General features: G+C 39.5%; 1 protein-coding gene and 1 non-coding gene across 2 annotated transcripts; both read right to left on the reverse strand.

Annotated features, from left to right (window-relative positions):
* Positions 1-1825: 1825 nt before the first annotated feature.
* Positions 1826-108287, reverse strand: LOC125120635 (collagen alpha-1(I) chain-like). The gene is made up of 8 exons (XM_047769136.1): positions 108217-108287; positions 105946-106003; positions 105683-105845; positions 60788-61386; positions 50401-50478; positions 48783-48882; positions 7557-7743; positions 1826-3856 (listed from the first exon to the last, which is right to left on the reverse strand). Exons 1-8 carry the CDS (start codon positions 108285-108287, stop codon positions 3751-3753), a joined length of 1362 nt encoding a protein of 453 aa, XP_047625092.1. The 3' UTR covers positions 1826-3750.
* Positions 81127-81261, reverse strand: LOC125121740 (small nucleolar RNA SNORA70). Its single transcript, XR_007133607.1, has one exon. It is a non-coding gene; the product is annotated as a small nucleolar RNA SNORA70 (small nucleolar RNA).
* Positions 108288-144179: the final 35892 nt, after the last annotated feature.

Here is a 144179-nt window from a genome sequence, read left to right on the forward strand (position 1 = left end):
CCAGGGATGGCTAATACAGTATTAGAAATGTGTGACTTAGTTTCTAGTCTCCCTATAATACTGTAGTCACTCGAGTTGTTCACTAAGGGGATTGGATGAAGCAAACACAGAGGCTGAATACATGTTTTTTTTTTTTTTTTTTACCATAACCTTCACCTTTTGTCTTGGGGCCATCCACAACATCATCAAAACCACAGCTTGCTCCTTCAAGTGTGGAATCCAAAACACTCAGCAACATCCCACAGGAGCCCAGACGTATTCCCAGGGTCTCTTTTCGTTTATGGTTAAGGTGGAATTAAGTCCTAAGACTGGTGTCCAGTTTTTCTTTTTTTTTTTTTAGGTGAGGTGCCCCCCATCCCAAAAAGACCATGTGGGCTCTTGGCTCCTTTCTGTAACTTCCACAAATGTCGGGTAGAGGACTCCCTTTCCTAAACAGCAGAGCAGAGGATGGATGACCCTCCAGGGAGCGAGATGGCTGGGAGCAGAGAGGGGTTCCAAGAGGGGAAGTGCTGGAGACAGGGAATGCTGAGAGCTGCTCAGCATCTCAGAAGATGCTGTGGTAGGAAAGTGAAATACTCCCAGGACTTGGGGTTTCTAGATTTACTCATTTACATATGCAACAAATAATCCTGGGGCAGTTAGTATGTGGCAGACCCTGTTCTGGGTGCTAGGGACTCATCAATGAACAAAATAAATATTCCTGCCCTTTTGTACCTTACATTCTATTGGGATAACATTAACACATTTATAATCCCTAAACAAAATACATCAGTAAATTATATCTAAGTAAATATGTTACATGTAAAAGACAGTTTTTCTCACAATTGGCTTTTTGCAGGAATTGCCTCATCTGCTATTAGGAGAAGCAGACTCCCTTCCCTCTGTTTTCTCAGCCCTTTTAGGGTCTTTCATCTCGGCTGCCTGTTTCTCTCCCTGGGAAGGAAACACTTCCTTTGTAAAAATTCAAATGTAATTTCCAGGAAGTCACTGACAGATTGAGAGGACCCTGAATATAATCTTTAGTTAGTGTCTTTGATCTCTGAAAAGCCTATTTTAAAATTAGATCTTAATAGGTTTCCCCAAATCAGTTAAGAAAATGTGTTTAAAATATAATTGGCTAGCTCAGATGAAAACACCCTGGTCTTCATTCTAAATTCAGTAGAATAAACCTATTAAGATGGGTGTGGCACTGCCTATAGGCAGCCAAGAGTCTTGCTGATTATGATCTAAAATCCATCTCAAATCTATTTTCTCTATGATAATAGGGAATGAGACAATAAAAAGTACTCAGCTGTGAGGAAGGCAGACATTTCAATTCCCCCTTTGCTACATTAAACAATTCAGCCTGCAATCCAGAGTGACAGGAGGAGAAAGCCAAGTGGGAAATGACAAGTGGGTAGGACTCACAGTTAAACTGCTGACCCTATTTTAGGGTCCAGCCCAGAGCAGCTGAGAGGACACCATGCCAGCTGGATTTAACGGAACCGTCTTTCTTCTCTTTTCTTTTTTCCTTTCCTTCCTTCTTCCCTCCCTCCTTCCCTTCCTTCCTTCCTTCTTTTTTTTTCTTCCTTTCTTTCTCTCTCCCTTTCTTTTTCTTTCTTTCTTTTTTTCTTTCTTTCTTTCTCTTTCTTTCTCTCTTCTTTCTTACATAAGGGACTCTTCAAGGTCTTTTGGGTTCATCTTTTTGGAAAAACCCCCCAAAACAGTTGCTTCCTTTTAGAATTACATGATATGCTTTAAAAGAGAATATAAATTAATCATCACACTTTTTCACCCTTACTTCAGCACTATACACACATTCTTCAATTAAAAAGCAAAAATTATCTTAGTAGCTGTGGGCAGTTAAAGCTTTAATGAAACTTGATTAAGCCAACATTCAATTAAAAGACAATGTAGGTCACAATTAGAAATAATTTACAGAATGAATGGAAATATCCCTCATCCCTGTTATGACTAACATTTCTAAGAGAAGGTCACACTCACTGTTTTCACTTTCTCCCTCTACCAGCTCCATCTACATCCCATCTGGTGAGGCTGCGTCTCTGGGGTTACCTTGAGTGACTGCATCCTCCTCCTCTGGCTCATTGTCAACATCCTGTAGCCCTGGCCTCTGCTCTCTTCGAATGGCTCTTCTTCCACTGGTCCTGTGACACTGTTTTCTTATATGGCTTCATCTAGCTCTCTCTCCAGATTCCTTTATTGCCTTCTCTTCTTTTTCTCATTTCTTAGAGGCAGAACCCTAAATCCAATCATTGGTCCTTTTCTCTAACATGGGATCCATACCATAGTTTCCTCCGCTGTTGCACTATAAGCTCTGATCCCTTCCTAAGGTGTCAGCTCTGAATACACAATTATCTGTGAAGCATCTATCACTGAATGTCCCTCTCGGTATCAAGTGAAGAGTTGGAAGGAAAATTCACCTCTGCCCCATTCTTAGTCTTCCTGTGTTTTCAATCAATAACTGGTTTACATTCTCTGTCTCTTAGGCCAGGAAACTTGGTCAAATCATCTTCCGGTCCTTCTCTCTCATTCCTTATATTTGATCACTGGTCCAGTCTAATCTGTTCATAATTTTGAATTTCCATTCCCAATGCCATGGCCATAGTCAGGCTCCTTTGAGATTTTCACAGGATTCTTATTAGAAAGGCCTTTGACTGGAATTCCTTTCCCTCTCTCCTTTTCTTTATTTAAGAAATACTATTTCCTATTATGTGCCAATATTGTGCTAGAAACTTGGGAAATAAAAGAAATTAAGCCAAGCTCCTTCTTGGAGGAGCTTGCAGTGCAGTGTGAAAGACGGGGGTGACTGACCCTCTGTGGAGCTTTACACAGTGAACACAGTCCTATGGGGCCCAGAAGCAGGGGCCAGTTATTTAGTTAGTTTGCAGGAAGTGGGCAGGGGGAGTGGATGAGGGCTTAGCAGAAAAGGTGGCTTTGGGGCTGGGGCCTAGGCATGGCTAGGATTTCACCAGATGGAGAGTCATGGGGAAGGGGGACAAGTGTGTAAACTCATGAAACATGAGGGTGTGTGGTGCCAGTAAACACGGACTGCAGAGTGGGCGGGTAGGGGCAGGAGGCTGGAAGGTGGGCTGGGCCAGACCAGGAGTTGCCTCCAGTGAGTTGCAGAGAGGTTGTTCTGTAGATGCTGTGGGATTGTTGTTAGATGTCTAGCTAAATACCATGTTCTGAGTGCAATCCACAAACTGACGCTTGACTCTAACCTGTTTTCTCCAGTTCATTGGCCCTGGCTCACTTCTGTCTCTACTCTTGGGGGCTGTAGAACAAATTCCAAATTTATAAAAATAAGAACATCTCTGTAGCCAATCCTTACCTGTAACAAACAATCTTTTTCCCTTCCCATGGGAAACAAGATTTGGCAATACATGGCAATATCAGGATCTATGAGCAAACTTCCTAGAAGACAATATCTATGTCTGTCTACAATTTATTGAAATTATATATATATACTAAATCCATAAAATAAAGGAATACATAACTATATCCATTATTACATATATAATAAAATATGAATTTTAAAAATTTTCACTAAAGTTCTGTGAGAAAACTCCGGAAATTTTGCTTGCTTGTTTTTGGCCACTTATGGAATGGAGAAGTCTTTCCACATTGGTCCAGCCTCAGGTAACAGTATGAATAGCCCATCACTTCTGCCCTGAAGGATGGAGTAGGAGACAGAGCACCCATCCCTGGACCTGGGTGTGGCTGGGAAGCAAAGCCCTCTGGTTCTGCCTATCAGGAGGCGATGCCACACCCTTTGGTGGGTCCTGGGCAGTTTGGGCTGAAGTTCCCCACATCTGAAGAAGAATGCAAAAGCAGGCTGCTGGTATCCACTGTTGCCCTGAGTAGAAAATAAATGGAATTGGGGAATAATTCTTCATCTGGTTTCAAAATGTTCCTTGGTGTTTGAAAACTTCTGTCTTACTACTTAGGACACCAAATCAAAGTAGGGCCACTTAGAGAAGGGAACATCCTAATTTTGGGAAGATTTTATTTTATTTATTTTTTACTTGAAATATAGTTGATTTGCAATGTTGTTAAATTCAGGTGTACAGCAAAGTGATTCAGTTTTATATATATATATATACATTATTTTTTCAGATTCTTTTCCACTATAGTTTATTACAAAATATTGAACGTAGCTCCCTGTGCCATACAGTAGGGCCTTAATATTTATTTTCTATATAGTTCTGTATATATATTAATCCCAAACTCCTAATTGATCCCTCCCCCATTCCCCTTTGGTAACCATTAGTTTGTTTCCTATGTCTGTGAGTCTGATTTGTTTTGTAAATAAGTTCATTGTATCATATTTTAGATTCTACATATAAGCGATATCATGTGATATTTGTCTCTGTCTGGCTTACATCACTTAGTGTGAGAACCTCTAGGTCCGAAACAGTTCTCACAATGCCTCCCAGATGATTATGGTGATGGATTCATGGATTATCACCCTGCTTTCTTTCTTCTGTTTATTTTGCATCTGACTCTCTGATTTTGCTATTAAAAAGGTGTATCTTCTGCTTCTATATTGAAACACTCCAGTATACTTCCTGTTGCCTATGAAATAAAGTGAAAGCTTGCTTGGGGTCTACCCCCATCTCCAGCAGCATTGCCCACCTTCATCCAACAACAGCATTTAACATTTCTAGGCATAAACCCCCAACTATGTGGGAGCTGTATAATTTGTATTTTTTTCAAAGATTCTTTTTTTAAATGGCCATACCTATGGCATATGCAAGTTCCCAGGCCAGGGGCTGAATCTGAGCTGTAGCTGCGGAAACACCAAAACCTTTAACCCACTGTACTGGGCTGGAAATCAAACCCACACCTCCACAGAGACGCGAGGCACTGCAGTAGGGTTCTTAATCCACTGTGTCATAGTGGGAACTCCCAGAGATTCTTGACATAGTCCAGAGTTGTTATGCCAGACAATCCGTAAGGGAGTCTGTGGATTTATTTCTGGAGGTCCTCCTGAAATTAATCTAACTTGTTCTGAATAAGACAAACCTTAGAGCACTTTTTGAGGGGATAAGCTCCTGTAAGATTGTCAAGTGGGTCTTGACACCCCAAAAGGTTCAGAACCATAGTAAATCTGTTGAGAGCTTAATTAACAAAATTTGATAGAACAATATACAACATAAGAATGGATGATAGTGGAGTTCCCTGGTGGTCTAGCAGGTTATGGATCCAGCCTTTTTACTGCTGTGGCTCAGGGCCAATCCCTGGCCCAGGAACTTCTGCATGCCAAAAAATAAAAATTAAAAAAAAAAAAAAGATAATAATGTTTTAGTCAGATCATCAAGTCCAGAACCTCAAGATGTAAAGACCGAGGCTCTGGGAATGATAATGATTTGCCTGGGGGTCACTTACACATTAAACAAAACAATTTAGATTTATTATGCCTTCTCTCTCTTCAGTTTACTGTTTCACACATCAATTTTACTTTTTTCAGGCAGAACAGAGTGGAAGTTACTTGAAAGCAAGGACCTTGCTTTGAAATGACAATGATGATGATGATAAAGATAAGTTTGGAAGAAATTGTGATTAAGTAACATAACTAAAGGTAATTGCTAGTGGGTATAGAACCAAGATACAAGAAATACACGGTTACATAGTGCTACTTCTTATGTACTGAGAGCTCAAAATCTACCTCTTAAAAACCCTGGATGATAAGAATTTACTGATTTCAATGAAGTACATTTAATAGATTGGGAAATTTACAAGTAATTGTGAGAGTTTTAAAGTGAAATACTCTTGAAATGATGGACTCATGAATTTGCCAATCTGAGAGCACTTGTTTTTCATGTTATTTAGTTTGTTTATGGATGGATTAAAGAAGAAATTGCTGTTTATCTGAGTTATCTTCTATTAGGCTCCATGAAGCAGAGGAACTAGCTTCATGTTTTTGTTTAACCTTTACCAGATAGTTCAAATCTTCCCTTCGCCTATTTTACTGATTTATAAAATGTTGTAGAAATGGTTTTATTTTGTTAGGGAACTAAAGTGCCCTCTACTGTTTCTTTCCTGTCATTACAGTCAAATATCTGTTAAGATGCTTGTAATAGAAAAATTGTCCTTAAAGAAATAAAAGCAATAAATTAATTTATGATAAAGATAAATCGAAGCTATGGATTATACTTATAAAAAGGAATTTATCCTTAACCAAGCATTTTAAAGCATTTACACAGTTTATAATTTAATTAGTAAATAAAAACCCAATTATTTACCTTAATCATATTTTTGTCACATACTTTGTCTTAAAAATGAAATTCCACCTTATAAATAACATTTACAACTTTGGATATTGTTTTAAATTCATTTTATACAGCCTAAATATTTTTATAGGTTGTCTAATATCATTTTAAAAAGATGAATCCAGTAGATATATTTCCAACTTAAATATTCAGAAGCATAAAATAATTAAGAAGGGCTAACCATGATTATATTAATGTAATCAATTAAGCTTGCTATTGAGAAAAAAATCTCCATCTTAAGATATCATGTGATTGGCATGCTGAATTACTTAAAAGTAGAATTATCTTAGAAGTTGACATTTTTGCTTGTCGTAAACTTAAATTTTGACTAATGATTATGCATATCCCCTCACAAAAAATTTTCAAGTTGAGTCGAATTCATTTTAACCACTATTACTAATAGCATCATTAAAAAATAAATAAATGTCATCTCCAAATCTTAGTATTTCAGTTATCTACATGGTTAGAGGTTTAGGATCTGTACAGAAGACCCTTTTCAAAGTTCATAAAGCTAATAATTTAAGAACATTTCTCTCTTTCTCACTTTCTTTTTCACAGGACTATTCTATCACTGCTAAGGTTTTAAAAATGTTCTAGCTGTTGGTAGCTATTCAGTTCTTGCACAAAGACACAAATCCTGGCTGCTGGCCTTTTGGCATCTGCTAATATTTTCATAGACCTCAATTGAACTTTCTGTCTGTTCATGGAACTTCAGAGGCTGACAAAAGAAACAGCTTCTATTTGTCTTTTTCACCCTTCACTTTTAATCCTTTCCATAAGCCACTTGAAAGGACTGTGTGAGGCAGTTCAAGAATAAAAAGGGAAAAGAAGAAAATCTATGTTTCCTTCACAATGTTTGTCTCCCCTTCCTTTTCATCCAGAGAACAGCAAATTAAGCAACCATGAAAACGGGGGATAGTGCAGTGCATATAACCAAGCTTAGCATTGGATGAGCCTCAAACTTATAACAGCCATTTAAGCCTCCCTTGTGTGCAAGAATTAATCAGCAAAAGCAGCCATAAAAACACACACACAAAAGGAAAAGTGGTTTAGCAGTGGAGCAGAGCAAGAGGGGCCTGCCCAAGAGCGGTGAGCTCACAACTTAACAAAATGACAGCACCCCAAGTTTGCCATGACACGTAGGTCCTTCTGGGCCATCAGTTAGGACCACCCCCCCTTTCTGAAGCCCTGGGAACATGGCTTTCATGTGCCTTCCTCAACTTCACTGTCTCTCTCTTCACCAAGGGACAAGGCCTGGCCTGCCTGGTTGGTGACTGTTCTTACCTGCTTCTCCAAGTCAGCACATCCAGAGCACAGATCACCTCCAGGGAGGTGGAAGGCTGGTCCTGGCACCGTAGTTTGCGTAGAAGGGCATCCTCTGCCTCCTCGGGTCTTCCCCAGATGGGTTGCCCTGCATCCTGGGACATGGAGTCACGGCTGCTGACAAAGCTGCAGTCACCAATCCAATCCACTGGTAAGAAGAGTGTTGGGTGGATATAGGAAAATGATAAAAGGCAAGTTTACAATGATGCAGTTTGCCTCTGATGTACTTTCCCTTATGCTCCGAGGACAGCTGTACTGTCAGCCGGTGAGCCTCCTGGGTATATTCTTAGTCAACAAGTTTGCTGCTAATCCTCTCAGTCAATGAGGTGTTTCTTTCCTCCCTCCTTTTTCTTTTGTCTTTTTAGGGCCGCACTTACGGCATATGGAAGTTCCCAGGCTAGGGGTCGAATCAGAGCTGTAGCTGCTGGCCTACGCCACAGCAACACTGGATCTGAGCTGTGTCTGTCACCTACACCACAGCTCAGGGCAATGCCAGATCCTTAAACTACTGAACAAGACCAGGGATCGAACCTGCATCCTGATAGATACTAGTCAAGATTTGTTTCTGCTGAGCCACGATAGGAACTCCCTCTTTTCTTTCTGCTTAAAAAAAAAAATCCATACTCTACTGAATGCCTTCTTCAATGTCATGTGTTTAATTTGCTGTGGCTGATCTTTCTGACTTCCATGTTCTGGCACAATTTTTAGCCCTTAATGTCAGACAATGTATGGGAGTAGAAATGTGGGATCAGTTGCAAATAAGGGAAGTTTACCACAATTCAAAGATCCAAGTTTTATATGACCTTTCAAGAAATGTTTGCAGGAACACAGAATACAAGTAAGTGACAATTTGAGATTGGTGGAAGTTCTTTAAGGTCCTGAGGACTGTTATAAACCTCATGGTGGTCCCATCACCATGGGGGAAGAAACTGTGGTTTTGTAGGATTTGAACAATAGAGGAGCGCAAGTGTGTGATGCTACAGGTAGCCTGTATCCTTAGGATCCAGCCCTGCAATCAGCCATGTCTCCTAGAAGCCTCCTTTCAGTGGGAACCAATGCCTGGGCGCTAGACTTTCTGCTCTGGTCTTTGCTTCTTGGCACTTTCAGTAAATAGAGCTAGGGAATCCAATCTATTTTTCTAATCTAATCTTAGATTTCCTAGCTCTCTTTACATATATATACCTGCATACCAATATACTCACACACTAGCTATTCTTCTGTTATTTTTATTTTTATATAAAACTTTAAATTTCATCAATGCAAAGGTGGTTTTCACTTTAATATCAATATATCACACTAATTTTGGATTAAGGGAACTGCTTTTGTAAACAAAGGATAGTAATAACCATTTTATTCCCAGTTGCAGGAAATACTTAACCTATTTAATCTCTATATGAATTGAGCATAGGAGAAAATGATTTTAGTGTAATACTTCCTTGAAAAAGCTTATTTTATTGCCCTATTCCTAATATTTCCTCGTTCTTTCTACTCTTCATCTCTTGCCAAGCCCTCATCCCACCAAGGGAGAAGGAAAACCCTGCCACCACTGTGTTCTGGCAGTTTCTGCTTCGTAGAAATGGAATTTGCAGTTGAAAACAGACTTTATTTTTGGGAGAGTTGTGGCATGTGGAAGTTCCCAGGCCAGGGACTGAACCCATGCAACAGCAGAAACAGGCTTTTAACTCATCAGTCTTTGGATTAGAACTCTCAATTGTATATCTATGGCCCTAAAATGAACTCAAAACAATTGTACTCCATTGCTTCTGCTTTAGGCTTGCGTCTATATTGAAGAACCCCTACCCAAGGCCAGAGATTAACCAACTCTGAGTCCATCATGGTAATTCATGCTAATTTTAATTACAATAAGCTAAACTAAAGTCAATTTCACCTGCTTCAAATATGTGATTTAAAAGATCATAACTTCTGATCCAGTGGTCCATGGAGGTCCATTAAATTTTAAAATTCTGGATCCTAAAAAACTAATGTTTATCATCACTTACATTTATTTTTGTTTCTGGCATAAATTAACATTAAAAAACCATACTCTCAATAGGATTTCCTAAAAGACAGCCTTTTAAACTTATTTTTTATTTTTTAAATTAATTAATTTAATGGCTGCTCCTGTGGCATATGGAAGTTCCCTGGCTAGGGGCAGAATTAGAGCTGCAGCTTTGCTCTATGTATGCCACAGCCACAGCAATGTCAGATCCCAGCCACATCTGCGACCTATGCCACAGTTTGCAGCAATGCCTGATCCTTAACCTACTAAGTGAGGCCAGGAATCAAACCAGCATCCTCACAGAGACAGCAAGGTCCTTAACCAGCTGGGCCACAACAGGAACTCCTAGACAGCCATTTTTTCCATTAATTCTGGAAAAAGTTTAGTAATCTCAAGGCCGACCACATATGATAGTTGATCAATAGAGTTTTATATTCTACTGACGTAGTCCAAAGCTTTAGAAAATACATCTCAAAAAATATATCATATCGCTTTACTCAATTTTATGTGGCTATGATAAGCCAACAGACCATCTCATGAAGGCTTAACTTTTCAGTCAGAGGAGATTACCCTTGATGTCAGAGAACTTTCATCTTAGAAACCGTCATGATTATTATCGCTACTGAAACTTTTAAGCATTTTAACCATTTTTATATCTTCTCTTGTGAATTAGCATTTGATATATTTTACCATTTTTCTATTTAAGTCTCTATCTTAACTCTTTGTCTCATGTAGTATGACCATTTCTACTCTGTCATATAAGTTTTGCAGATGTTTCCCCAAATTGCTATTTTTCATATTTTGTTTGGTATGTCTTGATGTGTAAAGTCTTCACTATATTTATATTGGTCCTTTATCTTGTGGATTTTTAAAAGTTGCTTTAATTCTTGGAAGGTTTTCTCTCATCTTCAGAGCATGTAAATGCTCATCTATTTGGCTTTTAAGAAAAATTTAACTCTCTAATCCAGCTACAGTTTGTTATACCTTTTTCTTCTGTTAACCAATTGTTCTAGTACTGTTTATTAGATAGTTTATTCTTTTTCTATTGCTGTATAACGACCTTGTGATGAGGGTTTCACCAACACAGCAGACAGGACCATGGTGAACTCCATGCAGGCTCTCAGTGCTTCTCTGGCACTTCCATTTCATCGACCAAAGCCCGTCCCATGGGCATCCCAAACCTTCGAGGATGTGGAGAAGTGCTACTTCCTTATGCACAGAAGGAAAGATGATCTGGAATATCTGTAAACAATCCAGTGACTACCACATTTTCTTAACTCTTTCAATTTCAGTGTCCTCCCCTGGAAAAACTGGACAAAAATACCCAACTCAGAGAGGGTCTTGTGCATATAGCTTCAGGGTTAGGGGTGATTTCTGGCATCACACTGCCTGGATGGGATCCCAGCTCTAGGCTTCTTAGCATAACCTTGGCCAATTTTCTTCATCTCTCTCATTGGATTTCTCATCTAAAAAATTACCTTAGTGCCTATTTGTTTAATTGTAAAGATTAAATCAGTTAAAATAAGCAAAATATTTAGAACTGTGCCTAGTACATAGCGGGGATACTTGCTTTTGGTCCCTAACATGTCTTCTGGACCAGAGGGTCCTTAGTGATGATGGGTGGTTATCAGGATGATGATGATGATGATCAGTAGATAGGCTATGCTTGTTCTCTAGCACTGAGCTCATGAGTACTTGCGAAGAAAGAGCCAATGAAATCTCATCAGGTTCCACTTGGTGAACTGGAGTGGGTTATGTGGAATTCAAACAGGTTCATGGAAGCACAAGTTTAACAGTAAGTACAGCAGGAGCAGTCCTGAAGGGGGTGACAGCTGTGTGTTTGCCCAGTGGTCCAGTGTCCTGGCTGAGCTGGTGTGTTCTGGAGCTGCGGGGCAGTGGGTAGCATGAGATGGGACAGGAGGGCCACCATCACTGTGATGACTATCGTGGAGCCAACACTGCCTGCTCAGAGCTCAGGGGAAGAAAGGCTCGGCCCCTCTACTGCCCTTACGTGATGGGGCTAGCAGGGACACGAAAGCAAATCATTTCTAAGGGCAAAGGTGGTTTCAAAGACATTATTTCAGGAACGCCTCCGCCAAGGTTTTGAAAGCTTTTTAGATCACATAGGAATTCACAGCTTTCCAGTGAGTGAACTACACCATGGAATTCTGGATGTGGTCTGATTCTCCAGAGACGAGCATTACTGAACTGCAGAAATTACTGTTTTTACCCTATAAAACTTGGAGGTTAAATTTTTTTTCTCTGAGCCAAAAAGGAAGATCTTCAAGGCCACGCCTGGCTTTTGGGTGACAAAGCATTTGATGACACAACATCACAGAATGTTCAGCAGTCACTACAAGACATAGGGTATTCTTCTAGTCAGTCTGGAGGTAATTATTATAATGGTCATCCAGATAATCGTATGTACCTGTTTGAAACCTACAAGCCCCCCAGAGAGGACATTATATAGAGGTGTATTAAACTGAAGAGTCTTCAGTGTATATAGTTCAAATTTTCCTAAAAGTAAACTGTCTGGAAGACTGTGTCAGTTTGTCTTGGGGAAGGACTACTGTAATGTTTGTCAAAATTACTTTGTGTGTGGGACTCTCCCAAGTCCTGTGAGAGTGGTATTCCCCAGCTACTGTGACAACCAAAAATGGAAGCACAGGTTTCCAAAACCCCTCGGTTCAGGGGGGCAGGGAGCAGGGGCTGCAGGTGAGAAGTGTTACAGGGGACTTGTTAGGCCTGTGACCTAATATGTGAAGGAGTCAAGGATTTCTACTTTGGGCTTAATGGAAAGGCTCCTTCAAGATGGTGTTCAAAGTTGAAGCCTTTTATTTAAAAAAAAAAAGATTTGAAAGGCATTTTTTTTTTTTTGGTCTTTTTGCCTTTTTCTAGGGCTGCACCTGTGGCATATGGAGGTTCTCAGGCTAGGGGTCCAACCAGAGCTGTAGCCGCCGGTCTACACCACAGCCACAGCAACGCCAGATCCAAGTCTTATCTGTAACCTACACCACAGCTGGCAGCAACACCAGATCCTTAATGCACTGAGTGAGGCCGGGATGAAACCTGCATCCTCATGTATACTGGTTGGGTTCATTACCACTGAGCCACGATGGGAACTCCTGCATATCCTCTTTTTGTTCAAGTCTTAGCTCATTTTTCTACTGGCTTGTCTGTCTTGTAAATTGGTAGGAATTCTTTATATAGTCTGGGTACATGTTGTTTGTTGTATTTGTTGCAAATATCTTTTACCTTATATGTTGTCTTTTTATTTTCTCGATGTCTTTTGATGAACAGAGGTTCTTGGTATTATTATTTTCCAAATGGTAATTTTTTTCCTTTTCTGGTTAGTGTTGTCTTATAAATTTTTAAGGACATTTTGCCCACTCCAAGGTCATAAAGATGTTCTATGTTTTTGTCCTAAAATATTTATTGTTTTATCTTTCATATTTATATCTACAATCCATCTGGAATTGGCTTTTATGCCTGGTGTGTAGTAGAGGCCCAAAATTCATTACAAATTTTAGAATTAGATTATCAATTTACAAATACACACACATTCTCTCTCTCTCTCCTGCTCAGATTCTGTTTTGGGACGGCATTGCACCTTCTCAATCATCTTGGAGAGAATTGCCCCTTAACAATTCTGAGTCTTGCTCTGCATGGCCATGGTATATCTCTCCATCTTATTTAAGTCTTTAATTTCTCTCAACAATACTTAATTTGCAGTGTAGAGAGCTTATAGAACTTTTGTCAGATTTATCTTTGGGGTATTTTATAGTTTTGTTGCTATTTTAAATGGTGTTTTAATTTTATTTTAGTTTGTTCCTGATGAAAAGAAATATAACTGACTTTTGCATATTATTCACATAGCTTTTCAATGAGAGTTAACCTAAATACACCCAAGAACCACTGTCATGGATTGATTATTTGCTCTCTGCACTTTTAAAATGAAGAGGAAGGACGGACTACATTTAAATCCAGAGAAATCTAACTTGAGTTTTGTAGAAATAGATTACCACTAGGCATAAACATATTTACATTATAAAGACTTACTAATTTAAACAAATAGGGACAAGGAGACCATGGATTCATAAACAAAGTATATATTAGACTTTTATTTCTGTTGAGTTTTTATGACAAATTAGGCTTGCAAAGAACTGTCAGTTAAAGCTTATGTTGTTTCAAATATAAATGGATGTTCACATTTAAAATAGTTTTAAAGTATTTATAGCATTTGCTTATCAAACAACAAACATATACTATACATAGAAATCGAGTGCAAAGATAAATCATTCTTATCAGTATATCGAGAACTATAAATTTGAAAAAGAGTAAGGTTCAAATTAATAAAATTTACTTATACTATATATAATGATAGCTAGAATATATATAATATACTTAATATATAAATATGCATGTAAACACATATAGATTTAGCCTTTTAATTATATAACTAATTAGCAATCTCTTCTCAGAAAATGTATATACTTAACCATGACCTCTCAAGCATGTTTACTAAAATACTTACCTATGTCACAAAATAGGCTAGGAACAATGAGAACAGACTTGGAAGAATAATGCAAAAGCTAAAATAGTATACAGATTTATACCTAGATGTTTTTCATAGACAGTGAAATAAATGTTCTGGAATACTTAAATTCATTTCATTTTGAAAGATCAAAAAAGGTAATAACATCATTGAATAAGATTAGATCTTTTAGATATACAGAATAAACAAGATGTTTATATCCTGACACATTATCCATACTTATTTGTGGTTCATGTGAGTAAGGACTGTTTCTGTTCACTGATTTACCCTCACAGTGTCTGTAACTGGCACACAGTAAGTGCTCAGTAAATATTTCCCGGATGATGGAATGAGTATCTGCACATATTACAATAACCTTCGGAACAGCCACATTCATGACTAAAAGTCAAAATCAACCGACATCTGGAATATTTACGGAGACTAACTAAAAAGCTATTGAAAAGCACATGGGTCATTCTCCCCCTCCTTTGAGCTGTTTTTGCATTTACCCATATAATCTGCACCACCTGGCAGAAAGTAAAATTTCCAACATTCACAATAACTATTTCTTTGAGAAGACTGGAGAGCATTGTCTCCAAGAGGTCTTCCTGAAGCCCGGAGGCAAAGCCTGGGAAGCTTGATGACTTGCCCAGGCTGGAGCTGCTCAGGCAGCGCTTCAGCTGTGCCATCCACTGAGGCAAACAGTTTGTTCAAACACTTCCTTGAAATGACATACTAAAGTGATCGTATTCATATATCTTTTTTTTTGGGGGGGGGGTTACACTTAACATCAAACAATTGTTCCTATTGTCTTAGATCCTGCACTCAGCAAGAAGGTGAAATTAAAATTTCCTCTAATAGCTAAAGCAGTAGAGTATCTTTTAGCTTAAGCAACTGGCATATTTTGATATACCAAGACGATACATGCAAGTAACTGTGTCTAGATTTGTTTACTAGCAAAGCAGGCATTAAGTTAATTATTTCACGCTTTTAAAGGGGCTTGCTATATTTGAGTATACCTTATTATTTAAAGATACCCCTTGAAAAGAAAACTTATCTAAAATTCTTTAGAAAAAAAAGAGAAGAACACAAATTTTGGGTTAAGTCAAATCTAGATGAGCTGTTCAATAAACCATTGTTTTAAACTACTTACAGAGAAGAAGAAATGAAAAAGTTATGAGTGTTGTGGTTAAGGCTGAACCTAGTTCTGTGGATTTTTCTTAAAATTCTTTCTTTGCCTTCCACCTGCCTCTCCCATAATCCAATATTTTCATAAAATGTGTAACTATACTCTCGATTTTAAATAGCAGGGCCTATTCATACTGTTCATCATTACCACTATTTAAATCTGGGGCTCCAAACTGCATCTGATCCTTGACAAAACAGCAAGTCCCAGGACACCAGAACTTTTGCTTCAATCAAAGCTAAATCAGTGTAGAAAATGCTGTTCAGGATGATGGAGAAGTGTTTGGTTTAATGTGCAGGCATTTACTTAATGTTCTGTTGCTTTTACAGACCAGGCTCTGGCAACCCACAAAACATAGCCTCAGCCTCATAAGTTACCAGAACCTTTATCTCTTGGGTGTTTGGTAATCTTTTTTTCCTTTCCCCCAAATGATGTTAGGCAGGTCAGAGAGAAGTGATCTTACAAGTTATTTTATATTTGTTAGCACAACTCAGTCAATTCACTTCTTTCCTTTTAGAGTTGACTTCATAAAGAAATACTGGATAAGATCAATTATAAGACACATGTAAAAATACTCCCAGTCCATTTCTCTTTAGCTGATTTCCAAGGCAGAGAGAGTAAACAGCCTTCTCCCAGCTTTCTTACTTTCCACAGCTGAGAGTGTAGGATGTTTACAGTATCTGTCCCTCAGTGAGCTCTAGGGAGGGGCTGGGGGGGTTGGTGGGCGGCGGCACAAGCCTCAGGAAACCCAGCATCATTTCAAAAAGACCGGAAAGCATACTTGGGACTAAATTATGGCTCTCTTAGGATGGATGTTCTCTTCCTGCTCTGTACATTCTAGGATTCTCCTGGGGTCTACAGCTTTGGCCTTTGTACACTCATGGATTCTGTAAACATGAGATTTTCAATATTCTCTGATTTCCCAAAATGGTCTCGAAATACTCACTAACCCCTTTCATGGAGCACCTTTCCTTTCCGTCTGTAGGATCCAACTTCTCACTCTCTGAGCTGTACAATTTTGCTTCAACTCACTTCCTCATATAACTGAGGATAATGGCTGAACTGGGCTTGCAACAGAAGACCATCTGTCAGTTTAATTACTGAAAGTTAGTTACTTTAATTATGGGTTATGAAGCCATAAATTCAATAAAAAGAAAAAAATAAATATGATAGTACACAAGTTACATGCATAAAATGGTGTATTACAAATTGCTAAAATAATGCTTAAATTTTTGTTTTTGTTTTTTTTTTAATCTGAGGAGTTCCTGTTGTGATGCAACAGAAACGAATCCGACTAGGAACCATGAGGTTGTGGGTTCGATCCCTGGCCTCACTCAGTGGATTAAGGATCTGGTGTTGCTGTGGCTGTGGCGTAGGCCTGTAGCATCAGCTCCGATTAGACCCCTAGCCTGGGAACCTCCATATGCCATGGGTGCGGCCCTAAAAAGACCAAAGACAAAATAAATAAATAAATAAATAAATCTGATATTTGGAAGGATATAAAGCTGTAATTAGAAGCCTATATATGAGTGGAGTTAGTTGATACCTGAAGTTCTTTAGAAAGAATTACTCAAATGGTTCTTAGACTTCATTCATTAGTTTGATCTATGGTGCACAAAACACTTATATTACAAAGAAAGTTATCAATACTACACATCACAAAACAACCCTCCATGAGGGCATACCATACCGTAAATCAAAGTGGCATCAACTGTCAAACTGTTACTGAACACTGTTCATTTACTCATCCAGCAAACATGTGAGTGCCTACATAAACCACCAATGTTTTAAATTCCGAGGGATGAGCAATAAAGGGTATCAACCTCACTCTCAAGAAAGATACAGCCTAATCTTCAAGACAGACACATAAACAATTGTCTTAAGTGTGACAAGGGCTGTGGTGGGTTGAAAAACACTTCCTTGTGATTGGTACCTAGGCTGAGTCTTGGAAATTGAATAAATTTAGCCATAGAAAGTGCCAATGGGGGTTTGGAAGAGGTGGGCAGGGAAGGAGCTAGTGAAGCTGTAAGTGTACCCAAAAGAACAGTCACGTCGCTGGGATCGTCAAGAAGTGAGTTGACCGTCATTCAGCAGAGTTAGAGCCAAATGTGAATGCAGGCGAAGAGAAGCCAGGCAAAAGGGGGGCCGGGATGTGCCAGGCAAGATGTTCACTTCACGCATCACCTCCAAACTCTGGAGGCCAGTAAGAGGTGACAAAACAGGCAAGTAACATGGCTGTGCCTGCACTTTGGGGTTTACCCTGGCTGTGTGGCTGCAGGTAAGGAAAATAGGATACGGGTTATGCAACCATGTAAAGGAGCCCATGGGAGCTTAACTTAGGGAAGCAGAAGTGAGGACACATGGCAACACATCTGAGAATTGAGAAAGATGAAAAGAGCAGAGCACAGCAAGGGCTGGGGTTAGGGTTAGGCTGAGCTCGGGGAGAAGTCGTGGGCGATTCCCCACATGGGGGCCTAGGCCTTTCCAGCAGGAATGGATGAATAGAAGGGAGGTAGTGCAGGAAAGGGCTGGGAAGAATTTCCACAATCACTTTCATGGGTCTGGGCTGGATGTGGAAACCACATTGAAGGAGTCTTTAATTTTGTCATAACTGAAGGGATGGAGGTGTTTTGAAGGACTAACCCAGACAGGCCTGCTCTTTCTTCTGCTGGTTCTGCCCTTGGAATGACCCCCTAACTGGCAGGTGCCCACACCTTCTGCAACCCCAGTCCCGTGTGCCCTCTGAAACCTGGCTGCTCACCACCATCCCTAAGCCTGTGCCTGGCCCAGCCAGGGGAGGGAGGTCCACTCCCGTCTCTGACCGCCAGGGTACCTGCGTGTTCTTCCACCATAGCTCCTACACTCTATTGCAAGTATTTGCTGACTTACCTATCTCTCGATTAAACACCATGTTCCACTTCACTTCATTACAAAAATTTCAAAACCACACAGCCAATGTGGCACAACAGGAGGGTCCCAGCAACTGTTTGGTGAATGAATCAATGCGTGAATATATCATGCCATCTGCCACCTGGCAATTTGTTAACAGTTTGGAGATAGTGATTCAGGTTTTAAATACTTAAATAACAACTATTTACCAGTTCATGAAATTTCATTTTGAAACTCTTCAATACTATCATCCTCCGCATCCATGAGGGATTGGTTCCAGGACCCCCTCCGATACCAGCTTCCACAGATGATCAAATCCCTTATGCAAAATGGCCAAGTATAGTCTACCCTCCATCTACGGGTTCCACATCTGTGGATTCAACCGTCAGCACATCAAAATCCGTGCATGAGGATCCTGAACATACTGAGGGCTGATTTTAATTCTACTTTAGGCTGTTTTACTTTTCTAAGGAACTTATGGCTAAGAACAAACATAACCGCATCACAAGCAGTCTCTCCCTAAATGACAATGAAACCTTTCGGAAAGTTAACTTTTCAAGAAGAACGTTTATTTTATTTTACTTTTTGTGATGGATTCCAAATGAAGGAAAATTGGGGTCCAAAATAAGTGCAGAGGAGAAATGCATGTAAACAGTTTATAAATGGACAAGAAAGAAAGGAAACGGCCCTAATGGTTGGGTCAGACTATTGAATAATCATTTGAGAGTTTAAAATGTTCTAACTGGAAAGAACCACACCCTGACTAAATACAGCAATTAAAATAATTTCAGTTTTATAAAATGATGATTTTAACCATTCAAAGACAAGTCTGAGGCATTCCTGTTGTAACATGGAATTTTTTCAAGTAGGGCTTCTGACATAATGTAGATTTTAGTTACATAAAGCCAGTCTCTGATAAAGTAGTAATTTGGTCAAAGTGACCAAAAACAAAATTTATACATTTACAAATATATAGGAATATATTTATTTCAAGTGTAGATTGCACCTGGCCACATTTGGCACTTTTTGTATTGAAAATCTTTTAATCTATTATCTGTTTAAAAAATAAATTATGTGGTAGTACACATCTTTCAGATACACAATAGCTTCCTCCAAATCTTGTTTTTAAGTTAAAATGTAGCGGGCTTTCTAGTAGCCATGAATGACTGACTGTAGAAGAACCACTCTTGCCACTTTGTAAGCTTCATGTATCTCTTGTGGGAAGGATTTTTCTTGCCCTATCATGGGTGTTCTACCTTTTAGTCAAGCTCCAGCCATTGCCGCATTGTAGAGCTGCTCTAATTTTCCTGCTGAAGATGCCAGATTGTGTCTCAGTCTAGGAGCATGTCTCTGTAAGTTGCTTGTCACCTTCTGCCTTCTCTTGCCTGGATCACATATTTGCCATGTCACCTGCCATTCATTTGCTTTCATTTTGCCCCTAATATGAGATGAGCATTTAAAAGAGAACTGCCACCCCACCCCGGTTGAAAACCAAATCCATATGTTCCACAGTGTGACAAGCGTTCTCCACAAAGAATGAACTATATGGAAATTTCCAGAGAACAATGATGAGAAAATAAGTCCACGATCTTTTTAATGAAACTTCTTCTGTCTATCCTGTGAAAAAAGCTCCCTCCCTGACCACAAAGTGCTATACGTTGCATCTTTGTCTGCAGTGGTTCTGTCTCAAGTTCTCACTGTAGCTCAAATCACCTATTTAAGTCTAAAATCAAGTCTAACTTCTATAGTATGAGGGAATAGCCAGAAGTTCATGTCCTCTTTCTGCAGGATGCCCTGGGTAGATTCAGAGTTAGGTGATCAGTGTGATGAAACATATTTAGCCACACTTTCCTTACATATTCTTGGGCTCTTGATTCCTCTAATTTGTTTTTCATTTACACTTACTATTTCATTTAAGTTATTGTACTCAGAAGGGGGAAAAAGAATATGGATGAATTAATATTTTTACTGCCTATAAATCTAATTATGCAAATTTCAAGGTTTTTTAAAAAAACATTATTAGATTTTTTTAAAAAATCCTTAAATATGAGGATTTTCAATGAAAGTGGTAGAAAAACTGAATTCAAATGAAGACAGTTATTGGAGTCCTCTCTTCATATATTCTGTGAGCAAGGTTAAAAACTATAGATCATTTGGACAGTTTTAGCTACAATAAATGATTGTGAATTTAGTTAAATAACACATAAATAAAAGTTGCTAAATGTGGCTCCACCCATGGTGATGGGAGCGTCATGCTGACAGAAGAGAAGGCATTCTGGCAGTGTTCTGAGAGACATTCCTTAGAAGATTCAGTGGTGGTCTGACCAAAATTCTAGTTTGATCTTGAGTATTTACAACAGATATCTGAAATAATGTCATTGCTATAGGGTATCTACTTGTTATAATACCTAGCGGCACAAATTTGCATTTTGGTGGGGCTAGTCTTTCCAGAGAAGAGATTTTGTTAGTATAAAGCTATTTTGGCCAAATATTATCTTTTATGTACCAAACACACAAGAATGTAATCATCTGTCTCTATATTAAATAAAAAGTGTGCCGTGTGTGTGTGTGTGTATGTGTGTCAGGGCAGGGGTGGTTCTGGAAGGCTACAGGCCAAACTGATAACAGCAGTTATTTCTGGGGAAAGAAGGAGAGAAAGAGGGTTAGGTATTAAAGATTCTCACCTTATTGGCAATAATTTAATTTTTTAAAAAGGGAAGGTACCCATGCAATATATGTAATTTTTAAACTAAAAGTCTCTCTCAAAATTAGAGCTAGGATTGAACTGAAACTGAAAATCTGGCTTCTGCAGAGACTTAGGCCAGTTAACTTTGTGACCTTGAATGCTCTCCAGAATCCCCTCTATAAAATGGAAAAATAATATAGTATGTACTGCATGTATATGCCAGGTGCATTCCCAGTAAATATACATCCTCAGAAGCATTCCCTAACATGTTAGTAGTCTTAATAGTTCCAGTTTGTAGCATTAGCAGTGTCTTTTTTCTTCCTACCGTAATGAGCTTTTTCCCTATGTGAGGGCACAGATCTCTTTTTCAAGACCAAAGTGGAAATGTGAAGCACATTAGCCGCTCTTACCAGTGGGGCTTTTGGCCCGAGTATCCCTGCCAATGAAAGGGATGTGGGCCAGGAAGGGAAAGGCCTCTAAAGGCACATTCTAGCTGATGAAATGATTACTTAAAAAAAGTTCTAGACAAAACAGAACCAATCAGAAAACAGTCTTAAAAAAACCCACAGAGCCACCAGGTGTCACTATAACCTAAAACTCTTCAAGTTGTTTCTCTTCATTTGGAAAGAAATGTCCATTACAAGCAAACCTGTACTGTCCTACAAGGCTTTCCGTGTCCATAACTTCTGTTGTCGTAGTTAATAAACTACAGTTACTGAATCTTAAATAAATGGATCACCACGAGTCTCAGTTTAAAAAAAAATTTTAAATAGTGAACGTTAATGCTAAAATATTTAAAATGCTGTAAGTAGACCTTTGGAGGTCAAGGATCTAATATTTTCAGTTTTGCTTTTTGAGGGGCAAACCTGAAGTCATGACTATGGGAATCGGTCATGTGACTGAGACAGATTTGATCAGGGAGCAGGTGAGTGAGTCCAGGTCACTTCCTGGCATTTTTCTTGCTATTTTAAAAATGTTTTAAATTAAAAAAAATTTTTTTTGGCCATGCCCACAGAATGCAGATGTTCTCAGGCCAGGGACTGAACCCACACCACTGCGGTAACTAAGAGCAGTGAAAACGCTGGATCCTTAACCTGCTGAGTCACAAGAGGACACTTTTGTTCTCTACTTGATATTGGGTACACCTCTCAAAATAGTAAAAATTAACTGTTAGAAATTCTCATAACTAATAAAATTATAATATTTATTTTAGAGATATAATTTATTTTAATAATTACCCAGGGATCTAAACATCATTTTTATATTTTCATCTCTTCTTAAAGACATATGACTACTTAAAAGAAGACATACTTTTTTTTTTGTCTTTTTAGGGCAGCACCTGCAGCATATGGATGTTCCAAGGCTAGGGGTCAAATGGAAACTGCAGCTGCTGGCTACACCACAGCTATCACAACCCGGGATCTGAGCCTCATCTGCAACCTACACTGCAGCTCATGGCAATGCCGGATCCTTCACCCACTGATCAGGGCCAGGGGTCAAACCTGCATCCTCATGCATACTAGTCAGATTTGTTGTCACCGAGCCACAATGGGAACTCCTGTATTTTGGGTTTTAAAATATAGGTATACTTAGTTTCATTTTACTACCCATATTGTGCTTTTGAAGCTGCTTTTTTTTTTTTTCTTTCACCAATAGAAGGTTTGTGCAACCCTGTGTGGAGCAAGTTCATTGCTGCCATTTTCTTAAGAGCATTCACTCACTTGTCGCCCTGTTATCTTTTGGTAATCCTCCCAATATCAAGCTTTTTCATTATTATTATATACGTTGTGGAGATCTGTGATCAGTGATCTTTGATGTTACTATTGTTTAAAGATTACAACTCACTGAAGGCTCAGATGAAGTTTAGCATTCTTTAGCAATAAAGTATTTTTAAATTAAGGTATGTACATTGTTTTCAGGCATAATGCTATTGCACATTTGATAAACTACAGTATAGTGTAAACATAACTTTTATATGCACTGGGAAACCAAAACATTTGTGCCACTTGCTTTATTGTAATATTGATTCACTGCAGTGTGTGGAATCAATGTAATATCTCTGAGGTCTGCCTGTCTATAGATGTAATATATATAATGTAATAATAGCATCAAGAATGGAGGTAAGATAACTGGAATGACAGAGTTGCAAGATATTTACAGCTATACCACTATCTCCTATCTATATCGCCATATATATTTTTGTTCCAAAGTTAATTCATTAATAATTTTAAGCTGATTATGATACATTAAGGTATACTGGAATCCTTATGGTAATCATTAGAAGAATTCAAAGGAATATAGCTATAAAAAGCCAATGGAATTAAAATGATACACTGTAAAATATTTATCACAAGGCAGAAAAGAAACAAGAAATACTAAGACAAACAAAACAAACAGCAAAGAGCAGACCTAAATTCAACTATATCACTAATTACATTAAATGTAAATGGACTAAATGTTTTAATCAAATGGCAGACATTGTTAAGCCAAGCTGTAAAAAAACCTAGACTCAATCATATGCCATCTGCAAGAGATACAGAATTTTTACATTTGTAAAAATATTAATAGGCTGAGAAAGGTTGAAAAAGATATACAATATCCATAAGTAAGCTCCAGTGGCTCTATTAGGGTCAGACAAAATAGAATTTAATATAAGAAGTATTACTTTAATCTGTTCAAATTATTTTCCACTATGATAGATTTTTCTCTTATTAATAGTCTCCTACAATTTATCCATTGTCAATTTATGAAAGATAGAGCACTTGTCTCTATCTTTGACACTGTGTTGCCTAGGTTATAAAGTCGTAATGGGCAAAACCCATGTTTACTACATTCTACTTCCTACTGCACAATCCTCCATGTATACACACATTACATCACTTCACAATCACAATGTGTTTTTATCCCTTAGATTTGCTTTAGGAAACACATCTGGTACAACATGGTTGTAGCTGTAATGCCATCAATTACTGTTTACACTGACTACTATAAATTCCAAAAGAAAATGCATTTGTAAAAATTAATTCCACTAAATTACTTGAATAAGCCACATATTATATTGTTCTGAGTTAACATGACTGATCAGACTTTAATAATGATAGCTAACATTTTTGAGTGCTTTACATGTTCCACTAAATGCTAATTACCATACTGCTGTAAATAAATCCATCTGGATAGGAAACCAAGGCATTAACCTGCTCAAAATCACACACGAGTTCTCATCCACACTCAGATTTACTTCTCTCAGCATCTGTATAGACATGCATATCCCAAACATAGAAAATATGAAAGAATGGAAGTACACTCTGGTTATAAAAGCTTTATATGCATATCTATTCATATTATAAAAGTACCAGAGGTTCAGATGTATCTGGATACTTTATAGTTTCTTACAACCTCATGGTATACTATATAACATTTCAAGTCAATTGTCTGGGGATTGTGCAGTGTCTTTATTATTCCTTGCCTATCAATGTTTCAATATGCAGCACTGAAATTATTGACTCCTGTGGAAGCAGGAACAATGGAATGCTTGCTTACACAGCTATGAGCATGTAACTCCCAAAAGAATAGATGCAAATAATAAAATATAGAGATCACTACTTTATTTAAAATTTTAAGTAAATTAATTTCCTGAGTTAAAATTTTGCAACTACTAAATTACCAATATTTAAGCACATGCACAGAATAGTCATGGCTGAAGCAAATCTGTTATACTCATATGTAGCTAAAAAATCTGCTTTTGACTTGGTTCTATTGCTTAAGGTAATTTATTTTAAAAAAATAAAGCAATAGAACCAAAAATTATATGGGAATATTAGTTGTCAAAATGAAAACAATTTAAACAGTAATTGATACAACGTGATATCAACGTAATGTAGTCATTTAAGTGACTGATTTAAAAATCTAATATAATATTTTTTAAAAAGCCACATGATTTTCATTTACACAAAAATGGGCAGGCACTACAGGGTAATAACTAAAGACAAAAACTAAAATATTTAAGTGTGAATAGTAGGATTATGAATTATGTTCCTTTGGGGAATTTTGATTACTATTTTCTCAGTGCTTCAACAACTTTTATGGAGACAAAGAGGGACAAGGAGAGCATCTTGCCTCCCAATGATGAAAGTTAGATAAATACTGTAGTGCTCTTTTGGAGTTCCCGTCGTGGCACAGTGGTTAACGAATCCGACTAGGAACCATGAGGTTGCGGGTTCGGTCCCTGCCCTTGCTCAGTGGGTTAACGATCCGGCGTTGCCGTGAGCTGTGGTATAGGTTGCAGACGCGGCTCTGATCCCGCGTTGCTGTGGCTCTGGCGTAGGCCGGTGGCTACAGCTCCGATTCAACCCCTAGCCTGGGAACCTCCATATGCCGAAGGAGTGACCCAAAGAAATAGCAAAAACAAAAAAACAAAACAAAACAAAAACTGTAGTGCTCTTTTTAGGTACTTAAAATAAAAAATGTTTGCTCACCACAGAATAATTGACTGTTAAATAGTAGCCAAAATATAAGAACTTTTCAGGTAGCTGATTATAGTCAGTAAATCTGAAAAGAGGACTCCATACATTTTAAGAAAACTTTTGAAAATTATTTCTTTTCAGCAGCACCAAGGGTGGTATCCTCATGCAGTTTTTTGCTGCTCTTGTATATTAACATGACAGACTGTTTTCTTTTGATAGAAAACAGAACCCAGTAGAACTGAGCAAAAAAGAAAATGTGCTGAAAATTTTAAGGCAAATTAGTCTTAAAATATTTGGGGGTTTTGTCATAGTACTTAATCTTTATGGCTTTCTGTGTTTATACACATGGATTAAATTTTTCACAACTCTTTATTTTTTCCATATTATTAAAAATTGAAAGTATGTTTCAGATAAGAAATAAACTTTGGATAAGAAAATCTTATGATAAAAAAGACATTATCTTGTTACCTTTTTGCGAAATCAAAACTTCCAACCTCATCTACTCTACTCCCGCCACCAAGAAACAAAGATGAAAGCCTATCATCTGAAAATTTATCTGAGAACTGTACATTACCTTTCCAACTCAGCTGAAGGCTGAGGAGTTTGAAAGGGAAGCAAGAAAAAGTTCAAATGCCTCAATAAAAATCTGACTTGGCTCCAAATCTACTTGCTTAACCACCAATGCCCAAGTGTCTCTAGGGAAGCAAGGGCCATCTGTGGGAAATGAAAGGAGCATAATTTATAAACTTGAAAGGTGTATTTCCCCACCATCTCTCCTCTTTCCAAAAAGGAGAAACATAAAGCAACACAAGTTTAATCCTGACAAATGAGCAGTCACTTTAGAATTAGGCAAAAAGAAATGAAAAGTAAAATCAAGTTGGCCATTTCTTTTTCCTAAACATTCCATATTAAAAATTCATGGAGAAACGCTGGAGCACTTGACGGATATGCAATCTTCAGATGAAGCGTAGCTGACGTTCTGGCCTTATTCATTCTGAGAAGCAGTTGCGTGTGATAAAGTTTAATGCACGTGCTCTTTCTGTTCATTATGTTTTCTCATTAAAGACATACCGATAAATATTTATCAAATTAATTTATCTCTATTTGGAGGCATTTTATAGTGTCACCTGAATAAACAGAGTCAGCAGATCTGGGTGTGGATCTCAGTTCCACTTACCACTTGTGTGACCTTGGGCAAGCTCCAAACTTCAACAGACTAAGCTTTGAAACAGAGATGATGAGCACAGCAGCTCCCTCATTAAGATAAACCTCAAGGCTCTGAATTGTCAAAACTTAATAGATACTTCATTCAGAAAAAATTGAAGGGTTTACTATATACCAGTCACTTGTTTACCACAGGGATGAAGCAGTGAGTCCCTGACCTCACGGTGTGCATGAAGAGACATAAAAATCAAGTAAGAGGAGTGCCTGTCGTGGCTCAGTGGTTAATGAACCTGACTAGTATCCATAAGGATGTGGGCTTGATCCCTGGCCTCGCTCAGTGGGATAAGGATCCAGTGTTGCTGTGGCTGTGGCGTAGGCCGGCAGCTACAGCTCTGATTCCATCCCTAGCATGGGAACCTCCATAATGTGGGGTGAGGTCCTAAAAGCACACACACACAAAAAAAACATCAAGTAAGAAATTAACACAGGGAGTTCCCGTCGTGGCGCAGTGGTTAACGAATCTGACTAGGAACCATGAGGTCCCTGCCCTTGCTCAGTGGGTTAACGATCCGGCGTTGCCGTGAGCTGTGGTGTAGGTTGCAGCCGCGGCTCGGATCCCGCGTTGCTGTGGCTCTGGCGTAGGCTGGTGGCTACAGCTCCGATTAGACCCCTAGCCTGGGAGCCTCCATATGCCGCGGGAGCGGCCCAAAGAAATAGCAAAAAGACAAAGAGACAAAAAAAAAAAGAAATTAACACAGAATCTGATGGGTATGATAAATGCTCCAAGGGAGTGTATAGCAGGTTAAGTTATTGGTTGGAAGGGATAACTATTTTACACAGAGGTGGGGGTCAAGGTAAGGCCTTTCTCACTAAAAGTGACATCTGACGAGGAAACTAAATGAAGCAAGGGAGTGAGTCACTTGTGTCTCTGGCACCGCATATCTGCCTAATTTCTTTTAGGCAAGTTTCCATGTCTAAATGGGATACACACTTGTACAGGAAGCTATTATATAGAGAAAGAGGGAGTTTGAAAGAAGCCTGGGAAGTTAAGAGACTGGCGGGAAAGTGTATAAGGGAGGATGGAAGACAATAGCGATAGTGAATATTTCTTCCCTTTTCTCTGGAGAGGTCTCACAGGTATCTTCTGGGATTGATCATGAACACCCTTGCCTACAGGATCTTGGGTGGGAGGGAAGCGGGCACCTAGGTGGGCTCCTGAAGGGAGTGGGCTCCAGAGGAGGTATGGATATTGCTTTTTCACAGCCTTTTCTAGTGGGGCTACTAAACTTCAGACTCAGGAATAAACTGCATTGGAAAAGGGGAAAAGGAACCAAGTTAGGGTTAAATGGGGCTCCTGGGCTGATTATCTTCTATTTCTCCATCTACAGTCCTTTTGAGATCTATGCACAGTCTGTGATTAACTTTGAAGTCTGTATAAGAGTCAGGCCAGGTGTAGCACACACCTAAACAAAGAAGGACTTTCAAAAAATGAGGACTATGAGCCCTCGGGATAAACAGTGGGAGATGGATGTTGCATAAGTAATTCTCTGAAAACTCTCCGAGGAACACTGGACTTAGGCAATGTAGGAAAAAAATGATTCATTGTTCTGCTAGGTCTTTTTTCCCCCTGGGGGTAAAAGAATCAAAATTCTTCTCTGGCAGTTCTAAGTTCAAAGACATTTACTTCTGATGACAGAGCAAGTTAACCACTGTGTGTGAAAACTGTTGCTCGTGTGCACTTGAATTACCAGCAGGAAAAGTCTGTGAATCCCAAATATTTTAGTAAACAAGCTCCTCTACATTTCAGCTTCTTAGGCTTTATGTATTACATAGTTCCACTAGTTTCCCAATCTATCTAGATATTTTATAGGACAATGTCAGGAACTTGAAAAGCTTCCACTTCTGCACATGTGGTTGCCTGGCTGTAGTCTGTCGACCACTGACCACAGCTGCTCTGCACTTCCATCCCACCCTCCAGCCTCTCTGAGGGCTGCTGGGTAATAAAGCACATTTCTGGGGAGAGCAGGGATGATGCCTTGTTCACAGCTGTAGCCTAAACTCTCAGCACAGGATTCGGTTCAGAGTAACTGCTTGATAAATATTTATTAAATGGATAAACTGGTGTCTGGAATCCTCTGTCTTAGATCCACAATGATCTTTTATCTTCTCTGAGAAAGGTCTGGGAGAGAAGGCAGGCAGGTATTTATTTACACAATACGGGTGTTGATTTTTATTTCCTCCCTTTTGGATAGGGTTACTGGACAGGCAGACAGAGAAAATGTGTTAAGCAAAGTATATTTGACCAAGTCTCTCAAGATGCAGAGAAATTGAGTCTGGACCCTAATTCATTTAACAAGATTCATGGCTACTAAAAACTGAGCCCCAAAGGAACTAAGGATCAGCCAGGCATTAGCCTAGAGGACAGCATTTTGAGAGCTGGGCCTCATGGCTCATGTCTGCACTTGGACATTCTCTAGGCAGTGATTTTATTTTAATCTTTATCAATATCTTCAACTAAATCCGAAGAATAAAGGCTTTCTCAATGTGACATGAAATTCAAGGAGTTGGCAATTTTGTTGGAAAACTGAATCAGGATTCAAAAGGACGTGGATGATGGCTGTGGGCCAAATCTAACTTAACAAGTAGGTAGTGTTTCTAAGACATTTGCTGTGGAAGGAAACGGGACATTCTGCAGCTGCCGTGAAGTCTCAGGGATACACGTAAATATCTATTCAAATTCAGATAGCAGGCCGAACAAGTACCAACTAGGGCAAAAGAGCAATGCCTGTGAAAAAGGACTGAGTTTTAACTGACCTCAAGCCCAACTTGAATAGCGCTGATGACTGCCAAAAATAGCTAATGTGATTTTAGTCAATATTAAGAGAACTGTGCTATCTTTAGAAACCAACCAAGTATTTATGGAGCTTCTATTTGCATTGTTCATGGTGCTGTGTAGGGCAGAAATGTAATAGGCAGAAAATACCTGCTTTGAAGTCACTTTCTAGTCAGAGGAAGTTTAGCAATCAGAAAACAATGTAAGATACGTGATTTGACAGCCTATCAAGGAAATGACCCTTCCAAATGCCCAAACACCCCAAACCAAAACCGAAAACAAAACAAAAAAAAAATGGAAGTTTGAGTGCTTAGTCCACTGATATTTAGAGCTGTGGTCCAAAGTCATCCAAAACCTACTGTAAATAAGGTATATGACTCTCTATAGGGACCAAGTCACAGGAATACATCTTAGAAAGGGTCTTTTTTGTTTGTTTTGTTTTAAATAGGCTAGAGTTCACGTCTCTGGAAAATTCAATTATGAGGATCCACTCATTCCTCAATGGGATCAAATAAATCAGATACTTCTGCACACAGTTAAGTGCTGAAGTATACAGGTCAATCCATGACGCTTGAGAAAAGAGGAGTCCACAGAAGAGGTCAGGGAAACAAGGTCCCCCACCCCCAACTCTCAATACGCCAGGGCAGAGCTGTGGGCTCTGAGGACGTGGGGTCATGGAATAACCAGAGCCTGACAGGTGGAGAGGGGGAGAAACAGCTGCTTTTACATACGTCATACATATAACTGACCACCATACGCCCCCCCCCCAAGTTGTAGAGCATTATGTCACTCTTGGCACCTACAGCACAACACACACCAAAACAACGGCACGCTTCCTTCCCAGGGAGGTTCCCCTGCCTGGTATTCTTCCTCCGTGGTGCCCAGAAAGGCCAGAAAAAGTCATGCCAGCAAGCAGGGCCATGCCTCTCCAAGTGCATGGCCTCTGAGTTCAGCTGGCCCTTATGGCACACAGAATGTCAGCTGTTTCTGTGCTCCCAGCAGCTTTTCCAAACCTCCGCCTCTTCCCGATTTTCATCCATCTCGGGCATGACCTACCCACCTCACTTCTATTTCATAAAGCACATTTTTGCCCAGTTACCGCAATCCAGCTCAAATCTGTTCCAAGGACTGCCTGTCCTTCTTTTTCTACTGGAAGCCACCTCTCCTGTTCCAGGCCAGTTCCTTCATCTCTCTGTAGCTGTGATGCTGGTGACCCCCTCCTCAAACCCTCTACTACTTTCACCTCCAGATTCGGTTCCCTCCTCTCCAGCACGTTCCTCTGCCCACCTCTAACTGCCACCCTCCCCACCCCACCCCATTCTGCCCGCAGGCCTGCTCTCAGTGTGACCCACCAGGCCCACCCTGCACAGGCTCTGCTCTCCACACCTCCATCCTCTGTCTGCACAAGCTGTTTATCTTCCTGGAGTGTCTGCACCAATGATGCACTTACTCTGGGGGGTCTGCTTGTCCTTCAACATCTTCAAAACTTTTTCAACAATTTCGTGATTCTCCCCCTAAGCTAAATGGACCTTCTCTCTGCTTCCCTCCTCCTAAAACCCTCAACAGGTCTTTTACTCTGGGTTCTCTCAAGCAATCACTGGTTTCCGTGTTTTTTTTTTTTTTTTTTGGCTTTTTAGGACCACACTGGCGACATACGGAGGTCCCCAGGCTAGGGGTTGAATCAGAGCTATAGCTGCTGGCCTACAACGCAGCCACGGCAATGCAGAATCTGAGCTGTGTCTGTGTCCTACACCACAGCTCAGGGCAATGCAGGATCCTTAACCCATTGGACGAGGTCAGGGACGGAACCCTCAACCTCATAGATAATAGTCGGCTTCGTTACCACTGAGCCATGACGGAAACTCCCTTGCCATCTTTTAAAAGGCTTCTTGAAATAAGAGGCTGCATTGCTCCTTGCCATATCTGTGTGGGAAGGGCTCAATAAACATCTATCAAGTGAATGGATAAACTTCATGAGAACAAAATATGATGCCAGCACCAAGGTCCTTGACTCAGGAGCTGTCCAAACAGTTGTGTGGATGCTGAAAGACCAGGCTGCCATGGGTAAAGGGTGTGGACCAAGGGACTTAATGCCCCTGCCAAGAGGAAGAGTCTATGATGTTATGATGATTCTGTACCAAGTAAGTCTTCTTCTCATTACTTTTTTTAAAGACTAGAAATGAACAACGTTTAAAAAGATCATACAGTAAATTCAAAAGTGAACAGGTGGTATTATTTTGCCTTCTCTTTCTTAGCAGACATCAAAACACTTCGGTTACCTATTGTTTTGTGTTATGGTGACAGAGGTCACTGACTGATGAAGATCTAAACCAGCCTTGTGCTCTAGACATGTACACCTGGTCTCTGTTCCTCAGCAGATGAACTCTGATTTTTTTTTTTTTTAACCATGACTACTACACCAAGCAGTTAGAAGAAACAGGATGATGACAAGAACAATTTTTTCTCTCCTTTGTGCAATTTTTAACAGGAAGCTATTCATGTTTAAGGCTTTTAAAAATACTAAGTCTTAAGGTGAGTGTGTGAAAGAAAATCACTTCATAGTTTCTGGCATGGTTGGAGGCATTAAAAGAGCTCTGGATGTTGAATGACATCACAGTTTTAAACCTTCCTGAGAGACTGTTATTTCCTCACTAATTCCCCTTAAGCAAAATATTTAAGATCAGTATGAAGTTAAGAGATTCCAGCTTTTTCTTCTGAGGATTACCTTTCATGGAAATGATAAAATGGAAAAATAATTACTCCCCAAAATCCAATAAAAAAGCCAAATCCTCCTAGAAAATCCAGAGATAGCATTACCCTTCGGTACCCTCCACTTATCAGGGGGGAGAGAAAGAAAACTTCCCTAGATCCATTCAAATATAAAAACATTCTTCGCGACATTGAATTTTATAAAATCCCATTGTTAAATACTTCCTCTCAAACTCCTGCCAAATGGGAGGATTACTGCTGAAACAGACAAGGAATATGTGACCTCCTCCTCCTCCCCTGATGAACATCAGGGTTACACTTTGGCCCATGTACAGATCTATTTTCTACAAAGGATGCAGCTTTTCAGAGATGTGAGGGATCTGGAATAAGAACACTGGCCCTCATCAACCCACTTCCTCTATTGGAAGGGAGTCTCCCAAATAGTCCTCAAAAGGAAACGCTGGGATGAAGTCACCCAGGTTTATAAAGTAACAGTAGCCGGATGATGGGATCGTCTGAAAAGTGATGCAAGGCACAGCGGTCAGACCCAAAGTTCACGGGGACTTTTCATAATGCAATTTTAGATAAATATTTGCACAGATGTACACACATATTTATTTGTTTTGCTTCAACTGGACTCATCCGAGTGCTGTTTTTTAAAATATAAACAGTGGGAAACTGCCATAGTAATGACTAGCCAAAGACAGCAATTATTTGCAAGAGCTAAAAGTGTTCATTTAATAAAAAGTAGGAAGCTGTGTGGGAGAAAAAGGAGTGAAATTCTCTAGTAAGTGAGGCCAGTTGGAATTTAATAATTCACTTTGGCTATCATATTTGTTTAGTCAGCAGGCCAGCATTTTTGCTGGGCTGCACAGTGCCAGGGATGGTCTTCACCTAAAACACCCAGCGTGTTAAGAGAGGGACTGTTTCTAGCCAAGCTGAATAAATACTACCACGGCAGCCCTGGATATATACTGTTCATTACATATCTCTGAGCATATGCGAAAAGTCCCGAAAGGATTCTCGTTAGTTCAACCATTAATCTGGCTGAGATGTCATCAGATTATTTGAAAGTGTGTTAGGAAGCAGTGTTTCAGCAGTGGCCTATGTGTCAGCAGAGAGATATGCTCCCATTATACAATATAAGACAGTCTCCAGACTATATTTTTAACATCTCCTTAGTAATATAAACAGAGATCAGGACATGGAAAGCTCTCTTTTTATGAAGCAATGTTTTTAACTCTTCAAGAATATTTTCCTCAGCACTCTTCATTGAAATTGACTTTCTTCTTTCAAAGGTGAAGAGATGCAAGAAGTGGAGTGATTATAGAGTGTGTATATGCTGCTGTAGTAATGAAAGTGGATCACTTTGTAACTGATGCTCAGAATACTATAATTACGCCAACAGCTCAAATTTATAAAAAAAACTTGCCACCTATGGAAGGTCCATAAGGGAGGCCGGAATGTAAAGAAATGGAAAGTCTAAGAATATGCAGCTGCCCATATGTCTGCATCCATCTACTCACACAAATATCTTTGCTTCCTGTGATTTTTCATGGGTTCTCTCGTGTTTGACTCTTAAACATAATTTAGTTAGCTGAATTAACACTTCACCAGAATGAACTCTGCATTAGTTAGCGGCGGTCACCTAGAGGCCACAGACCTGGTTTTTCATGGAGCAGATGGTCAGATACTGCCTAGCAGATATTTATCCTATGGTAAATATATGACAGACATGTTAGTGAAAGGTAATCTACATATTCTTTCAGTGAGGGAGAATTAGGTGTCTGGACAGAGAAAGTTCATGAAGAAGCAGTCGGTCATAACCCTGTGCAATTAGAGTCTCAGGTACTTAGAGAAGCCAGCAGCCTGCACCTCAGACAGCTGGAGGGCAGCCTGGTGGTCCCAGGATGGGAAGTGCCTTCCTGGTGGCACCTGGGAGCTGGCCTTTTTATGGAGTGTACAAGAGGCAAGGGATCGCCTAGGAGAAACAGCCGAGGAAGACACAAAGCGCAAGTTTGAATTTAGAGCAATAGCAGATTGAGAGATGGAAAAATCCTCAAACTTGTACTAAAAGACCTGATCAAGGAGCCCCAATACTGTGGGTTGGGGGGGAGGAGAAAATCAGCCAGAGTCAGTTCCCTCAGCCACAGGCATCTGTGGACTTGGTCAAGGCCCACCCTCCCCACCCCCACGCTGGAAGACCGAAAGTCAGCATTGGGGCACAATCAATTTGATGGATAGGAATTTTTCTTCAAAAAAAAAATTTAGAAAATGGTGATGTGTTTTCCTCTAGCAGTTCTTCTAGTCCTTGCTGAAGAGGGCAGCTGTGATGTAGAAAAATAACATCCTATGACAGCTACCTTTGTCAAAACAGCCTCTCCTTGTGCACACCTGCAGAGCCAGACTTCAGGGTCTCCTGGGCTGGGGACGGCTCAGGCCATCGTGATCTGAAGCATCCTGGGGCTGGAGAGGACACCAAGACGGCAGGAGACAAGGGCAGCATTAGACAGCCCTCTTTGAACAGAATATATAATTTCATTTAACAGCTGCGGAAGCTCATTAACTACGCTGGCATGAATGAGTCTTCACGACAAAAAGAAAGAAAAACGGCAGCCTATTTACAGATGCAGCAGAGCCGGCTCTTGTTTTCTAGCTTTCAAGGGAAACAAAACATTTCTGCATAATAACTTGATCCTATAATTCGACACTATTTCAGAGCCGAGCTTGCCACACACTTAAAGAGATACTTGTTTTTGCACATTTTCAGAACCTCTGCAGTGTTCCAGCCCAGTTTCCAACTGGCGAGCTGGTGACCAGTGCCCTCCTGACTCAAACTGCCGCCCTACTCCTGCTGGTCCTAAGTTTGAGGAAAGTATAGCCCAGACACCTTCCACAAGTCTCCCAGCTTAAATTGGCCCTTCTTAATTATGCAATAGCCGGCACCTTTTATTTTTACATTAGGTTCCCTGCCGCTTACTGAATGACCTTGAGCAGGTCACTTAGCCTTGCTGTGCCTCAGTTTCTTCCTCTGTAATGGCACTGACCTCACAGTGCTCCTGTGAGCATTACACTGTCAGTACGAAGCAGCTAAAACAATGCCCAGCACAGAGCACACTATAAACAAATATCAGGCTGTATTTCATTATTACGCCAGCTACTTAAGGCGTCATTCAGCACTATTATTTATTTCACATGCATGTTGTCAACTCCACCTGAATTAAAATTGTTGGAGAGCACATACTAGCATCTAGGAGGAGCAGGGGGCATGCTAGAGCCCCTTCTCTCCCTCCTCCGTACCCCTCATCTGCCCAGACATAAGCACAAGGGAGATGCTGTATGGCCCCACCCCGGACACACAGAGGAGGGATGAGGCTGTTGCAGGTCACTGGGCTCAGCCGAAGATGCACTGGAAACGGGGCCATAGTATTTGCCTCATTGGGAAAAACTTTCTTACGGATGTTTCCCCCCCAAGAGTAGGCAGTAAGAGGTGCTCTGGGAGAGGTTCCTATTTTTATTTCTCTTTCATGTTCTCAGATATTCTTTCCTCTCCAGAATCTCTGGTACTAGAATGGCCCCATAGGGGCCTGTAGGCTGAAGAAGGGTGGGGTAAAAGCTCCCTTCCTGCAGCCTGGTCCATAAACATTCTACAATGGGGTTGGAGGGAGTGCCCTACTTAGTCACTTACTCTGTTTGTTTTTCCTTTATTTTATACTGTTGACCCTTGAACAACACGGTGGTTAGGGATGCCAGGCAGTTGAAAATCCATTTGTAAGTTTTGATTCCCCCCAAACGTAATAACTAATAACCTTACTGATAACAATTAATTAACACATATTTTGTATGTTACATGTGTTATATATACTGTATCCTTACAATAAAGTAAGTTTAAAGAAAATACTATTATGAAAAGCATGAGAAAATATATTTACAGTGCTGTATTGTTTTTATTGATACTGTAAATTTGTATCAACTGTTTATAAGATGAATCATCTGTCAGTATCAACATCAATATTATATGACACCAAACACTGTAGATGTTACATGTATTACTAACACTAGACATCAAAAATGAAAAGATAATATGAAAAAGAAATTCGTATTTATTTACAGGTATAAAGATTCACACATTGGTAACAAAGAAGTAGCAATATGATTGCTCTGTGGCAGCCTTGTGTAATTGATGCAACTGCCTCAGGGTAGCCTAGCTTATACACTAATGAATGCATCATCATTAAAATTTTTACAGTTATAGTATTCCAGTCATATTAATAATACAGTATTGGAAACTTAAAAAAAAATACTGATGACAAGCTGACATGCAGTTTCTCCATGCTGTACAGTAATGTAATTCTTTGAAAGCAGAATAACAAAGCAGTAAGAAAATGAACACATTGGAAACTTTATATTAAATATCACTCACCTTAAGCTTGCTAAGGACAGGCTGTCCACTTCAGTACAAGTCTTGCACACGATGGGTGACACAATCAACGATGGTGAGAACACACAGAAGTTGCTGTACCATTCTTGGGTTTTCACACCAAGACACTCATACACTCACACCAGTTAAGTTTATCAACTGTACAGTACGACGACTATTGATGATTGAGTACGTGGAAGTGCGTCATCCTCGTTGTCTGCACATTGAGTAGGCTGAGGAAAGGCAGGGGGTGGCTTGTCTCAGGGATGGCAGAAGATGGAAGGGGAACCAGGGGAGGCAGGCACACTTGGTGTCACTTTATGTAAACACATCATGACATCTGACTTTTTTGCTTTACATTTCTCTAAAAATTTTTCTGACCAGTACTGATCCTTCTTCCACTGTTCTCTTGGGTTTCAGTGCCCATATCATGGAAGGCCCTACTTTGGAAAAGTAGTCAAAAGCAGTCCTGAATCATCAGAACCCTCCACCGGACTGTTAGTTTGTTTCTAGCACTGGTTAGGATGCTCTCATCTCCATCAGGTTATGCTCTGTTGATTCTTCTGGTGTTTGTCTATTAGTTCTTGAATTTCTCCAAGATCCATATTTTGAAACCCTTCGCCTTTTTTTTTTTTAAACCTTATCTACAATCTCTTTTCTGATTTCCTTGATTGGGTCTGTGGTAAATCCTGTGAAGTCATGCACAATATCTGGACAGTATTCTCTTGTAGGGATGAATTGTTTGGAGCTTGATGGCTTTCACGGCTTTTTCTGTAATAACAATGGCATCTTCACTGGTGTAATCCTCTCAGACTTTAAGGACGTTTGGTTGGGGTTCTCTAACATCTAGTTGACTATCCTTTCCATAGACTGCTGTGTGCAATGAGCCTTAAACCTCCGTATGATCCCCTGATCCAGGGGTTGAATTATTGACATTGTACTTGGGGGCTTGCCAAGATCACTTTGACACCTTCAGTGTTGAACTCATGGGGTTCTTGGTGGCTGGGGGTATTGCCCAATATGAAAGAACCTTTAAAGGTAGTCCCCTGCTGTCAAGGTACTGCCTGACTTCATGGACAAAGCACAAATGGAACCAATCCAGAAAGTGTTCTTGTCCAGGCCCTCTTGATGTACAACCAAAAGATGACAGCTGATGTTTGTCTTCTCCTTTTAAGGCTCAGAGGTCAGCAGCTTTATAGATAAGGGCATCTCTGATCATAAACCCAACTGCATGTGCATTAAACAGTAGAGTCAGCCCATCCCTTCCTGCCTTAAATCCTGGTGCTCACTTCTCTTCCTTACTAATAAATGTCCTTTGTGTTTTTTGTTTTTCCCAGAATAGGGCACCTTTGTCTGTATTAAAACCCTGTTCAGGTAGATGTCCTTTGTCCTCAGTGGTTTTCCTATGATGTCTGGGAACCTGTCTGCTACCTCTTGGTCAACAGAAGCTGCTTCTCCTGTTATTTTCACATTTTTTAAAGCCAAACTTCTTTCTCAAGTTATCAAACCATCTTTGGCTGGCTTCAAATTCTCCAACTTTAAATCCTTCACCTTCCTTTTTCTTTAAGTTGTGGTATATGACTTTGCTTTTTTTGGATATTAGAGTCTATAAGCATGCCTTTCTTACAGTGATCCTGTGCTCTCATAAAAGATGCATTTCCAATGTAATAAAATGGTGCTGGTGTAGCTGTAGTGGGAACTACACAAATTTCCTTTGCTTTTCTTATGATGGGTCCCTATGCTGGATTCATTCATCTTGAAATGTAAGCAACCACAGCTGCAAACCTCCATCTATGGTCTATATCTAGCAGTTCAACTTTTCCCTGTCATGTCATGACTTTTCTCTGAGCATTGGGAGCGCATCCAGCCTCACAAGTAGCACTTCATATAGGTCCCACAGTGTTATTCAAGGTTCATGGTATTGCATTAAACACAATGGAGAATACACGAGAACCACAAGGGATCATTTTTTATTTTGATACACAATTTACTGGAAAGATGAGCTACGCATGCGTAGATAATTAGTCATGTGGCATTTTAAGCAGAAACATCCAAAAATTGAGCTCAGTGCAACAGCAACAGGAGGTGACCCCAAAGTCAATTTTACGTTGTTATGACTGAACACTCTGAACCTTCCTTTTTGTTGTTTACATGAGCGCAGATGGTGCCATGGACAGTCTGCAAGTGTTTGTGTGCATTTTGATAAATCTTAACTTTTAAAATATATTGGTGTATATTTTATGGTAGTAACGATTAAATAAATTAGTATCTATATACATATGCAGACCGATTTTTCTTAATTTTTAATCAATATTTTTAGGCTATGTTATTCATATAAAAGTTTTTTCAAATTTTTGAAATCTCCAAAAAATTTTCAAAACATCTGGAAAAAAATCCATGTATAAGCGGACTCATGCAGTTCAAACCCATGTTGTTCAAGGGCCAACAGTATTTCCTATGAGACTTTTCAGGGAGGGGTGGCCACTCTCAGGTGGGATTCAGGTAATCCTGGGTCTTTGGTCCACATGACATCCCACCCTAATTAGCAATCACAGGGATCAGATCTTTTTCAAGCTGTATCCTTTGACCACTATTCTTTATACTAGTAGGCATTCAATAATTATTGAAATGAGTTGCTATTCCTCATAAAAAAAGCTACCCACATTCTGGTAGGGTCAGTCACTATGATCAATGTCCTATCATCTAATTAAACTAAATTCAAAATTCAAAGAACACTTAATGAAAACAAGGACTAATCTAATGCTTATTAGTGAAATTAGAACTTGTCACTATGACCTAACAGCCCAACACTGCTTGCTTGCTGCTTACCTGACTCTGTCTTGCTCACTCTAAACCAGAATGTCATAATTTTTGCCTGATCCAACTTCTGCTCATTTGCACTTGCTGTTCTCTTTGCCTAGAATGCTTTTCTGCCCAGAATTTTGCATGCTGGGCTACTTCTCGCAATTTCCAGGACAAAGAAGGAGCCCAGAGCATGAAGAAAAGGGAGTAATAAACTTTTTTCTGCAGAAATGACATTAAGTATGAGACCCTAAAGTGTGAGTGCATATATGTGTATGTGGCTGTATGTGTGTGTTTTTTTTTGGTAGACATGGGTGAAATAAGAGTATTCAATCTATGCAGAGGGTAGGGCTATGGCAAAGGCTTTGGGATGCAGAGGAGTAGAGAAAGGTGGTTTGAAGAATAAAAAGTCAATGTGGCTAGAGCTTAGAAAGCTGAGGAATAGCAGATGACAGGGCCGGAGCCAAATCATAAAACCCCCCTGTAGAAGTTCCAAAGGAGGACAGAATCACATTGATGCATTTGTAGCCCTTTAGTGACATCTTAATCTCAGATATACTTTAATTATTCCTCATAAGAAGACAATCCTTCTGCCCTCACTGGTATTCTCCTATGCTTCCCTAACCTAAAGATAATCAGCAGTGCTAGGGGAAATGCTTTGGAAAGAAGGAGCTATCACGTCCAGATTCAGTGGATGAGTCTGCTCACCAGCCGCTGGTGTTTTCTGACCATAAACACAACCCTAACTTCTCCCAGCCCTACTCCTGGTGCTATCCCAGGTGTGAAACTGAATGAGCTTTTAAAAGTAGGCTTTAATTAACTATTAGCATTTACACACATTCAATGAGAATTACATTTGTACCAACAATCTCAATAGATTATTTTTTATACCAAAAAAAAGATAAATTTTATTTCAGTACATTGCGTTTTGGCAAATAATTTATTTTAACAATAGCTTTAGATTTTCAGAATTTCTAATAACTCATGATGATTTATTTTTAATTATTCAGAGACTTAGGAACAAGTTATAAGAAATCAATAACGGCACAGAGACTCAAACTAAAGAATAGAAAGATTAGAGGATTAGTTCAAGATACAGCTGAACATTATTCTTATTCTTTCTATGAACAAACAGTGTTCAAATTTCCTAATTTCTTAATCAATATCTGTCAGAACTTATTTTAAGTTAAATGCTTATTTACTGGGGTATGAGAGTAGAATGGTAATTGGGAAAAGACAACCACATATCTGATATGGCCAAGAATGTCACTGAGAGTATATGAAAAAGAATAACTTCCAAAATTAAATTTCCCAGATGGGTTTTCCATAGTTGAAATATTGTAATCCCAAAGATAATTTTAATCAAACACGATTATTAAACAGTAAGGAATTACATATACTTCATTTAACCAGGTCAATAGTGTTTCTATTCATTAATCACATCCTGCAAATCAGTGTATTTCTATGCTGGGAATCCTGACTGCAGGTACCCCTCTTTCATGGCACTGACCACTTATTTACATACTTTACAGCAGGCATTTCTTTAGCTTTTACATGCATTTTCCTTCACTGGGATAAGCATTTGCTCTTCTTAAGAGTTGAACTCTCTAGTTAAAAAACAATGAATCCAAAATTTAGGAAAGGAAGAAGTTCAGTCCCTGAAAGGACACACTGAGGCTAACATGCTTGTAACACATTATCACACTGTGTAATGTTGTATGTTTTCCAATACTCCTTCCAGTAAGGTACTGAATATCCTGAGAGCTCCTGCTGTCATTTTTGAATGGAGAGCTGGGGAGAGCTTCTGATTTTACTCAGAGTTGTTAGGGTACCTGAAAGAGTTCATTCATTTCTCCCACCACGTGGGACCCTGAAGCCTTTGGGGACAGTAAGTTCACGTTGAGTGTTTGTACTGATGAATTCCCAACCTACTTTGTTTTAATTTACATTAAAAAGCCTCTACTCTCAAAGTACTGCATCATTAAGTTTATACAATAATTAGATATACAAATCTGGAAAGGCATGTTGAGTATCACTTGGCAACATTAACTTCCCCACTACATTCACACTGGAGATTTCAAAGTGCATATTAGTGAGAGGTATTGGTTCCTGCATAACAGAAGAAGTCAACGAAAGAATATTTAATTCACTGATTATTATTTTTAGTACATCCAGAGGACGTGATTTTTTTTTTTTTTTCATTTTACTTACTGGCTTCTTGCCATTGAGAGGAATAAAAATTAAAGGGAAAAACAATAATCAGTAAAACCCCAATCTCTTAAATGATTTAACAGCTTAGCTCGTGTACCAAACAACCACAATACAGGCCAGCAAACACAGCTTCCACCTCTATTTAGAATACATACTCTGACATAGTACTAAATGAAGAAAGTCCGCTTCACTAAGAACTGTCTTTAAGATTCAATGCGAATTCAAGAATTAAGAAAAATAAATAATTTTTGGTTACTCTTCTTTTTTTTGCTTTTTAGGGCAGCAAGTGCAGCATATGGAAGTTTCCAGGCTAGTGGTCAAATCAGAGCTGTAGCTGCCAGCCTGAGCCAGAGCAATGCAGGATCCAAGCCATGACTGTGACCACAGCTCACGGCAACGCCGGATCCCCCATGAGCAAGGCCAGGGATTGAACCAGCACCCTCTGGATAGTAGTTGCGTTCATTACCACTGAGACATGATGGGAACTACCTTTTTGATTACTCTTCGAATATAGAAAAACAACTGGCATCTTTGCATTATTATTTTTAAGCCACTTCAAACCAACACCACTCAAGAAAGATTTCCTTCCCCCAATGGTAATTTAGCTACAGCTTTAGCGGAAGAAAAAAAGGCAATTCTGACAGCAATCTGGTCAGGAGGGGTGGAGTTTCAGAGTACTGACCCACATAGGGCAGCTTTCTGAGCAATGTGGTAGCCACAAGTGTCTGTGCCCCTGGTTTTAGTTTTTCTTTAGTTTAGGAAAGGTTCCCCACATGTGTAACATTTACAGATAGGATCACTACAAAATCGAGTGCAGGTTCAAATCTGAGTTTTGTTTTGTTTCTTTTTTAGGGCCACACTTGCAGCATACGGAAGTTCCTGGCTAGGGGTTAAATCGGAGGTGCAGCTGCCAGCCTATGCCACAGCCACAGCCACGCCAGATCTGAGCTGTGTCTATGACCTACAGTGCAGCTCACAGCAACGCCAGAGCATCAACCCACTAAGCGAGGCCTGGTAACAAACCTGCATCTTCATGGATTCTAGTTGGGTTCCTAACCTGCTGAGCCACAAGGGGAACTTCCAGTGTTATCTTTTTTTTTAACATTATAAACTTCATAGCAACATAGGTGATATTTATCCAGCATATATTGTGACAGTGTTTTATTCTCCATAATTTACCTACTTTGGGCCATTTCAAGAATTTTACTTTCTAGATCATATATGATATTTTATTATGCTGATATGAATATGAAAATTAAATACATAGATTGATGAAAACATGTATGAAAGCAAAATAGCAATACAGAATTCCTAATTTATGCCAAATATTAATTTATCCTAAGTGCATAACTTTGTCTAGGTAGTTGTAGAAATGTAATACTGTAAAATTTTAAAGTTGGATATTTTTGTGACATTAAAAAAAAAACAAAAACCTGGATGCAGTTTTTTTTGAAGGGCCGCACCTGTGGCATATGGAGGTTCCCAGGCTAGGGGTCGAATCAGAGCTGTAGCTGCCAGCCTATACCACAGCCTATACCTATACCACAGTCACAGCAACGCCAGATCCAAGCCATGTCTGAGACCTACACCACAGCTCACAGCAACATCGGATCTTTAACCCACTGAGAGGCCAGGGATCGAACTGCGTCCTCATGGATGCTAGTCAGATTTGCTTCTGCTGAGCCACGACAGGAACTCCTACACCCAGATCTATTCCAAATATAAATAGCATGCTTCTGATATTATCTTAACATAACATTTTAGATTGTTACTATGGAAATAGGGGGCACATGGCACACTAAATAATAGGCTTTAGTTTCAGAACTACCCCGAAGGTTTTCTGGAGGTTTGTAGTTGTTGGTTTAAGAATATTTAAGAAGTCTGTAATTTTTACATACTAAACTATTTCAAGAAATAATTACTTAAATGAAGGACATAACCACATAAAAGGTGGGAAATGGAAAATCTGGAGGGCAGTGAGGTGAGGCAGGGAAAGCGAGATGACAAGGCTGGGGTGCTTACAGAAAGTGAAGGTCAAAGAACCAGGGAGTGTTCACCCATTTCTCCAAAGGTACAGTCACCTACCTGGGGACTAGTTCCCTGGGACACAACTAAATTATTCGCCTGAAGTGTTTTAAGTTTACCTATTAAAAACAGGCCACATTCTCCATTCCACACCCCAGGGCCCAGCATGGAGAGCCCTGCCTCTCTTGCCCTTTCTCAGTGGCATCTACTGACCTCTCAGGCCAGCATGACTGATGGGTTTTTTCACTTAAAGGTTTTATGCATGAGGACAACTTGAGGGCATTTCCAGACAAAGCTCTCTCCATTGCAGTTCATTAGGATGTTCATCTGTTAGTTTGGCCAAATTTTAAATTGTGGCACGGTCACACTGCTTCAAGAATACATCGACGTCACCAAAGGGCCCGGGCACTAAACAGGGAACAGAAACTATAGTTTCTATATTACTTGACAATACTGCATGTGTAGGAGATACTGTGTTTTAGAGGGCAAAGGATGCCACCTTCATCTCCTTTTGTCTTTTTTTTTTTTTGTCTTTTTTGCTATTTCTTTGGGCCACTCCCGCGGCATATGGAGGTTCCCAGGCTAGGGGTCCAATCGGAGCTGCAGCCCCTGGCCTACGCCAGAGCCACAGCAACGCAGGATCCGGATCCGAGCCGTGTCTGCAACCTACACCACAGCCCACGGCAACGCCGGATCATTAACCCACTGAGCAAGGGCAGGGATCGAACCCGCAACCTCATGGTTCCTAGTCGGATTCGTTAACCACTGCACCACGACGGGGAACTCCTTCATCTCCTTTTAAAGTGTTTTGTTTCTACACTTTAAGTGTCTCGTGTTAAACCAATCTGCTGTAAGACAGATACGGATTTAGAAAAAAGACAAGTTACAAGTTAGGTCCCTCACAGAGACTCATAACAGGAAATTTAAACATCTTAGGTTGCCTTCATCTATTTAGGATAGCATTTGATTCATTTATTATTTTTAAGAGATATATGCTATTACATAAAGCAAAGTTAACAATTCATTTGAATAGAGATGGTATCAACACATCCCTAAAATACTATTCTCCTCAGCTAAAACAAGAAAAGATCTTTCAAATTGAGTTAGTTGAGTCAAAATTAGTTTATTTTAGGCATGTAATTAAATTAAAAATTACTTTATTACTTAAAGATTGAAGCTATAAAAAATAAGAGGTTTAATCCAAATAATGTGAAAGTGAATTAATTTTCATTCTGGCTTTTATGTTTTTTTCCTTTTCAAATAATTTAGATTTGTTAATAGAAGTATTTGCAAATGGCTGTAAAAAACAAAACAAAACAAAAAAACAAACCTCTGATTTTGGAGTTCCCATTGTGGCTCAGCGGGCTAAGAGCCCGACTAGCGTCCATGAGGATATATGGGTTTGACCCCTGGCCTCGCTCAGTGGGTTAAAGGATCCCATGTTGCTGTGGCTGTGGTGCAGGCCTCAGCTGCAGCTCCGATTCAACCCCTAGCCTGGGAACTTCCATCTGCCGCAGCTGAGGCCATTTAAAAAAAAAACAAAAAACAAAAACCCTCATTTCGAAATTACAGGTAAATATAAATAGCAGGACAAAACAAATCTCTTTGGAGAATGATTCGTGGAAATACTGCCCTAGAACACTTTTTTCCTAAGAAGAAAAAGACTTTAATACATTTCCTCACTTCTCTAGAGGATAGTTGGCCTTTTTCTTTTTTTCTTTTTTTTTTCTTTTGATATTGCAAAATCTTCTCCAGCGCTGCTAAAAATGTAGAGATGGTGTAAAAGTAAGTGAATCTATGCCATTCTCACCAAGCTTTGGGAGCACACATCCCAGGGAGGGTGAGGTGTCCAGCAGGGCTAAGGAGACCACTGCTCCTATGGCAGCTCCTGATGCAGGAGGCAGTCGGCGGCTGCAAACATCCGACTGAAAGCCCGTCTTCAGCCTCACAGCTTCCAGTCGAGGATGTTTACAGCCGCTCACTGTCGCAGTGACACTTGTTGCTGTCTGGTTACCCTGGAGAAGGGTCCCTGAGATGGACAGGCCGTAGTTCTGCACAACAGTCTCCTCCAAAACCAGAAATATTCTAGAGAATGTCTCAGATTCAAAACCCAGGGCTTCATGTGTGTCTCTTATTCATCTACCTGATTCCTACAAAATTCTGTGACAATCTAAGACAGCATATGCCAATGGCATTCATCCATCACCATGAGCGACAAACACCACTCAGGCAATGGCAGAGTTACTTACTAGGACTCCCAAATGCATTACGTAATCAAAATCTTCTTTGAGTGAACGTGACAAGACATACAAATTAAATTATGCTAACAAGAAAAAGTGCACACTTAACATTAAACTCTACATTTAAGTGACCTTAGACTCTCAATGAAAATATAAAAGGACTATTTCAAACACTGTAAATTCTGACCAAAAAAGACTTACATACTGCTTTTATTTATTACTTTTGCTCTGAAGTTTGCTCCTGGAGACAACTTGTACAGTCAGCTGGTTTTTGAAAGAGTAAGCAACAAATTCAGGAGAGAAATAGAAGGAAAAGCAAAGGTCTGTAACAGGCACATATCAGTTAGTGGATCAAAGTTTCCCACTGGAAAAACACAGAACCCATCATTTGCGACAGGGTGACGTACATTAACTCCAGATCTGAATGTTTTGAATTCCACTCCCATTCTCTTATGAAAATAAATGAGGAAAACTGAAGGGTAATAAGTTCTATCAGTCACTGCTTTCCTGAAGTAATTCAAAACCCTTCCTTGCCTGGTGAAAGATTAAGCTGATACAGAGAAGTGGGTGTGCCTCTCCCTGAGATTTGTTTTTAGATGATGTTTCCATAAGGTTCTTAAGTTGCTCTGTTCGTGATACCAAACCCCAAACAAAAACAAAATCCACACAAATAGCATCTTGTTTACTGAAACAAACAAACGTGAAGAGCTCCATAAACCACTTTTCAAAGCAAAGGGTAACTCTACCCCATTAAGGTTAAGAAAGTTAATCTTTGAGGCAGCAGGTGAAAACAAGGCGAATTATGTTGTGGCCTTTCTCTTTATTAACTAAGGACTTTGAGCTATTAAAACTTCCTAGGGAACCACATTTTCTCAATGGGTCAAGTCACATAGGGGAACAAAGCAAACTTTATCAGTGCTGTGCAATTCTGCATTCCAGAAATTCTTAGTACTTGGCATTCATGTACCACTGCAGACGAGGGCTTGAGTTGGTTCACCAAACTCAGTCACAGCTTTCAACCTTGTGAACTCCCTTCCACAACACCCCCTTCTTATGACTTGGTCACAAATAGACAGGCAGGGTACTCTTTAATTAAAACAGATGAATACCAAGCCTTACACCCAAGAAGACATTGTATAGCAGTAACTGTTTACTAAAAGAAAATATTTTTACTCCCATAAATTTTTCTCCAAGTGACAGACCCCCTACTCCCCTTGGAAATCTTACCACTTTTCAATAATAGCTTTAAATTAAAAGTGACTAGTACCATCCAGGCAAACAAGTTCACCCAACAACTCGGTGCATATTGAAAGAGATAATAAACCTTTGCACAGCTTTGAAAATCCAGCCTTTGCTCAGTGCTCTATGAGGAAACGTTTAAAAATTCGCCAAATTAAAGCATGAAAGACCGTCAGATATTAGTTATAAGGGTTCATAAGTGGAAGGGCATTTAATAGGTATCAACAGAGAACTTCATGACCTGTATATACCAGCATCCTTTTTTAGCAAGACACTAGCTAGAGGAAATCTGTGTGAAAGTAAAGTAAAGCAGATTTATCTCAACAAGGTGCTAAACAATTTTGCCAGTTTCCTTGAGATTCAGTTATTTGTTTAAACTATTTGCTTGTTTGCTGGTCATTGAGCAGTACTGATTCCATTTGGAACGGCAATTCTTAAAATGAGAGGGTGACAGATTCTTCTGATCCCACATACCTGGCCTGCCTCTTACCCCATCCACCCTGTAATTCTTATTTGGAGTGGGGGAGGGTGCTGAGTGTATTTAGCAAAAACTGTAAAATGATTCTACTATACCTTCCTGGTAGAGAACCACTAATGTAGAAAGACGGAACTAAACAAATTTGCTCAAGACTAAATATCTTGCCACTATCTGAGAAATGTGACCCAAAAATCCACTAAAAAAACTCATGAAATGACAACAAACATGGCAAAATAAGATTCAATTGTGTCCAATATATCAGACCCCAACTTTTTTCTATAACCCTGGAAATGCTCACAGAAATCCATGTAGTTCAAAAGCACAGGGATCAGGTTGCCTTAGACCTGTTAAGACAAGGACCCTAAAAGTTTTTCCACCCACAAGTGCAGCTCTGGATATCTACATCCTAGTTAGGTTTTATAATCTCCACATATTAATTTAAACTATTTGAAGGATTAATTCCTTCTGATAGTAGACAGTATAGGACTGGCGTCAGATAAAGTTTACAAATTTTTCTTAGCTACCCTAAACCATTCAGTCTTGAACCCTCTTACTGACACTGTAGTCATAAATTTTCCTAAGCCATGCAAAACTAAGAACACCTTAAAATATTACAGCCACCCAAGCTCCCCGACTCCCTCTATCCCTAAACTCAATTCTCTGGATTTGGAGATATCCAAGTATGTAAATTAAATAGTCCATCCTTGAATGGTGAGATTTCAGGCACTTAGCAGCAGGGTGTGGAAGTTACCACAGCTTTATTTGTTGATTTATTTACTTATACCAGGACCCTCCTCTGGCCATGGAAAGGCCAAGGTTCTTGTGGGTCACCGACCCCAGGAGAGAATATGCTTCTCCCCCTGGCTCCACATTTCTCTCTCTCCACTCCACCTCCGGGTGTATGTCATAGCACTCGCAGTCCATGTCAGCACAGGGCCCGGTGTCTAGCCCCTGCTCTACATCCTTTCATCCTTGATCTCTCTGGGGACCAAGGTCCCAGACAATTGCCTTGATAGCACTGGCATTGGCCCCTATCCCTTCCTTCAGAAAATCCATCTAAAGACAAGGAACACAAGCGGTCTCTGCTTCCTTTGGTAGAAAGCCCACATAGAGCTGAAATGGAAGTAAAATAAAGGTACAAACAGAATTCTGCCCTTTAAAATTCAGCTTCACCTTCTTCTACTTTACACTTAGTAGTCCATAGTGTTTCTAGCCTAATTCAAAGGCTTCTAATTCTCATTATATTTCTTGCTAGGAACAAAGACAATGAAACTTTTTCTTTTTGTAATTAATAGAAATACAGACCTACCTGGTCCTTTGCCTCTTGAAAATGTCTGAAGGCTACAGGAATTTACTGGGAAGAATTTCCTATGGGTTGTACACACACAGAAAACCAGGAAACTCAAATTCTAGGAAGAAAAGCATTGTCTGGGATAGTACAGAGCTTGCAGAGTTATAACGAGTACAATCTCTTCTACTCTAGAAATTAATCTAAGCATTTGTTGTTCCATTCACATTCTCTAGGAATTAAGCTAGATAAACTGTGTGTATTCAAGCTTGTAGCCTTAACTTTAACATAAGATGTTTGCTGTTTTCCAAGCAATGCCTATGCACAGGCTCGTTTTCTCCCTGCCATGGTATGACGAAGCCTTCACTGTCACTGTCACTACACTCATGGGACATTAGTTTTGCAGAACTGGAATCTCATCTCCCACTCACTCTCCTATTCTGATATTTTCCTTATTGTAAGCTCTTCTGAAACATCTGTGGAGTTGGGGAGGGTGTTGGTTTGACTAAGTAGGAGACAGTTAATGATGAGTCAAAAAAAAATTTGTGTTTTCATTTAAATTGGGCATAAAAAATGAATAAATAAATAAATAATCTTCAGAGTAGAAACAACCAGATCCTTTGGGAGAAAACTACTTAGTCACTCATTCATTCATCATATATTCATTCATTTGCTAAATCCTCCTTTAAAATGACACCCACTGACAATACAGGCCAGGGTTCCCAATTAAGGATCTCTCCAGGCTTATCAGAGTTTTAGGTTGTTCTTCCCCACCTCTCCCCTACCCCCACCTGTCCGAGCCCCTCCTCTCCTACTTTGGCTGCATCCCCGCTAGGGAGGGGGATTCCAGGGAGTAGGGGCATCCAAGCCTCTGGGTGATCAGGGACTTTCCATCCATCCCACTCCTCCCATTTCTCCCAGTCAGCAATTCCCAAGCTGCAGCCCTCAGACCACCTGTTGACCCAGCTCCTCCTCCTCAGGGGCTCCCACCCACCCCTAAGATGCCCCTCAAAGAGCATTTCTCATGCGGGAACATTCTCCTATTCTTGTTGAAAAAGAAGATCCTATTTCTAAAGGAACATTAGGTGAATTTAAGATGTATTTCATAGTAATTTTAACTACATGGCAGAATTCAGAATTCAAACCAGAACTTACTTTATTTTTTTAAAATCATAGTTATTCAATTATATCATTATTAAAACATATTTACAAAGTTATGCAATGATACAGAACATTAGCTATCCTGGCAAGCTGAAGAAAAGCCAAGAAAAAATGATATGTATGATATAAATATACATACATGATTTTTTTCTTTCTACTTTTCTGTATTTTACAAGTTTTCTTTACTGTGAATATTTTAATACAAATATTTAGATAATATTGACCCCTTTGAGACACAGGGATTGGAATCTCTCATATTTCAAGTAATGGAGAGAGTACCAGACATTTTTCAAAAACAGTTTTCTATCGCGATAAACCTTTGAAAGGAGGGAAGGTTGCATAAGGCTCTTCCCTGAAGGCTGGGATTCTATCTTGATCACTACTTTGTCTGCTGGAGCAGCCCTAAGGTGCCTTAGGTGATCAACACATACTGGCTGAATGTTTAAAATGTTGACAGGGAGATTCTTTAAAAACATACCTTATTTCCAATTATCCAGCATCTTTCTTTTGAGACGTTTATGAGCTCCCAGCTCTGTAAAAAGTGTCTTTTCTCCCCCTTTAAAAGTGATAAAATAGACAAGAGTTAATAATTGGTTCACATTCTGAGGCGGAGCTACAGTGTGAAGATGTGATTCCCTATCCTGTGGTTCAGGGGAGCTGTTTTAAGACTGGCTGATGCTTCTGATGAGGTGGAGGACTCGGGCCCCGGGCCCTTTTGAGAGATGACCACCGTGGACAGGCCTCTGCCCATCATAGAGCCTATTTTCTGTGAAGGAAACTAGTGGTGGTTCACCATACCCCACAGCTCTTCTGAGAAGTGACTGAGAGAGGAACGTCAAAGTACCAGCTACATGTTAGTTATTCTCATTATTACCTTCCGACTAGGATCATGTTCAAGCAGATTCATCACCACAGTGTTTACTAATGGCAAGAAACGACTAATGTCATTTAGGCCTTTAAATGTGCTGTGTGCTCGCTATGTGCACTAGCTCCGTGCTCTCATGTGACCTCACTGGACATCCATTTTCTCAAATTAGAGGGCAAATCAGATTCTCTCTCAAATCCTTCTAGCTATAAAATCCTCTGACTCTAATTCCTTCATTACTTGCATTCGGGAGGTAGGGGTGAGAAATTAAGAGTGGGAGATGGTCAGAAGGATTTTTTAAAAAACTAAACATACACAAATCACACACTTGCCTTAACTAGTGTGATTTTTCTTAGTACAAAGAAGCACCAATAACCCTGAGTTCACTTCCCACACCCACACATTTTCTAAAAAAGCAGACTACAGAACAGTTGCGAATATATACACACAGTAGTTAGTAGCTGACTTATGAAGCTTTCTATGGAAGGATCTAATTGTCTCCCATACTGTGTAGCATGGGCCTAGGCAGCAAGTTCGAAGAGAAAAGACACACCTGTAACTTACACCTGTGGCAAACAGTGACAGAAGACTTCTATTCAGACTCCAACCATGCAATGAAGTTACAAGACCGCCACACCATTCTGTACAGAGAATGGGCAACTTCACTTGAAATGGCTTGCTGCATCTCAAAGTCAAAGACAATTTCATCAGTTTTCCTGCCAGTTAATGTTCGACTTGCACTGTTTTGGGCTGACAGCAGCTTAGCTGCTCATGTAAAGATTTTCTAGATTTTCAACACAATGACAGTAAATTTATAAGATAAAAACCATACTTCAAAGAACACTCATTAAAAAACTCATGAAATAATTCCATCCTATTATATCCCCCTAATTAATATGTATCCACAGCAGGTTTGTGCTAAATTTGAACCACAAGGGAGAGCTGATGATGGAAATGCAGTGTGACTAGCCCTAATTTCATTTGTAGATATAAGTATCAAGAACGAAGGTAAAGTGCTCAGGTGAACTGAACAGCCGCAGAAGCAACAGTGACAAACCACCAACCACTGTTTTGCTCCTCTTGCTTTTAGGGAGGAAAGAGAGTCTGAGAAAGCAGGGGATAGTTTCCATTACTTTCCAGAGACTCAGGTTCCACTTCTGCCTAATTCTAAGAAAACGTGGTGGAGGGGTAATCTAGGACTCCAAACGGGGAACATCTGAGGAACACTGGAGAAAAATAAAAATTTCCACAACTGTAGAAAAGGATGGACAAGTGGGGGAAAACCTGATAAGTGAAAAAAAGAGCAAACAATAAAGAAAAGCTCCCTTTCCCCCTTTCTATTGCCTAAGGGCAATTTATTACTGATTTTTATTAAAAAAATTTTTTTTGGTCTTTTTAGGGCCATATCTGCAGCAAATAGAGGTTCCCAGGGTAGGGGTCGAATTGGAGCTGTAGCTGCTGGCCTATGCCACAGCCACGGCCACATGGGATCTGAGCTGCATCTGTGACCTACACCACAGCTCATGACAATGCTGGATCTTTAACCCACTGAGCAAGGCCAGGAATTGAACCTGCATCCTCACAGATGCTAGTCAGATTTGTTTCTGCTGAGCCATGATGAGAACTCCTATTACTGATGTTTAAATGTTTGTTATTTCCAGAACTTAAGTTACTGCCACACAATGATTAAGAAAAAATTTACTTTGTTTTACTGATAGAGATCCAAGTAAACCTGTCAAGATGAGGACCCTCTTTGGGAACTGAAAAACTATTAAAAAATAAATTTCTTCAAATCAGTACTTTTATCATTTAGATTAGCTTAACATCTTAAAATTTAAGCTGGGTATTTTTCATAAATGCTACTGAACAGTGTACCTCCCTATAAGGAGCAGGAGAAAGAGAGACTTCAAGGGGCCATAAAATGAATTATCAGGAAGTTTAAGGGTAAAACTAACTGTAGACTTCAGATTTTCTGGAAGCATCACAATTTCAATAATTATGTCTCAACATGATTGTAAATCAGTAGAAATACTTTCAGACCTGTGATCTGACCAAGTAAAGTCATTAGAGATGATTTAACAACATCCTCCAAATCCTAAATTCCCAAAAGAATTAATCTTGGCTTTACATTTTATGGAACAGAAGTGTCACACTTTCATTTTACCTAAACTATTAGGAGGATTTATATACACAAGAATAGTACTTTAAAGCCACTTAAAAAAAAAAAAAAAGTTGATGCATCTGACTTAGTCTTTGAAAACATTCATTAAAAAAAAACAAAAAAAAAAACTACTGCATTGGTTGGCATTCCGGAGCCTGAAAGTCCTAACTTTTCTTATTTTTTCTAAAGTGCTTCTTAAAATTGCCTCTGGTATTTTAAAATGTGCTCAGAAGTCTTAGAGCTCCAGCAGTTTTTTTTTTTAACTAATAAAATAAACACAGCAATTGAGGACCTGCAGTTCTACTAACAGTCCTGTTTGTATTCTGAGCCCTGTCCACAAAGGCTACAGAGAAAAATACCCAGTATAAACAAATATTACCTAGATACCAGTGGCATCTCAGAGCAGCACAAATGCAAAAGGGAGAAATTTTCCACTCCCACCACCACGCTTAACTCCCTGGCAAACCTCGGGTCAGGCACAAGGGGGTGAAACTGCCTCCGTTTTAGTGAGGGTAGCGGGTGGTATGGATGTGAAGCAAATCACTAATTCATTTTCTTCATTTTTTCACCCTCAATGCCTCTTTTCTTTCCCCTGGTGTCTCTCTCCTTTCTCTGCATTCCCTACTTTTAGCTGTGCTCTCAACTTCCACCCCCAATGCTACAGGAATGGCAGGGCTGTCCTTCAGTCTCCTTGCTTACCATCAGTCTCTAAACTTTATCCGTACAGCCACAGACACCACGGAGCAACAATTTTCCAAGTAATCTCCACAGGAGGGCTAAGAGAGGGAATGAAGTGTGCTGGGGTTAAGACTGGGAAAAAATGTCTTCCCTGGTATTAGGAACACCCAAACTCACAGCTGAGAAAGAAGCTGAGCCCTCTGGGAAAAGCAGCTGAAGTCCCAGAAATGCTAGGACGGGTGAGGCCAAGAGGGTGATGCAGCTCAAGAGAATCCCAGGGAGCCAGCACCACCCTCCTCCAGGGCTGATAGGCAGCTGTGGTCCGAGGTGAGGATGCTTCAGTCATGACCATCGAGTCCCAGGACAGAGGAGTGCCTTTCCCAATTTAACCACAGCTGAAAATGGAGAAAGGAGACTGTGTTGCCTTTTGCAACTGGGCCCAATGGAGTCTCTGATCCTTTCCATGTAGACTCATCCTCCCCAAACTCTTGTCCACCTTTTTGTCAGTTTTTAGCACTGTGTCAACGTATCCCCTTTGCCTCAAGGCTACCCTAAATTAAAACTCTGTGCCTTAGTATTCGCAACTGTAAAATGATAATGTGACTGCAGTAATGACAGCGTTAAGAGGACTTAATAAACTAACACTTGTGTTAGAAAAATGTTCGGCACGTGATTTAAGAATCTATTAGGATAAAAATAATAAATTATCTGGGAACACATATATCTGGATTCAAATGACAGAAAGCTCTTCATGATGGCAAAAGAGACTTCAAACAGAAAGGAAGAGCAAATATATTGATTTTTGTCACTATGGGTCACCAGTCCAGTAGTGTTACTGAGAGAGGTTGCCTAAGGAACCAGGCTTTATCTTAATGTTCTGTATTAAACCAATTCCGGCCTGGTCCTGAGACACTTACATATCTTGGTAGAACTACATCTGTAAACCACAGATTACAAAATGGAAGTGTGAGAGTTCACACTCAATCTAGGATATCCTGAATCTGACCATTCAGAACTGCAGTCATTTGCATTCTTTAGTATTATGTAGATAGTATCATTTAAGAGGCTTCATTATATATTCTAAGAAAATGACAGAGTTTGAAGTTAAATGTTTAAGGGAAACGGGCTTATTTTATTTTGAAGGTGGGACAATAATGAAATGAAAAGGACAGCTGGAAGTTGCAAAACAAAACAGAAAAAGAAAAAGAAAAAAGACAGGGCAAGATGGAAGGCGGGAAGACAATGAGAAAATAAGGTCAGCTTCATGAAATGAGGCGCTCTCCCATGCTTGCGATGTGTGAATAAATAAGTGCCATAATGACTGCAAAACTTATTATAAACAGGGAACAAAATGCATTGCAAACATGGAGCTACATATTTGAAAAGTATAAAATTATCTCGTAAACAGAAAAACCCTCGTTATAACTTGAGCTTCCCTACTTAAGACAAAACTGTTTTTTTAAAAGGGGAGTCTCTAAGGTAAATTACTCCAAATTGGCAATTCCGTATTTTAATTTTTCTATAAACATGCAGCAGAAAGTGTAGCTACTTTTCCATGATCACTAGAAATACTAATTCAGAAACCTGTAAGACAGTTAACAACGTTAAAATTTTCCATAGATTGACTTCATAAGTTTAATACCCAGAAATACTAACCTTTCAGCAGATGTTCTCTAGGTGATGGTAGTAAAATATTAAGCTTTAAGAAAGAAATATATTTGATTTTTTAACAAATATATCACTTATAATGAAAGAAAATACCACTCAGAGCAATTCAAGGGATATAGTTTGCTAAAAAATAAATTCCTTGGATCTTTGTCTAATAAAGTGTATTAGCACTGATAGTTTTAATCTACACAAATGGACTTGTTTTTCAAAGTTTATTATGCTAAAATATATACTGCTGTAGTGTTGAGCTTCTCTAAATTTTAGCATCAAACCTTGAAGACTTCTAACTTCTGCCAGAAGGAAAGCATGCCTCAACTAAGCAAGAAATTTCCATTACTCCTAAATTAAGAAGACACACCCCATACAACTAATGACAGGAAAACATTTCAATTCAAACTTCTGACACTATCCAGCCTGAAGCAAAATTAAAAAAAAAAATACAAAAATAAAACACAACTCTCATTTTTAGGAAAGAAACTCTTGCTAAATAAGTAGCAATTATGCTGAAGAATTTATATGCTAAGCACGACTGAATGTAAAAACACCAGAGCAGTCAACCATAGCCTTAGCACTTTGAGTCTGATTAACAGAATGAACTTCCAAAGGTCAATTAAATGTCAACACACTTTAAAGGGATATTCTTCTTAAGTCTGGTCAGGGTATAATAACACCTCACAACTTTGGGGTACCCTTCTTAAATTCAGAGTAATATGAATGGGATATATCACAAACAACGCAGACTTGCATGCCAGCAATCAGATTACTATAGAAAGTCATCTAGCATCTGTCTGAGAGTTTTGACTATGTTAATGTTTTCCAAGTCATGAAATGATTACAAAGAAAACAACTGTATTTGTTATACAGCACTAGCCAAAGACAACAAAACGCAAAGTAAATCACACATGTTAGGTACACACAATAGCTGATTTTACGTATTCCATCAGAGGCAGTCATTCACAGAGATAACCCTTTACTGGCCCTAACACACCTTCTTGCTAATTCACAGCCCCCCAGCCTTCCTCAAATGCTTGTGGTTAAAAACCTTACCCAAAACGGTACATGGCATTCCCAAGGTACCCAGTTTATTATTTAGAAATCTGTGGGACAGAACAAGCCCTGAAGGCCCCCAGTGCCCATTCCTGACATTTTCATCCAGGGACTCAGGAAGAGCCCTAATCCTATCCCACGGAAGGAAGGCCAAGTTGTCCTAGACCTTCAGAATGAGGAAAAATCACGAGCATCATCTTGCCCAACTCTCTCCACATTCACAGCTCAGGACACGTGGAACCACAAAGGCAGAGCAACCTGGCTTGGCTCCTTGGCTCCCAACTAGAGGGCAACTTGCTCCCAACTAGAGGTGGGAGGTGAAAATGAGTAGATTCTGGATGGTTTAAGGGGAGGCATCACTAGAAGGAAACAGTATGTGCTGGTGGCTGAGGCTGCCGTGTTCCAGGGGCCATGGGGAAAAAGTGTCTAGAGCAGGACTGGGACTCGGATTTTCAGAGCAGGGAGGAGGGACAGATCAAAGGAATTTTAGAAAACTGATACAAGGACAGCTAAGGCGAACCTAACGATACAAGAGAGAATGGATGTGGGGTGAAGGAAAGATTCTAGCTGCCTCACAGGGGCTTAGTAATATTAATACCTTACAGGGCTATTGCAAGGAACTAGTGAGCTGATGCAAGGAAAAGCACTTTGAAAAGTCTAAAGGCTCTAGAAAATAAAGATGCTTTTGAAAGACTGGAGCAGAGGGGTAGTGAGGAGCAGGAGATGCTCTAATCATGGCCTCCGTGTCTTGAGGACAGATACTTTTCTGAAAAGGCAAATTTAGAGTTGAATTCTGGATCTATTCTAATGGGGTCAGAGATAGAAATCTTCAATAATCCCAAAAGCCAGATCCCATGGGGTGAGACAGCTGTACCCCTTAAGTCCCTGTAGGTTGAGGATATTCCTGGTACCCAAAGCCAAATCCAGGGTTACAATGTGGAAGCAGACCACATAATCCAAGTTTCTCCCTGAGTCAAAAAAGTATCTAAAGTGCCAAAGAAAGTGATACAAAAAGGGAGAAGAGGAGGGGACACAGCACCTGAGTCAGCCAGGCTGTAAGCAGGCACTGCAGCTGCAGCTGCACCTGCTCCCCCCAACTCCACAGTGAGCTTCCCTGTGTCCACTTCTCTGCTCTGCCTTCCTCTCTGTCCCTCTTCTACAGCAACTCTCCAGGGCTAAAAAAGGAATTTTGAAAAGTTACTGTAATAAATTAAAAACGACACATATGGAGTATATACTGAGGGACAATTATTAGCTGTCACTAATTTGTACCTTACATAATTTATAATCTTACATAATTCCCCAAACAACTCCCCATGAGGCAGGTACCATTATCCTCATTTTTCAAGGAAGGAAACCAGAGCTTAGAGAGTCATCTAGGCAGTAAATGGCAAAGCCAGAATTTGAATCAGGTGTGGTGGAGACCTCAGCCTGTGCTTTGAATCTTTCTCCTGAACTCTCCTCTTTTTTCCTCAATAAACATGAAAATCCTCACATGTGTCAGCGATTTTTTTTTGTCTTTTTGTCTTTTTGCCTTTTCTAGGGCTGCTTCCTGAGGCATATGGAGGTTCACAGGCTAGGGGTCTAATCGGAGCTGTAGCCACCGGCCTGCACCAGAGCTACAGCAACTCAGGATCCAAGCCGCATCTGTGACCCACACCACAGCTCAGGGCAATGCCGGATCCTTAACCCACTGATCAAGGCCAGGGATTGAACCTGCAACCTCCTGGTTCCCAGTCGGATTCGTTAACCACTGTGCCACGACGGGCACTCCAATGTCAGCGATTTTAAGGATAGACATGTTATAGGAGCCCGTACATGGGGCTGTACATGAAAGTTCTAATAAGAGGGCAAGGGCTTGGGTTCAGCCACACATTTCTCTGCCAATTACCAGCCTTGGGACTAAAATCTTCCAATGTAGGTGCTGCACTGTGTCCAGCAGACAGCTTTCCATTCAGCATTCTTGCTCTGTGCTCTCCCAGGCCTCCTGTCCCTTGGGGTCCTTTCCCAATTATCTGGTTGAAACCTTATCTGGACAGTTGAAGAGGAGGCCGCTAGGACTGGGCCTCCGCAGATCACACAGGCTGGGAGGGGACGGATCCCATAGCGGGAGGGGTCTCAGGCCTTGTGCCCCAAGGCAATCCTAACTCTACTAGTAGGTGGGTTCCGGGTTTGCTTGCACAGCAGCCGACAGGGTTGGGGTGGGGGGTCTGAGTTGCCACCCCCCATGCCCACAGGGCCCCACTAAGAGATGAACGGTAAGTGAGCAGAGCAGTAAGCATGTGGGGAGGAAAGCAACAGCTGCCCCTTAAACTTTGGCAAGAAAACTTGAATTCTCAAAACTTGGTGTGATAAACTCTCATTCTGGGAGGTTCCAGTTAAGAGTAGATTCCAGGTTCTGCTCACAGACATTCTGATTCTTCAAGGGTTGGAAAGTGCCTGGAGTCTGAAGTTTTGCAAGAACTACAGAAGATTTGGATACAGGGCCCTGACCTTCTGCAGGGCTGCTCAACCAGCAAATCGGCTCTGAGAAGAACACACATTCTACAAAGACAGCTTGTTGTTCACATAGCAATGCTAGGTTCTGAGTTGAGTGGTCACTTTTAAATAAGGACACTAGGCTTTCCAGAAGCTTCCAGGCTCACAAATGTTGGGGACTTAGTTTTCTGATGTCACCAAATAAACTATTACACAGGCCTTTCAGGAAAAACAGAGTATCTCACACATGAGGCAGTTTACACAGGACCTCTCCCCACACACAGCACTTGTCTGGAATGAAGATTTTCTTGGCAAGATGCTATTGCCAGTGCTTACTTTCTACCTGGTGTAAGATCGGAGATGATTTTCTCACTGCAAATTCAGGCGATTTCGAAAGGTACACTTTTCTCCATGCAACTGAACTGCACTGAAAGGTTTATCCCATACTATTTAAAAAATGAGTTGCACAACCAGACAGTGAAATATTAAGGATACGACTAGGCCATTTAATTAGACATTCTTTCACAATGCAAGCAACTACTGATTTTTAAAGAAACAGTCCTTTTCAAAGGTTTGTGTTCTTCAAAGAAAGCTAGGTCATAAGATGTATTATGTTAAATCAATATTGCTATCTTTCTCCTAGAAACTCTATCTGTGTTCTTTGTCTCTTTTCCAAATCTGTATCCCTATTTTAAGCTACAAACTTTCAGGCTAGATACTGAAATTAAGCTCAGTTTTTCTGCCAAATCTTTCTTTGATATTTTCTTTCTTTCCTCTAAAGCAGGATAATAATTTTCTTTAAGGATGGGCAAGAAGAATTGTTATTTTTATTTGAATGCCCGGTATATTATTCAGCAAATATTTGTTGAGTATCTATACTTATGCATTTACATTTTTTAAAAAGTCAATTTTTGTTGTTATAAGCTCCATGAGCAGAAAAAAAAATGCCCAATGGAGCGCCTGACATCTAGAAGGCACTGCTTTATCATTGAGAGAATAAAATAACTTCTCCTGTCTTCAGTACTGACAAATCTACGTTTCACAGTTGAGAGAATTTTGGTTGGGGACAAGGTTTGATTTCACTTTGCATGGAAAATATGCAGGTTATCAAGATAACCAAAAGTTCACACTCCACTGTATTGCAAAACTTGTGAAAACATTGTTTCAATACCATTGCCCGACCAAACCTTTAACATTAATAATTTATCAAAATTATACATGCCACTGACACATCCCAACAAAGAAGATTATGTAAGTGAGCCGTTTTGGCGTCAGTGATACTGAACACAGCAGCTATTTTCAATCCTTCATTAAAATTAGATCAAGATGTACTTGCATTGTGTCACCGTTCCTGTAAGGAAGATTTACATTCGTTTACGATTTACTTTGGTCCTAAATCTCTTTCCCACTGCCCCCACACAAAAGTTTTCAGTGGAAGGAAGCAACACAGAAACACAACAACAAAAAACAGCTGCCCTGTTTACTCCATCTTATGTATAAGCAAAGCCCCGTTCTCTCCACCCCAAACCGCATCCAAAACATGAAGGAATTGCTGGGGACACCTGCCACTTCACCCTCTGGCTTGGTTCTCTGTCCCGGGCCTGGTCCCTACAACTTCGAATGGGGCGGCAAAGCGGACGGTCCTGGGAAGCACTTTAGAAAAGTGATGGACAGTTGATTTTTCACCAAAAGCAACCTTCGAATGCTTATGTCCAAGAACGTGACCCGCAAGTTACTTCTGACAGGCTGGAGGGTGGGCGCGGGCGCTCGAAAGCGTACCCTGGCCAGCGCCCCTGAGTGCGCCCGCCACAGAGGCCCGGGAAAGTCCCCAGGCGGGCGCGCTCCAGGGGCGGGAGGACGCGGGGCCCGAGCTCCAACCCTCGCAGGGCTGCTACGAACCCCCGCCCCCCTCCCAGTTCCCACGGACTTGCGTGCGCCAGCACGCTCCCCACGCCGCTTGCAACTCACCGCGGCCCCGGGCCTCCCCGCGGCGGACGCGCCGCCAACTTTTCCCGGCTCCCGGTGCCCGCTCGGCGGCCGACGGCCCTCCGGCCGGAGGTGCGCGAGCGGGCCGGGGCCGTATGGTCTCCGCGGCCTTGGAGCGGCCGCCGGGCGCGGCCGAAGGCGCCGTCCCGCGTCTGCCGCCCTCGCGCGCTCTTTGTGTCCCGCGCCGCCCGCCGCCCCCGACAGCTGGCCGGCCCGCGGCGCCCGTGCGCGGCCCCGCCGGCGGAGCGGCCGGCGCAGGATGCAGAGGAGGGCGCTGGCGGAAGCTGTCTCGGAGTGGCCGTTCTGCGGACGCAGAGACTGCCCGGGACACGGTCGCCCCAACCGGTGCGCCTCGGCTTCAGGACCTCGCGCCGCCCGCAGGCCGGGTCGGCCCGGCGCCCGCTCCGCCGCCCGCGCGCCCGGTCGGCACCCAGCCCGCCCCGCCCCTGCCGCTCCCTCCAATGAGCTCGGCCAGCAGGGCCCAGCTCCGCCCAATCCGGTGCCCGGGTAGGGCGGCCCTAGGGCAGCCAATCGGAGGCTACTCCGGCAACACACCCGCCCCGATGCCCGCGACCCAGGCGCTCAGAGCTCCGCACCCGGACGCGACCCGGCGGCTAGAGCGAGCCGCTGTGCCTCCGAGTGCAGGTCTGTCGGGGGAGGTCGGCTCTCGCCACACTATGTTAAAACGCGAGGCCAAAGTGGAAACGCTGGACGCCCAGCTTCTAAAGGTCATCCGAACCCCTTCTGTGAACTTAAAACTGCTTTTCTGTGAAAGTTCACCTGTAAAAGGGAGCGGCATCAGCACGATGTAGCCTGCGGGCTGCACTTGTCAGACCTCTCCTTTTCCCTGGGACTTTCCTCTGAAATGTCCCCCGGGCCGCTCTCAAGGTGCTTCTTGCTTGCTGAGTACTTGTGTTCTTAATCAAATCACCAGGACGCCAGGGATTTGAAAGGGAGGCTAGTTTCCATCCTGTTCCAAAACTCAGGCGATCTTGGCAGCGCCAGCTTTTTAATTTTGCTGAAAGAAAATAGCATTGTAAAATAAAAATATAGGACTTTTGTATGCAAGTCGTCTTTACTGTGAACTCTATTTCTGTAATAAAGTCACACAGTCTTCAATGGAGGTTGAATGGAATAGCTGAGTAGAATACTAAATACATAATATGTATACATAGTATATATAATGTATAATATTAACACATAGAGAGGAGAGACTTAAGTAAACCACTGGTTACAAAAGCCTGGAGCTCGGTCACAATACCTTCTAAATAACAGGCACTCTATTGTTCACTTGATATGAATAGGATTACCCATTTGTTGTTGGTCATGTAATTGAGCTCTTTACTGAAAGTGGACTGCACAATGAAACTGTTTTTGGTAACACATATTTACAAATGTTAAAATCAAATTACACTTATTTGTACTTCAAATAAGCTGTTGTGTTTATTTCTTCTGGCAATAAACTGCATTTAAACATTTTCATAGATTTGTGACCAGTTCCTTCAACATAAGTTATTTTGGTGACCGAATTTTTTATAAGGAAGATCTGTACAATGAATGAAAAGGAGAGAGATCAAACAAGAAGTAAAGAACAGCTTATGTTGCCACCTTTCTTTCATGATTGAAATTTACCACACTTTCTTAGTTTCAGGGGATAGCATGGACCCAAGACTAAATTTTGTCAGATTATTTAAATTCTGGACTGACCTTGAGCAAATCTCTTAATGACTAACTGTTATGAAAGGACAAGATCCCAAACTCTGCCTGCCTCATGAAGGGCTCTGAGATCCAACCAAGGTAGCATTTGTCAAGAGTGTGTTTTCTGTAGAATGTGGTGCCAAGTACACAGCAGGTTTAAATGTCTTAGGCTTCTTCTCTACTTTTCTATAAGAAATATCAAGATATTTGCCCGATAGCAGCCTCTTAATATTTCCTCTGACTGCACATTTTTTTGAATCCGAAATATTTTTTGAGGCCATCAGTTTTCTTTCAAACTAGATGTGAATGAAACTACTGCCTCTTAATTTCAGAGAAAAGAGATATTTCCAGGGTTTTTTTCCTTTCTCTTTTCTTTTTCTTTCTTTTCTTCCTTTCTTGTTTTTTTTTTTTTTTTTTTTTTCTGGCCACACCTGTGGTATATAGAAGTTCCCAGCCTAAGGGTCCAAGTGGAGCTGCAGCTGCCAGCCACAGCCACAGCCACAGCAACTTGAAATTCTTAACCCACTGAGTGAGGCCAGAGATCAAGTCATATCCTAGTGGGGTTTGTAGCCCACTGAGCCACAACAGGAACTCCTTCCTTTCTTTTGCTTTTTCTCTCATTTTAATGGAGCAGGTGTTAGGAGACAAACTTCATGTCCCTATGACTGCCACTGTGCATAGTTTTATATGGAAGTGTCATGGGTGGGTCAAATTTATACCCCTATAATCAGGTAATTTAGCAAACATTTATTAAGGATTCACTTAAGGCATTTGTGCTTAGTATTCAAAGAGGAAATCAAATGCAAATTTTTAGAGATATTTCCATGTGTCACAATGTAATGTGTTTACTTTGTTTCAAAACTTGCAGTCTAGTACAGAAGTTTAATTATTACTTCAAACAAATGTACATATGGTAACACTAGAATGTGAAATTTGCTAAATATAATTGAACCAGCAGTTGTTATTTTCAACTAATTAACTGTACAGATTTCATTTTCTGCATGAAAATTGTGGAAGAATTGATCAATATGTATCCAATATGCATAACTTATTAAGTGTAAGTCAAAACCAGTATTTGGTAATGGCAATCTATTACAGGGCATGAATATTTTATCAGTCCTCTGGGTAATATTCATGACTCTGCTGTGGTGATGTTTCATTCACTCAGTGATATTGTCAGAGTTTTTCCTCGATGATTTGTTCATTAGTTGTCCAATATGGAGCAGGAGAGCTGTTGCTATTTTAGAGCTATCAGTCAACCCGTATTTAAATGTTTACTAGAGCAACTGGAACTTTGGGGGTAATTTAACATTTGTAAAGATAATTTTTAAAATATGTATACATACAGTTTTTATAAGTTGCATCACATGATCTGTGATAATCACATGATGGTGACAATATTTTCTTTGTATTTTTATATTTAAGATATTATTGTCTTGAGGTTTTTTCATCAATGAGTATAACAAATAACTGGATTCCCCTCTGCTGGATACTGATCACTGATATGCCTCTGAGTATCTGCGTATTTCAGACGAATTGACTCCCATGTGACTTCTCTTCATTTCACTGAATCCAATTCACTCATTTGAAAATGTTGTTATTAGGATAGTGAAATAATTTCTATGGCGAGAGTTTAGAAAAAATAATTTGCTGGTTTTCCTTTCTAGTTGTTACAAGGATGGTAGAAAATTCCTTTTGTGAACCACAAGGTCAGATGCCTTTAGCTCTCCTTTTACGAAACTTAAGTTTTTCTTATTTCTTGAGCCTGACTGTGGTGCTTTTCCTCCTGGTGGTATATATTTATGGCAAGAGTCTTTCATAGGCATATGGAAGAACAGTGAGAAAATTCTAGAAAACATGGGTGATGGGCAACCTGGACTTCCCTCCCCATTTTATCTTGGGTCACGGTCCCTAAGGAATTTTTTTTTAGAGTTCAGTATTAGGAGAACTTTGTTTCCTCTGAATTGGAATCTTTTTAACTTCTTATTTGAGCTGTCAGGACGCTCTGAACTAAACTTATAATTCAGTTTAGGAAGGTGGTATAGCCTGCTTCATTGTGATTTTTTAAATAAATACAATTGTTACCTTGTCTTTATTATTTTTCACCTTGTATTACTGGCTTGTATTTGTATGCATGCATTTGTTTTGGGGGGTGGGGGGTCTTTTTTAGGGCCGCACCCATGGCATATGGAAGTTTCCAAGCCAGGGGTTGAATAGAAGCTATAGCTGCTGGCCTACGCCACAGCCACAGCAACACAGCATCCAAGCTGCATCTGTGACTTACACCACAGCTCAGGGCAATGCCGGATCCTTAACCCACTGAGTGAGGCCAGGGATCAAACTCATGTCCTCATGGATACTACTCAGTTTCGTTACCACTGAGCCTTGATGGGATTTCCGTGTGTGCACACATTTTTAAAGGCTATCTAAAATAACTTTTGAAATGAGGTGAAGTTGAAATGCATGAATAACATGTTTTGAGCTGTACATAAACCCTGGATCTCACTGAGCTGACGTCACTTCAGCAGAATGTGTAGTGAGGACAACAGGAAGGAAATTCTGTAGTTTCCTTCACAGAAGCAGAGTCTCACTCATCAGTAATAACATTGCAAAACCTTTTTCAGAGAGGCAGAAAAATAAGGGAACATTTTATTACATTTATTTTTAAAGTTGTAGGAAACACATATTTATGGATGTTCTCTGCAAAATTGGGGGTTTTACCTCAAAAATAGAAAATTTGACCTAAATACAATCTAAAAGGCATGTTATAAACTATGCTTAAATCATGGTCACCCCTGGCATTACCCACAAGTGGCTTTTATGCTTTAGACAAGAACGCCTAGGCTATGTTTCAAAGGCAATAAACCTTTCTATTAGGATTAGTATGCACCTATTTCCTTCAATTTTAGTAGTCTCTTTTAGAAAATAAACAAGGTTTTCCCCTGTTTTCAAGTAATACTCTATAATATTTTTAGTTTCCTAGTAAGCTATTGTTTTAGAACCTCTGCAGAACTTCATCTTATCATTTTGTTTTGTTTTATAGGATATATCTTAACTAACTCTAACTTACAGGTTAAAAAAAAGTACGTCTTTTTGTAATAGAGTCATTTACACAAAGTAGCTGGTAGCATCCCCTTTCCTGGCTAGCAAGTCAGCATGTAGGTGGTGCTGAATGAAGAAAACTCAACTCAACCTGACTTAAATACAAAAACATTTCTATTAGATTGCATAATTAACAGTCCACTTTACAACCTTGACAAAGTAGATGAATTGCTAGCTGACAGAAGGTGGAAGGTGAGAGAAGGGAGCAGAAATAGGGAGAAGAGTAAAGGCAATAACAGCCTTATTTCCACCAAGAGGGGTGCTAAGAAAGTGACTAAAATTTACTGAGATTTCTCAATTGCAAGAAACAAAACAAATAATAGTGAAATTATCAAAATGACAGGGCTGTTGAGGAAAGGACTACAGTAAAGGAACTAGAACCTCATTTTAGTTCCTAGCTAAATTTTAGACCTACAGCTGAGGGTCAAGCATATTGATCTACATGGATGAAAAACAAATACATAGATGTATTGTTTCATTCTTTAAATTTCATGTTTTTTCAAATAAGGTTATTATTTAGTTTTCTTTCAAGGAGACTGCTTGAAAGACTTTTTCTTTTGTCTTTTTGTCTTTTTCTGGGACCCCACTCACAGCATATGGAGGTTCTCAGGCTAGGGGTCCAATTGGAGTTACAGCTGCCGGCCTATGCCAGAGCCACAGCAATGTGGGATCCAAGCTGCGTCTGCGACCTACACCACAGCTCAGGGCAACACCAGATTCTTAACCCACTGAGTGAGGCCAGGGATTGAACCCACATCCTCATGGATGCTAGTTGGGTTCGTCAACCACTGAGCCACTATGGGAACTCCCTGATCTTTTTTTTAAAACACGTGTTAATATTGTTTCAATGAAAATGTTCAATGTTGCAAAAAAGTCTTAGCATGAAATTTATTAAAAAATAAATGTAGAGAATCAATACATGTTGGGAAACCACAGTTGTAAAGTATTCAGGGTTAGGATGGTTAGGACCCCAGTGGGATTAATACAAGCATTAATCAGGAATGTAAATGGTGGTTTTAAGAAAGCAAATTTAATGGGTACATAGTGAAATTATTTTATTTCTTGCACAAGTGATTCATAATATAGTAGATTATCTTTTTTTGTGCTTGAGAACAACTGTGCCTTTGGAGCCCACAGATTCTAGTACAGATTGAGTATGGAAGGATGTTTGTTAAATACCAGTTTGTTTTTTGATGAAGTAATTGCATCGTTTGAAACCATTTGACTCAGCATATAGGAAGACTCAATAGAAAATGTGTTCAATTGTGAGCTTCCTAGCTTGAGATATGAATGAAAATTATGCAGAAGATTCTGTGGAAAGTTACAAAAGGAATTAGAAATCTGGAACACAGAATATTTGAAGAATTGACATTTTTGAGATTTGAGGGTTCCAGATTTTTCAGATATAATTCATTGTTAGCTTTCTGTGCCAGTGAATGAGAATGTTGAGGCCACTGAGAGATGTTCCTAGGGGTCTCTTAGAATCAGTTCACCGTGGAAAGAAGGGAAATTGATTGCTAGATCTGCAGCCTGCACTGTAAATATTCAAAGGTAATGGGAAGAAAAATTATTAACAGAAACCATGGATGAAGAAGAGGTGTGTGTGTGTGTGTGTATGTGTGTGTGTGTGTTTGCACCCACAGATGTGTGAGGGACTAAGCTGAATAAATGTTTGGATCACCAAATATTTGATCACCTGCCAGTTATAATGAACAGGCTAAATCTAAAAAGCAAGTTCAGAAAAATTAAAGAATCAAGATGGAAGTAAAACAACTGTCAGAATGTAATGTTTTAATTCTAATATGCAAATTTACTTTATGATGTACTGTGCCATTTGGAGAGAATATTTCTGGAAACTACCTGAACTCTAACCAAAGTTAGGGTTCTCATGTCGGAGGCATCTTTCCAAACTTGTCTGAAAATAAAGGCAGCTAGAAATAGATTTTCTTTTCTTTTCTTTTTTCTCTTTTTTTCAATTTGGAAAGAACCTTCATGTACGTAATGTCACTAGATCCATGTATTTTTCCCTCCAGATGAGAAGGGAGCTTGATGTAGTACTTGGACTCAAAGACATTCTTGAGCTCTGCTATTTCAATGGGACTCAACCAAACCACTAATGCCTTGGGCCTTTACAGAGGATGATAATAATTATAGATGCTGTATCTCTCTCCCAGCATTGTTTTGAGGATGCAACTGGCCAATTTGTTTGAACATGCTTTCAGACCATTATGTTCGTACCAGCATAGGTTCTCTTCCCACTTTATGGGGTGTGGAGAAGAGACCCAGTGACTGGGATGAGTCCTGTCACCAGTTAGATAAAGTTGGGTCTGTGGGCCTGGGTGCAGGTTTCTTAATTAATCACAAGTGTCACAAGCCTTGGAGGGGACACAGAAAGCCAAGGCAGTGAGTAAAGAGCTCTGTGTAGAAAACAGAGGGATTTTCCTTGCTTCTGAGAAAAGAAAGAGCACATAGAACCAGGGAGATGGTGTGAATTAGGAACAGCAAAGATGAAATAGTTTCTAAAGATTCATGACTGGGGGACCCAGGTCCCCTCTGTCCTCCAGAGAGAGGATTTCAAAGTCAAATGTTCAGTGACACTTTCTAAACACATGAACAGCCTTTTGTTGTAACTTGTTTGTTTTGTTTCAATGGATTCATATGGAGCACAGGAAAATAAGATGAAGCCGAGAAAATGTAAGACCCTCCTTTCCTTCCCCAGAATTCTCAGAAAAATTGGAGGAGCTTTACATCTGTATTTAGATTATGCTTACAACAGAATGGGAAAAAAAAAAAAAAAAAAGACAAGCCCAAATCATACTTACTATTGCTAAAGACTGTGTGGTGGAGAAAGAGAAAGGAAAATTGTAGCATGTGGAGATTATTGCCAAAAGTAGATAACCCAAAAAACGTGTGATTTGCTGCTATGAAAAACAGTTGAGAAAGGAAAGTATATTTATCAATGCAAATTTTGCCCTTAACATTGGAGCAAACATCGTGTTTAACTTACAGAAGGGAATATAAATTGTGATCTGTTAAGGTTATAGTATGGGATCTATTTAAATGAGCGAGATAAAATCTAGAAAGATCAACTCCTAATTTTGTTTACCTCTATGTAGCAGGATTATGGTGATATGCATACTTTTCTGTATTTTCTGAAAATTATTCAATAAACATGTTACAGTTAAAATTGTAAAAATCTCTTTAAAAGGCATGTAACTGATACAGAAATTCTCACTTTATTGCTACATTAGTTATACAGATTATGAATAAAAATATGCATTATAGGAATTCTATTAAATTATCTTCTTCCTATTGAGAAAATCTCTTTATTTGGGCTTTTGAAACAGCAGTTTGCATATTCATTATTTAGATTACTCTGATGACCAAGTAAAAACAAGGAACTAGGGGTTCCCGGCGTGGCACAGTGGCTAACAAATCTGACTAGGAACTATGAGGTTGCGGGTTCAATCCCTGGCCTCGGTCAATGGGTTAAGGATCCGGCGTTGCCGTGAGCTGTGGTGTAGGTTGCAGACTCGGCTCGGATCCCGTGTTGCTGTGGCTCTGGCATAGGCCAGTGGCTACAGCTCCGATTAGACCCCTAGCCTGGGAACCTCCATATGCTGCAGGAGTGGCCCAAGAAAAGGCAAAAAGACAAAAAAAAAAATTTAAAAACAAGGAACTAATATAAAAAGAAGTGAATCGAAGGGTTCCTCTTGTGGCTCAATGGTAACAAACCAGACTAGAATCTATGAGAATGCAGGTTCAATCCCTGTCTTTGCTCAGTGCGTTGAGGATCTGGCATCGCTCTGACTGTGGTTTAGGCTGACAGCTGCAGCTCTGGTTTAACCCTTAGCCTGGGAACATGCACATGCCGCAAATGTGGCTCTAAAAAGCAAGCAAACAAACAAACAAACAAAAAACAAAACAAAAAAACAAAAAGAAGAAAGAGAGAAGTGAAGTGAATTTTCAATGTGACAGTTACCTCTAACACCTACATTCCAGTTCTTTGGTCAGTTGTCTTTCTTTGAAGATATGGAAAATCTTAATTGCTTATTCACTTTAGGTAGACTATTTAAGGATTAGTAAAATATAGAGTAGCAAGTGGTCCCACCATTTGAAAGACTGGCATTCTCACCTTTTGAAGATTTTGTAGCAAAGAAGATGGGGAATACTCACATGGCTTTCTGTGGGTGACCTAATTTAGACCAGAATTCTCAACCAGGAGATTTTGTCTCCCAGAGCAATTTTGGCCAAGTCAGCAGACATTTATGGTTGTTACAATGTGGTATATATGGGGGGGGGGGGTGCCACTGGCATCTAGTGGGAAGAGGCCAGGGATGCTGATATACCATGCTACAGTGCACCATACACATCACCCCTCCCCCCAAAGAATTGTTCAGCCTAAAATGTCACTAGTGAGTTCCTGTTGTGCTCAGTGGTAAGGAACCTGACTAATATCCATGAGGACTTGGGTTCAATCCCTGGTCCCGATCAGTAGGTTAAGGATCCCGAGTTGCTCTGAGCTGTGGTGTAGGTCACAGTAGTGGCTCAGATCTTGTGTTGCTGTGGCTGTGGCAAAGGTCAACAGCCGCAGCTACAATTTGACCTTTAGCCTGAGAACTTCTGTATGCCTCTGGTGCGGTCCATTAAAAAAAAAAAAAAAGAAAAAAAAAAGAAAGAAAGAAAGAAAAAGGAAAAAAAGTTTGTAAAATGTCACTTGTGCACAGGCCTAGAAACTCTGCATTGGACTCCTTTTTATTTACATATAAACAAAATTGCACCATCAACTTAAAAACAGAAAGAAAGAAAACAATCCTTGTTGATATGTTTGCTTTCAAACAATGGAAAATAGCAGTGATATCCCCCCTCCCCCAAAGTCAAAAGTAGAAATACTTCTAGTTCCTTTTTGTGTTATAACATAATATTTAAAAAATAAGAAACCTAAGGGAACTTTTCACAGTGTTTGAGAAAGCACACTTGGATTGGTACAGCTCAGGGGAAAACAAATGAGCTCCTGCAAGTTAGTTGAGAATGCCTTTTTTTTTTTTTTTTTTAGTATTCCTCAAAAGAATATTTTAGGTATTAATTCAAAACAGTAGGGAATGCAAATCCAATGATATGTCAAGAACATGCATTAGTAATGACTGCTATTCTCCCAAGAAATAAATGAAGGCACAAAACACACTTATGATGATGTTTTATGTGCCCTTCAGAATCAGGAGTTATTAGGAGGCAGTTCTGGGACAAGATCCGTGGATAGAGGGCAGAAACCTTCCTCTCGTCACCCCAAGGTGAGCTTGTGTTCTCAGAGGAAGATTCTTGGGTTGAGAACACAGCAACAATAACAACAGGAAGTTTGGCTGCACTTTGTATTGTGTTAACCCCATAACCCTGAAACATTTTTTTAAGGGAGTTTAAAAATATGCTTTCAGTTGGTTCGAGCATGAAGTTCAGGGAAGTTCACTGTGTGCCTTTTAATTTTTCTCCCTAGAGAGGGCATTAACTTGGTTCCCCATAAATGAGAATGAAGACTGTTAACTAATGCATACCCATTTGGTCTTTATTATTCCTTTCCTTGAAGAATGGGGTGTATTTTCATGCAGGATGAAGTGATATGTCATGATGATATTTTGTTTTAGTTTTTAATTAAATGTTTATGCTTCAAGAGCCACAGAATTGTCTTTGGCAGGTTAGAGAGAGACAGTCTGAAGATCAAGTTACTTCATGCTGTCAGAGGCTTTCTTTCTAGTATGTGCTAGAATTGATTCTATGACGTTAATTAGAAAGGCATAAATCCTGCTCTGTAAATATTTCCTATACATTTTAATTGGTGTAGGGATCAGGGGCAAAAGAGGATTACAGGATTACTTTGTAAATGTACTTTATTTTACAGTATTTTTTGTGAACAGTAATTTCTTCCTGCTCATAAAAATAATATCTGCCCATTAGTTAATATGTGGAAGTTCAGAAAAGTGTAAAAAGAAGAGCTATCTCAGAAGCCACCACTTCTAACACAGATCAACTTCCTTCTCATTCTAGATGGCTTTGCTTATTCACTTTAGGTAGACTATTTAAGGATTAGTAAAATATAGAGTAGCAAGTGGTCCCACCATTTGCAAGACTGGCATTCTCACCTTTTGAAGATTTTCTAGTAAACAAGACGGGGAATACTCACATGGCTCTCTGTGGGTGACCTAATTTAGACCAGAATTCTCAACCAGGAGATTTTCTTCCATGAAATGGGGGTCTGTGCCCAGTGCTGCCTTGTCCCCACATCATAGACTGAATGGTTACTCATCTCACCAAAGTTTTTCCAGACAAGATGATAATGTTAGTATCGAGTATTTTAAATGGGTGCACCTAACTCAATTCTATAAGTGGTTCTGATTTTTTCTCCTCCCTGACAGTCGGATATACACCTAAATAAGAAAGGCTCTGGTTTAGGCAAATTTCCTGGACTTTTGGCATTGCTCTCTCTTTCTTCCCCACTCATACACTGTGTTCTTATACTAGGCAGAGTAACATCACAGGGAGAACCTTGACTGTACTTTAATTCACTAGCTAATTTTAAAAGTTTGGTGCTTTTAATATTAGTAGTAAAAAAATTGCAACGCCCCTCACAACCTGTATTGGATATTTTCTGATATTTCAGGTGATTGACACTAAATCTAAATTCAGCTAAATTCAGGTTAATGCAGCATGAATGTTCCAGACCTCAGATGTTCCCTAATTATTTCTATAACATGAATGGCTAAAAGTAAAGTTATTGAATCTATGAACACTCATTCTTGATTTAGATCAGCAAACTTGCTTTCCAGGAAAATTGTTTCAATTTCTATTCTCACATTCAATAATACTGGACTTTCGAATTAACTTTCACTTATTTGATAACTAAAAATAACCTTTAACATGAAAGTATTTGAGGAGTTCTGGTTGTGGTGCAGCAGAAACAAATCCAACTAGGAACTATGAGGTTGCAGGTTTGTTCCCTGGCCTCACTCAGTGGATTAAGGATCTGGCATTGCCGTGAGCCGTGGTGTAGGTCGCAGACACGGCTCGGATCCTGTGTTGCTATGGCTCTGGCGTAGGCTGGCAGCCATAGATCCAATTCAACCTCTAGCTTGGGAACCTCCATATGCTGTGGGTGTGGCCCTAAAAAGTAAAATAAATAAATAAATAAATAAAATGAAAATATTTGAAATTGAGTAAACTTTTCTTCATGTTTAATTTTTGTTTTTTCCTAACTTTTCTTCTGTTTATCTTTCTTTCTCTTTCCCTTTCTTCCTTCTTTTTTTTTTTTTTTATTTTTTCCTGGAGTAGATACTTCACATTCTTTGTCAATTTTTCTATTGAGGTTTTAGGTTAACATGAGCTCCTTCTGTATTATCAATATTAAACTTTTGGATATAAATTTGTGTCAAGTATTTTTTCCAGTTGTGTGCTTTAAAATTATGTTTATTTTTTCATAACGATGGAGGTATCATTTCAGTTTTTGATGTTTCTTATTGTAGGGAATTTTCAAATTTTGTTCTCCATAATCACATGTATACTACATTTTGCATAATTTCTTTCAATGCTTTTACTAGTTAGAAAGCCCTTTCCCATCCTGAGATCTGATAAATGCCTACTTTTTCTTCTTGATTATGTGTGTGTGCGTGTGTGTGTGTGGTTTCAGTTTTTAACATTAAAATATTTAATCAGTCTACAGTTTATTAAAGTATTTAATCAGTCTACAGTTTAAAGTGAGAACCTAACTTTATTTCAATTTGTTAATAATTGTCACGCTGTTAATGAATTGTCTTTAATATCTTCACTAACTTGTGATGTCTCCTTTATCTCATACAGGGCTCTTTTATTCTTATTTTATTTTGTAATCTACTAGCATTGGCTGGTGGTGGTCTACCTATTTAATTCCATTGCTATATCTATTTTTACATCCCATTTTCATCTGGTGGGATAAGGTTTCCCCTTTAACTTTTTTTTTGTTTGTTTCTCCCTCTTATTTCTAATAAACTTTGGAACTTCTTTGAAAAGCAATTCTTTCTAACTGATACTTCAAGAATTGGGGATTTGATGGCTTACTTAAACATATTTTTTTCCCATTTAGCCGTAAGGTGTGCTTTTCCACCCATGAAAGTCTTTTTATTCTCTTTACAACCTTTTGTAATTTTCATTGTATAGGTTCTACACAATTTATTTTTATTTTTATTTTTTTTAATAGCTGCACACTTGGCATATGGACATTCCTGGGCCAGGAATTGAATCCAAGCCACAGATGTGAACTACTCAGCAGCTGTGGCAATGCCGGATCCTTTAACCCACTGCTCAGGGTCAGGGATTGAACACACAACTCTGCAGCAACCTAAGCAGCTTGCAGTCAGATTCTTAATCCACTGTGCCACAGTGGGAACTCCAACACAATTCTTTTTTTAAGATTATTCTTGGTAATTGCATCCTATGATATTTGGTATAGGATCTATGCTATTTCTTGTAAAGAAGAAATTTTTCATAATATTTTGACTGTATATTATTAATATTAGATGCATGATTGATTTTATACATTTGTTTTGCATTTTATCATCTTACTGAATTATGTTATTATATCCATTACTTTTTTCAGTTGATTTCCATAGATTACTTAGGTGATTGCATATCTGTAAATAAATATATCTGTTTCCCAGATTTTTTCAGTTGATAAATACACTTTGTGCTTTTGCTTTTTGTTTATTTTGGCTATCATTTCTAGAATAGATAGTGGTAATAATAGATATTCCTGGCTTGTTTGTGATTCTGCCAGTTTTTGCTTTTTGTTTATTTTGGCTATCATTTCTAGAATGGTAATAGTAATAATAGATATTCCTGACTTGTTTATGATTCTACCAGTGTGTTATTATAAAATATGATGTTGGCTATATGTTATAGATGAATATTCTTTATTATGTCTATGAATTATCATTCTATTCTGAGCTTATTAAGCAAGTTTTAAAACCCAAGAGGGTTCATTAAATTTTATCAAATTATTTTCCAGATCTATTGAGATGTTTATGCTTATTTTGCAACCCTATTGGTGTGATTTATTCATTAGGAATTATATACATGACTTCTTAGGACAATCCTCAAATATTCATGGTTTTTAATATAATCTGAATTAAGTATGTTAATCTTCTATTCAAATTTTTGTGTCTATACTGAGCATTTTTAGGTTTTGCTATAAACGTTGTCCTGTCTTTATAATATGACTTAGAACATTTTTCCTATTTTTTTGTGTGTGCACAAAAAGAGTATACATCACAGGAATAATTTATTTCTAAAGTTTAAAATTAATCATTGATAAAACTCTGAGGCTACCTTGAAGTTAGTTGTTGAAAATGTTTTCAATTTCAATTCTTTAATAGATAGTGGTCTTTTTAGTTTCAACACACAGCTATTTTCCTTCATTATCTTTAAATTCTCATTAAGATTTTCAGATTTATTAAGTTAATTCACTTATGCTAATACTTTTAAAAACATCTTTGGATCTGTTATAAATTCTTTCAATATTACATATTCTTCATTCTAATAGTATTTATTTGTTCAGTCCTTTTCTTTCTTTTTTTTAATGGCCACACCTGCGGCATATGGTTGGTCCCAGGCTAGGGGTTGAATTGGAGCTACAGCTGAAGCCTACATCACAGCTGCAGAAACACCAGATTCAAGCTCCATCTGTGACCAGGGCATAGTTTGCCACAATGCCAGATCCTTAACCAACTGAGCAAGGCCAGGGATCTAACCTGCATCCTCATGGAGACTATGTTGGGTCCTTAACCCACTGAGCCACAATGGGAATTCCCACTCTTTTATTCTTGATTAGACCTTGTTAGCACTTTTGTTTGATCTTTTTCTTTAGGAATTCAGTACTGCAGTTTATTTGACAAATTTACTGTTTTTCTATTTTCTCATGCACTAATTTACAAATTTATTTCTAATATTATCTTGTTATATCGTTTAATTTCTCTCACCATTCTAACTACTTGAAGTTACATTCAAGTTTATTGATTTGTTTTGTTTTAATTAGAACAAAAAGTACTTCAGGCCACATTTTTTTGGACATGGTCTATAATATTTGATGTCATCTTTCTATTTTTATTCTTTTAAACAGTTCACAAATTTACCTTTAATTTTTCTTTCTTAAATAGCTCATTAGGAAGGCATTTGAAAGTTTTTGTGAAGTGTTCGAGTTTTTTATTGTTTATACTTTAAAAAATATGTTGCTTTATGGTGTTGTGGTTGGAGAACATAGCCTCTATAATTTCTGATTTTGATAGCAATTGAGTATTTTCTTTGTGATGGTATTATTGTATATTTATAGAAGTTATATTAATCTTGAAAATAACACACACACATACTTTTTCTATTCTTAGGATTTTCTTAAAACACCTAAAGAACATAAAAAATAAGGATAAACAAAACCCAAAGTCAGAAGGAAAGAAATAACAAAAGTTAGAGCAAAAATAAAGGATGTATGACTAAAAAGATCAATGAAACTAAGAGCTGATTATTTGAAAGATAAACAAAGTTAATAAATCCTTGTCTAGACTTACCAAGAAAATAGGAGAGAAAAATTCAAATTAATAAAATAAAAAATGAAAGAAGAGATGTCACAACTGATACCACAGAAACACAAAGGATCATAAGAGACCACTATAACAATTATATTAACAAATTGGTCAAGAAGAAATGGATACATTTCTATAACATTCACTTACCATGACTGAATCATGATGAAATAGAATATCTGAACAGAACAATTAGTACTAAAGAGATTGAATCAGTAAACACCTCCCAACAAATAAAAATCCAGGACCATACAGTTTTACTGGTGAATTCTATCAAACATTCCAAGAAGTAACACCAGTCTTTCTCAAACTCTTCCAAAAAATTCCGTTAACAAGGCCAGCATTACCTCAATATCAATATCAGACAAGGATGCCACAAGAAAAGAAAATTACAGGCCAATTTCCCTGATGAACATATATGCAAAAATCCTCAATAAAATATCAGTAAAATGAATTCAATAATACATTAAAAAGATCATACACCATGACAAAGATCATGATCAAGTGAGATTTATTCCTGAGATGCAAGGAGTGTTCAACATCTGAATTTCAGTCAATGTAATACAACAATTAACAAAATAGAAGCTAAAAATCATATGATTATCTCATTAGGTGTAGGAAAACATTCAACAAAAATTCAATATCCATTTATGATTTAAAGAAAATATCAGCAAAGCAGGTATAAAAGTAAAGTACTTCCTAAAACAAAGATCATATATGAGAAACCCACTGCTAACATTTTCAACGTGAAAAACTAAAAGATTTTCCTTTAAGATCAGGAACAAGACAAGGATGTCCACTCTTGTCACTTTTATTCACCATAGTTTTGGAAGTCTTAGCCAGAGCAAAGAATATAAATATTTAAAAAAGAAAAAAAAACCATCCAAATTAGAAAGGAAGAAGTAAAATTGTCACTGTTTGCAGATAGCATAATATTATATAAAGAAAACCCTAAAGACTGCATTAAACAAATGTTAGAACTAGTAAATGAATTCAGCAAAGTTGCAGGATACAAAATCAATATGCAAAAAGTTTTACAATTCTACACACTAAAAATGAACTATCATAAGGGGAAATTAAGAAAACAATCCCATTTACAATTTCATCAAAAAGAAGAAAATACTTAGGAATAAATTTAACCAAGGAAGTGAAAGTCATGTATGTTGAAAACTATAAGACATTAATGAAAGAAATTGAAGACACCTAAGAAATAGAAAGATATACTGTGCTTATGGATTGGAACAATTAAGACTGTTAAAATGTCCATACCAATCTACAGATTCAATGACATTCTTATCAAAATTCCGAAGGCATTTTTTACAGAAATAGAACAAACAATTCTAAAATTTGTATGGAAACATAAATGACCCTGAATAGCCAAAGCAATCTTGAAAAAAAAAAAAAAAGCTGGGGGCATTATGTGCCCTGATTTCAAACTATACTACAAAACTATAGTAATTAAATCAGTATGATATTGGCATAAAACAGATATGCAGATTAATGTAACAGAACAAATAGCCCATAAAAAACCCCACATACATATGGTTGATTAATTTACTACAAAGCAGTCAAGAATATGTAATGGGAAAGAACAGTATCTTTTAAAGCAAAGAAACTAAACAATCAGATTTTTAAAAAATGGACAGTTCTGAATAGACAATTTTCCAAGGAAGACATACAGAGGCCAACAAGTACATGAAAATATTCTCAGCATCATTCTTCATCATGAAATGCACATCAAAACCACCATGAGTTATCAACACATACCTGTTACAATGGCTACCATCTAAAAGTCTAGAAATAACAAATGTTGGTGAGGTTGTGGAGAAAAAAGAACCCGTGCATACCATTCCTGTTGGTAGAATGTAATTTGGTGCAGCCACTACGGAAAATAGTATGGAAGTTCCTAAAAAATTAAAAATAGAACTACCATACCTTCCAGCAATTCTACTTCTAGGTGTTTATCTGAAGGAAATGAAAACACTAACTTGAAAAAGATAAATTCACCCTCATGTGCACTACAGCATTATTTACAATAACCAAGATACGGAAACAATGAAAAGTGTCCATCAGTAAATAAATGAATAAAGAAACTGTAAAATACAGTTGTCCCTCTGAATGCATGGATTTGGCAACTTGGATTCAATCAATTTTAATCCATGCTTGGTTGAATCTGAGGGGCATCAGAGGATACTGAGGGCCAACTGTGTTCAATATACTAAGTCATTTTATATGAGATTTGAGCATTCAGAGATTTTGGTGTGTGTGTCAGGGTGGGGGTGGGGCAGCAAGGGTCTTGGAATCAATTCTCTGGGGATACTGAAGTGTGACTGTATATATACACAATGAAATATTATTTAGGCATAAAAAAGAGTGAAATATTGCTATTTGCTGCAACATGGATAGAACTTGAGAGCATTATGCTAAGTGAAATATGTCAGAGAAAACCAAGCTCATAAATAAAGTGAATAAATAGTTTCCAGAGGTGGGGGTGGTGGGAGAAATGGACAAACTATCTTTGTTTTTGTTTTCAGTTTAAACAAATTGAATTTTTTTAAAAAAGCAGATTATTCTGAGTGAATCTGACCTAATCAGGTGAGGCTTTTAAAAGAGAGTCTAGAGATCAGAGTGGAAGTAGAGCTTGATAGCTGGAATCCTGACTCACAAAAACACTGAGATCACAAATGTGAGATAGTGAATGTGTGTTGTTTAAATACATATACACATACAATATGCATATGTATTTATTTGTCAAGGGCTAAGACAGATGCGTTAAAGTCTTCCATAACAAGGTGCCTTCCTATCTATATTTCAAATACTTGCTCTCTCTGTATAGATATTATCTTATTCAGCTTATAAAATTTAATGACTATTGTTTTTCTTGAGATATGTATGTATGTCTATTAATATGTAATGACACTTTTGTCACCATTAATATCTTTTGCCTTTTCTGAAATTAGTATTGCCTGTTTTCTTTTGCAAATCGCTATGTATCTGCACATTCTTTTAACTTGTCTATATCAGTTTGTTTTAAAGATTCTCTTACAAGTATTATGAAGTTCATTGTTTTTAAACTTTATCTGAATTTTTTTTGCCTTCTATGACAGTGTTTTCAATTACTCAAGACTATTATTTTAACTTATTAATTTATATTTTTATAAATGTTTACTCATTTCTTTTCTCTTGATTTGTGACTCTACTCATGTTTTCTCAGTAATATTGCTCGTGTCATAAGCTTTTAGACTCTCTAGTATTTGTTTGGTCTAAAATTTTACTTTCCAAATAGTACTTTCATTCATATTTTTAATGATCAGGATCATAAAAAACAAGATAGATTTTGACTTCCTTCATAGAAAACGAGGAATTTATTTCATTTTCCTTCTCAGCTTTGCCCTTTCCTCACTTCTGTGTTTCTCTTGCAATAATGTACAATTATAGACATAGATAATTATCATGAAATACTCTATATGTTTGCCTTCTGTTCTGCAATAATATTAGCAAGAGTTCTTGAGACTTCCTATCTGTTGAACTGTTTTGGTGGATGTCCTGACTTCCTGTGCTTGAGGACTTCATTAGGGCTTATCTCTTGGTCAATGGAATACAACTTTAACCTTTTCACAGGGATAGGTCATTTTCTGAGCTCTTGCAATCCTGAGACCATTCTTTCTGTTTCCTTCCTACCAGAAGGTCAAATTCTCTGGGAACACAATTCTTGAAACTTTTACTCTGACAATTTTTCTCTTAAGAGATGTTGCAGCATTGATTTCCATAACTTTGCTTGTGGAAAATAAAATCTTATAAATAGCATATGGTTCAATCTTATTAGAAGTCATTAATCCTTCTCCTTCCTGAATGCTTAAAATAAACTTTCTTAATCATTGAATTCAAAATTTTTTTCCCCCAGAACATAATTCCATGTTGTTCTATTTCACTTTTTTCATGATTTTTTGCCTTGAATGTAGTGAATGCTTTTGATCTTTATACTCAAATCAGTTAGTGTAGTTATTCATGCGATTTTGATTTTTTTTCCCTCTGAGTTTTTATGATCATATCATTCTAATAGTTTTCTTTTTCTTGACGTTGCCTATAATTCTTGGGTTGAGTTTTGATTCTCTCTCTTCCATGACTATAGTTTTGCTTCTTAGAATTTTCATCTTTTCTTCATTTTCCTCTGCCTTCTGAGAAAACTACTCAAGTTTGTCAAGATTTCTGATTTGATTTTCCGTAGTGCAAATTCTAAGGTTCACTTCTTTTACTTGTAGATTGAATGCAACCATTAAATATTTCAAATATTCAAAATTATTTATTTATTCACTATTTTAGTGATGGACATTAGGATTGTGGTCCAATTTTGCTGTGATAAGTTACCATTCAATAAGCATCCCCATTTATACCCCTCATACACCTGTGTGAGAATATCTCTGGGGCTGAGAGTGGAATTTCTGAGTAAGTACTGCATTTTTAGTTTTCTTGTATGTCTTTTGTTTATCACTCATGTCTCATAATCTTACCTCACCTTCTTCTCTTTTTTGGATGGGGAAGTAAGATTTATTGGTGGGCTATTAGGCTCTCACAAGTGCAGGGCCCACCATTTTTTCCTGGGGCCACGAGTAGGGATGTATTTGACCCCACAGCCATTCGGGATGACCCGCTTTTCTGCCACCATGTTTTCAAATTTACATGCATTGAACTTAGTAATTCTCCACTTCTTGGAGCTATGGATCTTCCAGAGGCCAGAGAACTTGAACTTGGCCCTGCATAGGGCCTCAATCACATTCTCCTTGTTCTGCAACTTGATGTGGAGGGGTATTATGCCTTGGCCAGTGTGGACCCTGGCCACTATTCCCTGGGGATCTCTAACCTCACATACCTGTTTGGAGCCTAGATTTGAGGATAGTGTGCTAGATATGAAGGTCCACTGGAAAAGGCTGTCTGCAAGGTCTCTTGGGACAACCCGTACAGGCGCCAGGTTGTGTACACTGCCAAGAAGGCTGTGGTTTGCAGCCACTGAACACCGGGCCCCCACAGAGAGAAGAGCATGGGTGGCTTCTCTTATTTCCTTCTCTTTATAAGTTTCTTTCCTATCTCATACAGAAAACATTTTCTCACATCTTTTAAAGGATGACAAACATCATTCTAAAATAGTTTAAGTAATTTTAAGGGACGTGTTTTTACTTTAGGAGGTAAGAATTATGTTCCTTTTCCCTTTTCCTCTAATTGTACCATTTTCAAATTATTGTCGGTTTTGTCTCTCCTTTCATTGAAATAATCTATTTTTTATATGCAAATGGGATCTCTGTAGATCTTAGCACCACTATTTTTCCACTGTCGGATAAGCTAAGATACCAGCTCTTAGCCCTGTCATTACTGTACGTTCCACTTGACAAGTCTATTGGCTTCTGAAGAAGTGTTTTCCATCTTGATTCCTGACTTTGCCAATCTGGAGAGTTGTAGGATACGAAAAACTGAAATTCCTGGAATGCACTGCTCTCAGGGCTCCTCTTTCTGCCCAGTGGTTTGACATTCCTGGAAATTCCTCCAGGTTTGCCTGAGAGTCTTAGTTTCCTTTCATTGTATTTTCAACTATTTCTTTAATTTTAAACAAATTTGGGTGAGAAATTGGGAAAAGTTTCCTCAACATGTTCCCAGCTAGGTTCCCCTTTAAAACAGAGCCCTTGGTATATTTCAGATAGATTCTTCCAAGCCAGAAAGACTTGCTATATATCGAGTTCCAGAGTTTTGTACCTATGCGACTCAATCGGTGATGAGAATGAATGTTTCAAAGAATTGTTCATCACATACAGGCTAGTATTTTTTTGTTGTTGTTGGTGGTGTTTTTTTCTTTTGTGTCTTGGTGGTTCCTGCTAACATGTTTCCTCATAAAATAACAATCAGCTGGTGGTGCAGGTCTTACTGAAACTAACAAAGGGTCCCATCTGTCCATGAGGGTGATATGCTCTCTAGTATTAGTCCTTGATTGCTTTATGAAACTCAAAACACTTCACAGTTTTATTTTGTTTTTAATCTTTTTAAAATGTCTTAGAGTCACTGAAAGGAAAATGTAAATCATTCCCATATTACAGATGACCACCTTGAGGCCAAAAGCAAGGGAATCGTGCTCTAATCATTCATTCCCCAAACCAATAGTGCCATCCAGGTCACACGTGATTTCTGGGTAGGTGGTTTTTCCCATTTCTTAGCATCTATGCAATCTTCCCATCTATGATAGGTGTTTATAAACTGTGAAATTCATCCCTAACTTGTGCTGTACCCTCTGGGAAGGCAGTTCTCCTTGCAAAGCACACTTTTGCGAGCACCCTTTGAGGAGTGGTGAGGAGGAGAGGCTTACTTGTTCAGCCAGGTGTTACATTTACTCTTTTAGGAATAATAAGTAATGTCAATGAAAGACTTTCATTCAATAAGCTAGCAGGAATTTTAATGATCTTACCTTATTTTTTATTAATTCTCATTCAGAGCACCTTGGCTTGTCCAGAAAATCCAAAGGACGGATTGACAGAGACTTATATTTTCAGAAGGAAATGTATGCACAAATCTCTCAATTTCTACTGTATTTCTAAAAGTTTTAGTATTTCTTTTAGTGACTTATACTTTGGATAAAGCATAAGTATCTTTAGTAGTTTGTGGCTCATGGATGAATAGGCTTCAATAACAAAGGGGTAGCTATCCTGTCCTACTGAGGAATAGAAAGAGACATAGGAAAACACAGAATTTGAATAATAATTATAATAGAACCAACTCATTTATGCTTCCTAGATATCAAGTTCTTTTCTACATATAACTCATTTAACTGCCTCCAGATGAGATAATTAACATTATCATCGTTATCTTAGAGAGGAGGAAAATGACAAAAAGAAACACTCCCAGGACCTTAGAGCAAGTATATTTTGTAGCCCAAAGTCACACCCAAGCCATCTCAGTCCATTGCCCACACTTCCCACACTGCACCATGCCATCCTCCCTGCAGAGTGAGCCAAGGGATTTTTCAACCCTGTTTTATAAACCAAGATGATGTGTTTGGCCAACTAATCCAAGGTGGATGAAACAGTGCTCAGTTCATATGGGAGAAATTAGCAAACCATTTCCCCAAAGCACACATTCGAGAAAAAAAAAAAAATAAGGGTGCTAAAGGGGACTGGCTTGTGGAGATTAATTCAAAAGAAGTGTCTCTTTGAGATATCTCTCCCCCTTCCTTCATTTGTTTCACTCCACTGGGATTTGCCCAGCCCCCCAGCTTAACCTTTGCTTCCTTGGCTTACTTACCAGCTTCAAAAGTGGGAAACATTTATGAAAAGAAGCACAAGTGTCAGAGCAGCCAGCTGGCAGAGGGAAATTCCAGTCGCGTTGTGCTCTTTTCATTTCAGTTGTTCTTTGGCACACACAAGTCAAAAGCTCAGCTGGCTGTCTGCTTCTTGAGAGATGACAACTCTGTAACATTTTGAATGTCCAAACACAGTTCACCAGTTCTACTCTTCCTGGACTTTGAGCAAGCCGTAGTGAGTGGAAAAATTATAAGGTCACGGGTTATTGAGAAATAAAGTTACAAGAATAGGAAAGAACAATCCTCCTTGTTCTGTGGCTTTGGGTTTCCAGTAGGCTAAAGGGCTGAGAAACAAGTCCCTAAACATAGCTCTGTTGTATCATAACCATGGTCAGAGCTGTTCTGTGGCTCTGTGGGGCCTAGAGAACAGAGTCAAGGCACGTCACTTGGTATTGGAGACATTTCATGCTCTGGCTACAACCTCCTATCTGGTCCCATCTCCTGGACACTGCAGGCTGTGATACAGAGGCTGCAGGACTGGTCAGGCATACTGTCTTCTGCACATGAAATGATTCCAGTTGCCAGTGTTTACGCCTTCATAGGTATTAAATATATATATTTTTTCTTTTTATGTCTGTACCTGCGGCATAGGGGCAGATGGAAGTTAGTTCCTAGGCTAGGGATCAAATTGGAGCCACAGCTGATCCCTATGCCATGGCAACACTAGATCTGAGCCACATCTGCAACCTGTGTTGCAGCTTGCAGCAATGCTGGACCCTTAACCCACTGATCAAGGCCAGGGATCGAACCCACATTGGACGCTATGTCGGGTTCTTAACCTGCTGAGCCACAATGGAAACTCCTTTTTTTAAAAAAAAAAAACTTTTTAATATCACCTCTTTTCCACATGTTTCATATATCATACTTTTAAAAATGAAATCCTGTTTCTTTCTCCTACTAGACTGTATGTTTCTTTTTTCTTTTTTTTTTTAAAGTTGTCATAGAAAAATTTTTTTTTTATCTTTTTTTGCCATTTCTAGGGCCACTCCCGCGGCATATGGAGGTTCCCAGGCTAGGGGTCAAATCAGAGCTGTAGCCGCCGGCCTACACCACAGCTACAGCAACACGGGATCCAAGCTGCATCTGCGACCCACACCACAGCTCACGGCAACGCCAGATCCTTAACCCACTGGGCAAGGCCAGGGATCGAACCCAAAACCTCATGGTTTCTAGTTGGATCGTTAATCATTGCGCCACGACGGGAACTCCTAGACTATATGTTTCTTAAGACAACTGATTCTGTCTTATTTTATCTCTACCACAATGCCTGGCATTTTCTGGGCCCATAGTAAGTGCTCAATAAATCTGTGATATGACTAAGAGAGTAAGAAATACTGGGAGATCAGACATCTATGTTTCCTGTCTTGCTCTGATAAGGGAAAATATTTGTCATTAGGGTAGCCCAAGAGATTTATGTATAGATCTCCCAATTCTGCTGGCACAGAATCTCCCAAAGCCTATGAGAACGCAGGGAGAAAGTGTGAAACTGTTGGACAGGGAGCAGAAAGACCCTCCCCAGAAGCTCAGTTTCTGCAGAAGGGGAAAAAAAAAAAAAAGGCCAATATACAGATCTGAGGAAAGAAAAATATAAAGTCCCTATGACTAAGAAATTATCTAAGAGTTTCATTTAAAGTGGACACCTAGACATGGATGCCCTAACCCCTACTGTCTGCCCAGGTGCCAAGAAATGAGGGGAACTAATAATTAGTCAATATCTACTGATGCTTATTCGATATATTTGAAAAAGTCAGTTTCAGACGTTAGGGCCAGGCTGCTTGGATTCAAATTCTGGTTTTCCCAGAATCATATGCTATCTTATTTCCTCAGAAGTGAAACTGGAGTAATAAGAGTATCCACCTCACTGGGTGGTCAAGAGCATCATAAAATAAATAAATACTCACAAAGTACTGAGAACAAAGGCGAGTATGTAGCAAATAATGAATAAGCATTTAGCAAGTAGAAAATATGAACATATTATTTCCAAGAAACACTGCTTTATATGATAGCTCACTGTTGATTTTATACTGCCAGAATGTTCATCGCAGTACTGTCATAGTAGCTCCAAACTGAAAAGCAATCAAATGACCCTAACATTAGATCAGAAAAACAAATTTTGGTATATTCACACAATATCATGTCGTTTGGCAATGAAAAGAAAAGACCTACCTGGAGTTCCCATCCGTCATGGCTCAGCAGTTAATGAACTCGACTCACATCCATGAGGATGCTGGTTTGATCCCTGGCCTCGCTCAGTGGGTTAAGGATCGGGCATTGCTGTGAGCTGTGGTGTAGGCTGAAGACGCAACTCAGATCCCACGTTGCTGTGGCATAGGCCAGCGGCTACAGCTCAGATTCGACCCCTAGCCTGGGAACCTCCATATGCTGGGGGTGCAGCCCTAAAGAAACAAAAAGCCAAAAAAAAAAAAAAAGAAAGAAAGAAAAGACCCACCCTTACTTATAATGGTAAAGATGAATTTCACGTATGTTGTATTTCATGAAAAAAGCCAGACACACACAAGAATATATATCGTATGACTGCGTTTATAGAAAGTATAAAAACTAATACTTATCAAACTAATCTGAGCTGTTAGCAGTCAGTGTAAGTGTTACCCTCCTTTACAGGAAGGCTTCTGGGGTGCTGGAAATGTTCTGCCTCTTTTTCCGGGCACTGGTTACCCAGCTGTGTTCACTTTTTGAAAATCCATCAAGAGTACATTTAGGATACATGTGCTTTTTGTATGAATATTGCACTTCAATAAAAAGTTCCAAAAATGATGTGATAGTGAAATAAAAGTAGAACCGGTTATAAATATGAGTTAGTAAACGATTGCAGATTAATATATCAACTAGGAAAGCAATTAGAAAGGTAGTCTGTAAAATCTTTGGAGCATGCAGATGGAAATTTGCTGGGGGCTAGAACCAATGAAAGAAAAACTTGCAAGGATTTCGGCTGCTGAATTGTAACAAAATCTATGGTTGACCCAATAGGTGAGGTTTCTTTCTGTCCCTTGTGGCCACCTCAAATTTGTATCACTTTTATTTCCTCTGAATATTTTAATTTAACTTAACAGGAATTCAAGTGATCCAATGATTCTTATTCCTCCATTCTCCCCACTCACCATCACAACCAACCTCCCAGTGCTCACAGGTAAACCTCTCCTGAAACTGCCTTCCCTGACTCTTCTTGCTCAGTTAAGGGCCTAAAAGCACGGTGACCCCTGTGTCCAATCAATAGCCATTCTGTGGTCTTAGTCTTATAGTTACCATTGCCTTCAACAGGAAAAGAAATACAGCTCAGGAGTTAGTATTTATTATCACAAAAGCAACTAGATAACTTCCAGGTGGCAGCATTGTTTATGTTCCAAGAGCGAGTTAATGGGTAATCTCTTTCTTTTTTAAAAAATACCTTTGATATCAATGCAAATAACACAGATGCCCAGAAAATACTGAATGACTTTGTGAGTTATTCTGGTCATTACAAAACTTAATATGTTCAAGAAAGTATGTATGTGTCTGTGAAGGAGGGACTCCAGGGATTCGCTAGGGCTGTGTGATTAGATAAAGGAGTATCAAGGAGAGTGTGCAGGTTTGTATAAAGTTTGACATCTGGGAGGAATGGATAACTCTGAGAAGTCTTAATGGGGGAAGGCCTTTGGGTGATGAAAGACTATGGAGATGGAATTCCCCTGGAGTGTGAGCTATTTGTTTCTTTAGTGACCAAATAGAAGAATAGTTAAAATCTGGCTGGCTCTTGACAATTATTTCTTGGTGGAATGAATTAAGAACTGAATGAATGGGAGAAACGGGGTTGTCTAAAACACAAGCTTTCAATCTCTTGGTGAAAATCTTATATTCTAATCTATTATGTGTGGACGTCTTCAGAAATTAAAACTAAGAACCTTTTATTTTCTGGATAATAGATTTTCAATCAAGAATATGCTCAATATATCATAAGACTCGGAAGAGCCTTGTGAAGTGCAATAGTAAGTTCTAGTTGATAGATGTGGCTAAATCTAGGTAGAAATTCATATAAACATCATTTAAATCAGTTTTATAGCTTCAGTACATTTTAATTATGATGAGCACAAACTTTAAGTGTAATGAGAACAAAATGTCAACAGATATTAAGGAATTTTCTTTCAAGGGATTAAGTATCTAATTATAGACACATTTCTTTGTTCTTTCAGAAAATAGCATTTCCAAAAGCATTTTAAAAGGACTACGAAAATATTGAGAAATTGACAATCCAAAATCTGTTTTTCCCAGTAGTAGATAAGACAATTTTTTATTATGTTATTATTATACTTTACACATTTAAGCAATCCTTAATCCTCTTAACAATTGTCTGGTAGGTATTATAATTTCTATTTTACAGGTGAGAAAACAGATTCACTATGTAGCTTGTCTAGGTCACAATACATACTTGGAAGAAGCAGGATTTGACCCGCATCCTCTGATTCCAAAATGTTTGACTTCTACTTTGCAATCCTGTATCTAGAGACAGAAGAACGAATGTGCACACACGGGTACACAAATAGCAAATTTCTTCCCTTTTATCCTAATCCCAAATCCTAATTTTTGCAATGACATCAAAAGCATACAGGTTTAATGATTATATAGGCAATCCAATAATGGGACAAAAGCTTATTCTGAGTTGGATATAACATGGTTTATTCTTATAATCACTTGACTGAATGTAGTCACACCAATGACTGGGGTTGTCACTGAAGCACAGTGGAAGCTGGGAGATTTGATGGTTGACGCTTCCTTTCACTCACCTCTTTCTTGGTAAGTGTCGCTGGGTGCTACGAATCTCTCCATTCTGAAGGATTCCCTTGTCTCCCTGCTCCGTTTCTCAGACACGGTGTGTCTTCCTATGATGACAGCGGGGAGCACTTGATGAGTCCCCTTTTTCTCTGTTTTGTCAATGGAATTTAACAGAATGGTTCTCAGCCTTCTTTAAATGCTCTTTCTCCATTTCAAACTGCTACCAAGTGTGTAGCTACCAAATTGAAATTTCTAAGGAAAGAAATAAACCATATGTTGCTTTTGCCTTCAGCATATTTCAACCATATGGTACTAGACATGGGAAGGTAACAGCCCTAGGAATGTAGACTCCCCACGCTCCCAACATTACCATTCTCTAGCTAATGAAAGGAAATCCTTACAACTGGCCTGGAAAATTTGTCTATAGCAAATAATTTAGGAGCAGGATTAGGAAAGAAAATGATTGAAAGGTAGTCTGTGGATGAAGTGGGCCTGGGCTGAGGGCACTTCTGAAGACCATGGTTCTCAGAACACCTTCTGAACTCCTGTGAGGACTCTGACTTGATTCTGTGTGGAACAGAGCTCCCAGGTTGTCACTGATGCACAAACACCATAAGGGCTAAGCCTTTGTACTTCATTTGATTTACATTTACTGAGTACTTGATAAGTGATAGGAGTTACACCGGGTAATACTATATGAACATTTTCAATGGTGGAAGCATGGCAACAAATATCTTTGATGTAAAACTATGAGGATTTAAAATTTTTAAAAAAGTGTACATGAAATAAATGTGGGAGTTCCCATCATAGCTCAGCAGAAATGAATCCGACTAGTATCCATGAAAATGCAGGTTTGATCCCTGGCCTCACTCAGTGGGTTAAGGATCCCGAGTTGCCATGAGCTGTGGTGTAGGTCACAGACTCGGTTCAGATCTGGCATTGCTGTGCCTGTGGTGTAAGCTGGTGGAGGCTGCCACTCTTTTTTTTTTTTTTTTTTAAACTCAATGAATTTATTATATTTGTAGTTGTACAATGGTCATCACAATCCAATTTTATAGGATTTCCATCCCATGACCCCAGCACATGCCCCCACCCCCCAAACTTTCTCCTTTGGAGACGGTAAGTTTTTCAAGAGGCTACCACTCTGGAGTTCCCGTTTTGGTGCAGTGGTTAACGAATCTGACTAGGAACCATGAGGTTGTGGGTTCGATCCCTGGCCTTGCTCAGTGGGTTAAGGATCTGGCATTGCCGTGAGCTGTGGTGTAGGTTGCAGATGAGGCTTGGATCCGGCATTGCTGTGGCTCTGGTGTAGGCCCATGGCTGCAGCTCTGATTGGACCCCTAGCCTGGGAACCTCCATATGCCACAGGAGTGGCCCTAGAAAAGGCAAAAAGACAAAAAGAAAAAAAAAGAGGCTGCCACTCTGATTCAACCCCTAGCCTGGGAACCTCCAAATGCTGCTGGTGTGGCCCTAAAGAAGACAAAAAAAAAAAAAAAAAAAAGAAAGAAAGAAATGTCTATTAGGCTTAGAAACCAGAAAAATTAGAAAAGTAGTCATGTAGAGGTGCAATGTCCTCTGGTCAAATACAGCCATTTATTTACATAAAGAAGAGATCAAATATGTTATGAATTTATTTCATGTAAACTAAAAAGCACATTTCAAAGCATTTGCAAATTTCATATTCCAGTCTGGAATTTGCTTTTCATTCTGTTCATGGGGTCCTGGGACATGAATAATGTTTTTATTTTTAATTTTAATTTAGTCATGTTTATCAATCTTTTCTTTTAGGGATTTTGGTTCATTCAAGAAATTCTTCCCTTCTTCAAACTCACAAAGTTTTTTTTTTTTTTAAACATGTCTTCTTCTTAAAGTTTTAAGTTTCACTTTTAAGCATTTATTGAACTTGAAATTTATTTTGTGTATAGGAGTGGTAGTTTTCTGATGTTTTCCATGTAAGGAAAACTGATCAGCCCTGTACCATTTGTTGGGTAATTCCTTGTTCCGTAATGAGATTTGTATTACACAATACTTTTTGATATATGTTTATTTCTGACCTTTGTATTCCATATCCTTTGCCAAGTTGCCTATCCTTGGCCTAATAAATCACTGTTTCTCTTTCTTTTGGTTGCACCAGTGGCATGTGGAAATTGCTGGTTCAGGGATTGAACCCATGCCACAGCAGTGACAATGCAGTCCTTAATTGCCAGGCCACTAGGGAACTCCTACATCACTGTTTTAATCATAATAATATAGAAAGTTATCTGATAGGACAAGTCCCTGTTTAATGCTCATTGGAATTGTCTAGGCTATTCCAGGCCTTTTAGTTTTTCAAATAAATTTTAGGATAACTTACATCAAAGTCCTTAAAAATGTGTTAGAGTTTTTGACTGTTAATCACATGGAATATATAGATGAATTTGGGGAAGACTGACTTCAATTTTACATCTCTTCATCCACATTGTGTTGGGCATCTATGGGTTTTGAAGGTAGTTTGAATGGAATCTTGTTTCCTTTTGTACATTCTAAGCAGTTTTTGTTAGTGTGTTGAACTGCTATTGATTTTGTGTGCTGATATCACAACCAGTGAACTTTCTTAACTTGCCAATATTTTAAATAATTTATGTATTTCTATGAATTTTCCACACAATTAGGTCATCCCCAAATAAAGATAATCAGGTTTTTCTAATACTTTTATCTTTATTATTATTATTTACTTATCTTATTGAAGTAGCTAGGACTTCCAATAATTTTTTTTTAAATTTCTGTGTTCTATTCACTTATGTTTGAAAAACATATTGCAGACTTAAAAAATCAAGGTATGTTGAGTTCCTGTCATGGCTCAGGCTTAACAAATCCAACTAGGAAACAAGAGGTTGCGGGCTTGATCCCTGGCCTCACTCAGTGGGTTAAGGATCTGGTGTTGCCATGACCTGTGGTGTATGTCACAGACACAGCTCGGATCCTGCGTTGCTGTGGTTCTGGCATAGGCTGGCGGAAGCAGCTCTGATTTGACCCCTAGCCTGGGAGCATCCATATGCCACAGCTGTGGTCCTAGAAAACACACATACACACACACACATACACACACACACATCAAGGTATACTTTACATAAGGCGAAATATTCAGGGATTAAGAAATATTCAATCAGTTTTCATGAATGTGTATTAAGAAATACAGAGAATTCCACTACCCTAGAAATTTCCCTCACAGTCTTTCTAATCAACACTTCACCTTTACTTAATTTTACATTAGGTATATTGGTTACATCGATAGGATAAAAAATAGAAATAAAAGTCATAGCTATTTAAAAGGAAGAAATTAAGCTCTGAATTTGAAGATTCATGTATTCATGGAAAACTGAAGGAATTTACTAGCAAAGTAATTAAATATAAGAAGTGGATTTAGCAATGTTTCAGGATACACAGTTACTACTAAAAATAAATTGTATTGCTGTATATTAATAAAGAACTACAACAAATTTAAAACACACCATTTGAAATTGCATCAAATATGGTCAAATACTGAAGTACAAATTTAACAAACAGTGCAATATGTTATAAACTCTAAGCTATAAATCTTTGATGAAATAGACTGAAAGAAGATTTAAATACTATAGAAATATACCAGACCTATAAATTGAGAGATTGAATATTAAGATCTCAAATGTCCTGATTTTGATCTACAGATTTAGTTGAATTTCCCAACTTAACATTAAAATATTAGCTATGGCCTTTTCATTGATGTCCTTTATCAGGTTGAGGAAACTTCCTTCCCTTCATAATTTGCTGAGATATTTAATCAAAAATGTGTAATCTTGTCAGTACTTTTCTTGCCTCTATCGAAATAAATAATAATCTCTTAATCTGTTAATGTTATGAAACACAGTGATTTTTGAATGATAATATATTCTTGCATCCTTGATATAAACCTCATAAAATAATGCAATGTTTTACTTTTCCTATAATGATGGATTTGATTCACTAATTATTTTAATGATTTTACATCTGTTTTCGTAAAACATACTGTTCTACATGCCAATAAAGTGGACAACATGGAAGAAATGGACAGATGCTTACATAGGTAAAACCTACCAATAAAATGTTAAATAAAAGTGATGGTAGTCATCTTTATTTTAATTTTGATTTAAAATAACACTTTTAAAGCTTTACAATTAACAATAATGCTTGCTTTAGGTTTTTCACAGATATTCTTTTTTTTTTTTTTTTTTTTTGCTTTTTAGGGCCTCGCCTGCAGCACATGGAAGTTCCCTGGCTAGTGGTGGAATTGGAGCTACAGCCGCCAGCCTCCACCACAGACACAGCAACACGGGGATCTGAGCCATGTCTGCGACCTACACCACAGCTCAAGGGCAATGCTGGATCCTTAACCTACTGATTGAGGCCGGGGATCAAACTCTTGTCCTCATGGGTACTAGTTGGGCTTGTTACCACTGAGCCACAATGGGAACTTCCCAGATGTTCTTCACTGACTAAGAAAATAGCCTTCTCTTCTGAGTTCGCCTCACATTTTTAAGTATAAATATAATTTTAAATAAGTTATTTATATTTTCAGCATACTTTGATGGTTGTATTATTTTTCTCCTTTACTTGTTACCAGGGTGTATATAAATAATAGATTTTCTGATGTTGAACCTTGTTGACACCAGAGGTAAGCTTTTCTTGTTCATATTGGGTTTTAGTAGCTTACTTACACGTGCTTGCATTTTATTTAGCATTTTAGCCGCTATGTTTATAAGTGAAATTGGTCTTGTATATTCCTTCCTGGTACTGATTGGTGCTTTGTTGTTTTTATTCTTGTAGCTTTCTGCAACAATTTATATAAAAGAGTAGTTTTTTCCTTTGGCCTCAAGCTTTCCTTGAAAGTCTTTTTTCTCTGCTTGATATCTCTGTTTCTAATAAAAGTGTGTTAAATTCTACCAAGATAGTGATTTTGTTTTCTCTTTGTTAGTCCTTTGTCTTTGGTGATTCTTCTCTGTCAGTCAGAGCATGGTCAGAGAATTGGAAACACTGTGAGGAATTCTGAAGGAGGAATTTAGGGCAGGGGTTTGACAAATGTAACCTGTGGACTTTGGTTAAACCCTGCTGTTGCTCATCTGGTGCTGGGCCTGAGGGCTGCAGTAACAAGAGCCAAGAAGGAACGTGATTGAGAACGTGGGCAGAGCAAAGATAAACTGGAACTGGTAAGGACAAGCTGGAGCCTGTGCTTGTACCTCACTGCCTTCAAGCCTTGACCTTGGATGATGCATGTGACCTGCAGGAGAAGCTGCTGCCCTTTGCCCTGGAACTGTGGACATTGGGTCAGAAGTCAGAGGAGCTCTGGGCCCCCGGGCTGCCCCAGGTACTGCTCTGAGCTGCAGAGCATAGCGGTGGTTATTACACAACTTCTGCCTTCCAAAGTTCAAGCAAATTTTTATTAGCACTAACCCTCTTCAGGAATTCTGAGAAGCCTGGCTTCAGTTTAGATGGGTTGACACAGTGCTAAGTAAGCCACCACAGTTCCTTTTGGAACTATTATTTACTTTCTTTCTCTAGTCCCTTAAATGCTTTTTGCCTTTAACTGTTTTGTCTAATGTCAATATTCTTATGCTGCTTTCTTTTGTTTGGGTTTTATTTGATAGACATTTTCCATCCCTTTTTCATAACTTCGTCTGTTGTAGCCTTAGAAACACATGGCTCAGGTCTCCTGATCAGGAGGCATAATTGACAAGGTGCCCCTGCTGCTGCTCTTCAAGATTCACCACCTTGTTCTTGAGGAGCCAGGGTGCCCACTGGCCACTCCCACCCAAAGACTGAGCAGATGGGTAGAACTAACACAGGTTTATTTCTGGAACACATAGGGCTCTTTAACCAGCTGATTTTGACGCAAGGACTCTGGATTAATATCACAAAATTCCCCATACTGCACTGCACTCCAGACTCTTCATGCCAGGTCCTTCCTGCCTCCTGTCCTGCACAGGGTTCAGATCCTTCAGACCCACATCACAGTAAGAAGGTTGCCTCCCCACCAACTTTGGCACCATACCCTTTTGTCTGCACATACATTCATCCAATACATTTCCTAAACATCTCATCCTGTTATAGTGTGTGCTTCTTGGAAAACTTGAACTAATACACAGTTTATGTGTGTGCTTTTAAAGCTTGTTATTAAGATGCAAATAATTTTATATTAGAGAAATGCAAATCAAAGTTACAATGACGATACCACCTCATTCAGGGCAAAATGACCATCAATAAAGAGTCTACAAATTATAAATGCTAGGGAGAGTGTGGAGAAAAGGGAGTCCTCCTACACTGTTGGTGGGAGCATAAATTGGTACAGCCACTATGGAAAACAGTATAGAAGTTCCTCACAAAACTGCAAACAGAACTACCATAAGATCCTACAGTCCCACTCCTGGGCATATATACAGACATACTACATATACCTACATAAACTATAATTTGAAAAGATATATGCAGCCCAATATTTATTGCAGGACTGTTTACAGTATCAAAGACATGGAAACAACTTAGATATCTACCAAGAGAGGAATGGATAAAGAAGATGTGGTATATATATACAATGGAATATTACTCAGCCATAAAAAATGAAATAATGCCATTTGCAGGAACATAGGTGGATCTAGATACTGCCACACTAAGTAATGTAAATCAGGCAGAGAAAGACAAATATATATCATTTATATACGGAATACAAAAAAGTGATACAAAGGAATTTATTTACAAAACAGAAACAAACTGACAGATATGGACAGCAGACATAGAGAACAGACTTGTTGTTGCCAAGGGGAAGGGAGTGTGGGGAGGGATGGATTGGGAGTTTGGGATTAGCAGGTGCAAACTATTCTATATAGGATGGATAACCAACAATCTCCAACTATGTATGGTCCTTGATAGACCATAATGAAAAAGAAAAAAAAATAAAGAATATGATTTTAAATTCAGTCCGAGTTACAGCTGTTGGCCTGCACCACAGCCACAGAAACACAGGATCTGAGGTGCATCTGTGACCTACACCACAGCTAATGGCAATGCCAGATCCTTAACCCACTGAGCAAGGCCAGGGATCGAACCTGCATCCTCATGGATCCTAGTCGGGTTCATTAACAACTGAGCCATGAAGGGAACTCCCAAGTCTTTCTTTTAATAGATACTTTTAACCTACTTAGATTTATTGTTATTTATTACATATTTAGTCTTACTGTTTTCCAGCCTTTTTTTTTTTTTTTTTAACTTTTAACTTGTTTCATGATTTCAATTGGACAGCTAAAACCTATGAGTGAGTCTGGAAAGGCTTGAAAACTGGAATAATAAATCCCTAGTTTTGTTGCTTCAAATCAAGATTATTTGCCACTCATTCTACAAGATTGTTGTAGGATGGCTCATTTATTCACAGGAACTCCAACTAACACTGGTTCCATCTGAATGCATGCTTCTGTAAGGTAGGCAGAGAAGGGAGACTATGCCAAACACCACTTGGCTCTTCAAGCTGCCATCCACCAGTGACACTTCCACCCTATGACATTAACCAAAAAGAGTATCTCGGTCAATTCTGAACTCAAATGGGCTGGGCAACGCAGTGTTACCATGTGTGTACAGAAAACAGGATGTTTGTGCTTGGCACTGTTGACTCTACCTTTTATTCCCCTCTGCTGGGATGGAAGCTATGGATTGTATTCTTATTATTTTAAAAGTTTTCTTAAATATGTCTTAAACATACCCACTAAATTATACTTATTTTCTTAAAAAACTCTAAAATTCATTTAATATTTTTATCCCCCCAAGTTTAACAGAATTTGTAATAGTCTTTAACTATAGCTTTTTTTTGCTTTGTTTTTAAAAAGCAATTCATCAATTTTTTGACCATTGTTCTATATCCATGATCATATTTTTTATTTCAAGCTTTCTAATTTTTAATTTTTTTATATATACAAATTCCTCTTATAATTCTTCCTGTTTTTGTTTCATAATTCTATGTTTCTTTAAATCAGTAGTCTGCAACTATGGTTCAACCCTATCTGGCTCATTGCTGTTTCTATAAATACCATCTTATTGGAACACACCCACACCCATTCATTTATATATTGTGTATGGCTGCTTTCTTGCTGTAACAACAGAGTTGAATAGTTACAGAAGAGACAGTATAGCCAGCAGAGCTACTTTTGTATTTATGAACTGGCACTTTATCAAAAAAAGTTTGCAGACACTTGCTTTAAACGGATAACAGGACCTCATTGTTTTTTCTTTTGGTCATCTTAAACATTCTTCTAAAATTTGTCAGACTATTTTACAACATTAATTTCTTCTGGAAGCCCGCCTGCCTGCCTTCCTTTCCTTCTTCTTCCTTCCTTCCTTCTTTCTTTCCTTCTTTCTTTCTTTCTTTCTTTCTTTCTTTCTTTCTGTCTTATTTCTTTCTTTTTCTTTCTTTCTTTCTTTTCTTTCTTTCTCTCTTTCTCTCTTTCTCTCTTTCTCTCTTTCTTTCTTTCTCTCTTTCTTTCTTTTCTTTCTCCCTCTCTCTCTCTTTTCTTTCTTTCTTTCTCTCTCTCTTTCTTTCTTTCTTTCTTTCTTTCTTTCTTTCTTTCTTTCTTTCTTTCTTTCTTCTTTCTCTCTTTCTTTCTTTTTCTCTTTCTCTCTTCTCTCCTTCTCTCTTTCTCTCTTCCTTCCTTCCTTCCTTCCTTCCTTTCACCCATGCCATACAGAAGTTCCTGGGCCAGGGATCAAACCTGTACCATAGCAGTGACGCAAGTTGAGGCAGCAACAGTGCTGGATCCTTAACCCGCTGTGCCATGAGAGAACTCCGGGAAGTGCTTCTCAGGACTGTATTTCTTTGTGTATTTTTTTCAAGTTGTGGATTACAAGCTCTTTTGGAGTGGAAACGTTTTTGTTTGGTAAGTGTTGTTCTTCCTTTTGTCTCTCTCCCATGTCTTCTCTCCCTTCTAGCTGTTTCTTTCCAGCTTGGGCACTCTGCAGAACAGAAACCAGCCTTCTAAGGCCCTCTAATCTGATGCTTCTTTCATTCCTGGTGATTGTGGGAGGCTTGCGCATCCAGTCATCAAACCAGAAGAGCAGTTTGTCTCATTTTACAGTGCTCTCCACCTTCAGCCTCTCTTGACTCACAGTGTTAACCCTTAGCTGAGGATAAATATTAGTAGTATGTTCTGAGCCTCTTTTTTTTTTTTTTTAAATCAGAGAAGAAGGTAGACACCATAGCCACTAGCTTCATCTAATGCCTGCTTCAGAACCCAGGTGTCATTTGGGAGTAAGCTCCTACTTGGCAATGCCTGCTTCTAACCTAAGAAACCACCCAGCCTGCAACTTTGTCCGGCTTATCGATTTGTATTTCTTCTGTTTGTGTAACACCAAATTTTTTTTAATCATATTATACTTTTAACCTGGATCTTACTTTTTGGCTTTCTTTGAAATTGTTTAAATCATTTTTTTGGCATGTGTTTGGAGCAGAAGGGTGTATCAGAGCATAAACTTATGGCACTATCTTGACTGAAAATCTCTATTATGTATTTTAGGTAATGATGTAATGGTAACAGTTTACTTTGTAATTCAAGACATAATCATTTACTTATGTAAACAATTTGTACTACACTTTCTTTAAATTCTTACCTATTTCTTCTAATCGGTATTTATTGAGTCATTGCCGTCTGTAAATGACCTCACCGGACTCTGTAAGCAATGAAAAAAAAATATGAGTCATTGTCTTTCAGCCTATGTTCTTAAATTTTAGAGGCAAGGTGTACTCAGAGATGCTACAGGAAATAGTGTGTGAAAAATGCTGTGTGGTAGAGCAGTAAGTGGTGCAGGGACGTAGTCCAGAGAAGGGACACAGGGCCTCCAGCTGGGGCAATTAGAGGAGGTTTAGCAGTGAAGGCAAGATTTGAGATGCACTTGATAAAAGGAAAGAATTGGTATATTGGTTGAGCATTCATAACCAAAGCCAACAAAACAGGGCAAGATAATTTATGGCAAGAGGGTCTCCAGACACTCCCATAATTGTAATAGTGAGGTTGAAGCATTCTAATCAAATTTTAGAATGATATGATTCTGAGATTGCTTGACAAATCCATTATCCATAAAAAATTGGGATTTAGGGCTCTTAGTATATAATGAGCCTAAAATAGAAATCTTTTGCAAGTTGTAATGAAGATAATAACAAATCTAGATTTGGTACTGTAAAACTTAGAGTCAGGTTCTGACTTCATAAAATAAGCTGAGATAGTCAATATCTCTGAACCTCAGTTTTTTATATAAACTGGTATAAATATTTCTACCCCTTTTGCATAAATGGCAGTTGTAAAAATTAAATGAGAAATGTATGAGAAAGTGTTTTGTAAACAATCAAATTATAAGAAGATGCAAAGGGGTAGAGGATGCATGGTGATTTGAGATGAATTTCTTTGGCACTTTTCCCATTATAAGGTGGGGACCTTGCCCTGTCCCTTGACTCTGGGTGGATGTGATGACTTTTTTGAGGAATAGAACACAGTGTGAATGATGGTGTGACTGTTTCCAGGTTCAAATTTTAAGAGATGAGCGATTTCCATGTTCTGTATTATGGGAGTTTTTGCTGTTGGAACTGAGCTACCAGGTTGTCAGGAAGCCCAAGCAGCCACATGGAGATGCTCACAAGCGAGGAACTGAAACCACTGAAAAACTACCTCAACTAAGTCTCCAGCCAACAGTTGTCACCAGTTTAACAGGTATGTCATTGAGCCCTCTTGGAAGTACATCATTTAGCACTACATAGGCTACTCCAGTTGACACTATGTGAAACAAAGAAGCTGTCATTTTCTCATGGGGACATGAAAAATTGCAATTTGTAAAATAAATGATGGTTGCAGCTTTAAACCACTAAATTTTGGGGTGGTTTATCACTCAGCAAAAAAAAAAAAAAAAAAAAAGACCAGAACAGGATGTTTATCAAATGAATTACTACATTATTTCAGATTATGCTATAACTCATCATACATATTTTATTTGCTTCAGCTATAATGTTCATGATATATTTTGAGATATCTTTGCAATAAATATGTTCCAGAGCAAAGAAAAGAGAATTTAGCTAAGTCAGGCTTCATTAAAAGCAGCTCCACCATTAACTCTTAGATTCAGGAAATCCAATGATATTTGAAATGTTTATGACAGATTAGGGTGGAGCTTGTATAAAGTCTGAGTAGAAAAATCAGAACAGAGAGGGTGGAGAAAAATCAGTATACTCTTTTTCTTTTGAAAAATAACTCTTGGTTTGCTTCTGAGATTTTGCAGAAACTGAATATCTGAACATGAAACAATAGATGACCATGTGACCTGAGCTAACTTATTTTTCATTGGGTATTGTCTGATCCCGTCTAGACCAAAGAATTGCTTTCAGCATTCCTTTTTAATGCACTTCTGTGAGAGCCAAACTCTTTCAGGTTTTATCTGTGTGAAAAAATTTTTGTTTTGCCTTAATTTTTAAATGATATTTTCACAAGGTATAGAATTTTAAATTGACAGTTTTCATTTTCCTTCAGCATTTTAAAGAGTTATGCCATTGTTATATGGCTTTTGTTGTCTCAGATGAGAAGTGTGCTATAACTTTTATCATTTTTTTCACTGGGATATATTGTGTGTATGTGTGTATCTGCTTTTGAGATTTTCTCTTTAGCTTCTGTTTTCTGATGTTTGACTTTATATTTATCCTGTTTGAGATTCGCTACATTTTTTTTTTTCTTTTGGCTGTACCTATAGCATATTGGCCTAGGGATCAAACTCATGCCACAGAGGAAAACGAACCAAAAGCAGTGATAATACAGAATCCTTACCTGTTGGGCCACCAGGGAATTCCAGATTCACTACTTTTTCTTTTCTTTTCTTTTTTTTTTTTTAACTTGGATTTGTGAGTTGATAGCTGTCAATAGTTTTGGACCTTTCTGGCCATCTCTTTGATTACTTCTTTGGCTCCATTTTCTTCCTAATCTACTTTTTTGGAATCCACTACATGTGCATTTGATGATTTTGGATGATTTTCTCATTTATTTTAATATTTTGTTTCTCTTTTCATTATAGTTGGGTGATTTCAATTAACTTGTCTCTGAATTTACTGATCCTTTCTCCTGCTTTTCTAGGCACTCTAATATAATTGAATAAATTCAATATTTATGATATTATATTCATAAATCCTAGAATGTTTTTTCTTTTCTTCTTCTTTTTTTTTTTATAAGAGCTCCTACTACTAGAAAGAAATAAAATTCCCCATTTGTATCCATATGTTGGCCACCTTTTCCATTATTTTTAAGGCACATTTATATTAAAATTCTTATTTGATAATTCTAACATTTTGGAATTTGGGTTTACTTCTGTCGACTGTTTATTGTGTTGAGGGATCACAATGTGCTGAATACCTGAATACCATAAAATTTTCAAATTTTATTCCAGAAATTATGAGGTAAAGGACTGTAATTGTTGTTATTATTATTATTATTATTATTATTATTACTACTTTGGCTGTACCTGTGGGATGTGGAAGTTCTGTGGCCAGGGATCAAAACTATGCCACAGCAGAGACCTGAGCCACGTAGGTGACAGCACTGGATCCTAACCTGCTGAGCCACCAGGAAATCCCCAAAAGACTGTAAATATTATTGACTTAAGAAAAAGGAATGCCTCTGCCTGGGACAGACTGAAGGTGATGAAACTGAGGCAACCTATTCTGAGCTGAGGTGGGTGTAAAGTTTGTTGTAGTTTTTGTTAGATCCATTAGTTCACCAGAGGTTTCTAATGTTTTATGAGAGGTGATCAGAATTAGTTGACCTGAGCACCAATATGATTCTTTCCGTTTCAAAGTCCAGTATCTTTCTTTCCATGTCACCCATCTTTGGGTTTCTTGTGGTGCTCTCTTGGCTCATAAGAGACTTACTAAATCTGTTTCTACTTTACTGCTTTGCCCTTAGCTTTTGGATTTCTACCTTCTTGCCCTCAGATAGAGGTCCTGAGTGACTTGAGGGATGATGTTTCTCTGCTCTGTTGTCATGTCCCCAGCTTTCAGTCACTGCACACTTAGAGGAACTCTCTTCCTCCTTCCCCTGTCTTCAGGTTTAGGAGCACCACTGTGTGCACACTCTGAGGCCTCAGGGGCAGGGATGGCTCTCTGTTTCCTGCTGCAACTGACATGCATGTGTTGGTGAAGGCCCTTTGGGATAAGACTGATAATCTGATGTTCAGACCTCTTTGGGATTCCCACCTATCACAACAGCCACATGTGCCTAGTAAAGACTTATTAAAATTTGGGCTGGTTTCTCCTTACCTCTGTCCTTGATGGTTTTGCTTCTCCTCCTCTGTGCCCATGGGTTGGTTTCTTCTCTTCCTAGGAATTATTCTTCCCTTTCTGGAAGTTAATTCACTTATATATTTTTTTATCCTCAGCTCTCTAATAGGAAAGAAATCAAAACCATGATTTTATAATTTGTTTGCATTGTTCTGTTTGTTAGAGTGGGAACAGTGGCCTCATGACTCTATACATCTTAACCAGAAGTGCCTATACCCTATTCCTTTTCTGCTTTGAACAGTCGGTTATTTCTGATGTTTGCAAACAAGAGCCAGAAGTGATGTTATTCATCAAGAATTAAAAAAATAGAAATATGTAATAATTATAATCACATCAATTGAATTATGCAATTATTTAATTACAGATAATAGTTAAATAATATTTATAGGAAATTGCTATAACAAAATACATATATATGACTAATGCTTCAAGACCTTAAATCTCTTTTTTTATGCTTGCACCTGTGGCACATGGAAGTTTCCAGGCCAGGGATGGAACCCATGCCACAGCAGAGACAACACCAGATCCTTAACCCACTGAACCATCAGGGAACTCAAAGACCTTAAGTCTTTTTTTTTGTTTTTTTTTTGTCTTTTCTAAGGCCACACTCATGGCATATGGAGGTTCCCAGGCTAGGGGTCTAATTGGAGCTGTAGTTTTCAGCCTATGCCACAGCCACAGCAATGTGGGATCTGATCCGTGTCTGTGACCTACACCACAGCTCACGGCAATGCTGGATCTTCAACCCACTAAGTGAAGTCAGAGATCGAACCCGCAACCTCATGGTTCCTAGTCGGATTCATTAACCACTGAGCCACAGCGGGAGCTCCCTCCAAGACCTTAAATCTTTTGATTCAACTAAATTCCATTTCTTATTCTTCTGTCCAGAAGCAAGATTTTTTAAATCGTATAACTTATAGATAGCCTTCTTCATAAATATAGGAATATAACCTTTTTTATACAGCCTCAGACTTTTACTTACCATATATAATATATACATATATTATATTTTATATACACACACTTTGATACCATTAATATTTTTTCTTCCTCTTTTCTGGGAACTCTACAATTTCTTATAATTCTGTGATCATAGGAAGACCAAAACTAGATATTGTATTTAAGAGAGAAAGAGAGTGCAGTCAGTATATGTATTATTTTATTTTATTTTATTTTTGGTTGTGCCCTCAGCATGTGGAAGTTCCTGGGCCAGGGACCAAACCTGTGCCGTAGCAGCAACCCCAGCTGCAGCTGTGACAATGTTGGATCCTTAACCCAGTGAGCCACATAGGAACTCCATGTTTATTAATTTTACTATATTTTATAAGGATGCTCCTATTTCTTCCAGGGATCACTATATATTCCACAAAATGTCGTCACTTTAAATTATTATGTGTTAATTTTGGAAATAGATACAATGTAAACATGTAACTATTGGTTTGCTTGATGTCTTATCAATTAGACTCTATGCTCCTTGGGAGAAGTGACTTTGTCACATTTGACGTGAGTAGGGGTCTAGCACAGTAGACCATGCAGGCACTCATTGATGTTTACTGATATGTAGGTACCAATCCACAATTGCAAAGAGCCAAAATGGTTAATTTATAGTAAAACCTGACCAGATCCGACCTCATTTGGCAGCACAACCTTATCTGAACTAACACAAAAGTATTTCTAGTTATTAATTAACCCATGTATAGTGAACATTTTAATTTTGGCTGAAGAAATACTGAACATTTTACTGTAAGCGTCTACTCTAGGTCCTGCAAGTCACGTTTCATGATACATAGTAGATTATTATATTTTCTCTTTAAAATCCCCCAAATTCTGGTTTATAAGACACATCCTGGTTCCAAAAGTTTAAGATAAGTGATTGTATACCTTTGCCAGCAAATGAACACTTTCTGGACTGTGACCAAGACTGCTTTTTCCTCTGTAGTTACATCGTATGTCACATATTCTTTTATCTTTTATCAGATAAATGCCTTCTTGGATTCTTCGTAGCCATCTTGAATTAATTTCTACCTTTCAGCTACATAGCACCTGACTACATGAAGAGTGTATCTACAATTTCAGCATCCAGAGTTTGATAAAAATGTGACTTTATTTACATGTAGATTTAGATATAGAACCATGTTTTCTGTTGGATAGTACAAAATGAGGTTGGGCATTTCAGTTGTAACAATGTGATTCCAAATTTTTCCCAACCTATAAGAGGCATTGATAGGTCAGTGCCGGTCATGTTAGATCTATAGAACTACTCTATTTTCTCCATGTATGAAATCTTTAATCATTTGTAAAATGGCGATAAAGTAGACACAAGAGTTTCAATGCTGCAGTCCGTGCCATTCACTGCTTTTTGATATGGACTGCTTTATATTCTGATTATGCTGCTGCTGTAAAATGAACAAAGAGTAACATGGAATTTGATAAAGACAAGAAAACTTTTATTAAACTTTTACAACAGTGAAATAAATTATTCATGCAATTGCATGAATAATGGTATCCATGCTGATTAAATCAGCTAAGAGGAGGCAAAATATTCACATGCATGGCGTGAGTTCCATTTTCAAACAGTTCTGAAATGAAAATGTAATATAAAACAACACAGTAGTTGGTCCCCCCAAATGGAACGAAAAAAATGTGGAGTACAGTATTAATTCAAAAGAGAAGGGAAAGGTTTAAAGCACTGGCACTTCTGAAATCCACTAGCCAGAAGGAATTTTCAAAGACAGAAAAAATAATCCATCACTTCAAAGGAATTTAATGAAAAGAGAAACAGCAGAGATGACTCGGGTGCAAGAAGGACAGATCTAGGGCTTAGAGAAGGGAGAGAATGGCTATTTATGCAATGAACCTCTGCCTAGCTTATTCTATTTGGGGCTTGAATAAATAGGATTGTCTCCAAATTGGGCTGCTGGGCACATGCCAGCATTTTGGGTTGGTCCAGAAAGGAGCTGCTGGTGGTGCTAAATAAGGTGCTTCCACATCTCCTCCGCCACCTGCTTGAAGATTTGTGACTATCACTTGTCCTTTCATCAAAATGTTCACAAAAAGAAAGTGTCAGAGTTCACAGTTCTTCCCTTTCCACATCGCTGAGCACATGAAATGGAGGAGAAAACCCCTGCCACCCACAGAATTCCAAAGAGCTGAGTGCACGCTGCAGAACACACTGGAAAGTGGAAAGTTGGAGGGGGGCGGGGTGGGATAAGAAACACAGCTCCAACTTGCGCCCAGTAAAGAGTAGGGTTGGAGAGGGGGAGAAAAATGGGCTCATGGGGGAAGGAGTCTGTCCAAGTGGTCGATTTCTTTACCCACGATGCACAACTCCACCTTTAGAAAACTCCTTCCCACACGCAGGATGCTTTTCCTGATGAGGCGGTCCCTCTGATCAGCATGGGGGTGTCTGGGCCAACAGGTAGGGACAACTGGAGGCCATCTGTGTGTGCAGGACTGCCTGCTGACATCCCACTAGCCTGGAGGTGCGGTCCTTTGTCTCCCTTGGTCAGCGTGGTGTGTGGTACCTGCTGGCTCAAGTATCACCCTGACCTTGGTCCATATTGTCAGAACGCCCTCCCTGGGGTACTGTTCCATTTCTCCTCTGTCCGTTTTCCTCCTCTTCCCATGTCGCTGGGTTCACACTCCTCATTCACCTGCTCTTAGGACTTGAAGGGCAGATTCCTGAGCATCTGCCAGACTCTGGGGCTTTTTTTTGGTCCAGGATGCCCTTGATTGGGTCTAGAAGTAGACAGAGAGGTGATGGGACCTTCACTGAAACCCTTTGCTCCTCAGAAGGAACATTATAGTTATTTCAGTCTTACCTTAAACATTCTTTGAGAACAGCCATCTGTTTGTAACCCCAGTGGCCCAATCTTTCCAGTTTTCCAGGTATCCCCTTTTGTTGGGCAAACAACCACCAGTTGGGTCCCATCCTGCCTGACCCAAGGAAGCCCAGGATTGTTCTCCAACATGAGTGAGCATCCTTCTGAGAGTCTCAAATTCGCTTAAAGCTCTTCTGGCTGCTGCTGGTCACTTCTCACCAGGGTCCACTGCCCCTGAGCCCAGGCCACCAGCCTTATCAGTATTCTTTCCCAGGCTATTGCCACGAGTCATCTCTTCCCCAAACCAGTAGCTATCATGTTTGGCAGAATCAGTGAAGCCCTGTAAGGTATAGGAGGCCTTCATAGCACAGATCGGGAAACGCTTTAAAGGATCGCCATTGGAGTCAGTGCAGGTCTTTCAAAGGACCTTTGTGGTCCCTCCCTCTTCTAGAGGCCCCTGATGTGTAGTGCCCTGGTCTTACACTTCCTGTCTTAGGCCTCTCCTCCAGAACAGGAAGCCTCAACAGCATATCTCTGGGCCTGTAAGAGAAAGTGAAAAACATTATTGAGTATCATAATAATCCTAGTCGGGTCATGGTACCCTCCAAGTAGGCACTCCATACTTTAAAAAAAGTAGAATGTAGCATGCCTAAATACTCTTCTGTGATGTGGGCATTTGGATGTTTCACCAGTTACAGTTTCCCCAGAGCTGTGGTCAGGTGTGCTCATTACGTGTGCATCCCTAAAAAAATATCAGCAAAGTGGTTTTTCTAACACAAAGCAAGAGTTTGCACAAAAGACAAATATCAGCTAGACTCTTAGAACCACTGAAAATGGGTTCTTCATTGATGATGCCTCTGGAAAATATGAGAAAATTTCTATTAAATAAATACCTTGTAACATAATTATGAAAAAGAGAATTATTTAAAAATGAATGATTCTATGTCTCTTTATATACCGAACTCTGCTGCCAATAGTGGCTCTGTTGTATAATGATGATGCCTCTGAAAAAGAATGACCTTCCTCAAATCATAAAGCTGAATTAGGCTTGCTTTTCAAATGGTAGAGCATCGTTTCTCCCAGTCAATGATATTTCTTGGGAATTCTTGTTGGGGCTCAGTGGTAACAAACCCGACTAATATCAGTGAGGACGCAGGTTTGATCCCTGGCCCCACCCAGTGGCTTAAGGATCTGGAGTTGCTCTGAGCTGTGGTATAGGCCGGCAGCTGCAGCCCCTATTAGAACCCTAGCTTGGGAACTCCCATACGCTAGGGTACCGCCCTAAAAATACAAAAAGCAAACAAAAAACCCAATATTTTTCAGAGGTTACCTGGTCTGGTACAGTGGGTTGCAGATCCACTGTTGCTGCAGCTGTGGCTGGAATGCCATTCCTGGTCCAGGAACTTCCAAATGCTACAGGTGCGGCCATTAGAGAAAAAAAAAAAGCAAAAAAAAGTATTTCTTGAATCCTTCATGTGCAAGGCATTGGGCTTGGTGTTCAGGATAAAAGCATGATGAATTTGTGGTACCTGCCCTTAAATTGCCTCTAATCTAATAGGAGACAGACTTCTATGTACAGAGTACCTTATACACAGTAATAATAATAATGAAGATCGGGTATGACGTGTGCATGGTCAGTTCTGGGAAAGGCAAGAAGGAGAGCAGAGGAAGAAGTTTCTTCATCAACTCATGCCTGAGTTGTGTCTTGATGATGAGGGCTGTTTGGCCTCATTAAAGCCGACCCAGCAGCTTTAAGGCTCAGAATGACATATTTGACCTCATGAAGTAATTTCTTCCAATTTTCTCTAGTCATCTCCAACTCTTTGTTATACATACCAACAACTCTAAATGCTCATGGTGAAAACACCAAATCCATGACCAAGGAGGGGGAAAGGAAGAGAGGGTAACTAAATTATGAGTCTTGTCTGTCAAATCGCACCATGTATCTGATCTCAGACTTTATAACATATGCTGTTTATATATCTGAACTTGTTCACAGAAGGAAAAATTTTAAGAGTGCATCCCAGTATAAATTTATAACAGCCATACAATGAATAAATTCCCATTATAAACAAATATTTATGAAGAAGAAAAGCAAGTTGAAATATGTTTAATGCGTTAAAGTTCAAACATCCCTTGTCCTGGAAGGGATGCTGAGGGAAATTCCAGAATTTGCATGAGCAGGGAAAGACTATATATCCTTTACTGCATTTAAGTGTCTTAGTTTCATCTCTCCCCCAGTTTTCTACGTCAGGAAGGTCCAGATCTGCATATGATCAGGGAAAAAATAGGAATTGCCTCAAAAACTTGACTGTATGTAAGCCGAATTTTCTGAGTGTCCATCTCTCTGCCATGAGCATGTGTTTCAGGTGAGAAGGCACCTACATCATCAACCTACCATGTGATCATGGTAGAAAATTGTAGCTGTAAAGGGAGGGATTTCCTCCTTTGCAATTAATGGATAACAACTTGTTGAGCAGCCTTTACAGTCTCAGTCTTCTCTAGTTCTTCTGAGAGAAGAAAGAGAAAAACTAGTTAAATGAAGGGCCAGGTGGTTCTTTTGTGCAAATGCCTTCAATGGGTTCTCAACTCTTTCAGTAAAAATTAAAGGCTAGAAAGTCCTGCTCCATTCATACTTGGAATTCTGTGTCTCAGTGGGACCCTCATCTCCTTCTTTTCCTCTCAGCTCATCCTTAAATCATCCTGGACACTGGAACAAGGACATCTGCTACACATCCATGGTACCTGCTGACCTCTCCACCTCCAAGTCTTTCACCAGAGAGCCTCCTGGCTCACAAGTTCCAATCTTGAATGTCGTCTTCATTGTGAACCTCTCCATCAGCACATTTAAAATCTCAGTGCAGCACTCCACTCACCTCCCACCCCGCTTCCTGTCCTTTCTCCAGCCCCTGCTTACAATTTCTTCATTCCCCCTTTCAACCTGTTATACCTTATATTTTAACTTTGTTTACTGACTCTCCGTGGAATGAAAGATGGAGATCTTTACTTTTCCACTGCTGCATGTCCAGAGCCTGGAACAGCACCCAGCACATAGTAGGAGCTCAAGAAATTGTTTAGTCAATGGGTAGATTTAGTGTTGCTCTGAAGAAGTGTGACCTCAGGCCTGAGATGAAAGCTCCCTGTTACTTGCTGCCTTGATGCCTGGTAAAAGTGGGATAGGACCACAAATGGCTAACATGAGTCTCCCTTCCCACTCACTCCAGCAGAGAAGGTCCCCCACTTAATCAACCCTCCTGATCAAACAGACGAGGGGCAGCTCTTGCTGATCCCTGGGTAGTGGGTTTCAGTTCCTTTCTAGTGTGTGGACTTGGTCAAACACACCAATCACACCCTCTTGTGGGAACTAGGGAGCACCTCATCCTCTTGGTACTACAAAGCCTGCCTCCCACAGCCCTGGCTTTTCACTCTGCTCCCACACAGAATGTAGCCCTGTGTGGCCCTGGATGGCACAGTGTCCCCCAGCCCTGGCCATGAGTACATGTGACTAAGAAACTGTGGTTTTGCCATCTGCCCAGTGCTAGGGTTGTGTGCTTGGCCAACCCTGAGGGTTACAGGGACAGGAATTCCTCCCTCACCCACAGGGAAATAGGAGGCAATTAAAACAAAGGACTGCAGCAAGGCATACTGATATACGAGAATCAGTAATATAATTAGGAGTGTCTAAGAAAGTGGTAAATTAGGCAATATTAGGTAAGAGTCCTGTGGGAATTCAGAAATATTTATATACATAAATAATTTTAATTTACTAAACACAGTCTTTAACAAATAATTGTGATAAAGACTTTAAAATTGGAATAAAAAAGACTTGTCAGTGTCCTGTTAAGTGCATTCTTCTGGGTGATCTCCACATTTCATAGTCTTTGAGCTATTTTACAGCTCTGTACTTGCAGAAAACTGAAAATAATGCAAATGATTCTTTTCCATAGAAATAAAAAATAATTGTGTCTGGTGAAATGCAATTGACTATTGCCCTGTGGATAAACCCACTTTGCATCTATTTGTAATTTCACTTCAAAATTCCCTTAAATGTATACATCTACCCATATAAGGATCTAAGATTTCTCATTTGAACCAACTGTTTTCCTCATTAATTTTCGAGTTAAAGGAAATCCGTGACACACATTCATTTGACATTTGTAAGAGAGGCATGATTTTATTTTTTAAAAATCCTTTAACATCATTTCTACTAAAACATGAAAAGTGGGTTGTGCAATCCTATCCTTATTCTTGCCATAGCCCACTTTAAATTTGGAACATCATGGTAAATTATAGTAAGATCAGGCATGTGAGATTACGACAATGCCCACCTGAAAGAAAATATCTGGAGGAAACATGAAAATCTCAGGCAGCCAAGATTCAGATGCTTGGCTCTGAGTACATAAAACATCTGGATTTTTGTAAATTGATTAATTTCCATCTGCCTCTACTATTTTGGCTTCATTCAGACACAGCCTTTGTGCTGACTCCATACCTTTTCTCAGCACTATACAAACACCGTTATCTGTTGTACAGGGAGGATTTTTTCTCTACCTGTCTCCAGTTCTCCACATAGTATACACAATAATAGACTCTATTTTCACTTAATTATTACTTAAACTCTTGCTTGTAGCCATCTGGAAGGACAAAGGAAAATAAAGACTTGTTTATATTCAGTGTACCTGAGAAGTAACTTTATTCTAGCCTTTAGCTAGACAATTATAGGAAGATCATTTCATACAATTTTGTGGGTTCTTTCCGTGAGAGCTATTTCTGTTAAATATTCCACAAAATAATATATATACAACCCCCAGGAATGTATCTGTTCATTTGTATTCAGCACCAAACTTATGCAAAGAGAAAAATAAGGGGGAAAATCATTGAAGACTCATGATACCCTTTAAAAAGTGCCAAGATGCATCACCCAAACTCAAGGCCATGATGAAGCAGAAATGTAATAGAGCCAAAAATATACCTGGGCTTGAAAGGACAAGTTAGATTCACTTTAAGACATCGAATAGTGGTTCTAAGGAGTCAAAGCCAAATTGTGAAATCAATGACTTTCATTTTTATTTTTCATTACTGATTGACAACTTGGCAACTCTTACAACTACCATCGCCACTAAACCCCAAAGAGTGCAGAAAGAACCAGAGCAGTGGGTTGCCCCAGTTTATATTCAGTTTTGTCAATTTGACCTTCACAGGTCTGTAATTACTATAATCACAGCCTGCTGAACATGCTAACAATCAAAGCATCCTCATTTGAACAGTCCAACAATAGCCTTTTTAACAGGGGAAAAACCGTGCCAGAAAGGCTGGCTGCTTTACTTGCAGCCTTTTCTGAAGACCTAGCTAATAGGGAACAGGTATCAAGCAATTCACTTCCGAAAAATGTGGCTGTACAGAGAGTGACCCCGACCCTCTCACTGAGAGAAGTGCTGCATGGCTGCAATGAGGGCTGCCTCCACCCCTCATTGTGGTTGTGATTCCTCCCAATGTTGCCTGACCACATGGGCAAAAAGTATCATCTGCTTTTCAGACCTTCACTCTGAACACCCAGCAGTGCCTATAACATTTTCAAAGGTCAAAAAGAGTTTGTGAAATAGGTTAATGTGAGGTAGCCCAAAATCCATTGCTGGTAATGGGGGCTTTTCCCACCTGAATAACAGGGAAAACTGTACTGGGTGACAAGAACAATAACCTCACACTTGTGCTGCCTTTTTGTGGGTTGTCATTTCCTTCTACTAATTGCCACAGATTTACTGTGAATTATCTGTGGCATTTTTCTCCACACTCTGGACCAAAATGGACATTAATAAGATTCTGACTCACCTTAGAATAGTCTCTAATCATGAAACAGAGTTTGTGGTTCATGTTTTTGTGGTTGTTTTGGGTTTGCTAATTGGTTCTATATGAATTATAATCTATGAGTCTGGCCTTGTACAATTCTAGAATATCCAGGCTGAAAGGAAATTAGGAATATACCTAACCCTAACCCTAACCCTAACCCTATATTTTTTTCATTTCCTTGTTTCCTTTTTTGCCTCTTAATGAGTGATATCGGTATATAAAATCAGAAAAAAAGCAGAGCTTCTGTGAGCCCAGACACCCAGAACCTCACCTGCTGAGTGTCTGTTTGATCGACGGTCCCTGGCTCCCAGCACAGCAGAACCCCAAGGCTCCAGGGAACATCGTTTGAATACTTGTGGTTTAATCCAAGTTTCCAAGCCTATAGAGTTAAAGGGATTCTGGAGTGACCTTTCTCCGACCGGCTGAATCAACCACAAATAAACACTAGAACATATTTTGGCAAGCAATTACTTAACACTCGATTAATTTTTCCCTACTATCTTCACCTGGCTATTCTATTCCTGAAGGCAATCAAAAACTTTCCTAGTGACTTAGGGGCTGGTGGCAGCAGGACTGGTCTAATCAGCAATCTGACAAGTGCCCACCTTCCAGAACCACCCTTGGTTAGGAAAGGTAGAGGATGCTTGTAGTATTGATGGCCCTCAAAATGAGAACTGGAGGGTACCCAGAGCACACACAGTGTGGGACACAGCCAGGTGGAGAAATGAGCTTCCTAAAGCTTCTTTCCCCCCAAAAGTGTGGAGTATGCTGGGCTGATGTGAACATCGCAGACTTTCATTGTCCACTGTCTCTGTTGGAGGGAGTGGAAATTTACCCTTCCTGCTTGGGCAGCTCAGGTGGCCTTTGTTAAGCAATCTCACAAGCACAGTGAAGCGAATACTCTGGAGAGTCTTACACTTTTATTAGAATTCATCCCTTACTTACTGTCAAGGAAGATACTGATTGGGGCCCACTTGTACATGAAGGTTCTATGTTGGATCACTTCTGAGTCCAGGAGAGCTATTTAACCAGGAGCAAACCAGCATAACCTGAATGTCAAATGTCAGAATAAAGAGGCTATGCAGGGCACAGAAGCAAAACTCATATTTATTGAGCAACTTCTATGCAACACCCATTTGGCTGGGTCCTCTCTTTATGCACTTTGTGAATCTAATAACCCAATATGACAGTCACCATCAGCGCCAGGGCACACAAGATTCACAGAGGAAAGGGCACCAGCTCCCTGGGTCCTGGGTCTGTGTGGCAGCACTGGTTGCAAAGTCACTTGACAGTGGCAGGAAGTGAATAATGTTAATGACCTTGAGAATCACAATTCAGAGGCTATAAAGAGAATAAAGAGTTCCTAGGACAGACCTGTTTATGTTCCTCAAGAACACTGCAATTTAATTAAAGGCAAAAGAGCATGATACCCTAAGGTCCCTGCTTGCTAATACATTGTTAAATAAGTTACCACCATTTAACCTCTGAGGACTAACCAGAACAAGCAATTTATAAGCCAAATGAAACACTTTTTTAGGATGAGTGAGTCAGGATAAACCAGTAGTTGGAATAAGTGAAAACCTCAGTGTTCCAAAATATCCTTTAAGGAATTGCCAAAATATTAACTTACATTACTTATTCTGAGTAAATAACAAACTTTAATTATCAAACAAAACTTTAAGAATCCAATATCCAATGTATCCAAAGGGAGCAGGAAGTTATGAATATCGTACATTAAGTTCTAATTCTAATGTTCTAATATTTATCACTAATTAGAGCCACTGTCTATCTACATCGTCCAAGAGTAGTGGAAAAGTGACCTCTAGGAATGAGGAAAACTGATGTACAAAGTAAGAAAAGAAAATTTAAATACAAAGCCGTTTCACTAATAAAATGCTCAAGCCAGCTAGAGTAATTTGGGTACTTGGTGAATCTTGCTTAGCAATTCCTGAACACTGTGGTTGCCTGGAATTCAATTCCATTGTCCTCGAGCTGAATTGCTTTGAAAGAAGGTCACATGAGAAGGAAAGGAAGTTTTGACTTTCACATGCCTGTTATTGCTAAGGAAACCACTTCCTCGGTATTCACAGATTCAGCATGTCTGCAGTTTTGCCTTCCATACAAATTACATTTTTGGTACCGTATTAAGAAACAAACAAGGGTGGAGAGTATTTAAAAAACTCAACTCAACTATGACATGCTCACAGAACCAAAAGAGGAGGCTTTTCAGATGCACTTTCTTTTCTGGAGCAGCGTAGGTATGCCTGGGTGGAGACTCTGAGAGCTAACAGGATGTCTGAGATGCTTGGAAGGGGCCTGTGATGGCAGTAAACAAATGAGAAGCTAACACAGCTTTGTTGTGTCTTCTGATTGGCACGGGCTCTGAACTATCTCCTACTTGTAGTTGTGGACAAAGAAACAGGAGATGAATTACCATGTTCTGGGACTGAATGTTCCTTTCCAATTCAAATTACAATAAGAAATAAAAATGGTTAGTCTTCCAGTGTGTAGATTATATAACTTGTCTCCTCTTTTTTTCTTTTTTTGGTTTGGTTTGTTTTGGTTTTTGTCTCTTAACGAGAAGTATCAAATGAAGGTATATTTTAGAGTGACTGCACTATTGATGGGACTTAATGCAAATATAGCTGAACCCAGAAGTGGCTATTTTTGCTCTAGTGGATCTTAACTACTTGGTGGTTTATTTGATTTTATTTCTATTTCTATTTTTTTTTTTTGCATTTAAAAAATTGAGGTAGACTTGATGCCAGTTTTGTGTTGGTTTCAGATGTACATCAACGTGATTCAGTTCTACAGATATGCGTAGCCACTCTTTTTCAGCTTCTTTTCCCAGGTAGGTTATCACAGAATATTGAGAGGAGTTCCCTGTGCTATACAGTATGTCCTTGTTGGTTATCTATTTTATATATACTAGTGTGTTAGTATATATAAATGTTATATATATGTTAATCCCAAACTCCTGATTTATCTCCCTCCTTTCCCCTTTGGTAACCATAAGTTTCTATTCAAAGTCTATAGGTCTCTTTCTGCTTTGTAAATAAGTTCACTTGTATCATTTATATTTCTATTTTTAACCCAAATAGAAAAATCTTGTGTGAAGTACCTCTTTATTCATCATAGAAATCCAATTATTTTTAATTCTCTGTGCTCCTGAGGATAATGATTAGGACCCAAAAGATCACAAAATTTAAATGTCTGGGGTCCATCTGTTTGAATCTCCTGATTCTTCTATCAGGATTTATGGTTCGTCTTTGGCCTTAGAACTCCTCAATTTACACATGAATCATAGGTTTAGAACTAAACTGCACCAGTTTTAAGAACAATCTGCAGACACCTATTCTGTAGTGACCTTATAACAGATGGGCTCTCATTTGATATTTCATGGCTAAAACTGTGAAAGAAGCAACTCTTTTTTTATTTTTATTTATTTATTTATTTATTTTTGCCATTTCTTGGGCCGCACCCACGGTATATGGAGGTTCCCAAGCTAGGGGTCGAACGGGAGCTGTAGTCGCCAGCCTACGCCAGAGCCACAGCAACGCGGGATCCGAGCCACGTCTGTGGCCTACACCACAGCTCACGGCAACGGGGGATCCTTAACCCAATGAGCGAGGCCAGGGATCGAACCTGCAACCTCATGGTTCCTAGTCAGATTCGTTAACCACTGAGCCATGAGGGGAACTCCGCAACCCTTATTTTAAACAAAATTATTTTATTGAAGTAGTCTTGATTTACAATGTTGTGTTAATTTCTGCTGTACAGCAAAGGGATCTAGATATACATATATACATTCTTTCACATAATCTTTCCCATTATGGTTTATCACAGGATTCTGAATATAGATCCCTGTGCTACACAGTACGGCCTTGTTGTTTACCCATCCTATGTATAGTAGTTTGCATCTGTTAATCCCAAACTCCCAATCCATCCCTCTCCCATCTCCCTACCCCCTTGGCAACCACAAGTCCCTTCTCCATGTCTCTCTTTTTGTTTGGCAGATAAGTTCAATTGTGTTATATTTTAGATTCCACATACAAGTGATATCATATGGTATTTATCTTTTGAAAGAAGCAGCTTTTAGGTATAACAAAGCATGAGGTCAGCATTTGCAAATTTTCACACCAGCAAATAATAGTTAATATCAACGGAGTACCTTAAAAATGTCAAATGTGTTTCTTTTGAAATCACAAATTTAATTCTCATTTTGAGCACAGAAGAAAGATATTTTTAGATTGACGGGAAAAAATCCAGAAAGATGGTTATTTACTTATTTATTGAAAATCAGTTACGCACGCTCACCAGAAATTGTTCTAAAGCTCTCTCCTTGGTTGACACTATAAAAAATTGCAAACATGCTTTGGTTTTGAGAGAAATGAGATGATGATGAAGATGACAGTAATGATAATAATAGAAACAGCTAATGTATATTATGAATTTGAGAGAGCTCTCACTGTGGCTCAGTGGTAATGAATCTGACTAGCATCCATGAGGATGATGGTTCAATCCCTGGCCTTGCTCAGTGGATTAAGGATCCGGCATTGCTATGAGCTGTGGTGTGGGACGCAGATACAGCTCAGACTGGATATTGCTCTGGCTGTGACCTAGGTCGGCAGCTTCAGCTCCGATTCAGCCCCTAGCCTGGGAACATCCATATGCTGCCTTTGTGGCCCCCAAAAATATAAAAACAAGAGTTTGATAAGTACTGGTCACCAGGATAAGCATTCTGCTTAAATTATGTCATTTAACCCTCACAATAGCCCTGAGAATTTGCTACTATTATCATCCCTGATTTTCCCATGAAGAACTAAGACTCAGCAGTTAAGTAAATGCTTAAGTTCACTCCTTCAGCAAGCCGTAGGGCTAAGAAAGCCCTACTCCCCAGAGTCTGAGCTCTTAACAACTAGATTAGGTATTTATAGAGAGAAAGCATTTGACATAGACTGATTTGAGATGCCAAAAGTTTAAAGGAAAAGACCCCATACCTTCCTGCCTGGTAAGTATATATATGTATGTAGAGCTTATGTATGACCCTTTCATTTATTTATTTATTTGTTTGTTTATTGGTTCCTAGGCCAGGAGTCAAACCCACACCACGGCTGCAACCTGAGCCACAGCAGTGATAACACAGGGTCCTTAACCCACTGTGCTACCAGGGAAGTCCACATATGACTCTTTTGAACTTAAAGTGGCAGACAGCACAGTCCTCTACCTAGGAAGGAGGGTCATTGCCAGCACCAGTCATCCAGGAAAGTGCGGGTCTTGTGCACGGAAAAAGGGAGAGAATTGAGCAGCAGAATGGGTGAGTGTAGCATCTTAGTGTGAGTGGGGAGTGGGCATGCTAAGAAAACAGTGACTCCCCAAACCCCCATTCCAGCCTCCTAGGGCCAGACTAGTTGAAAAGAATCCTGTGCTGTTGCGGGCCACAAGCTGTAGAAGATAACTTCTGTCTTATTAAACTGAAAGGCAAGTTTCCTGTTTTGCCCTCCACCCATTTCCCTTAGTGAAGTGACACTGGGACATTGACTCTGCTCCAGGGATACTGTGTGTGGATACTGTGCAGCTGTGGTGTGGAAATAACTTCCTTAGCCCTGGGTGCCACATCAGCAAACCAGTCTTAGGTCACTTTCCCTATAAATGCTCTGCTTGACCAGAAATGCTGGACATCCAATCAGCCCATCCCAATTGCCAGGCCTTCTCACCTCAAGCAAGGTAGACTCTGTGGCTCCAGCCAATCAGATACTTTCTACTTTCTCTTCCTTGCTCCTTATTTTATAAAAGCTTCCTGCCTTCTACCTGATTCTGCATTTCTCCAGGATCTTTACCAAGTGTTAACAATTTTTTGGTATCCCCCAAATTGTCTTTAATTATTTTGCACTAGTTTGACTCTAATATGAAAGGAAAATAGGGATTTCACCTACTATCTCATTCCTTGGGCCAAAGGGTAAGACTGGGGACCAGAGTACAGGGTGAATCTATTGGGAAGACTAAAGCTTAAAGTTTAGATCACATCATGCTATGGAGAGATTTTTTTCATGCCAATGTGAGAAAAATAAGTCTGTCTTTCCCTTCCTCCCCCCCCCCCTTTTTTTTAAAAAATTTTTCTCTTTCTCTTTATTTCAATAATATTTCTTTATCATTATTTTTTTTTTGGCCGCACCCCAGCATGAGGGAAGTTACCAGGCCAGGGATCAAACCCACACCACAGCAGTGACAATGCTAGATCCATAACCCACAGAGCCACCAGGGAACTCTCTTTCCTTCCTTCCTTTCTCTTTTCTTTCTCTCTTCCTTCCTTTCCTTCCTTCCTTCTTTCTTTTTCTTTCTTTTCTTGGAGGAAGCTCTGTCTCACAGCACCTCAAAAGTATTTCCCCTACTAGTTCTGTCATTTCCCAGGTACCCATTATCCTGGGTCAGTGTATTAAAGGCCACAATTAAATGCAAATGTTAACAACTGACATCTAGCCCAGCATAGTGAAATAGCACCAACCTCCACCCAGTTTTTGAAGCCAAATCTTAGAGTTAGTCTTGATTCTCTCATTTCTTCATTCAATTTTGCACTAAGGGGTATCAAAATCCACAGGAAAACATCCTGAATCTGCCCTCTTCTCTGCATCACTGTGACCTCTCACCTGGGCTGCTGCTTCGATACTGTCTCCTTTGAATTCCTTCTCCACAGATTAGTTATGGGGGGTGGGATTGGAATTGAATAGAGGACTTAACTCTTTTGCTTAAAAGCCTCTGGTGACTTCTTCTCATGTTTAGAATAAACCCCAAACTCCTACTGTGACTTAGGAAGCCACCTGTGATCTGGACTTGCCTATTCCTAGAAAGGCTTTTCCTGCTATAGTGTCCTAGCCATCAAGTTGTGAGTTGTGACTGTGCCCTTTTGATGGTTCCTCGGACACCCAGCTCCTTGCTGCTCCAAGACCTCAGCACACATTGTTCTCCCTTCCTGGAATTCTCTTCTCTCTGGTCATTCCAATTTTACTTTCAATTCACCTCTTCCGAGAAGACTCTTCCAACCTCCCTGCTACAGTGAGTTTTAGTATGGAGTTTGCCTCCTGCTAGACGGTGGGCTTTGGGAAAGCAGGGGCCCTCTCTCTCTCCTCCACTGTGTTATACCAGAGGCCTAGAAATGTGCTGACTGTTCTAGGAGGATCTCACGGGATATTGGTGAAGGAGGAAACAAGCATTTGTTATTAGAGGTTGTTGCTTCAGTTCAACTCAAATTATAGTCGACTCCTAAGCTGGAGCTCTGTAAAGGCATAGGGAAGGGAAATTTCCACTGGGCAGGGGGAATGGGGGATGGAGATCATTGATTCAAATACCATCTGGCCGACAATTAATGTGGCCTTAAAGAAGGACGCCAGGGATTGATATTAAGGGTTCTGATGTTATTGTTTCTGTAACCAAGCAGGACGCTATGGGGCCTTCCCTGGGCAGGCCCTTCCCCCATATCCTCCGTTTTAGCTCCTCTCTGACGTACCTAGATAACAGTATCTGATGTGCATTTCCTGAGTTGTTTTACCAATGTGAAAATCCCTTCCCTACTTAATGACCAAGGGCACACAGCCCCCAGGCCTCTTGGAGCCTAAGGAGTGATAACGTTAACCTCGGTGACCCTGCCCTATTACCTCACCAGCAGCCAATCGGAGAATTGTACGTGAGCTGATCACTCAGCCAGGAGACCCTCCTCCCTCACCTGGCTTTGAAAAATGCTTTGCAATTTTGGCTCAGAGAGTTCAGGCTTTTGAGGGGGCACAAGCCACCCATCGCCTTGCAAGGCCCTGCAATAAACCATTCTCTGCTCCAGACTCTGACATTTCAGTTCGTTTGGCCTCACTGTGCATCAGGCACACAAACTTGCACTAACATTTCTACCTTAGCATTCACACAGTCTAAATTTTTAGCTGTTAACTCACTGTCTTCACCTGTTTTCAGTCGGGATTGGCTGGATTAGGATGAGGTCAAAACACACAAATATCTCAGGGACTTGAAATGGTTGAAATGTATTTCTTGCTCATGACATACACGTTCAGCATTTCTGCTTATTGGAGGGCTCAGCAGCCAAATGAGATGTAGGAGTTGCTGGAACTTGCTGGTGGTGGTGCCAAGAGGAAAGGAAAGGAAAGACTGTGACGAATTGCACACCAGCTCTTGTCCGCCACCCAGAAGTGACACATGGCACCTTGCTCACATTTTACTGGTGAGAGCAGGTCATGTCACCTTCTGAATCCTATTGGGAGGAGAAGCGCGAAGAGAAGCAGAACAGCCATGAGGTCCATGGTGGGCCATTCGGATGGGGAGAAAAGGAGACCCAAGTTAGTCCCTGATTCATAGAAAAGAAATTACTAGAACCTGAGGGCAGAAGCTCTGCCCCAGGCCAGTGGGCAGCATGGCCTGTTGAGGACACCTTCTCCAACTAGGAAGTGAGGAACAGCTTTCTGCATTTAACCAATAGCAGACTGGGGGCCCCAAGATCATTTTAGGTCTCATACCTTTACTTGTTCCTTCAAGGATGTTTTTTTCTTTGTCAGTATATCTCTGTTAAAGATTTAGGCAGTTTCTGTACTAGTTATTCTCCAGCAAATATCCTCCCTTCCCTGACTTGTTCTGGGCCCAGGGGCTGCCCTCTACGGATGCATCATGTAAACTCTCTGACTATCTGCCTCTTTGTCAGTTTGAGGAATAGGAAGCACAGTGTCCCAGTCTGCTCAGGCTGCTGTAACCAAATAGCACAGACTCAGTAGCTTTTAAACCCAGAAATGTATTGCTCACATTTCTGGAGGCTAGACTTCTGCGATCAGGGAGCCAGCAGACTGGGGAAGGGCCAGCTTCAGGTCCCTGGCCTCTCACAAGGCAGAAGGGGCCAGGTGCTCTGGGCAGCCTCTTTTATATTGTGACCCAAATACCATCCACTAATATCATCATCTTTGGGAGTGAGGATTTCCACATATGAATTTTAGGCAGGGGCATTTAGACCCTAGAGAACAGATAGGAAAGGGGAGGGCAGAATTAGAGAGAGAGAGAGAGAGAAGTATTTACCCCCATCCTGCAGCTTCCTCCCCCAGCCTTGTGCCATCCTTACAGGGCCTCCTTCTTCTATCTTGATCCTTTTCCTCTGTGGCTCCAGACCCCACCAGGATCCTGCCACACTGGGCCCTCAATCCATCCTACAGGCCCTGGGGTGGTAGAGGTTTCCTCTTGTTGCTAATCCCCACAAACCTAACTGACACCTTAACTGACACACCCCTGTGAATTGTTTCCTTATTCCACTCCCTTCAGTTAAGGACTTTGTGTGTCATCTTTTTCTTGCCAAGCAGACTAACACAGCTTCTTACTTATTGGATTCCACACAGCCGTATGTGTCCCTGGCCACCCACCTTTCTTTTATCGATATATTTCTTCGATTTGCCATATTTCTTTGCTTTCTTACTCTCATGCCTCTTTTATTTTTCTCTTCATTGTTAAAACTTTGAGCTCTGTGAGAGCTAGTTCAACTGAAAACATTTACCGTATTTTGTCAAACACGTTCATTCAGCAGAGTGCTGGCCATTTGCCTTGTATTATTTTGCTAAGGCTGCCATAACAACATACCTCAGACTAAGGGCTCAAACAGAACTTTGTTTCCTCACAGTCTGGAAGCTGGAAGGCCCAGATCAAGGTGCCAGCAGATGTGGTTTCTCCTGAGGCCTCTCTCCTTGGCTCATAGGTAGCTACCTTCTTGCTGTGTCCTCACGCGGTCACTTCCCTGAGTGTCTATGTCCTCCATGTCTCCCTTTTCTCATAAGGACACCAGTTTTATTGGATTACAGCCCAACCCCAATGGCGTCCTTGTGAACCTAGTCATCTTTGTAAAGCTCTATCTCCAACGAGGGTTGCATTCTGAGGTTTTGGGGGTTGGGACTTTAACATCTGAATTTGTGTGGGAACACAATTCAGTCCATAACATTCTTGATACCCTATAAATGCATCACAAGGCAGAATCTCTGTTGGCTTTTGTTCTTCAGAGCCTTTAGTTTCATCTTTCACCTGCTGGAGATGAGACAGGCTGGGACCTGGGACCTTTTGCTGAGTATTTGCACCTGGATAAATTCAACAAAAATACAAAGAAACTATAAGGGACTAAAAATAACTGTATGCATGTGTAGTTGGGCAAATTATGAAAGTAAGATATAAAAAAAAAATACCCCAAAACCCAATTGCCACTTCTGAGGAGCAGAGAACAAAAGCAGGGTACTACACATGCAGCCTCATACAGCACCACCAAGGGGGTGGGCAGACAGCCTAAGTCACCCCTCTGGCACCACCCCTAGGCCCCCCCTACCCACCCATATAAGGAACCAGCTTGCCCCCCTCTCAGGGAATGAGCAAGAGCACCTATTACTTGTTCATGCTTACTTGTGCTACAGTGGGAGCCCCAATAAAGACTTGCCTGAATTACTTGTCTGGCCTTTTATCAATTTCTGTTGAGTAAGAAGTCCAAGAACTCTGGTAAATTACAGAGAGAGGAAGTTGCCTCTGGTAACCCTGAAGATTCCCAGACTTCTGGTCATTTCCTTTTTTCTCTTGTATGGGTGTTTGCAAACTGCTTAGTTGTTTCTGAGGCAATCTCTTTCTATGGTGCCTTGTAAAATACAGCCCGTTGGTAATCAATACATGCCACTAACACTGCTTCCTAACATGTCTTTTTCTCTAGAGCTACATTTTCTGCCTGCCATATTATACAGACAACAGTTTTACCAAATGTTCTGGTGAAACACCTGTATTACATGGATAACCATCATTCTAGTCTCCAGTGGTCGTTTGCTCACTCTCCACTGTCCAGCCCTTGGCCACCACCATATATTTGAGATTTATTTGCTATGGTAACACTCTATGTCTAGGTTCCAAGGTTGGTATTTTTCAAGACAGACTAGTTTTGCCACAAAACATTCATACTCATTTCTTGCTCATGCTGCATGTGATCTGGTAAACAATGGGCCTCTGGCAGTCCCTCTTGCCAGGGGGATAATAGAGCCATTGCCCAGTAAGGCCTTTCCTAACATATGATACATACATTTTATACTTCACTGGCTGAAGTGAGTCACATGGTTGCTTTTTTAACTTTAAGGGAACAGATAACTACTGTCCTGTTTTGTGCTTGGGAAGAGAACCAGAAATTTTTGGTGAACAAAACTGATGATTACTATTCAGCATCAACTCTCAAGAGTTGGTATTTAGTTCTGGAAATTAAGAAACTCCTTGGGGAAAACCAAAAATTTAGGATCATCTATGGCATAGATGGATGCTATTTTTGTTTTCTGAACACTGTGCCGCTGTTACAGACACACACAACACACACACACACACACACACACACACACACACACAGCCATGCCTTTCTCTTACACTGCAGAATTACATATTCAACATTAAGAATGGCAGCTGGCTGTTATGTGTCATTTGGTAATTTCCATACCTATTCTTTCTCACTGCAAAAGACGTCTTCAGAGGCTGTGTAAAGAGAGCCAGGTGTAACCCTCTTCCGCTTTATTATGCTTTTGATACGTGTAATATATATCTCGTTCCCTTCGCAATGCATTTTAAAATGAAGTTATATTTAAATGTGTCATTTCCATAAAGCAAGAAAGATATTTATTGTCAGACACTGCCAAGCAGACTGGCAGATGCCACTAACAAATGGTGAAAAATTCTCCTCTAGTTCATTATTTCCATAAAAACAAACTCTTTTTCAGTTATCATTTCTGAAATAGAATATAAACCCAATTCTAAAGGACAAAAAAATGCAGTGGATCTCAAACTCCAATGTAGTATCTCTAGGAAGTTAGGGAATAAACGGAGTTGCAGTATTTCATGTCATGAAGAGTATTCATGATCCAGGGTACCTATTAAAGTAGTTTCTTGCCTAAAATAGACATCTCCCACGGAGTTAACAATGGGACCAGGTAGGGAAGCATAGAGTGGAAAAATGTGCATACATTTAGATGGGTTTTGCATGTTTGTTTGTTTTTGAGAAGATTCTGGAACTAAAGTGTGGTGATAGTTCCACAGTGTACTTAATGCCGCTGACTTGTACATATTAAAATGGTTGTGGTGGGAAATTTTATGTTATTTGCATTTTTACCACAGTAAAAATTAAAGGAGGGGGGAAACAAAGCAATGATAGCATGTGATTCTTTTCTTTGACTGTTTAAGTCATATAAGCTCACTTTTAAAAATGGAAACCATTGGGAATTCCCTGGTGGCCCAGCAGTCAAAGATCTGGCTTTCTCACTGCTGTGGCTTGGGTTTGATCCCTGGCCCAGGAACCCCCACATGCCATGAGTGCAGCCCCCAAAATGGAAACCATGGATGTAAAAATAATCAAAGTCACTGTAAAACTTAGTGCATATTCCCTCTGTAGACATATGTGTAATTATGTATAATAAAAATGCAATGCTGTGTGTTCCATTTGATAACCTGCTTTTTTCACTTGCCTGTTTATCACAAACACTTTCCCCCCGCCTCCGCTTTTTTCTTTTTTTTTTATTTGCTCCCACAGCATGTGGAAGTTCCTGGGTCAGAGAGTGAACCCTTGCTATAGCAGTGACCTGAGCCACAGCAGTGACAACAACGTATCCCCAACCTTCTGACCCACCGGGGAAGTCCTCCCACCTATTTTTTAACAGCTTTAGAGAGATATATTCACATACCATACAATTTATTCATTTAAAGTGTACTGTTCAATGGCTTTTAGTATATTTACACATAGATGATTTTGATTAGATACAGCCTTTTATCAGAACCCTGTCTGGGAATACATTATTTTTTTTTGAAATATTTCCCCCATGATTGCATCCTTCCCTCTGATGCCAACTAACTTTTCTAAAATACAAAATCTGACCATGTCATTCTCCTACTTAAAATGAGTCAGCTCCAGAACCAGGTGACCATCAGGAAAGACCACCCCTTAGCCCCTCCAGCCTGCCATCGGGACCTCTTCAAGCCAGTCACCCCAGGAATGCCCTCGCCTACACCAGTGCCCGCTGTCCCAGCACCTTCCTGGCTGCTGCTTGGTGATCAAAACGCCTCTTGAGTATTCTCTTGGCTGCGAAGTCCTCTGTGTCTGTTCTCCATCCGGGCCCCCCTGACCCCTCACCTCCTGGCCTCTCCCAGCCTTGCTCTTCTGCATTCACTGCCTAGTTATTTTCTGACTGCATTTTTTTTCTGTTACGTATTTGCTCTGAGCTCTGATCTAGGCAAGCTCTGTCTGCCACTTGTTTCCTGGCCGCTGACTCTGGTCTGCTTTGTCCAGACCAGAGTGGGACCCTGTGAATTCCTGATCACAAAGACCCTCCTACCCACACTTCACTGGCACTCCTGGTCCCAGTGTGTCATTACTCCTGGCACCACCAAACACCCCTGGTCCTGACCCCGTCTTCGCAGAGCTCTTTTTACCGATATACTGTTTTATTGGAAGGCTAGGTAAGTCATGCAATCTTTCTGTTTCTTACTTTTCCCATTTCACAAATATGAATCTAGATAAGCTGCAAGCTGCCCACACAGGGCTTGTGAGGATAAAGGAAAATAAACATGTAAAAACATTTTAAGTGCAAAGTGAAAAACTAAAGTCTTACTTTTATTGCAATGCGGTTTTCTCTGAAACATCCCTCCCAGATGTCATTGTCTTCATCCAGAGCTTTGTGATAAAGAGTATTGACTGCTAGTTTGCTAGACTAGTACATAGGTAAGAAGGAAAAAGATGATAACTGTGCTATAAACATCTACCATATGCCAAGTACTAGACTAGGTGCTTTCTGTACATTATCTAATCTAATATTTAGGTCTACTCTGCAGGCTAGGTGTTATGATCTTCATTTTACAGATGAGGAAACAAAGGCTCAGACACATAATGTAATTTGTCCAGACATGGACAGTTTTGTAAGTCACAGAACAAGAAAGAGTCTTTACCTCTGTTTTATTTCAGAGCTGTGATGCTCAGCACGTCCTCCTGGAGATGTTGAAATGCACCGCTGGGCTTTGCCTTTTCTCTAGTCCCACCAGGACAGTTGAATTCACTGTCCATACTTCCCGCCCCATGGCGGTCATGGCAGCCCTGTATCCTGATGGTCATGCCCTAGTGTAAGCTTCCCTTGAGCCTGGGCTGGACTGCGTGGCTTGCTTCTAAAGAATAGACTACCACAAAGGGGATGCCATGTCCTTTCAGGAATTAGTTTACAAATGACTGTGGCTTCTCTCCTGCTGGCATTCTCCTGTTCCTTCTGGTTCAGCTGGATGAAACCAGCTGCCATACTGTGAGCTGCTCCGTGGAAAGGCCCCATGATGGGAACTGATAGCAGCCTGCTAACCCATAGCTGCCAAGGACCTGAATCCTGCCAACAACTGGTGAGTGAGCTTGGAGTCAGCTCTTAGCTCAGGTGAACTGCAGACTCACAGATATCTTGAGAGACTGCAGATTCAACAAACACTTTGGTATGCAATGTGAGAGGCCCTGGGCTGGAGAACTCAGCTAAGCCATGCTTGGATTCCTGAACCACAAAATTACGAGATAGTAAGTCTTGTTGCCTTTTCTTTTCTTTTAACCACTATGTTTTGGGGTCAGTTGTTGCACAGAGGAAGATGACCAATACACATGCTGTATTCTGAGAAGTGTTATTGATGGGGTCTGCTGTAGCTGGTAAATGAGGAAATAATTGTCATTCTTCACTCAACGAGCCACACCTGTAAGAGCTGAGGTTGGAACTCATGTCACTCAAAGCCCAAAGCATCACCCTCTAGGCCATGCTGCTGGGGGGCATGTGAATTTTTACAAGGATGAAGCTGGAGAGCCTGTTTGTTTGGTGCTCTTGAACAAAAGAAAACAGGTAAGAATTTTATTATATCTGAAGATAGATTGGTAGGGAAGAACTGGGGGCCCACAGATCACAGAGGTCTTCCTAAATTTTACCAGGTAAATTAATCCTACTCTACTTGAAAGCAGAGCCACCTTGACCTAAAGCAGAGGTCAAATTTTTTCTGCCAAGGGTCAGGGAGTAAGTATTGGGGGCATTGCAGCCACATACGGTCTGTGGCATATTCCTTTTTTTTAAAAAAATAAACAATCAAAAAATGTGATAGCATTCTTAGCCCAGAGGCCTCTAAAAACAAGCTGTGAGTTGCACTTGTCCCAGGCTGTGGTTTGTCACCCTTGACTAAAGTCAAGGTGGTTCTCAAATACTATGGGTTAATCTGAATATGGTTCTCGATAGGGCTCCAAGAGGGAATTAAACCCTAATGTCCCAAACATCCATTGTATGCAATGAATCAGCTTCTCTTCTGTGGATTTAGACTGGTATTTGTTATGTACACACTCGGGAGAGTTGAGTAAATAGTCACTCAGAACATTTTTGTGTTCTGTGGTTCAGAGGACAAGCCCTGGCAGAGAAAGGCCAGTGGCACACGTCATCATACATTTATTCATTCAGCAATCATTACATAGGTACTAACTAGGTGCTCGGCGTTGGACTATGTGGTGTGACAACAGAGATCAGTGAAATATGGACTTTTCCTCAAAAACATCTCACTGAATAGACAACAGGAAATTCTGAAAATAATTCCTGAAGTCATGCTCAGGTAGAAACAAATGTGGTGATCCTAGTAGCTCTTTTTCACTAATGGGACATCCTTGTTATACAATAAGAGCACTTCATCTCCACAGGACTGCAATCTATGCTATGCAGACCCGTTGACTGTTGTCTCAGAAGTAAAAAGATCCCCAGTGACATATGGCCACAGGTAGACCTGGGTGACAATGAATTCTTGCCTGCCACTAACCATGGACTTTGGGCAACTAAGTTAACCTTTTTGAGATACCTTTTCACCAGGAGATGGAGAAAATAATAATACCCACTTCAATAAACTGTGGTGTAATTAAATAAGAAAACATGTAAAGTCCTTAGAGGTAATGCTTAATACACAACAAAAGCTCAACAGAAATAACTATTGTTGCTATATTCAGGCTGAGTCCTATGATTTCAGGGGCACCAGTTTCATGCTCTTAATTTTTTCAAAGTCAGATCCATATAAATAAATGTGTGTGTATGTGTGTGTGTGTGTGTGTGTGTAACATATGCCCACAGAAAGGAAACATCTACACTTTTGTCTGGTTGCTTTGGGCTCCTCAGAAAACTGGGCCCAGCTATGGAGGGTAAAACATACCTAATTAGGTAATCTGAAAATCCTCAACATATACCATTTTAGAAGGATGGTTTGATTTCTTCTCAATACAATAAATTGGCTATAGGAGAATGGGGAAGGGGGAGAGGGGAAGCAGCACTTCAGCAGATTCCTGATTTTAAACTATTTTTTCCTTTTTTTTTTGGCACCACACTTGCAGGATCTCGAAGTTCCCAGGCCAAGGACTGAATCTGAGCTGCAGCTGCAACCTATGTTGCAACTGCGGCAATGCCAAATCCATAACCCACTGTGCCAGGCCAGGGATGGAACCTGCACTGTCCAGAGACAACACCAGATACGTAGCCCACTGCACCGCAGAAGGAACTCCCTCCATTTCTTTTAAGAGCTTCTTCATGCAGAAGACTATCTCTCTCTCTTCTAGATTCTGAAGTAAGAATAACAAACTCGAGCCTTACTGAGCTCTTGCCTTGCACCAGGCTCTGGTCACTTAATCTTCATGCAGCCCTATAAGATAGGGGATATTTGATCACTCACAATTCATGTACTGGACAACTCGAAGCATAAATTGCACATATAACTTGCCCAGGGTCATATGGGTGGGGCGTCAATCGTCTGGTTTAAATCCAGGCAGGTTCACTTCAGAGCCCAGGCCTTAACTCCACTACTCTGCACAGTAGAAAGGGTTTGTGAGTCATGCATGCAATTAAAATTTCCTCATAGTCGCATTTCAAAAAGAGAAAGAAACAGGTACAATTAGATATATACTTAACCAATCATGTTTCAATGTTACCATTCAATATGTACTCGCATACTATATTCTTTTTTCCATATGTCATGACTTAGCACTTCTGCATGGTTCTATTGGGGCCTTTCAAGTGTTTGGGAGCCACACATGGCTGGTGGTGTCCCCATTGGAGAGTACAACTCTGTACCCGCTCAGCTGGGGTTACTGGACTCTCTATTTATATCTGTGTGTTTACATAATCTTTATTCTTTTTGTTTTGGCATCTTCAAAACTATAGAGATCTTGAGTACTAAAACTGAAAGTAAGTTTTAAAAAAAGGAAGAAAAGAAAGCAGTAGTAATATGGTCATTGTTTGGGGATTTCTAATAATGCCTAGGAAATCTGTGTTGTTTGGTGACTTCTGTCAGATTGCTGACATATTTTGAATGCAACTGCATGCCCATTTAAGAACATAAGGTTCATTTATCATGTTTCCCCCTTGGCCAAGTAGAAATCTAAAAATAAACTCTTATGTTGTTAGGTTTGACTGAACTCTTTATATAAATATCCGTTTGCAGTTGTTGTTTTAGCAAAAGAAAAAGCCAATCTCCTAAGTGTTTTGGTTCTAAAAATTTTAGGAAACTGATTCTTCCTTAAACACTTCCTTCCTCTAAACCACATACAAACAAAAAAAAAAAAAGGAAGTGAGAATTAGACTTTATTTTTATTTCTTTTCCCTACCGGAGGACAGAAAACACAGTCCCATGTGACATTTTTTGCCATTTTCCTTCCCACCACCAAATTCTAATTGATAATATAAAGCTTAACTCTGTAAACTCTGTAGAGTCTTGGTTTTGGGAGTACCATCTCATCTGACAAGTTTGGTAGGGCCTGTGGAAAATGACCTTGTCTCATAAACCTCTGTTCGTGTCTCACACAATGTTTCCCCAACACTGGACCCATGGAATAAACCAATAGACAGTAAGTGCTTGTTGAATTAAAAACTTTTTAAAGTTCATTGAGGTATAGTTGATTTACAATGTGTTAATTTCTGCTGTACAACAAAGTGGTTTGGAGATATATATATATATACACATGCACACACACATATATATACACATATATACATGTATATATATATTCTTTTACATATGCTTTTCCATTATGGTTTATCACAACATATTGAATATAGTTCCCTGTAGGATCTTGTTGTATACCCATCCTATATAAAATGAGTTTGCATCTGCTAATCCCAAACTCCCAATCCATTCCTCCCTCATCTCTTTCCTCCTTGGCAACCCAAAATCTGTTCTCTATGTCTGTAAGCCTGTATTTGTTTTGTCGATGTATTGATTTGTATCATACTTTATATTATTTTTTATTCTTTTTATTGAAGTATAGTTGATTTACAATGTTGTGTCTACTTCTGCTGTATAGCAAAGTTACCCAGTTTATATATATACATTCTTTTTCTCATACTGTCTCCCATCATGGTCTATCACAAGAGTTTGAATATAGTTCCCTGTGTTATAGAGTAGGACCTCACTGCTTATCCATTCTAAATATAATAGTGTGCATATTTTAGATTCCACATAAAAGTGATATCATATTTGTTTTTCTATTTCTGACTTACTTTGCTTAGTATGATGATGTCTAGGTCCATCCATGTTGCTGCAAATGGCATTATTTCATTATTTTGTATGGCTGAGTAATATGCATACATATATATGTATATATATATATATATATATATATATATATATGGCAGATCTTCTTTACCTATTCTTCTGTCAATGGACATTTAAGTTGCTTTCAAGTCTTGAAATAGTGTAAATTGTGCTACTATGAACATTGGCATACACGTACCTTTTCAAATTAGGGCTTTTTGTCTTTTCCAGATATGCCTAGGAGTGGGATTCCTGGATCATATGAAAACTCTATTTTTACATTTTTAAGGAACTTCCATACTGTTGTCCATAGTGGCTGTACCACTTTGTTTTCCACCAACAGTGTAGGAGGGTTCCCTTTCCTCCACATCCTATCCAGCTTTTATTATTTGCAGACATCTTAATGATGGCCATTCTTGCTGGTGTGAAGTGGTATCTCATTGTCGTTTTGATTTGCATTTCTGTGATTATTAGTGATGATGAGTATCTTTTCATGTGTGAATTAAATTCTTTTAATTAATGGAGGAAAGTTAAGAAAAATCTCTATAGGCTATTATAAAAGAAAAGTGGTTTACTATTTCCAAATGAAATAATGGGAACACTTAGAAGTTATATTTTGATTAGAAAGAAATGACCTGTGAGAAAAGAATGATATAAAGATGTATAGAAACTCCTGGAACTTAAGAGTGACTGGCTTCTAGAGGTTCCTTCTCAACCCTGTCTTTGCATGAATTTTTTTTTAAATTTATTTTTATTTTTATTTATTTATTTATTTTTTTATTTTCCCACTGTACAGCAAGGGGATCAAGTTATCCTTACATGTATACATTACAATTACATTTTTTTCCCCACCCTTTCTTCTGTTGCAACATGAGTAGCTAGACAAAGTTCTCAATGCTATTCAGCAGGATCTCCTTGTAAATCTATTCTAAGTTGTGTCTGATAAGCCCAAGCTCCCGATCCCTCCCACTCCCTCCCCCTCCCATCAGGCAGCCACAAGTCTCTTCTCCAAGTCCATGATTTTCTTTTCTGAGGAGATGTTCATTTGTGCTGGATATTAGATTCGAGTTATAAGTGATATCATATGGTATTTGTCTTTGTCTTTCTGGCTCATTTCACTCAGTATGAGGTTCTCTAGCTCCATCCATGTTGCTGCAAATGGCATTATGTCATTCTTTTTTATGGCTGAGTAGTAGTTTTTTTGCTTTTTAGGGCTGCATCCACGGCATGCAGAAGTTCTCAGGTTAGGGGTCAAAATTGGAGCTACAGTTGTTGGCTATGCCACAGCCACAGCAACATGGGATCAAGCTGCATCTGCAACCTACGCCACAGCTCATGGCAATGCTGGGGTTGATATGCATAAAATATAAAAACTAATTATAAAAATTAAAAAATATGTAGAAGAATATTTGTCAAGTTTTGGTCAAGAGGAAGACCTTAAAGTGGTAGTTAGGAAACTTAGAAAGAAAATACAGCTATATTTGTTTATTTTTATTGACATATAGTTGATTTACAAAGATGTGTTAGTTTCCGGTGTACAGCAAAAGTGATTCAGTTACACATACATATATATCTACTTTTTTTCAGATTCTTTTCCTTTATAGGTTATTACACAATACTGAGTATATTTCCCTGTGCTGTACAGTAGATCCTTGTTTAATGTATAAATGTTAATGCCAAACAAATTTATCTTCCCCCCACCCCACTTTCCCCTTTGGTAACCACACATTTGTTTTCTATGTTGTTCATCTATTTCTGTTTTATTTTTATATTTTTATAATGATTTCTATTTTTTCTATTATACTTGGTTTACAGTGTTCTGTCCATTTTCTACTGTACAGCAGTGACTAACCCAGTCACATATACACACATATATATATACATTCTTTTTCTCACATTTTCCCCCATCATTCTCCATTACAAGTGACTAGATATAGTTCCCAGTGCTATACGGCAAGATCTCGTTGCTTATCCATTCTAAAGGCAAGTTCTGTTTTATAAATAAGTTTATCTGTAACTTTTTTTAGATTCCACATATAAATTATATCATGTGATATTCGTCTATCTCTATAAGGGCTTGTAAATTTAATAGTGAATATGATTTCATTTTACCCTACACAAAGTTCTGAAAGATACTTTGCTAAAAGGTTTTGAGCCAAGATAGCTAGCATTAATATTATTAGTAGGTTTTATTCAACAGAAATCACTGCGAAGTCTACTGTATTTACTCAAGGAAATCTTTCCTGGGTTATGCTACTGAGATTTGAGGGTCATAATGTGGTCATTGTCGTCTAGCCCAACCTAACTAAAGGAATAACACAGATAATACTTTTTTAGGGCCTATAGAACATATATATCCCCCCTATATAGTACACACAGACTATATGTAATTGTGTTTCTAAGTTTTCTACCTATCTTAAGGTCTCTCCCTTGACCAAAATGGTACAGATATTTTTATGTATATTATTTGGCTTTTGTTTTCATATTTAGTTTTTACATTTTGTTCATATTAAAATTTCTTGTTTAAACCATTCAGATGCATTTTACACAAAATAGCAGTCTAGGTTGGATGAAATATTTTAGAACATTTGAAAGCACTTTTTAGATTTTATATTTCTTTCAAGTTGTTCTGTAAATAGAGCATTGCTATCTGCAATTACACTTGATTGCAGAGTTCCAGGCCTCACTCCTTTTAAGATACTGCATCCACTTTAAATCTACTTCTCATACCTGTTCTGAATGTTCTGTTCTGACTATTCCATTCTTCGGAATTTTGACCCAGTTCCATGATACTCCAACTTTCTCCTTCACCTTTCCTGCGGGCCATGGTCCTCAGCATTGCTTTTCTCACTATTCCTAGAGCAGCAATTCCCAAACTTCAATCTCCGGAAGACTCAGCTCCTTTCAGCCTCCATCCCTGGACGCAAGGGCCTTGTGCCTTTGCACTGCTGCTGGAATCTCCTACTGGGTTTATGTGGACTTCTTAGTCATTCAACCTAAAAACCTCAGATGTGGAATCAGGGAAAAGGGTTAACGCCCTGAGGTGGTAATAGCAGAGTTTGAAGCATCATCAGATCTTCCTCCCCAAAGTTAAGGTTAATAATCTAACATCTCAGATTCTTAAGCAATGTCCACAAATTTTTCACTTTTCATAGGTCCTGAATTCCTCAGTGAACAAAGTTTGAAAAATTCTTGTTAATAAGTTTATTATTAACAAATAGTTAACTTTTAACATACCACACCTGGTTTTACAGACTTGGTTAGAGTGCCTGGAAGCTGCTAGCTGATACTCCGAGATCCTGCAGGAAATCATGACTTTAGAGAAGTTTCTTTTTTCTCTAGAGAGTCAGGATTCATTATATTTTAATAATTTGTCTTTTTGAAGATACCATGGTTGTAATTTTTTCCTTAGTGAAAATAAGCAAGTGGGACAGAAATAAATCCTCAGTGTTCATCAATGAAAGAATAGTTACATAAATTATTTTTTATCTGTGTAATGTTAACTCATGCAACTACTGAAATGAAAAATAGAAAGATAAGGTTGACAGTATGGAAGATCTGCATGAAATAATGGTATGAGAAAGAGCAGAGCATGGTGTTTTCTCTACTTTAAAGGGTTAAAATCCCAGGCATAGCCCTTGAGTAGGGACTTCAGTAGTGTAGTTGTTTTGAATCAATGTATATTCTTCATTTTTGGGGGGATGGACTGACAAAGGGCGGGGAGTGCTGTTGGGGATTCTATTTCCACAAGAACTTGAATTGTTTTTCCAGAACATAAGGAACTCACAGTTGGTCACAGTCCCTGAGCCTTGGGATAAATAAGGAGGGAGGGGGGTGAGGAGGATACAAGGGCCATGTGTACATAAGCTTTGTGTAGAGACACTGACTAAAGTTTGGGAAAGGGGTGGGGATGGGAGATGGGAGGGCAAGTGTGCTGGTGATGGTGAGGTCCATTTCAGGTACAATATTTAACTACCTTTTGGTATTTTCTTGAAACAGCTTCTATAGCCTTTTTCCCCATTCCCAAGCTCTTGTGCCAAATTTGGAGTGAAATTGAAAATTGAAATGAAATCAAAGAATGAGCTGAACTGTGTGTGTGTGTGTGTGTGTGTGTGTGTGTGTGTGTGTGTGATATAAAGAAGCAAAAACTTCTGTTCTGTGTTGGGAGTTTTAATAATGTCAGGAGGCAGGCCATTTTTTTCCTATTCAGAACATTCATGGTTTGTATAGAAGTGAGGCCAGGATCACACCTATCCCAGGGTCTCCAGCTTTGGTTGGCATGGATGGAATTAGACAGCAGAGAGGGAGGGGGGAGTGTAAAGATCATTTGGTAGCACATCGGTTCTGAAGGAAATGGGAGAAGGCTCATCTCTCCACTTCATCTTCAGTGTGTTATTCTCTCCACTTGGTCAGGGGAAACATGAGTCATATAACCACATAAAATGTGTGTAGAGAAGATGCTGAATAGACTTTCCTCAAAGTCATGGAAACAAGGAGAAGACATGGAAGTTGGAGACTGTGTATTCCATGCATGAAAACCTTGGGATCTACAGTGAGAGTGCCTGAGGGTGAATTCTGGTTGCGTTGCCTCCTGGTACATAATCTTTAATAGATTCCATAAACTTTGTGCTTTAATTTCTTCACCTGTGAACTGTAGTGGCTGTGAGTATTAAAAGAGCTTATATGTAGAAGAGGATCAGAGCAGAATCTGGCATATAATTTTGAGCTCTGAGGATGGTGATGGTGATGTGATGATGATAATGATGAGGGCTCAATGCTGAGTAAAATGAAGTCAGCTCGCAATATGCATTTTAAAGAAGATGCTTCACAATTGGATCTTAGTATCTCTAGACTTCACTTAGAGTTGGCAGACCTGGTCTTATCAGCTCCAGCCACCACCTCAAAACTTTTTCTTCTCTCATGGACATATTAGATATTAGGCTAGGGTAATTCAGGGTGCTGTGACAGAATGCAGAACAGTCATGACAGAATAGTGCTTTTTTCCTTGCACACATGAAGTCTCTGTGTGCAGAAGGTCAGAAGGTGGCTTTCCTCCTCCTTGCATGCTGTGTATTGACCATCTCCCAGGGCACACCAGCTCTGTACATCTAACTGACAGAATGAGGAAGAGAAAGCAGGAAGCCAGCCCGCTTCGAAAAAGACTAGACCTGGAGGTGACACGTGACCTCCGTTGTCTTTCCACTGGTGAGACTGGTGAGACGAAGTCACCTTATCCCACCTATGTTCCAGAGGGGCAGGAAACAAAGTCTTCATTGACTGGGTCTTAGTCTCCCAGAGATGTTGGAAGGGGAGCATGCATTTTCATAGACAGCTAGCTCTCCCTTCCAGATGAGCAGAGGGATGGAGGTTGAATTGCAAGATGGGGAGACCAAGCCCTGAGCATCTCTTTCTAGACTCAATGTTTATTGAGCTGCAGAGCTGGAGAGCTGCCCTGGTGTGACCCCTGGGACAATGGTGAGGATATCTTAGGAGATGTTAATATGTGTCCCCTAGAGTTAGCGGCCAGAGATGAGCATGAAGACTCAAGGCTATTTCTACCTGGTGGTTTCATCAGAAAGAAGCCTCACCAGAGCAGCTGAATCATGCACCATGTGGCAACCCTGGCGGTGAGTACATGGACATAAAATAGAGACAAGCTCTTGACCCATCAGAGGACTCACACAAGGACCCTGGGGCCCTGCAAGGAGGTGCATCAAGTTAAAGATGTGCTGCTAGACTGGCAAGAGGATGCCCTGTTCAGAGCATCCTGGTGGAGCCAAAGGGGAGATGTGGTTGACCCTTTCTGAAGGGATCCTCAGTAAAGGAAGGGGTCAAGGTGAAGCTGAAAAGTCACACACAACCTCTGTTTAGAGACCCCATACTGGTGGGAACCCAGAGGAGTTGATTTTAGGGTTATCTTCTCCCATCAACAGGGAACCAGCTATGTCAGAACCTCTATCACTTTTCTATTTCTTCTCCCTATGTGACAGCTCATAGGAAGAGGGATAGGAGGAGGAAAAGAAGGGACCACGCCTCTTAGGAACAGGTCTCACAGGCTAAAGATTAAGCTGGAAGGGCAGGGACAATATGAGAGCAGAATTTAACATGGTAAGAATTATTGAATTATGCTGTTCTTTTTTTCTTTCTTTTTAGGCTGTTCCTGAGGCATATGGAAGTTCCCAGGCTAGGGGTCAACTGGGAGCTTCAGCTGCTGGCCCATGCCATAGCCACAGCAACACCAGATCCAAACCACATCTTTGACCTATGCTGTAGCCTGTGGCAACTCCGGATCCTTAACCCACTGAGCAAGGTCAGGGATTGACCCACATCTTCAGGACACTATGTTGGGTTCTTTACCTGCTGAGCCACCGCAGGACCTCCAAATGATGCTCTTCTATTAAATGAATGGGATCAGGAAGCTACAGGACTGAAAAAGAAAATCCCAAAGCTTATGGTTAAATACAGTTATAGGGATAAACAACAAAGCAACCCTTCCCCCATGTGTCATGTTATCCCCCTCAAGACCAGCCTGTTTGGTGAACTGGTTTCCTAAACACATAGGTGTAAAGGCTGCAGGTGGAGTAGAAGACACCACTTTCCTTTTCACATACAGGGCTCATCAATTGACTCATATCTGCCAACACGTGTTTGCCATGGGAAGGAAGTGAACTGTGTCTCTTAAGCTTTGTGATTCTCAGAATCTGAGTGGTCTTTCCATGATTAAAGAGGAGAGGAGGGAGAGAGAGGGAAGGAGCTAGTGTCCTAGGGCACTAAGAGCCTTGGGGCTGGTATGACTGGCAGAGAACCACTCACTGAAGCAGCAGAGACCAGGGAAAATCTTGGGAATTTACATCTTTAGGGAATATGTTTAGGACTCAGGCAGTTCTGCATGAGCAGGTGAAATCTTTGAATAAAAATCAGTTTAATCGTTTAATTCTTCCATTTGTATCTACAAACTGGGGAGAACTGAAGGCATATGGATTTTAAGGATGAATAATTAAGATGAATATTTATTTATGCATCCATTTTTCATGAAAAAATATATAGTGACTACCTACTATGAGCCATGTACAATGCTAGATACTGGATGTACAGTGGAGAGTAAAGCGTTTAACTTCTGCTGGGCTAAATTTATGAAAATGCAGAGAGCTTTAAATGGGCACCAGATCAGGTCTGAGGGTGGAAGAGAATAAGCAGAAAGTGACACAAAAGGGCAGTGTTTGAGGATAATGGGAAACAGGGTTCTTCATGCTTAGGAATTCCTTTAAAGTTGTTTTGATACTCCTTTCATAATAAATAATAATCATAAAAGGAAAGAAATGAAAGTTTTGGCACAGTGAACCAAGTGGGTAACTGCTTTCATTTTTTTTTCCCTTAGAGTCCAAGTCAATTAAAAATCATTCAACTATGATAAGAGGTCTCCATCACCTCATTTCTACTTTCCCTGCTGAAGCCAGAGATCAACTTCCGTTTGCCCATTTACCCTCCATTCCATTCATGCTGCTGACACCTCTGGCTCATTCCCCCTTGAAACAAGTCATGGTAAGGATTTCTTCTTGTTCTCTGTTGTAATGTCAAAATCCTTCAGCAGTTTCAGAGGAAGACTGTTAAAACAAAGTTGTAGATCTCTCTTCCTTGTTATATCCTGAAAAATTAGGAAAAGAGAGATGGTGTTATCTGAGGACCTCAAATGCCAGGAGAGCTTTGAATGCAAACGATAAATCTCTTGTGATTTTCAGGTAAAGCCTGAGAAAGCAGATTTAGATACTCAGGTGGATTATGGAGGAAGCTGATGCCCAAGTAGATTATGGAAGAAGCCAAACAGGCTCTGATACAGGAATTTAAGCTAAGCATGAATTAAAGCATCCCCAATTAACACTTATTCCTTACACAAGCATGCACACACACGCAAACACACACACACACACTCACAAAGAGGGATTGAAGATGTATAAGTACTAAATGAGATTGAACACTTCTAACTAGATGATGGACAGTATATAGGCTAAAAATGTAAACTTATTAAAATTTAGACCTTAATAGAAACACTTAAGTGGTTAGTGACACAAAATTTTTCTGTGGTAAAAAATAAGTGTTTTCTGTAGTTTCAAGAAAATACCAGGAGCAGTCCACCCTCAACGAGGTATATGGGAGCTTCATGATAGAGATATCAGTCTATTCAAGGGAATAGACAGCAAAAGATATCATGACTTTCATGATAGAGATACCAGTCTAATCAGGGGAATAGAAAACAAAAGGATTCAGATCAACCTGTAGCATTTGCATGGACTCATTTGTGTGCTTGAATTGAGGAAGCTCTCAGAGATGTGAGTAATTCCAGACTGATTTCTGTCCAATGCAGGTTGGGGCCCCTTGGTGGTGGCTGTCTCTGGGGAAGTGGAACTTTTGACCACGATTTCAAAGTGTGGGTCAAAGAAGTGAAAGAAACACAGATGGGGAAGAAAGACTAGCAGGCTCCCTCCCTCCATGGAGACTGGATGAAACAAACACATGCATAGTTGTAGATAACACCTTCACTGATTCTATAACTTAATACAGTGCTTAAAATATAGAAATCTTTACAGTACTCTTTTCCCTTAACATGGTGTCAAGGCCATTTTCTTGTCTTAACCTTAAGTACTTTGGTGGCCTGCATTCTTGGTGGCGTGCATTAAACTATAAACCCAGTTTACAGCAGCAACGGTGCTGTTGGGATATGGGCTTGGGGATATGCAGATGTGTGGAAACTTGCCAGAACAGGTCTGTCAATTAGGTTATTGGTTTGTTAGAAACTGTTGGGGTCTTGGGAAGAAAGACCAAGATTGATGGATGGAAACCCAAAATACTGACAAAATTAAAGGCGATACTTTATGAGAGAATAAATAGCCTCATTAACTGACCCTCAGGGTGACTGGCCCACCCTATTTGCAATGCTGGAGCCAGGTGGGTCTCCCAGCTGTGGAGCCAGGTAGGACTTAAGGATCAAGGAGCCTCTCTCCCATAGGCGGCGGAACTGAGCTCTGCATGCCAAATTTATTTTAAATTCCCAACCTGATATATTGCTCTACTTCCCCTGAGGAAAGGGAATAAAGAGGAGGGAGGGAAGCAGGGTTTAGGGAAAATTCCTCTTCACTGAAACCAGAACAGCTGAGAAAATATGTTTCCCTCTAGTGGAAATGACTTCTTAATCCTTCAGATTTTTTTCATTTAACACTCTCTGTGGCTATAGCACATGGTTCAAGGTGGCTTTGAGGGATTAAGCTTCAAACATTTAAGCCGTGTAATGCAGTGCAATTGGTAGCATTGTTTTGTATGGTTTTGAATCCTAATGTTTTCCTTCGGGTCCTAGGCCTGGGACTGGGCTCATGTGCTTGGATGTGTTAAGCTTATTAAAAACTGACTAACTGATCAGAATGCTGACAAATCAGCCACTGAGATCTTCAGACTTGACTTCAAATGATTCAGTTCCACAAACAAATCAATGACACTATGTCTTGCCCTATAGATGTTTGTTCAAATATATCAATTACATCATCTTTCAGAATTTTACATCCCAGATTTTATTCTAAACACAAATGAAAGACATTTCTAAATTCTTAAAAGCATGGGAAATGTGATATTTTTGTGGATACAAACATTGACATTCCTTTAGGGATTTCTGTTTCCACCACAATATAAACCAAAACCAATGCATATATATATACAGCCCCCCCCACCCCCGACAGGCTGCTAATTGTATTGTCTACTATGAAGATGAAATGAGTTATGAATGCTCCAAATGGAAGCTGTTTTATTAAGAAAAGCAATTAATGAGAAACCTAAAAGTTAAGTCATCTCCATGACAGATCAACATAGTGTTTGTATAAAACCTACGAATCTTAGTTTTCAAAATGATATTGAGGAAACAAACATGACAGCTGTGCAAATATGGTCAATGCCTCACTTCCTGCTGACTTCTAGTCAATAATTTTTAAACAAAAGCGGTGAGGACTTTCAGTGAAATCCCGGTGAGCAAGGAGTCAGTATTTAGTGATTTGGTGGCTGTCAGAAAATGTCTTCCTATTTTAAAGGGGCTGTTTGTTCCTGGCTGAGGTCTGTGAGTGTAGGCAGGGAATTCCAAACTGAAAGTGTGTGTTTATAGGATACACAATACTGCAGATCAAGGCTGATCTGCAGTTAGGTCTGGTTCCCTTTGGTTTCTAGAAAGGAGCAAGGGTGCCCTCTTGGGCCCTGGTGCAGAAACTTCCCTCACACTTGAATTCTCGGGGGCCTCACCTTAGGAACCGCAAGGCCAAAGGCAAAATTTTAGCCACTGAAACAGGCCTGAGTGGGGGCAGCAGCTCCAGAATTGACTGAAGTCAGTTTGCCAGTACCTGCCAATCCCATCTTCAACTCTCCCTGGGCCCTTACTAACAATGCATGCCATTCCTACACTGGCCTGCTTCACCTCCTCAATCAGAACGACTGCTTCAGTGACAGGTTGATAGTATTTTGACGTGTTTTGTCTGTAATAATAATGCTCCTTGGCTACATCACGCAATACTGCTTCTTCAGGTGCCTTCAGATTAACATCATGTAATTTATTGCTTTAGCCATAAAAACTGCAGCATCTGAGGACTGGGAAAACATTACAGATTATGTAATTTAACCTCTTTGTTCTATCAAAGAGGAAACAGAGGTTGGGTCTCATGTAACAGAATTAAAAAGCCAAGGTTTGAACCTAGAGCCAGTTTCCTGAACCCCCGTTAACAGAATTTTCTGTTACCTAATGTTTACAGAGAATATGTGAATGAGTCAGGATAGGTATTATTTCTATTTCATAGATAAAGATTTAAAGATTATGGAGGTTCAGTGGTTTATTTGAAGTCATATGACTAAGTAGGGACAGAGCTAGAAAGGAATCCAGTGTCTTACCCTCTGGTTAGGATTATTTACAAACATATGTGTGTGAACCCAAACTCAGAAACTAAGAAAGACGCAGGTCTGTGCCTCAACAGTTAGTCTCCTGTTAATCAAACATTCAGTGGGTGTCAGGGGTTTTCCTAGTCACAAAGGAAATGTTGAACAGGACAGAGTCTGTGACATCCAGGGTGTGGCAGCCAGCCTCCGAGATGGACCCCCCAGTGGCTTTTGCCTCGGGCCATTCATGCCCTTGACTAGTTTCTTCTCACACCAAATGCAGATGACCTGTGTGATCAGTTGGATATTGCTGAACAACTATGTGTTACCTCTCAGTCTAGGTCATAAAACACACTGTGGTTTCTGTCTTGCTCTCTCTTGGATCACTTGCTCTTGAAGGATCTAGTTGCCATATAGTATGGACATCCCTGCAGCCCTGTTGAGAAGACCATTCAGGAACTGAGAACTCTGATAGCCAGCAAAAACCTGCCAATCATGTGTGCCAAGTGTCTTGAAATCAGATTTTCCAGCCCCTGTCAGGCCTTCAGATGACTGCAGACTTGGCAGATATCCAACTGCAACCTCAAGTCAGACTCCAGGCCAGAACTACCAAGTGAAGTCATTCCCAAATTCTTAACTCATAAAAATGGTGTGAGATAATGTTCGTTGCTAGGGGGTTTTTTTTGTTTGTTTTGTTTTGTTTTGTTTTTATCTTTCTTATGACTGAAACTTCTGCATATGGAAGTTCCTGGGCTAGAAGTTGAATCAGAACTGCAGCTGCTGGCCTACACCACAGCAACAACAAAACTGGATCCAAGCCACATCTGCAACCTACAGCACAACTTGCAGCAGCACCGGATCCTTAACCCAGTGATCGAGGCCAGGAAACGAACTCACGTCCTCATGGACACTATCTTGGGTTCTTAACCTGCTGAGCCACAATGGGAATTCCTGTTGCTGTTTTAAGTTGCTAAGTTTGGGGTAATTTATCATGCAGCAATGGATAACACATAGCTGGAGTGAAAAAATAAACACAAAATTGAATAGAGTAACTTCAAGTAGAGTGTTATGAAGAAGATAAAATACGGTGCTATGATAGAGGGAGGTAGAGGACTGCTTTGATCAGGGTGGGGGGGCCCTCTGAGGAGGGGGCACTTGAGCTGAGAGATCGCTGTTCATAAAGAGGCAACCACGGAGAGACTGAGAGAAGAGAAACTCCCAAAGAAGCAACAGTATGCACAAAGGTCCCATGCCAGGGAAAATCTGGGCATATTTAAAGGACAGAAAGAAAGCCAATTTGGATGGAGGGCCATGAATTAGGGAGAAAGTTGAGGAAGATTAAGTAAAAAAATACAGGCAGAGCCAAATCACGAAAAGCCTTGAAGGTCATGGGAAGCCATTGAGGATTTGTAAACGGAGGAGACCCAGGATCCAATGTGCAGGTTAGAAAGACTTCTCTGACTGCTGTGTGGACACTGGATAGTCCTGGGGTGGGGATGCACCCAAGAAAGAAAAGAGAAGATGATAATGGAAATCTATCTTTGTGCAATGACACACTCCATGGGGAATTTCTTTAAAAAGGATTCAGCACTCTGCAGCTTCAAGAGAGTCTCACTATTAGTGACTTCACTCAAGTTCCTAAGAGCTTTTCTTCTAGAGAAAAACAGCAGATGCTGGCACACACCTGGCTGGTGGGGTGAATTTGTGATTGGGATGAAGTCCTGGCTAGCTGTGCTGAAGTATGCAAAGCACACCATCCTTAGGTGGATCGGTGGAGTCTGAATCCAGCCATAGTCCTTAAAGGAGACACTAAGGTTTGGAGAAAAAAATATGTTTAGGATTACAATTATAGAAGGTTTTTTTTCTCTTAAATTTTTATGATTTTTGAGGACTTTAAGATTTCCTTTTTTTGCTTTTTTTTTAGGGCCACACCTGCTGCATATGGAAGTTCCCAGGCTAGGGGTTGAATTGGAGCTTCAGCTGCCAGCCTATACCACAGCCACAGCCACAGCCACAGCAACACCAGACCTGAGCTGTGTCTGCGATTTATGCCACAACTCGTGGCAATGCTGGATCCTTAGCCCACTGATTGAGCCCAGGGATTGAACCCACATCCTCATGGATACTAGTTTTGTTCTTAACCTGCTGAGCCACAATGGGAACACTCAGGACTTTAAGATTTTCTGGGCATCCATTGGGTATATTGTTATTGCTCCATGAAGACAACAGTAAAATCAGCTTATTTCTTAATTGTTACATTCTTTCCACTGAGGAAATTTGGTTCCTATAAATAATCAAATCAACAGGCAGTTTTCGCTCCCGTACAATCAAGCCCTGTGTGCTTAGGAATTAAGTACCTCTTTTTAAGTCCAGCATGTATTTCTAAGAATAACATCACGATTCAAAAATGATAAGGCACACAACTATGTGGACTGTTTACATTTGGGAAACTAATAGAGAATTCTCTTTCACTTTATCCCTCAAGGAAAAGACCATCATGGGTCACTGGGACCATATTATGTTACAGTCTCGTGGTTCACTCCATGTGAGCTTCCCTCCGCTCCTTCACACACACAGACCCCATCTATGTGACACACACTTAAGCACATTTTCTAAAGTAAGAGAAAAATTCATTCAAACACCAGAACAGATGTAAATAAAAAAGAAGAGGGTAGTTTAAAAATATTTCTGTTGCTATCAGCAATAATTTTGTCTCCTGAATGGCATTTGGCTGTTGGTGTAGAGTGTGAATCAGGCTCGTCTGGTTACTGTGGAAGATGGAGCAATGGCAAGTTTCCAATTTTCAGTCCAGGAGATTGTTTACTGAAAGTTCCTTATGCTTTTAAAACTACGTTTTAAAGAAAGCATCAAGTAGAAAATTGTTTATATAGGTCAGGAAATTGATTCTGTTGTATGTATTCCTGTAGATACAGCCATATACAAAATGTTATAGGAGTTGCTTTTTAAAATAGTTTTTGGGAAACATTTCCTAAACCTGAAAATAAATATGTTACTGACTTTACTGATGTACAAATTTCTCCTTAAACAATATTCAGCCAGTCAACCAGCATTTTTCTTTCTTTCTTTCTTTTTTTTTGTCTTGCACCCACAGCACATGGATGTTCCCAGGCTAGGGGTCAGATCAGAGCTGCAGCTGCCAGTCTATGCCACAGCCATAGTAACACCAGATCTGAGCCGTGTCTTCAACCTACATTGTACTCACCATGGTGACGCTGGTTCTTGAGCAAGGCCAGGGGTCAAACCGGCATCCTTATGGACATGAGTCCAGTTCTTTACCACTGAACCACAACAGAAACTTCAAGTCAACCAGTCTAAATGGAATAATTAGGAATTTTCTTTTCTTTCATAAGGTACTGATTTA

The sequence above is a fragment of the Phacochoerus africanus genome, chromosome 2, assembly GCF_016906955.1.
Source record: "Phacochoerus africanus isolate WHEZ1 chromosome 2, ROS_Pafr_v1, whole genome shotgun sequence".
NCBI lineage: Eukaryota > Metazoa > Chordata > Mammalia > Artiodactyla > Suidae > Phacochoerus > Phacochoerus africanus.

Coding starts and splice junctions, on each gene's coding strand:
- LOC125120635 (XM_047769136.1), bottom strand. CDS start 108,287: ATGAAGACGACATTCAAGATTGGAACTTGTGAGCCAGGAGGCTCTCTG. Junction 61,387..105,682: donor CTCAGGGGCAGTGGACCCTG/GTGAGAAGTGAC, acceptor CGGAGCTCTGAG/CGCCTGGGTCGCGGGCATCG. Junction 48,883..50,400: donor GCTGGATAATTGGAAATAAG/GTATGTTTTTAA, acceptor TTTTCTTCCTAG/AATTTGAGTTTCCTGGTTTT.